Source organism: Ovis aries, chromosome 5 (assembly GCF_016772045.2).
Source record: "Ovis aries strain OAR_USU_Benz2616 breed Rambouillet chromosome 5, ARS-UI_Ramb_v3.0, whole genome shotgun sequence".
NCBI classification, from domain to species: Eukaryota; Metazoa; Chordata; class Mammalia; order Artiodactyla; family Bovidae; genus Ovis; species Ovis aries.
Window position 1 is genome coordinate 69,487,320 of NC_056058.1, and position 142,951 is coordinate 69,630,270.

The 142,951-nt window shown below is 42.8% G+C and overlaps 4 protein-coding genes, 3 long non-coding RNA genes, 1 other non-coding gene and 2 pseudogenes across 12 annotated transcripts; 7 read left to right on the forward strand and 3 right to left on the reverse strand.

The window, feature by feature from the left end:
- Positions 1-6,288: 6,288 nt before the first annotated feature.
- C1QTNF2 (C1q and TNF related 2) lies at positions 6,289-31,365 on the reverse strand. Its single transcript, XM_012178884.4, has 3 exons — positions 31,317-31,365; positions 10,453-10,705; positions 6,289-7,056 (listed from the first exon to the last, which is right to left on the reverse strand). Exons 2-3 carry the CDS (start codon positions 10,694-10,696, stop codon positions 6,443-6,445), a joined length of 858 nt encoding a protein of 285 aa, XP_012034274.3. The 5' UTR covers positions 10,697-10,705; positions 31,317-31,365; the 3' UTR covers positions 6,289-6,442.
- On the forward strand, positions 17,691-17,793 carry LOC114115038 (U6 spliceosomal RNA). The gene has a single exon (XR_003589542.1). It is a non-coding gene; the product is annotated as a U6 spliceosomal RNA (small nuclear RNA).
- On the forward strand, positions 21,106-26,940 carry LOC132659899 (uncharacterized). The gene is made up of 2 exons (XR_009600916.1): positions 21,106-21,773; positions 22,522-26,940. It is a non-coding gene; the product is annotated as an uncharacterized LOC132659899 (long non-coding RNA).
- LOC114114959 (glycine cleavage system H protein, mitochondrial-like) lies at positions 27,200-28,522 on the forward strand (annotated as a pseudogene).
- A 112-nt stretch (positions 31,366-31,477) lies between the features above and the next one.
- Positions 31,478-50,303, forward strand: LOC105611082 (uncharacterized). The gene is made up of 4 exons (XR_001040720.4): positions 31,478-31,734; positions 33,664-33,735; positions 39,473-42,613; positions 49,757-50,303. It is a non-coding gene; the product is annotated as an uncharacterized LOC105611082 (long non-coding RNA).
- A 1,663-nt stretch (positions 50,304-51,966) lies between these two features.
- Positions 51,967-57,695, reverse strand: FAM200C (family with sequence similarity 200 member C). Its single transcript, XM_027970474.2, has 3 exons — positions 57,296-57,695; positions 56,393-56,470; positions 51,967-54,389 (listed from the first exon to the last, which is right to left on the reverse strand). The coding sequence occupies exon 3, from the start codon at positions 54,338-54,340 to the stop codon at positions 52,556-52,558; it is 1,785 nt and encodes a 594-aa protein (XP_027826275.1). The 5' UTR covers positions 54,341-54,389; positions 56,393-56,470; positions 57,296-57,695; the 3' UTR covers positions 51,967-52,555.
- A 1,407-nt stretch (positions 57,696-59,102) lies between these two features.
- SLU7 (SLU7 homolog, splicing factor) lies at positions 59,103-73,798 on the reverse strand. The gene is made up of 16 exons (XM_015096173.4): positions 73,727-73,798; positions 71,383-71,566; positions 70,431-70,584; positions 70,044-70,124; positions 69,581-69,745; positions 67,708-67,776; positions 65,366-65,413; positions 65,060-65,191; positions 64,723-64,820; positions 64,505-64,572; positions 64,230-64,369; positions 63,320-63,481; positions 61,751-61,855; positions 61,527-61,598; positions 61,296-61,412; positions 59,103-60,704 (listed from the first exon to the last, which is right to left on the reverse strand). The coding sequence occupies exons 2-16, from the start codon at positions 71,550-71,552 to the stop codon at positions 60,525-60,527; spliced, it is 1,761 nt and encodes a 586-aa protein (XP_014951659.2). The 5' UTR covers positions 71,553-71,566; positions 73,727-73,798; the 3' UTR covers positions 59,103-60,524.
- A 5,254-nt stretch (positions 73,799-79,052) lies between these two features.
- Positions 79,053-86,732, forward strand: PTTG1 (PTTG1 regulator of sister chromatid separation, securin). 5 transcript variants are annotated; one of them, XM_060416605.1, is made up of 6 exons: positions 79,053-79,164; positions 79,567-79,667; positions 80,576-80,760; positions 82,491-82,584; positions 85,695-85,853; positions 86,581-86,732. In XM_060416605.1, the coding sequence occupies exons 2-6, from the start codon at positions 79,577-79,579 to the stop codon at positions 86,658-86,660; spliced, it is 609 nt and encodes a 202-aa protein (XP_060272588.1). In that variant the 5' UTR covers positions 79,053-79,164; positions 79,567-79,576; the 3' UTR covers positions 86,661-86,732. The 5 variants fall into 5 exon arrangements, with proteins under 5 accessions (XP_060272588.1, XP_042106639.1, XP_012034276.3 ...); XM_042250705.2 differs by having other exon boundaries at positions 80,579-80,760; XM_012178886.5 differs by having other exon boundaries at positions 79,053-79,153.
- Positions 86,733-105,407: 18,675 nt separating this feature from the next.
- On the forward strand, positions 105,408-108,810 carry LOC132659898 (uncharacterized). The gene is made up of 2 exons (XR_009600915.1): positions 105,408-106,454; positions 107,126-108,810. It is a non-coding gene; the product is annotated as an uncharacterized LOC132659898 (long non-coding RNA).
- An 841-nt stretch (positions 108,811-109,651) lies between these two features.
- LOC114114960 (olfactory receptor 5M5-like) lies at positions 109,652-129,694 on the forward strand (annotated as a pseudogene).
- The last annotated feature ends 13,257 nt before the right edge of the window (positions 129,695-142,951 follow it).

The window sequence follows — 142,951 nt, forward strand, 5'->3', positions numbered from 1 at the left end:
TTAAGTCATTGATATAGGTCAGTTCTTCCAGGTCTTTATTTACCTTTAGCCAATTATCTGGTTTCTTTTCCCATACCTGACCTGCCCTAGGAAACTCCCCTGAGTGTGCATGCACCCTTCAGCCAAGATGGATCTTGAAGTGAAGGCTTCTGGGAGGAACAAGACTCATGGACTGGCGTTATCCCCTGACTTTTGACCCACAAGGAGAATTTACATATGTGTAGTGTCTTTGTCCCAAAAAAAGGTGGTGGTGGGGAATCGGAGACCCCATAATCTCTGATAAGGCTGGCTGTTTACTCTGTTTCTGTTGTTACATTCATTTTGGAGGGAAAACAGGAGGCTGATTGTAAAATTGCTCAACTGGAGCCCACCTATCTCTTGTCTCAGGAAGTGCTTAGAGTTGTAAGCATCCAGCCTGAACCCCACTTCTTTGTGGCCCATGAAATGCAAATAGGAGGCCAGTTGTAAATGTCTAACCTGGAGCCCATCTATCTCCTTTGGCATTGACCCAAGCTTTTGAGGACTCAACTGTCCCCATCTTTAAAGTGGGAACGGTGGTCATGATAACTGCTCACAGCAGGGCTGAGAAACTGAGAAAAGACGATACATGTAACATTCAGCATGTGGCTAACGTTCACTAGTAGTGAGTCTTCTTGTCTTCCAGCTCAGGAAACCTAATAATAGCAACCGACGATTGTCTTCTGAAGAAGCAGAGGGCCAGATGTGAAAGTTCAGTGCTTCAGAGCATGCTGGCTTGATTCATCCAGCTGTTTTAATTTATATTTCAGTAATTTCAGGCTCTTTTCTTAGCTCTGCTTTGGAGACCGAAGCACAAATGTTTAGTGCTAAATGGATTCTGAGACCTCATCTGATCCATCCTTTGCTTCACAGATAGTGATACTGAGGCCATCTGACGTGAAATAACTTGGCTGAAGCCACACAAGGAATGGGAAGACAGAGCTAGGACTGGAACCCAGATTTCTTGTTTCCTGGACAACTGCTGTATTCCTGCACTCTGCCAGCTGCCTCTGTAATTGTGAATGTACGCACGGAGAAGCCTGGTGGGCTACAGTCCACAAGGTCACAAAGAGCCAGACGCGACTGAGTGACTCAGCGCAGCATGCACGCACAGTCTCTTTAACTGAAAATGCTAGGAAGGTGTGTGGCTCTGGGTTCTTTTTCTTTTCTACAGCAGAGGGTCATGGTCGAATAATATCATGGATCAGAATCTCTCTTTCTTGTCACCTCCCACCCCCGCCCTTTTTTTCCCTCTTTGGCTCAGAATCTAGAAACAGCGAGAGAAGACGCCAGGGATGCCTTCCAGCCTCTAAGCGGCGGGACTGGTGAGGTTTGTGTGGTAGACGCTCGCCCCCTAGTGGAAAGAGTGAAGATGACACCCATGGGACTGAAGAAGAGTTTCCACCTCTAGGGCCTGGCTGCCCAGGGAGTCTGAGGCATGCTTCTTGCATAACTGGGCCTCCCTTATCTTGCCCGAATGCCGGCACTGTCAGACCCTATCTTTACTTAACATTTTGATATTTTGCTCATTAAAACTTCTTTTGTATTAATTTTGATTTATTAAAATGTTGCATTAAAATATTATTTCTATTGACTACTTTGGGGGGCACCCCTTGAATTCTGTGCCTGAGGTGACTGCTTTGTTGACCTCCCCTTGATCACAGTCTTAATTCAGAAGTTAGCATTGGAAGACCCTGCCGGTACCTGATGTGCTGACACTCTCGTCATCAGAGGCGCCCCGAGGTCGGGCGAGGGCTGGGCTGGGCTGGGCTGGGCTGGCCTGTGAGGGCAGTGTGGGTCTGGGGCTCTCTGCACTGTAACAGTCAGAGCTGCAGATTCCCCAGGCGTTCTCCAGAAGTGAATGGTGACAAAGACGCTCTCCTTGCCCAAACTCTAGCCAGGCTCCTTCTTCTTTCCTGGGCCTGTGGATTGCAGCCATAAAGACTTGAATAAACACTAATAAAGCTTTCAACAGCTCAAGGCCACATCCTTAGGATAAAGCATCCCTCTACTTAAAGTGTCTGCCTGAAAACACTCAAGGCAGCCAAAAGAATGTACTGATCGTTCCACCCAGCATCTGAAGATAGCACCCCGTTTCCCAGTCTTTGTGGGAGGGTAGGAGCCCCATTTTGATAAAGGCCTGTTTGTTTTTTATTGTTCAGTTGCTCAGTTGTGTCTGACTCTTTGCGACCCCATGGACTGCAGACACCAGGTTTCCCTGTCCTTCACCATGGGTTTGCTAACAGGCATAAAGGCACATCCGAGATTCACCTGGATCAGCCCCTCCCCCTTCTGTAATTTTCCATTACCCTGAGTCTACAGAGCTCATCCCTCACAGCCCCACCCCCACTCCCTCATCCTTCATTTAAAACACTGCTGCGTAAACCAAAGTGAGTCCAGTTCACACTAGACCCTTCCCTACTGCAGTGATACATGATTGATTAAAATCAGTCCTTACCACCTTAACTAGCCATCAGCTTTGTTCCTATTTGGTAATGGCTGCCTTTTGAAGTGCGTCTCTTATGAGAAAAGACCCTGGGGCCAAGGGAAATTTTATTCCACAGAGATGCAGAGTTCTTCATGACCCAGATAATCACGATGGTGTGATCACTCACTAGAGCCAGACATCCTGGAATGTGAAGTCAAGGGGGCCTTACCAAGCATCACTACAAACAAAGCTAGTTGGAGGTGGTGGAATTCCAGTTGAGTTCTTTCAAATCCTAAAAGATGATGCTGTCAAAGTGCTGCACTCAATATGCCAGCAAATTTGGAAAACTCAACAGCGGCCACAGGACTGGAAAAGGTCAGTTTTCATTCCAATCCCAAAGAAAGGCAATGCCAAAGAATGTTCAAACTACTGCACAATTGTACTAATCTCACACCCTAGCAAACTAATGCTTAAAATTCTTAAATCCAGGCTTCAACAGTGAACCGTGAACTTCCAGATGTTCGAACTGGATTTAGAAAAGGCAGAAGAACCAAAGATCAAATTGCCAACATCCGCTGGATCATTGAAAAAGCAAGAGAGTTCCAGAAAAACATCTGCTTTGTTGACTATGACAAAGCCTTTGACTGTGTGGATCACAACACACTATGGAAAATTCTTAAAGAGACAGGAATACGAGACCACATTACCTGCCTCCTGAGAAATCTGTATGCAGGTCAAGAAGCAACAGTTAGAACTGGACATGGAACAACAGACTGGTTCCAAATCGGGAAAGGAGTATGTCAAGGCTGCAAATTGTTACTCTGCTTATTTAACTTCTATGCAGAGTACATCATTCTAAATGCTGGGCTGGATGAAGCACAAGCTGGAATCAAGATTGCCAGGAGAAATATCAATAACCTCATATATACAGATGACACCACCCTTATGGCAGAAAGTGAAGAAGAACTAAAGAGCCTCTTGATGGAAGTAAAAGAGGAGAGTGAAAAAGTAGGCTTAAAACTCAACATTCAGAAAACTAAGATCATGGCATCTGGTCCTGTCACTTCATGGCAAATAGATGGGGAAACACTGGAAACAGAGACTTTATTTTGAGGGGCTCCAAAATCACTGCAGATGGTGACTGCAGGCATGAAATTAAAAGACACTTGCTCCTTGGAAGACAAGTTATGAGCAACCTAGACAGCATATTAAAAAGCAGAGACATTACTTTGCCAGCAAAGGTCCACCTAGTCAAAACTATGGCTTTTCCAGTGGTCATGTATGGATGTGAGAGTTGGACTATAAAGAAAGCTGAGCACTGAAGAATTGATGCTTTTGAACTGTGGTGTTTGAGAAGACTCTTGAGAGTCCCCTGGACAGCAAGGAGATCCAACCAGTCAGTCCTAAAGGAAATCAGTCCTGAATATTCATTGGAAGGACTGATGCTGAAGCTGAAACTCCAATACTTTGGCCACCTGATGCTAAGAACTGACTCACTGGAAAAGCCCCTGATGCTGGGAAGGATTGAAGGCAGGAGGAGAAGGGGACGACAGAGGATGAGACGGTTGGACGGCATCACCGACTCGATGGACATGAATTTGAGCAAGTTCCAGGAGTTGGAGATGGACAGGGAGGCCTGGCGTGCTGCAGTCCATGGGGTCGCAAAGAGTCGGACACAACTGAGTAACTGAACTAAACTGCACTGAGTTCTGGGTCTTCCTCGGTGCCTAAAGCATAAACTCCTAAAGACAGTCGCTGTTTGCCGAGTCCCACAGGAAGCAGCCAGCCTCGGAGGAGGGGCTGGTGCCCCAGGATGGCTGGGACAGGCCACCTCCTTGGAACACCTTCCTCAACTGGGCTTGCATCCTGCATCACCTGCTGGAGGACTCCAAGTCCTCATGGCACCTAGGAGGCAGGCGCCCTCAGAAATGTTAGGGGTACATCAGCCCTCATCCTTGCTATCAGAGACCCCTCAGCTGTGTCACCTGCTTCTGTCCACTTGCCACAAACCCAGCAATCCTATCTCACCCTTTCCAGCAGCCCTGGGCCACATCCAAGGAAGACGAGACCCTGGTCCTTTGATCCTACAAGGCTTCTGTGCATCTCCGCCCCACCCCCACAGAGTGCTGAGTGGTCCTCATCATCCCTACCACCCTTTCTGGGGGTTTCCTGGCAGGCTGTTAATGGGACATGGGTTTAGGTCAGGCCCAGAAGTGGCAACTATGGACCTTTGGGGCCCTGCCCACCTTTTATCAGGCTGGATTTATTACCCAGGCTTCACAGGATTGTCACCTGCCTTCAAATATCTGCAACCCTAAAGGAAGGGAGAGGAAGTGGCTAAAGATGCTCTTTTAAAAAGAGTAAAAGAAAGAAAGAGACAAAAGAATTGTTCATAGACAAAGATGCTTCTTGAGCTCAGAAGCTGGCTCTTTTTTACAGGGAGCTGGGGAGGGTCCCGACCACATACTAATCTACTTGGGCCCCAAACCCTCCCCAGCCCATAGGTTTTATACATCAAAGAGAATGGAATTAAAGCAAACTCCATTTTGTTCATGGATGGGTCCACTCCTTCCAGGACTACTCCAGGCCGTGTTTCCTGTCCCCGAGGGTCCCCCTGGTCCCACTTTTCCAGCCTCAGTCAGTCAGCACAATCTGCTAGCACTGCGGCTCCATCAGAAGATCCTCTCCAGTAATCGACCTGGGAGGGAAGGGGGCCTTCTCAGCACCAGCCTCTCAGATCCCTGCACGCTGGAAACCCCTGGGCTGGGGGCAAGATTTGGCTATAGGCTCCTCACGTCTGCCCCGTGGTTCTCAGGCAGGCTGGCATACCCTGTGTACCCCACTGAGGGAGAAGTGGGCCTGGGGGTGAATTGTAACTGATAATGAAGCACTTAAGTATGACGTTGACTTGACTCATGCCTGGAACAGACTCAAGGTCATCCCTATCTGACCGTCGTGCTCACGCTTGCTTTCTCGAGCAGAATGAACTCTTTGCTGTGGCCTGTGAGGTTCCGAATAAACTTCTGGCCTCCCATCTCTTGTCCTTGTCTCCTTTCTCACTCTATCATCCCTCTGGCCTTCAGCTGGTTCCTCGGATAGGCCAAGCTCTTTCCTGTAGCGGGGCAACTCCTTCTGCCAGGACGCCCCTCCCCCCTTTTGTCTTGCTTCGGGGTCCAGCTTAAAAATTAACCTCTTTCTGTACTGATGTGGAGGGGACTTCAGATTGCCTTGAGGAGTTGGGGAGCTGGTGATATTCTGTACTTGATCTACACGAAGGTGACAAGGTATGTGAATACATGAAAATTCACTGAGCTGTCCATTTAAGATTTGTAGACTTTATGTGCGTGCTAAGTCTCTTCAGTCATGTCCGACTCTTTGTGACCCCAGGGACTGTAGCCCACCAGGCTCCTCTGTCCATGGGATTCTCCAGGCAAGAATACTGGAGTGGGTTGGCATACTCTCCTCCAGGGGATCTTCCCGACCTAGGGATCAAACCCGGTCCCCTGCATTGCAGGCAGATTCTTCACCGCCTAAGCCACCAGGGAAGCCCAGATTTTATGCAAATAAACCCCAAAAGACAATATCTTTAAAAAGCCAGTTTCACCCACTTCCCTGTCTCCTGTTCTTCTATGATGCTCCACCGCGGCAGGTGCCTTCCCATCCTGGTACAATAATTAAACTATTTGTTGTTTTGTTTGTAAATTGTTTCTCCTATTAGAATGTAAGCCCCATGAGGAGAGAACCGTTCTCTGTCTTGTTCACTGAGCTACCTTCTGGAGTGTAGCGCAGCGCCTTCCTCATCGTGCCTATTAAGAAAATTAGCAAATGGATAGATGGAAGAATGAATAAAAAAGCTTGGATTTAATGATGGAGGGAAAAGGGGTGGAGGAGGTCGGCCTGAGGTTAGATGCTCCTGACTTCCAGCTCCCAACAGTTTAGGGGTCTTGTGCTGGAAGCCCGTGTCCAGGAGCAGCTGGGAGACGAGCACCGTCCTGTCTACACCTCGCTGGGGCTATCCTGGTCGGCGTAGATGAGGAAGCCCGTGAAGAGGCTGTCGGTCCAGTACGGGTCGTAGAAGAGCCCATTCTGCTCAGAGTAGAAGATCTGCAGCCAGACCTCGTCCCCCTGCCTGAGCGCCAGGATGGTGGAGCCCGAGGCCACGTCGTGGTTGCCCGTGTTGGCGTCGAAGGTCCGGATGCGATACTGGCCGTTGTGCACCAGGCCGATCGCCAGATGCTTGTTGGCCAGCGTGATGTCGTAGGTGAAGTAGTAGATGCCCGGCACGCCGCAGACGAACTTGCCACTGGAAGCGTTGTAGTGTCCGCCCTCGTTCATTAGTATCTTGTCGAATTTGATGGGCAGCCGCTCCCGCGGATAGCTCTTGGTCACTGCCACGGAGAAGGCCGACTTGGCGTGGGTGCTGCCGCAGCTGCAGGGCCCCGGGAGGCCCGGCTCCCCTTTCTTGCCCTTGGGCCCCTTCTTGCCGGGTATGCCGTTCTTGCCCGGGGCACCGCTGACCCCTTTGGGGCCACGTGGGCCGGCCCGCCCAATGGCCCCGGCTTTGCCCTTCGGGCCTGGCTTCCCGCGATTACCCGTCCGGCCAGGTGAACCTGGAAGACAGAACAGCTGGTCTTATGGAGGGGGCCGCAGAGAACCAGGCAGAGGGCTCGCTTTGGCTTTCCATCCTTGGAACACAAGGCTTTGGGTAAAGGAAAGAACACAGTCTGTGCAGTCACACAGAAATGGATGCAAATCATGATATTAGCAGGGGCATTTCTCCCATCTTATCTGGAAAGTGGGAATGGTAATATGCACCTTCCAGAATCATGTGGATTGGGGCAAAGATGACTTGTCACAATTCATGCCCTTCCCTTGTCCTGCCTTTGAAGGAAGAGTCTGGTTTGTCTGCCAGGTCAGCCCTTCCCCAGGCTGTGCTAATAATGGGTTGAGACAAGAATTGTAAGAAGCCTCTTGACTTCAAAGCATTGACCTTAGTGAAATCCTTGACCAGTGCCTGAGATCCCTGCCCATGTGGGCAAGGGTTTTTACAGCAGCATTGCTTACAATAACAAAAACTAGGAACAATTAAATGCCTATCCAAAGGGAGATGATGAGAAAAATTATGGTCCATCCCTTATATGCAATTCTCTGCAGGAGTTTTGAAAAAAAAAAAAGACACAGATTTATATGTACCATATGAAAACTTCTCTAAAATATACTGTTAAGTGGAAAAAGAAGGTGGCAGAAGCTCTTTTTTGTTCAAAAGAAACCAGAATGCCCATTACTTTGCACATTTGAGTGCCTGGCACCTAGTGACCATCGCTAGATGTATGCACTTGGTGTTTCCTGCAGAACATTTCCATGGTAATGTGTGCCTACAGAACACCTCTGGGTTTTTAATTCCCATATTCTAATAATGTACATTTCTCTCAACACAGTATTTTTGACTGATGATTATATAAAAACATTTATATTTCTGTCCCCTAAACTCAATACATTTTACATTTTAAACAAAATGTACGGGTAACTGGAGTCATATCCAAACACAATGGTTAATTGAAACAGTTGGCAGGCTGGCAGAGGTCGGGGGTGGGCAGATGTTTTGGAAAGCATGTTTATGCTAAGTTGTGTCTGACTTTTTGAGATCCTTTGGACTATAGCCTGCCAGGCTCCTCTGTCCATGGGGATTCTCCAGGCAAGAATATTAGAGTGGGTTTCCAGACCCTCCTCCAGGGGATCTTCCCAATCCAGGGACTGAATCTGGGTCTCCTGTGTCTCCTGCATTGCCAGTGTATTCTTACCTGCTGCTGCTGCTGCTAAGTTGCTTCGGTCGTGTCCGACTCTGTGCAACCCCATAGATGGCAGCCCACCAGGCTCCCCCATCCCTGAGATTCTCCAGGCAAGAACACTGGAGTGGGTTGCCATTTCCTTCTCCAATGCATGAAAGTGAAAAGTGAAAGTGAAGTCATTTAGTCGTGTCCGACTCTTAGCAACCCCATGGACTGCGGCCCACAGGCTCCTCTGTCCATGGGATTTTCCAGGCAAGAGTACTGGAGTGGGGTGCCATTGCCTTCTCCCTTACCTGCTGAGCCATCAGGGAAACATGCTGGATGTCAAGCATGTTAAGAAGCCTGTGGCTGGAGGTTGCCAGGTGTAAGCAGTGTCTTAGCATCACTGCACACAAAGCAAGGGTCTGTTAACCACCCTATGAACTAGGTGATCAGCAAGTAATGCTGCAGATATTTTACATCCTAACAAGGTGCTTTGCTTCTCATATGTATATATGCAGGCCTTTTTGTGTGTGGGTGGTTTAGAGTTTTGGGTTAATGTGTAATGCATTTAAATTTTTCCTATTTTAAGTAATTGGGAAATAAATTCCCAAACAGCATTTTCTCACTGAACATCTAGTTTTCAGGAACAGATTGCTTATGCTAAGTACTTGGCAACGTTTGGTATTAGTATGCTGCTGCTAAGTTGCTTCAGTCGTGTCCAACTCTGTGCAATCTCGTAGATGGCAGCCCATCAGGCTCCCCCATCCCTGGGATTCTCCAGGCAAGAACACTGAAGTGGGTTGCCATTTCCTTCTCCAAAGCATGAAAGTGAAAAGTGAAAGTGAAGTCGCTCAGTGGTGTCTGACCCTCAGCGACCCCATGGACTGCAGCCCACCAGGCTCCTCCACCCATGGGATTTTCCAGGCAAGAGTACTGGAGTGGGGTGCCATTGCCTTCTCCATTGGTATTAGTATGCTGCTGCTGCTGCTAAGTCACTTCAGTCGTGTCCGACTCTGTGCGACCCCATAGATGGCAGACCACCAGGCTCCCCCGTCCCTGGGATTCTCCAGGCAGGAACACTGGAGTGGGTTGCCATTTCCTTCTCTAATGCATGAAAGTGAAAAGTGAAAGTGAAGTTGCTCAGTCGTGTCTGACTCTTAGCGACCCCATGGACTGCAGCCTACCAGGCTCCTCCATCCATGGGATTTTCCAGGCAAGAGTACTAGAGTGGGGTGCCACTGCCTTCTCCTGGTGTTAGTATACATATATGTAAATACACAGAAAGGGACCAGGAAAGACATGCATTAACTGGTTGATAGTGCTAACCTTTGTAGGATGACAGGAGGATGCTGAGGTGGAGTGGACAGTCTCCAATGGGTCTGTTGTCTGCCTGGCACCCCTTCCTTTGGAAAACTGCTGTTCACTGCTTAATGTGGTCCTAGTGAGGCTGTCAACCACAGCGGTCAACTGCCCTCGCCACACACACAACGCACACTCACACTCAGGTGTGGGCACTTGACCCAGTCCTGGCGAATGGTGGTACCTCACCTCTATGGTCAAAGTGATCGGTTCAGAATGCATATGTGACCAAGAAGAATCAGTCATCCTGAGAACTGCTCTATGGATCAAATGGGCATTTCATAAATTCCAACCTTTGTGAGAACCAAGCCAATATACATAGAAGCAAAGCCTTGACAATATTTGAGCTCCTGGATGCAGCTATTCCTGAAGCTTGGCTCTTGGACTTTCTGGTTGTATGAGCCAATAAACTCCATTTGGGGCTATAAATTGGGTTTCTTTTTTAATTTTTATTTATTTAAATTAGGTTTCTGTCTCTTGCAACCTAGAGAGTTCTGAATACTATTTCAGGAGACTAGCTTAAAGTCACTGAGCAAATCAACAGTGCAGATGGGCAGGAACAGAAAATCTAAGGCTCACTGTTCCTTTCCAGAGAATACACCATTTTTTTTAAATTAAAAAAAATTTTTTTGGCTGTGCTGTGCAATATAGGGGATCTTAGTTCCCCAACCAGGGATTGAACTCGTGCCCCCTGAAGTGGAAAGTCCTAAACACTGGACTGCCGGGTAATTCCTACTCTGTTGTTTAGAGAGACATTAGTTTGGTTTATAAGGCAATAAGATTAAAATATATTAGTTTTCCTAACTTTGCAAACCCCTTTTGAGTCAGATGTTATCAACAGGTGGGAACAGGAGGGACAGGGACTGGGCTTCTTACCTTCCTCTCCGCTCTCCCCTCGGTCCCCGTCCTGGCCATCCTGGCCATCTTTGCCTGGAAAGCCCATTCTTCCCACCATTCCTGAGGGCCCTGGGGGTCCTGGGGGGCCGGGTGGACCCTGGGGGCCAGGCATGCTGCAGATGAGTTGAGGGGAGCCCTTCTGGAAGTCTCTGCGGGCAAAGGCAGCCAGCAGTGGGTCGGCCGCACAAGGAAGGGCACAGGCCAGGAGCACCCAGGGGATCATGGTGGCCACCTGTGGGAGGCAAGAGAGCTGTGAGTAGGTGAGTCTGGCCATGGAGCTAATTGGAGGTTAGTCGTCCAGAGAAGGAGAGGGCACCTGGGAGAGACACGGTTATACCTCTGCTCCTCCCTCCCTCTCACATCACACGCAAGTAGCCGGACAGTGCTCCCACACCTGGACGTCTCCGGATGAGCCAGGTCATGGACTCAGAATACACTTTGGAGGGGTCCTGGATGGGGGAGGCACTCATCCTCACATCCTCGTGCTCTGGAGTGGCAGGACAGCCCAGTGACCGCTGATGGGGATGAGCTGTGGATGGAGAGACTCGATCCATGGTTTCATTCAAATATGTGGTCTGAATGGAAAGTTACAAGGGCAGAGACACTTCAGACTGCTGGTGGTGATTTGTAACTCTGCTAGAGGATTCGGGGCAGCACATTAGCGGGTAAGAAGTGAGGCATCAGTTCCTAGTGTTGGTGCCACAAGCCTGAGCAGCACTGGCAGACAATGGGCACAGCTCTTCTGCCGAGGGCTCCCTGTGTACCAGGCCTGGGCCAGGAGCTTTCCACACAGTACTTAATCTCATAGCATCCTAACCAAATAGCTATGAGGAGGAAAGGGAGTTCAGAGAAGTTCACAAGGTGACTAAGGCAGGCAATTAGCGTGGCAGGGCTGGGATTTGAATGAGGCCATGAAGATCCAGAGCTCGTGAGCTTTGCTCCAGGCTACACTGTTTTTGTTTTCATTTAAAGAATAATAAAAATGATATACTCACACTGTTATAAAGTCAAATAATAACATAAAGCTTATAATGAAAAACTGCGTGTGATCTTCAGCCCTACCCATCCTCCACATCAACCCTCCCCCCTCCCCCAAACTCTTTTGGCTATTTCTTCTGGAATTTATTGACATTAAAAGATAATATGCTTATGTAGCTTCTTTTTTTATCTGTTTTAAAGTTGTTTGTTGTTTTCTTTTCTTTTTTTTTTTTTGTACTGTGCTTTACAGCATGCAGGATTCTAGTTCCCTCACCAGGGATTGAACCTGTGCCCCTTGCAGTGAAAGCTCAGAGTCCCAATCACTGAACCACCAGGCAGGTCCCATCAATTTCAGACATTGCCTTTTGAATTCCTATTATGACAGATGAAGATTCAGCCCTCTTGCATCACTCAAGGACCCTGTTTTCTCCTTCATGCTGTTTAAACATAATTTTCGACTAAACCAAAATTCACTCTTATATTCACTATTATAACTAAGTTTACTGCTAAGCTAAGCACCATACTATAATTATACTTCCTTTGTTATATACATTTTTCTTACTGGAGATATTAATAATTTTATTTGCTTAGTTTTCTACATCACTAATTTGTACATTATCAAATATATCAGATAATTTACCTCTCCCAATTATTTTCCTGAAGACATAAGTCCCAGAGCCCTCTCTCCTTCCGTTCCAACTGTGTACGCACTTTACAGCCCAGGACTTTCCTTTATAACCATCATGGTGATTCTCTTTGTCTCTCTCCTGTGTTTTATCTCCTGCTTTACAAATCCATGCCTTCCTTTTATTTTACTTTTTTTCACTCTCTCACTTTGGTGGCTCATATCCTACAATAGCTTCCTGGATAAGAAGTGTGGGATGTAATTTTGGGGGACACTTTGCAAGTCTCAGTAAGTCTTAATTTCACGCCATGTTCTTAAGGCTGGGGCAGTGGCGACATGATCACACCAGAGACCAGAGTGTTACATGACCAGAGATTATCTATGCCAGCCCCTCTCCAGGAAGATGCCAAAGCAAAGGCCCAGAGCAGAAATTAGCCACTTGTTCAAGATCTCTCAGCAAACTGCCTCCGTCACTTTGCAACCAATAGCCTCTCTCCTAGGAATGAAACCAGGAGGAAGAATATTCTAAGCAAGACTTCCTGCCTCCAGGATGGGCTCTGAAGTGGTAGCTGGCTTTGTGAATTTAGGTAAGCCCTCTTCCCTCTCTGGGCTGCAGTTTCTATGCCCTGGAACATAAGGGATTGGAGGATTTCCCTGGTGGTCCAGTGGTTAAGAGTCTGCCTGCCAAAGCAGGGGACATGGGTTCAACCCTTGGTCTAGGAAGACTCTACATGCCATAGGGTAACTATGCCCGTGGGCCACAGCTACTGAGACTGGCCGCTAGAGCTTTCGAGCAGCAACTGCTGAGCCCACGTGCCACACCTGCTGAAGCCGGCACGCCCTAGATCCCATGTCCGAAAACATGATAAGCCAGAAAGTGCAAAGCCTGTGTACCAAGGAGGTGACCTTCCCAGACACCCTGGGGGACCAGCCCTTCCTCTTCCTGTGTGTCTCGGCAAACACCATCTGTCTTTAGGCCTTCCTGCTTTAACCACTGAGGAAGACCCAGAACTCAGTGCATCTCTCTGAAATAAAATTGTCCTTGGCCCCAGATCTTTTCTCATAAGGGACACACTTCAAAAGGCACAACTAGAAAAAGTCTACACTCAGCCATGAAGACTCAGCACAGCCAAAACTAAAAATAAAAAATTTTAAAAATCTACCAAAAATAAGGGGTTGTTTTCCACACTCGAGTGTGCATCAGACTCAACTGGAGGGCTTGTCTAAACCCAGATTTCTGGGCCCAACCCCCAGAGTTTGTGGTTCAGTAGGTCTGCGTTGGGGCTGGAGGATTTGAGGTACTTTGAGGAATGCTGAAGCTGGTGGTCCAGGGACCCACTTGACTGCAACTTGGGCTTCCCAGGTGGCGCTAGTGGTAATTAACCCACCAGCCAAGGTAGGAGACACCAGAGACACGGGTTTGATCCCTGGTCAGGACAATTCTCTGGAGGAAGGCACGGCAACCCACTCCAGTATTCTTTCCTGGAGAATCCCTTGGACCAAGGAGTGTGACAGGCTCCAGTCCATGGGGGGTCATAAGAGTTGGACACGACTGAAGCAGCTCCGGGAGTTGGTGATGGACAGGGAGGCCTGGCGTGCTGCAATTCATGGGGTCGCAAAGAGTCAGACATGACTGAGCGACTGAAATGAACTGAACTGAACTGAACTGAAGCAGCTTAGCACACACACAGACTAGATGATTTCTAAGGCCCTTTCACTTCTGATGCTGACTGAGACTCTCAGACTCCACTCTGCCCTCTCTTAACAGATGCAAAGCCTTGCTGGCTTCTCTGTTCCCACATAACCTTCGACCACTTCATCAGAGCCTTCAAGCACGAGAGGGCTTCCTGAAGCCGTACGGCTGGCAGTAAAGCTGAAGCACTGCTCAGGTCTCACCGTCAAGGCTCACACTTCCCTCCTGGGCCCTCAGCCTCCCTTCACATCCAGCTTTGCCCGGGGCCTGGGAGCCTGTCCAGACCTCTACGCTGGCTCTGGACACAGGCTGACTCTGTCCCTCCTCCTGTCCCCTCCAAATCTTTAACCCTGGGAACACATGAAGAGGAGAGAAGACCAGGCCTCCCCTGCCGGGAAGAGGAGCGGAGCTGGTGCTGGGACTCGGGGAGCTGGTCTAGTTTTAGCTCTGTGCTCACCAACCTGGTGACTTTGCACCAGTCACTTTCCTTCTCTGGACCTCAGAGAAGAAATGTCACAGAAGCGTCCCTGGCCAGGGAGAGATGATTTAGTATCAGACACTGCCTTAAATAATATGTAGTAATAAAGTTATTATCTTTTCAATTTCTGTAATCCTAATTAAGTAAAGAAAAAAGGTTTTAGTTTGCTGACAGTATATCTTTCATGTCATGTCTCCATACCCCTTTCTAGTAGCCCTTTTCAGTAAAGAACACTGTCATCTGTGGCAGTGCACACCCATTCTTACGAAATTTTGTGCAATTTGGAAACCTTGGAGACCCTCAGACAGGACTATGGTGCCAGATACCCTGGAACAGAGCATCTGCTAGGGTGTAAGGAAGGCCTGTGGCCTGATGTGAGGAAAGGGACTCAACAAGAGCGCAAGATAGCTCTGGGGATCTAGTCCTTTGGAGAGGATGCAAAGAAAGACTTTGAGGATGATAGAAAGAGTATGTTAAAAATCCATATTTTCATCTGGGCACCAGGACATATGTGAGGACATACTGTATGCTCAATCGAGGGGTCAGGCCAAAGTGAAGAACTGACAAAGGAGGAGCTTTTTTGGTTGTTTTGTATTTAAAGTTCTTTTCCTTTCTTTTTATTTAGTTACTTAGTTTTGGCTGCAATGGGTCTTCATTGCTATGCACAGGCTTACTGTAGTCACAGCGAGCCGGGACTACCCTCTAGTTGCTGTTCACAGGCTTCTCATTGTGATGGCTTCTCTTGTTGTGGAGCAGGTTCACGACTTGTGGCTCTACAGTACATGCTCAGTAGCTGTGGTGCAGGAGCTTAGCTGCCCCATGGCATGAGGGATATTCCTGAACCAGGGATCAATCCTGTGACCCCTGCATTGACAAGCAGACTCTTAACCACTGAACCACCAGGGAAATCCAAAGGAATAGTTTTGAGAGCTCATTCCATGACTCTGGGCACTCTTGGATTTTAAAAGGCAAGCTTTGGAATTCCCTGGTGGTCTAGTGGCTAAGATATTATTCTCCCAATGCAGGGGACGCAGGTTGGATCCCTGGTCAGGGAACTAGATCCCACATGCTGCAGCCAAGAGTTCACATACTGCGACTAAAGATTCTGCATGCCACAACAAAGACCTGGAACAACCAAATAAGTAAATATTTTTGTTTTAAGTGAGGCTGGGAGGGGGAGAGCTGTGGACATGCATCTGAGGACTGCATGCCAAGTTGGCCGCTGGGAGAGCAGCTGCCTGACGAATGGAAGGAGGAAGAGAGCTCTCTGGGGCACAGGGAGGGAGCAGACTGCCTTCTCACCCTCCTTGGTACACGGAAGGTACCAGACATTGTGCAGTAGGAGCCAGCCTGGGCCAGAGGGACCAGGACAGGAAGTGAGGGGCCCAGCAGGGATAATCATGCAGGGTTATCTGAAAATGAGAAGCCTGCAAAATGAAAGTGTGATCGACTGCTTCACAGTTGTTACAGTCAGAGGGCTTAACTTGGGAACGCCCACAGAAGGTACCCCAAGAAAGAGACATCATCTGTGTCTGCCAGGTCCAGGGGAGCTTAGCCTTATCTCAGCCATGAAACAGGAACCATCTGTCCAATTACTGCTTCTTCTGCTCCTTCCTTCAACCTGGAAAGAGGTGAGCTAAGGTGTCCCAGCCAGCATCGCAGCTGCACTGTGGGACAGGAGGAAGCCTCACCTTTGAATGATGATTGAAGAGCAGATTACCTGGGAGTAGACTGCCAGGGGGAGCACCTTTGAAGAGGAAAAGCTAAAATTTTACCTCCTTCTCCTTCTGCCTCTGTAACTCAGCTTGTTCCTTGCAAAGTCTAGATCATGTAGGTCTCAGAAAGTGGGGACTCACAATACTAGGAACTGGAGCTTATCTCACTCACCCTTGTCCTGCTCTTTGCAATCGCCCTAACCCCTGCAAACCCGAAAACCCGCTTAATCACGCCTGTCCATGTATAAAAACCTCTGTAACCCCTTTGTTTGGGGCTCAGAGCTTGGAGTGTTAACTCCTCTGGGCCCTCCAGCATAATAAGCCGGAGTTCTCCAACTCTCCAGTGTGGTGCTTGGTTTCTTGAGTACTGGTTTCTGCAACACCTTCGCTGGCTAAATTATAAAGGGGCATGCATGCTAAGTTGCTTCAGTTGTGTCTGACTCTTCGATCCTATAGACTGGAGCCCTTCAGGCTCTTCTGTCCATGGGAGTCTTCAGGCAAGAATACTCGAGTGGGCTGCTATGCCCTCCTCCAAGAGATCTTCCGACCCCGGGGATCAAACTCTTATGTCTCCTGAATTGCCAGGCGGGTTCTTTACCACAAGCGCCACCTGGGAAGCCCTACAGAGGAGCTTTATAGTACCTAAGAATACTAGAGTGGGTTGCCATTTCCTTTTCCCGGGCATCTCCCTGACCCAGGGATTAAATCTGGGTCTCCTGCATTGCAGGCAGGTTCCATACCATCTGCGCTATAGGGAAATCCCTATAAAAGAGCAGAGGGAGGCAAAAATTAAGCTTAAGTTTAATTAAGCTGCTGTCTTCTGGTGTCTCCTGTGCTCAACATGGGCTGTGTAGTTAGTGGTAGAGATGGGAGGCAGACTTAGGAAACGTGGTGGAAGCTTACATGTTTGATGCACTTTTGGAAAACTGTGTCCTAGATTCCCCAGGCTCCAGGAATCTCCATCTCTTTCCCTTGTCTGCTTGACGAGAGTCTTGCAAAACTAGTCTTAGTGTTACTTGTGAGCTGGGACACATCTGGGACCCCAGAAGAGAAACCCACTTCTCAAAGCAGATTTGAAATAATTTGGAAAGTTACAACCTGCAAATATTTTGGATGAGGGAAGGAGGGAAGGAGGAAAGAAGGAAGGAGGCAGGTGGGAGCCAAGTCTTCCAGGCAGATGACAGTCCACAAGACAGGCAGGAAAGAGAGAAGGCAAGAGGAGAGAGAGAGAGAACAGTGAAAGGGGAACCCTGTGCTTCGGGTTGGCTCCCCTGTTGCTACTCATCTCTACTCTGGACACACAAACCTGGCAAGAGGGAGCAGGGTCCACGCTCTCCAGCCTCTGTGGACAGCAGGGGATCTGGCTCAGTGAAGCTGGCCCAGGGCAGGCCCCAGGGGCTGGGTGGAGGCGTGGGGCTCTGGAACTTGAAGGGAGGAAGGGATTTCTCTGAGCTGGAGCCTGAAGGTTCCTGCAGCTCCAGCCAGCAACTGTTTTGGAAATAGAGGCGGGGAGACTAGGTTCTGACTCCAAACCCAGAGGGAGGGAGAGGAGAGTTTCCTTCCCTCTGGGGCCCCTCCAAAATAACCAGCTCTACACAGCCCTGCTCCCAGCCTACTCTCCACACCACAGTGGTGAAAAAACTAGGGGTAAGTGCATGGAGAATGGACAAGTGCCCAGGCATCCAGACAAGTGAACTCTTGCTGAGTTTTAAAAATAAATTTAGGTGCTCGCTTTGGCAGCAAATATACTAAAACTGGAACTATAGGGAGAAGATTAGCATGGCCCCTGCACAAGGATGACATGCAAATCTGTGAAGCGTTCCCTATTTTGAAAAATAGATAGCCAGTGGGAATTCACTGTATGACACAGGGAGCTCAACCCAGTGCTCTGTGACAAGCTAGAGGGGAGGGATGGTGTGGGAGGTGGGAGGGAGGTTCAAGAGGGAGGGGACATACGTATACCTATGGCTGATTCATGTTGATGCATGGCAGAAACTAACACAACATTGTAAAGCAGATATCCTCCAATTAAAAATAAATGTATTTTAAAAATTTAGAATTACAAACTTGAGGAGAGCCCCAAGGGACCATCCAATCCAACCTGATTGGTTACAGAGAGGGAAACTGAGAGGCAAACTGACTTAACTGGACCCCTAAAAAGTTCCTGGCACTGTTCAAAGCTCTTTACTGGAATTATTTTATTTGAAGTTTACAATAAGCCCTACAAGGCAGTAAACTTACTGTCTCATTTTTCATTGGAAGAAACAGAGGCTCTGAGAAGTGAAATGATTTACCCCAAATCACACACTTTGAGTTCTGGGGAGCATATTTGAACCCAAGTCTGACACGCTCTGGAGACGATGTGTAACGTACTACACCTTGTTCCCTTCTCTGCTATTTTTTTTCCTCTCTCTGATTTATAGAAGAGGAAACTGAACTGAGAGAGGCGAATTTGCTCGTGTTTATACAACTAGTTCGTGGCAGAAGTTATATTTGAATTTGGGTTTGGCTGACCCTAATGCCCAAATGCTTTCCATTATGTCAGCATTTCTTAGATTTTTCTTCCTAAATATCCCAAATCATAGCAGAGACCTTAAAGCATAGGCCAAAGCCACGCACAGCAATAGAGAAACTTCTCTGATATCCTTTTATTATCTCATGACACACGTGCCAAACATACACATATATATATAAAATACATGATTTGGAAAATGTAAAAGTGATGCTTTTTTTCCCTCAGGATATTTGAGATTGACATTTGAGGGAAACTCCTGTCCTCTGAGAGGCCCGTACGTGGCTTAGCCAAGGTGATTAGGAGCAGTCTCCTGAGCCCTGACATCCCACCATTGGGATGCCCCTTTGGAATGTCAATGGGGTGTTCCCAGGGGCTGAACCCAAAGCACATACCCCCAAGCACCATCAGCTCATTCCTGGCTTAGAGCTAGCCAGTGTCTCCGCCCAGGTCTCTTGCGCCCCTGATGGCCATTCACCTGCCCAAGCCAGAGGGGTCATTTACAAATGTAACTTAGCCACATCACTTTCTAGACAGTCTTACTCCAGTGGCTGCTGGCTGCAAAGAGCAAATATTGGAACCCCTGATGCGGAACTAAAGGAAACGGCTCCCTGCTTCCATCCTAACCCAGGCTAGTCCCCTCTCTTCCTACACTCCCCTCCTCTTCAGGCCAAGCTCTAACCCACCCCTTGGTCTGCAAGCTCTGTTCCACCACCTTCTTTTTCACCTCATAGAGCACAGGGCTCCAACCCCTCCTCTGGGGAGAAGGCTTGCAGAATATTTTACACATGGCAGGTACTCCATAAATATCTGTTCAATTGATAAGAAAAAAAAGTATTGGTCCTTCCTTATCTTTGATTTGCTTATATATTTGGCCATACTGGGTCTTAGTTGCAGCATGCAGGATCTAGTTCCCTGACCAAGGATTGAATCCAGGGCCCCTGCATTTGGAGTGTGCAGCCTTAGCCACTGGACCACCAGGGAAGCCCCCTTCCTCATCTTTAAAAAAAAACTCTCTTAGTTCCTAACTTGTCCTTGCTGGTGTGAGTTGAACAGGGAAGGCTGCATGGTAATTTTCCTGCCGAAGGGAAAACAATATTAGCTGGTTCAACCCCTAAAATGGAATCATGAGGTGCTGAACTTGAATGAAGTTCTTCAGTCTGGTTTTAATTTGCTCAGTCCCTGGGTTCCTTATCTCTCAGTTGAGTAGCTAATGAATCATAAAGCCATGTGTTCTAGGAAAACAGTCGGAGCTAAAGGGCCTCAGCCTGAGGTCCACTGTCAGGACCTCCTCCCTGCTCTTGTTCATGGTCCTCAGGACACAAACCCCTGCTTCATTCCCAAGGACCCTCTATTCACAAAGTGACGTGAGAAGGGCCAGCAGCGGGGACATGGGTCTCTAACTGCCTCTACCTGAATGTGGCTGAAAGTGCAAACTCCAGAGACACTTGTCCGGGCCTTGAGGCTGCTGAGTCTGAGTTTTGCACAATCTTCCTTGGAGACTGGAAGATATAAATTGTGCTCAAATAAATTTGACCTGTTAGTTACCAGGTCACACTGACAGGTAGTGGTGGTGTTTCACCACCACTAGTGCTAGTAGCAACTATCCAAAGGGAATAACAGTATACTCAACTCATGGAGTTTGTGCAGGAATAATAGCTAATGTATTCAAAGCTTCTAGCCCCAAGTGTGACACAGTCAAAAGTTCAGCAGCTGAGGAGAACTCTGAACTCTGCCTAACTGCCTTCCCTTGGAAGCCTTCAGATAGCTGCCTGCCTCATGCTTCATGTCTCAGGGCTCATGCCTCCTCAGAAAGGCCCACCCCTGCCTGTTTGCTCAGACCACCCTGGTCTTCCTTCCGAAGCACTCGGCCCAAGTTGTGATTCTATATTTTTTTGTTTCTTGGCTCATTAACTTTCTGCTGTCTGTCTTCCCCCTAGAGTGGAAGGTCCAGGAATATAGAGGCCCTGCCTATCTTGCTCTCTGTTATGTCACCAGTGCCCAGAGCTCAGCTCAGCTGTTCAATAGCCTTGAACGAAATGGTCACTCGTATGTAATACAAGAGCAACAGGAACAAAAGGATGACAAAGCCACACTTGGCTACTGAGGGAAACGCAAGGAGACTGCTGGTCTTGGATTCAGAAGAGGGGGGTCCCCACGCTAGTTTTGTAACTCATTGGCCATGTGGCTTTGGGAAAGTCATTTCCTCTTAGCGGGGCCTCCACTTCCTCACCTGTAAGACGGCGATCACAACTCTCACCCTGGCTGCCTTACAGGGGTCTTCTGAGACTCTAATAAGATAACCAAAGTTGAAAGCAAATCATGATACAAAAGTTAGAGCCTTGTTTAAAACAGTAACTGCCACCAGCTGCAGCGGAACTAACAGCAGCACCTTCCTAACCTCCCAGCAGAAGCCCCTGGAACGCTTCAGGGGGAGGACACCTGACTCTGACCCAGCTGGGCAATTCTCCCTGTGTTTGCAGTTGAAAGAAAAGGGCTGGTGGTGGGAACGGGGTGGGGCTTGCTCGCTGAAAATTCGCTTTGATGGGAGTGAAAATTCCATGATGAAAAACATCCCATGCCCTCCCTGAATTCCAGGAAGCAAATTGGAAACAGCTTCTCTGAGAAGCTGAGAGAGGCCCGATGGGAAGAGAGAGGGGCTGGCTGCCGGTCCTCCCACAGGGCTCACGGAACCAGTCCCCTTTTTCCTGGTATCTGGAGATGGATGCCCATGTGGAAACACTGCAGCACCGAGTCTAAACACAAAGGATTAAAAGTCGTGGGGCCCACGTGCCAGGAGACCTCCGAAAATATCTGATCTGCTGCTTTCTCCTTCTTCCACCCTCTGTCCCTGTTTTTGGCTCAGTCTAGAGAATAAGGCGGGGGAGCCTGGTGGGCTGCCGTCTATGGGATCGCACAGAGTCGGAATTTAGCGACGCAGCAGCAGCAGCAGCAGCAGCAGCAGCAGCAGCAGCAGCAGCAGCAGCAGCAGCAGCAGCAGCAGCAGCAGCAGCAGCAGCAGCAGCAGCAGCAGCAGCAGCAGCAGCAGCAGCAGCAGCAGCAGCAGCAGCAGCGAATAAAAAGGGTCCACCGCCAAAGCGTGACCTAATGAGGCTTAGGAACCAGACATCGCGAGATTTGCCTCAGCTGGACCTCTGACTGCACACCGGAAGTCAGCCTGGCGGGCACTGCAGTATGCCGCTAAATTCTAGTCTCTGACAGAGCCAATCTCTTACACACCAAAGCGCGTGACATATGGTGGGCGTGCAGCCCGCTCTCTGGGCCCGAGGCTTCTTCAGGTGGGACCTCAGCTGCGGTCGGAGTCAGACTCTGAGGCGGCTGAAGCCAAAGCCGTCTTGTTTCAGTGCTACCCACAGCTTTCTGTGTCCTAGAGACCAAAGACCGCAGGGAGAGAAGCAGGCAGCTGATGTATAGGGTGTGAGGACGGGCGAGGAGGCCCGAACGTGTTCAGAGCCCTGTGTTTAGCTTCTGCTAAGATCTGCCCTCCAAGTGGCCTTCCAAAGTGCTGCCCAATAGGAGGAGGATACATGAGTCACATGTGTCTTTTTAATTGGTTTCACCGCCACGTGAGAAAGATAAAAAGAAGCAGATGAAATTAATTTTCATGCTATTTAGCCCCAAATGATGCAAACACCATCATTTCAACATGTAGTCAGTGTAAAAGTTGTTGAGGCATTTTACATTCTTTAATTAGCACTAAGTTTCTGAAGCCCAGTGTGTATTTCACACTTGCAGCACTGGCCACTAGCAGTGGGTCCTTCGACAGGTTGCTTACACTCCCTCCCTCATCCTCATCCCCCCTCCAAAATGGGGATGATAATAATGGTACCTACCTTAGAAGGTTTTTATAAGGATTTAATTTTCCTAGAGTAAGGCCTGGTATAGGGGAAGAGAGAGAAAAGCATTGCCTATTCTGTCCTTCTGAAAAGCAAACAAGGTGATGGATTTTTTTTTTTTTTTTTTTTTGATGATGGAGTTGAAACATGATACAAAAATTCAGACCTTGTTTAAAATTGTCACCAACAGAAACTGAATCAACGAGAAATTACCCTCACCTCCTCCAGGAGTCCTGTGGCATTTCACCTGGAGCCTCTGTATTCTCCTAATACATTCTCCATTTTCAGGTAAAGATAGTTTGTTTTCCTGTCTCTTGCTACCAAAGGAGAGTCCTATGGAGGCTTGGCCTTCACTCCTGCCATTCCATCAAGAGGGAAGAACGGGGGTGTCTGGCTTGGCCCCCTACCCCTGGTCCATTTGGCAGGTTCAGGCTCCACGGAACAGAAATAGGAGAATCAGAGTGTTGATCTCATTAACTGACAGGAGGACCAAATGGGCTATCATGTATGCAGATACTTGGTACCGTGACTTGGAAAGGATGCCTAATGGTGTGGCTTATTCTTATTGCGTTGGAGCCTAGACATTGGGGATCTGAAGATGAAAAGATGTGGGTGCTGCTCTTATAGGGCACATGATCTGGTTATACTGAGGGTCCCATTGACATACCTATGCAACCAGGTGAGAAACAAGCCTTGCTCCTCCTTTCTCTTTGATCTAGGCTCCCTTGAGGAGCATCCAGGACCATACAGAGGGAGGGGAAGGCAATTTGGGAACTAGTTGATCCCTTGGAATGGTGTGGAAGGGACTATTCTTGAGGATTCAGGAACTAAGGGAGAGGAACAAAATCTATACTCTGAGGGGTTCAGGAGAAAAAACTGTTTTCCTTGACTTCCTTGGGCTTGCTGGTTTCCAGGAACTCACTTCCAGTCAGGCCATGATGGGCATTCAGGATAACTTTAAAGGTGAGACACAATGCTAGCCTTTGAGAGCACATGGCTGAACTGGTGGTTAAGAAGTGGTTAACAGTCATTTTCTAGCTGTTTGACCTCTGTTACGTTATTTAAGCTCTCAGTTTTCTTGTCTGTGAAATAGGAAAAGCCATGTGTATGGTCTTATTTGAATTAGTAAATTTGAAAAAGCATGGTATAAAAATATTTATTGTTTCACTTTATATGTGAAAATTTGTCAAGAACTTTGCAAGGATATTCTAATAGGTGAGCAGAAATTCTAATGGGTAAGCAGAAATACCTGTCATCCTTTAATAGATGAGTATTGAGTTACATCAGTTTGAATTATTTGAGGACTTTAGGAATGTTTCCATGAATAATTTGATTGCTCATACCTCGTTATAGAGTAATCGTGAATATTACATAGGATCATTCAGTAAATAGCTCTCAGTAATCCCTCAGTAATATTAATAATGGTATTATTCTGATATAATGATAAAATTTGAAGACAATGAGAGAGATAATTGGAGAAGGATAAATGAGCAGACCTGGGTCTGCTGTTTCCTCATCTGTAAAATGGTAAGAACAGTGACCTTGTGAGGAGTTGAACAGTTGTGAGCTTTGGGATAAACAGCATTGAAGGCAGTTGTAACAGTTGAGGTGATTTTATGGCATGGCATGAATGCAAAGGTTCAGGATTTCTATGGGTGTACCCATACCAGAAATAGTATGGACCTAACAGAAGCAGAAGATATTAAGAAGAGATGGCAAGAATGCACAGAAGAACTGTACAAAAAAAGATCTTCACGACCCGGATAATCACGATGGTGTGATCACTCATCTAGAGCCAGACATCCTGGAATGTGAAGTCAAGTGGGCCTTAGGAAGCATCACTACGGACAAAGCTAGTGGAGGTGATGGAATTCCAGTTGAGCTATTTCAAATCCTGAAAGATGATGCTGTGAAAGTGCTACACTCAACATGCCAGCAAATTTGGAAAATTCAGTGGCCACAGGACTGGAAAAGGTCAGTTTTCATTCCAATTCCAAAGAAAGGCAATGCCAAAGAATGCTCAAACTACCGCACAATTGGACTCATCTCACATGCTAGTAAAGTAATGCTCAAAATTCTCCAAGCCAGGCTTCAGCAATACATGAACCGTGAACTTCCTGATGTTCAAGCTGGTTTTAGAAAAGGCAGAGAAACCAGAGATCAAATTGCCAGCATCCGCTGGATCATGGAAAAAGCAAGAGAGTTCCAGAAGAACATCCATTTCTGCTTGATTGACTATGCCAAAGCCTTTGACTGTGTGGATCACAATAAACTGTGGAAAATTCTGAAAGAGATGGGAATACCAGACCACTTGACCTGCCTGTTGAGAAATCTGTATGCAGGTCAGGAAGCAACAGTTAGAACTGGACATGGAACAACAGACTGGTTCCAAATAGGAAAAGGAGTACGTCAAGGCTGTATATTGTCACCCTGCTCGTTTAACTTCTATGCAGAGTACATCATGAGAAACGCTGGAAGAAACACAAGCTGGAATCAAGATTGCTGGAAGAAATATCAATAACCTCAGATATGCAGATGACACCACCCTTATGGCAGAAAGTGAAGAGGAACTAAAAAGCCTCTTGATGAAAGTGAAAGAGGAGAGTGAAAAAGTTGGCTTAAAGCTCAACATTCAGAAAACAAAGATCATGGCATCTGGTCCCATCACTTCATGGGAAATAGATGGGGAAACAGTGGAAACAGTGTCAGACATTATTTTTGGGGGCTCCAGAATCACTGCAGATGGGGACTGCAGCCATGAAATTAAAAGACGCTTACTCCTTGGAAGAAAAGTTATGACCAACCTAGATAGTATATTCAAAAGCAGAGACATTACTCTGCCAACTAAGGTCTGTCTAGTCAAGGCTATGGTTTTTCCTGTGGTCATGTATGGATGTGAGAGTTGGACTGTGAAGAAGGCTGAGCGCTGAAGAATCGATGCTTTTGAACTGTGGTGTTGGAGAAGACTCTTGAGAGTCCCTTGGACTGCAAGGAGATCCAACCAGTCCATTCTGAAGGAGATCAGCCCTGGGATTTCTTTGGAAGGAATGATGCTGAAGCTGAAACTCCAGTACTTTGGCCACCTCATGCGAAGAGTTGACTCATTGGAAAAGACTCTGATGCTGGTAGAGATTGGGGGCAGGAGGAGAAGGGGACGACCGAGGATGAGATGGCTGGATGGCATCACTGACTCGATGGACATGAGTCTGAGTGAACTCCAGGAGTTGGTGATGGACAGGGAGGCCTGGTGTGCTGCGATTCATGGGGTCACGAAGAGTCGGACACAACTGAGCGACTGAACTGAACTGACCCTACTTTAAACAAGGATCTAAAATTAGAATTTAGTCATTCAGTGATCAGCTTTTTGTTGAGATTGCAGTGTGCAAGGACTTCTGGCTGAGAGCTGTGGAAGATGGTCGTGCCACTGATGAAGTTATAGTCTAGACAAGAGGTGACCAACTGGCTTATCAATGGCCTTATGCAAACCACAGACTGCACTGTGCTTTTATTTATTTATTTATTTATACCTTTGAAATTGTTGCCAATGTAAAATTTGGGAGATTTTTTGTTAAAATCAAGATTTCAAAATAAAATACAGGATATATGTAACCAAGGAGGTAAAAGGCTTTTACTTAGAAAACTTTAAGAGTTTGATGAAAGAAATTAAAGATGACAGAAACAGATGGAAAGATATATAGTGCTCATGGATGAAATAATTAATATTGTTAAGATGACTATACTACCCAAGGTAATCTACAGGTTCAGTGCAATCACTATCAAAATACTAATGGCATTTTTCACAGAATTAGAACAAATGATTCTAATATTTGCATGGAAACACTGCTAAGTCACTTCAGTCATGTCCGACTCTGTGCGGCCCCATAGACGGCCTCCTATCAAGCTTGCCCGTCCCTGGGATTCTCCAGGCAAGAACACTGAAGTGGGTTGCCATTTCCTTCTCCAATGCAGGAAAGTGAAAAGTGAAAGTGAAGTCTCTCAGTTGTGCCCGACCCTCAGTGACCCCATGGACTGCAGCCCACAGGCTCCTCCATCCATGGGATTTTCCAGGCAAGAGTAGTGGAGTGGGGTGCCATTGCCTTCTCCGGCATGGAAACACAAAAGACCCCAAATAGCCAAAACAATCTTGAAAAAGGAGAACAAAGCTGAAGGTATCATGCTCCCTGATTGCAAACAATACTACAAAGCTACAGTGTGGCTCTGGCACGAAAACAGACACTTAGATTAATGGAACAGAATAAACAGCCCAGAAATAAACCCATACTTGTATGGTCAATTAATCTATGACCGAGGAGGCAAGAACATATAATGAGACAAAGACAGCCTTTTCAAACTTGATGTTGAGAAACTGAACCACTTTCACATACTATATACAAAAATAAACTCAAAATCGATTAAAGATTTAAATGTGGGACTTGCTATCATAAGACTCCTAGAAGAAAACATAGGTAGTATGCTTTTTGACATCACTCTGAGCAATAATTTTTTTTATTATGTCTCTTCAGCCACAGGCAACAAAAGTAAAAAATAAACAAATGGTACTACATCAAATTAAAAAGCTTCTGCATAGCAAAAGAAACTATCAACAAAATGAAAAGACAACCAATTGAACAAGAGAAAATATTTGCAAACAATGTATCTGATAAAGGGTTAATATCCACAATATACAAAGAACTCATACGACTCAGCAGCAAAACAAGCATGCAAACCAAACAAACCTGATGAAAAATGAACAGAGGACCTGAATGGACATTTTTCCAAAGATGGCCAATAGACACATGAAAAGATGCTCCATGTCACTAATCATCAAATGCAAATCTAAACCACAGTATCATCTCACAGTTGCCAGAATGGCAGTTATCAAAAAGGCAACGTGTAAATGCTGGACAGAATGGGGAGAAAAGAGAACCCTTGTACACTGTTGACAGGAATGTAAACTAGTGCGGCCACTGTGAATAACAGTAAGGAAGTTCCTAATAAAACTAAAAGCGGAACTTTCATATGATCCAGAAGTTGTACTTCTGGGTATTTATCTGAAGAGAACAAAAGCACCAATTTGAAAAGATATGTGTACCCTTTTGTTGATTGTAGCACTATTTACAACAGCCAAAATATGGAAGCAACCTAAGTGTCCATTGATAGATAAATGGATAAAGAAGATATAGAACATTACCAGCCATGAGAAAGAATGAAATCTTGACATTTGTGACAACATAGACAGACCTAGAATGAACATAGAGGATTTTATTTCACAGGAAATAAGCCAGAGAAGACAAATAACATATGATTTTCACTTACATGTGGAATCTAAAAAACAAAACAAATCAAGAACATAACAAAACAGAAACAGAGCCATAGACACAGAGAACAAACAGATGTTTGCTGGGGGGAGGCAGAGGAGACACAGATGAAATAGGTGAGGGAGAGTAAGAGATAAAAAATTCCAGTTACATAATAAATAAGTCACAGAAGTGTAATGTGCAGCCTAGGGAATTCAGTCAATAATATTGTAATAAACTTTATAGTAACATGATAACTAGACTTATTGTGATTATTTTGTAGTGTGTAAAAATATTGAATCATTGTGTTATACATTTGAAACTAATATCCTAAGTCAGTTGTGTTTCAGTAAAAAAAAAAAAAGATTTCCAGGCAGCCCTGCAAACGTGGTGCTATGAGCAGCTGGTGCGGAGTGTTCAGGCTGTGTTCTGTTGCCTGCACACCATCTATTCACCCAACGTGCCCTGCCCACCGTGGCCCTGGGGACCCCGCTCTGAAGACAGCGTGGAAATTCACAGAAAAACATGAATGGGTAACAACAGAAAATGGTGTTGGATCAGTGGCAATCAGCAGTTTTGCACAGGAAGTTTTGGGAGATGTTGTTTACTGTAGTCTGCCTGAATTGGGGACAAAATTGAACAAACCAGGAATTTGGTGCTTTGGAAATTGTGAAAGCTGTTAGGGAACTCTTTTCTCCTCTATCAGGAGAAGTAACTGAAATTAATGAAGCTCTAGCAGCAAATCCAGGACTTGTTAACAAAACTTGTTATGAAGATGGTTGGCTGGTCAAGATGACACTCCATAATCCTTCAGAAACAGATGAACTAATGAGTGAAGAAGTATATGAGAAATACACAAAATCTATTGAGGACTGAAAATGGAACCCCTAAATAAACTAGTTTGAAACAAAAATAGATTTCCAGCTGTATTTCAGGATCTGGAGGACCTGGCAACATTCTGGCAGGGCACCAATTGACAGCCACTTGGACAAGGTGTTATGGGCTGAACTGTGTTTCTCCAAAATTCATGTCTTGAAGTCCTAGCCCCTGGAACCCCAGAGTGGGACTATACTTAGAGACAGGATCTTTAAAGAGGTAATTGATGTCATAGTCATATTGATGAGTCCTAATCCAATATGACTAATATCTTTATAATAAAAGGAGATTAGGACACAACACCCAGACCAAGGGATGACCGTATGAGGTCACAGTCAAGAGGTAGGGATCTGCAAGCCAAGGAGAGAGGCCTCGGAAGAAATCAAATCTGCGATCACCTTAAGCATAGACTTCTGGTTTCCAGAACTGTGAGAAAATACATGTTTGTTGTTTGAGCCATCCAGTTGTGTTACTTTGCTAAGACAACCCTAGCAAACTAATACCCAGGACCTACGTTCTTCAGTGTAGAGTCCTCACCACTCCTAAATGCTATGCATCCTGTTCACTTACGTATCATGCATGGTTCCTGTTGGCATATGAGTTTGCAACCCCTGATCTAGAGGAAGAGGATATTCTCCATATAAGTTGTGTGTTTCTATTTCAAAGCTTTCATGTTCATTTTCTCCTTTCATTTCCCCCAAACTTCAAAGAGGCTGGTTCTGTCATCCCCATTTGGCAGGAGAGAATACAGAGCTCAGAAAAGTGAACTCATTTTTCCCAAGTCAAAGCTGGGACAGAACCCAAGCCTTAAATAACTGGGCAGCTGTGTGTGTGTGTATGTGTGTGTGTGTGTGGGGGGGGATATAAGCCAGTTACAGCAATGCACAAATCCAAAGGAAGGTTATTTTCTTGAAAAAATATTTGGCATAGAATTCCCTTCACAAGTGAAACCTAGATTAGAACTTGAGTAACAGAAATCTGACTTATGCAGCAGTTTATCTCATGGAGGCAGTGCCAGCTTGGCAGGCCTTTGACCTAGAGGAAAGAGTGGTGGAAGCTATGAGTAACACAGGGACTGTGCTGCCCATAGTGAGCATTTGGGAGTAGAAAGCATCAGAGCCTGAGACTGTGGCAGAGAAGGTCCAGTCATCTATGTCCAGTCTGCAGGTGAAGATGAAGCAGGAACAGCAAGATAGGGAAGAATGGAGGAATGTGCAGAGAAAGAAGTAACTTCCTGGGGGAACTCGCTGAATATCTGATGGAGGCTGAGTGGCTTTCAAGATGCCCCAGACTTGTGAAAGAAAATTTGTTTGTGTAATGATACATTATACACAGGAACAAAGTATATGCAGATACAGAAAGACGAAAAAGCAAGTTGCAGCAGGGGATGTCAAGTATGACTTTTCTTTGAGTTAAACAAGACAGACACAGATACATACATACATTTATCTATATGTATGTATATATAGACAGATTTTATATATATAATGAAATTTCTGCAAGGACACACATCTTGTTAAAGGGCTTACCTCCCAGAATTGGGAAAGAGTGTGTGGGTTTTTACTTTTCACTTTCCACCTTTATATACTGTGTGAATTTCTTAAGATAAACGTTGTTAGTTTTGTGTCATTTAATACAAAAGGTAACCCTAAGGCTTGAGGATTGGAAGATAGGCAAGATTGTGTCCCTGCTAGGGAATGTGGAGAAGTCAGACATCTGGCAAGAAAGGAAGGCTGTGTTGCACTGGATATATTAGCATGAAGGGCAATAGTGAGGGTGTGAGAAGTGTGGAGGGGTTGCAGAGGGGCAGTTGAAAGTGGACATAATGGATATGATTACCAGACAACAGAATGAATCAGAGGAGAGCTGTGTAGCGGGGAGGGCAGAAATGGAGGAACAGAGAGGATTTTGAACAATGCTAACTGAGCATCAGCTTTGGGTTGACAGATATAGGACAGTGTCGTTGCAGTTGCTGCTGGTTCAGTGGGGTCTCTGGGAGATGGCAAGTCTAAGGAGAGGACCCTTGAAGGATTCCACACAGGAGAGTTTTTCAGTCAAAGGGTAGAGGAGGAGTGCACTGAGGTTGTGCAAAGGACTGACCTGAGCTGCGAGGCTGCAGGGGGGCAGTGCAGCTGTTTAGTTGAGAGGAGCAGTCCCAGAAAGGGGCAGTGCCAGTGGGGATGGAGAAATAAGAACCAAGTAAATAAGACAAGGCTGGGAGAGAGGCAGCGGGGAGGGAGTGAAGAGCATTGTGAGGAACTGAGTGCACATCTCAGCTTGCTGGCTGCAGATCTCAGCTTGCCCATCTGTATGATATATTTAATTAAAGTAATGTCAAGAATCAATGAAATAATGCACTTGATAGGTAACTATGATCGTAAGCTCAGGTATTGGGCTCAGACTTACCAGGGTTCAAAAGTCATTATTGTCTCTGAACCCGGTGCCCCTTCTGCAGGTGGGCATTATGTGTTGTCATGGAAATGATGCTGGCAGGGCCTGGCACAAAATAAGCGCCCAACAAACGGTCAAGCTATTACCATTACCATCAAGTAAACCACTGAGCACAGATCCTGCCACAGGCTCTGTAAGCGCTCAGTAAATGTCAATTCATGTTGTAATTCATAAGGCAGAGGACGAGAGCCAGGAATCGTGGGTTGCCGGCCTGCGAAGAGGGGCTGTCGGCGGTTCTCTCCCTCGCACTTCCTCCTACCCCCGCAGTCACTGCGTATTCTCCCCATCCCTGCCCGCACTTAATGTCCCTGCCGGAGGGCTGCGGAGGTGCGGGCCGGGCGGACCGCATGTGGACACTTACCCTCACCACCGCCGGCCACGTCCAGGGGCGTCTGCAGCCACGAAGCTCTGGGCCGTCCCGCCTCCCGCTGCTGCAGCCCAGCCGGCGCCCGCCCCAGGCATACTTTTCCCATCCCGTCATGGGCGGGAGAGCTTTCCACCCGGTCACGTGGGCCGGCCCGCAGAGCGGCCGCGCGCTCTTGGGCTTTGGTTGGAAAAACCTTTCAGCTCCTGTGACAACTTGATTGTGTTGATGGACCGTTCTGTGCGTAGAACTTGTCAGTGCATTTGAAGATTTCTGTGCAGGAGAGTGATCCTTATCCAGGCGTGCAAGGCACATGTCTAACGAGGCCTGTATGTGAGCATGCATCTCGCTGTGAATCTAGGAGTACTGTGGACGTGACCGCTTATAACAGAGTACCTTTCCATGTGTACTGAATGTAAGGGTGCTCGAGAGAGATTATGAATTACGTGTATGTGTTTAGTTTTGTGTGTGTGTGTGTGTGTGCATAAGAGCATGTGTCCAAATATACGTCAGGGCTGTGTCTGCACATACACCTGCATATATCCAAGCTTGCAGCTTGGTGTGCAACAGTATACTTCAGTTGTGGTATGTACACACTAGTGGTTGGATGTCTATGTTGGGTGCACTTTTAAATGTGTGTATGAGTAGGCAATAACTGCTTATCAATGTGTATGTGTATGATACTGTGTGGCACCAGTTTGTGCAGTGTTTATATGTAAATGTACCTTGGTGTGGGTTTTGTCCAGATGTGAGTGTGTGCACACACATAATAATGGATGGGGCCTCTGTGACCCCACCCTCATCTCCCTCCTCCCCAGAGGATGAGGCTTCACTGGCCTCACTAACTCTCTGGCCCAGCCTCAGGTCCTTGAGGACCTGCTGGAGGACCCCAGCCCCCAGATGGGCAGGGTGACCATGTTTATGTAGCAAGCAGGCACCAGAGGAAAGAAAAGTGATTAGAGGCCTGGCTTTTGCTTCTCCCTATTCCTTCCCCTGCTCTCTTTCATTGGCTACCAGTATTTCACTTGGCTGCCAGAGCATCTGATGAACAGATGGTATATGACGCAGGGTTTATTTGAATGCAGATGTGTATTCAGATTCTCATGCTGGTTCCACCACTGTAGACACGTCAGTTACCTCAGGTGATGTTTCACTTTCTGAAAAGTAGGGAGAATAATAATTATATTACTTGCCCTGTCTTTCCACTTGGAGCTGTGACACTCACTTACGGAAAGGTTTGGTAAGCCATCGAGCTATGTAGAAAATTACTATTATGTAAATATTATTTGAGGATGAAAGTTAGTGGGCTCTGCAAACATTTAGTAAACCCCCATCTAGGTGCTGGGGATCTAGATGCACCCGTACTCACTTATATCTGACTCTGTGACCCTACGGACTGTAACCTGCGAGGCTCCTCTGTCCATGGGGTTCTCCAGGCAAGAATACTAGAGTGGGTAGCCATGTCCTCCTCCAGGGGATCTTCCTGACCCAGGGATTAAACCCATGTCTCCTGTGTCTCCTGCATTGCAGGCAGATTCTTTACCACTGAGCCACCTGGGGATCTAGAGGTAAACCAAATAGACTTGGTGCCTGGCCTTCTGGAACTTAGAATCTAGTGGGGATGATTCAGGTGGTTTCATGTGAAATGTTTTGCAGAAGAGGGAGATACTGCATATGAAACTGGGAGGTCAGGGGAAGACCTGGGGAAGCAGCGTTCAGTTGAGCCTGAGGGATGGCGGGGACTTGTCTAGGTGTAGGGGAGTTGAGAGGGTGAGAGCTCTAAACTGACTGAAAGATAGCATGTAACGTGGAGTTTAGTGTTTCAGTTCACAGGTGGTTGGAAACGGGACCTTGGTCTGTTCCCAGATGCATCAGGAATAGACAAGGTGAGGGAACCTGGCTAAGGATGCGTGGAGGCCATTCAGAATCTAAAGTGCTCAGGAAAGCCCCTCTCCTAGGGTAGGGTAAGAATCTCATCCTCCACGGCTCTCCACTGTAACTCAGGTTGAGATCACTGGCATGCCCTTGTTGGCAAGAAAATGGTTAATGAACAGTATAGGGAAAGGCAGTGGTGCCACACTTAGCCCTGGGCAGGCATCTAATAAGTGCTTACTGGCTGCGTTAATGGGAGTGGATGCTTTCCCAACTTTTGCAGGTACCCTGGAACCCAGGTCCCCTGAAGCCGAGGAGATTCCTGGGGACCTTGTCCTGTGGGTCTCTGCAGTGGTGATGGTTTCACAGAGCAGGAAATCTAAAATATTCATGACATGGCTATTCCAGGAGCTACTTCTAGCTACATGGGGGCTCAGGACTTCTCACTAACTTGTTTATGTTTTTTATTCAGTCCACAAACATGTATTACCTGTTATGAATGTGGAGACCGAGAGATGAACTTCTGGTCTACAGGGAAATGAATGTGAGTACAAATTACTCTTAAGATACAAAATACATCAGAGGAAAAGTACAATGTGTTATAGAAAATGAGAAGGCTTTCCCCCTTTGATTCAGTTTAGTTCATTTCACAGTTTCATTCATGCCTGGAGAACATCCTTACCGTTAAATGAGAGAAGATGAGTACATTAGGATACGGATGACCACAGAGGGATTACAGTCTGATAGGGGCAGCCATGTACCTGACAGGGTAAATTTGCTTTTCCACATCTGTCCACGCCTCTCTTGAGTGTGCCATCTCATACTGCAGAGGTTGTTGTTGTTCAGTCACTCAGTTGTGTCTGACTCATAGCTACCCCTAAGGACTGCAGCATGCCAGGCTTCTCTGTCCTTCACTCTCTCTCTGAGTTTGCTCAAACTCATGTCCATTGAGTTGATGATGCCATGGCTGGAAAACTAAACATCCTTTTGCTAAACTCCTTGCTGCTGGGCTCCTGTTTGAAATTTAGGTTTAGCTAGTCGAAAAGTTATACCAACCTAGATAGCATATTGAAAAGCAGAGACATTACTTTGCCAACAAAGGTCCATCTAGTCAAGGCTATGGTTTTCCAGTGGTCATGTATGGATGTGAGAGTTGGACTGTGAAGAAAGCTGAGCGCCGAATAATTGATTTTGAACTGTGGTGTTAGAGAAGACTCTTGCTTGGACTGCAAGGAGATCCAACCAGTGCATTCTGAAGGAGATCAGCCCTGGGATTTCTTTGGAGGGAATGATGCTAAAGCTGAAACTCCAGTACTTTGGCCACCTCATGCAAAGAGTTGACTTATTGGAAAAGACTCTGATGCTGGGAGGGATCAGGGGCAGGAGAAGGGGACAACAGAGGATGAGATGGCTGGATGGCATCACGGACTCGATGGACGTGAGTCTGAGTGAACTCCGGGAGTTGGTGATGGACAGGGAGGCCTGGTGTGCTGCGATTCATGGGGTCGCGAAGAGTCGGACACAACTGAGCGACTGAACTGAACTGAACTGAGTCCTGTGTGCTTGTGCAAGACCTGAATTCAAAACTGAGTTAGGAAGAAAAACTGAATGTGTACCTTGGTGTGGGTTTTGTCCAGATGTGAGTGTGTGCACACACATAATAATGGATGGGGGCCCCTGTGACCCCCATCCTGTTTAGAGAGGAGGCAACAGCCTGGGAGAAGTCCATTTTGCTGGGATCAGCCCAAAAGGCACAGCATGGCGCTGGGGTTCTTGCGGTAGCTCCTGGTGTCCAGATTATACCTAGGATGGTGTGTTCCTGTAGCCAGAGACTGGGCCAGTTCATCCCTGAACTCTAGCTTCCAGGTTGGATGTGTGTGGGGCAGGGGGCTGTGGGGGTCCAGTACTATGGATAGTGTTCTGGGAATCATTCCTGGAAGCCCAGGTAGAACTCACTCTGTGCTGATTCTGAACTCACTTGATTTTATTAGTTCCATGTTTTCTTAAAATAGCTAGAAGGGTTTTATCTCTTCACTTGAACCCTAATTGATATGTTATGCTGTGAAGTACAGGTGCCAGAAAAGTCAGAGAAGGGACATGAGTGTACAATGGAACAAGCAGGGAAGAAATCCAGAGGACTGCAGTTGTTTCCTCTTTCAATTTCACCTCCTACTCTCAGCCCCTCTTCCATCCTATAATCAATCTTCAAATGAATTAATCAATTGAATTGATTGTGTCAAACAACGACAGTGCACAAGGCACTCTGATGTTGAGGGTCACAGTCGTGAATGGATACACAAGGTCTCTGCTTATGCAAAGACGGATGTTCTACCAGCTCTCAAATAAACACAGATTTCAAAATCATGGTAAGAGTTATGAAGGAAAAGAAGAGGGAACTGTGGGAGAAAATGATGGTGTGGAGTCTGCAAGAGAACTTATTTTGATTGGGAGGTCTGGGAAGATTGTTCAAGTAGGTAACCTTTAAGGTGAGCCGCACAGGAATAAAAAAGAGCCAACTGTGCCAAGGGCAGAGGAGGGGCAGGAGAGGCGTCAAGCAGCAGGAACAGAGTGTGTAAGAGCCATGTGAGCCTTTCTCAACACCTTCCTGCTGCTCCCTGTGTAATAGCCATAGGATAAAGCCTCAGTCCTTAGCCTTTTTGTGCTGAAAGCCCTCTGTGATTTGTCATCCTCCCAGACATTTCTCCTGTTTTCCCATGTGACGGTGTTCCTCAGTCTTGGCATTAGTGACATCTGGGGCTGGATGAGTCTTCCGCTGTGGGGGCTGTCCCGTGCCCTGTTGGATGTTACCGCTGGCCTCTACTCTCTAAGTGATAGTACTTAGGCCTCTGCCCCTAGTTGTGACAACCAAAAATAACTCCAGACATTGCCAAACATCCCAAGAGGGGCGATGTCACCTCTTTGAAAACTGCCGCCTCCCCTCCTGCTCCCCGCCCCCTCCGCTTTGGTCAGGTGGTCTTGCTGGCTCCCAAATGCACCTTTAACCTTGTATGTTTCTGCACCTCCACTAATGCAGTTCCCTCTAATTATTACCTGCTCTTCTGCCCCCCGCCTCCCCCCTCGCCCCCGCCCCCCGCCACCCCGCCAAAGCCTTACCCATATTTCTACAAGAAATGCATGGCTCTTATCTACTCAGCATCCCTCCGTCCTTTGGGGCATTTGTATTGGATGACTCTCATGTGTTTGAATGGTAGAGTATCCTGCCTGCCCAGGTGTGTGGAGCCGTGACCTTTCCTTCTGTGTCCAGTTAAGAGCCAGAGGCTGGATGTGAACCAGCCAGCCATCCAAGCCGAGCCAGCCAGGCTTTCCATGGGCTCTCCATGGGAGGGCACTCTTCTGAACTGTTAACTCTAAGTACAGAGCCCTGGACTGCCACCGGCAGGGAGCCTGCCACTTGGAGAGGGCCTGCTCCAAGCCTGTGACCACTTTATTAGAGCCTTTTGTTCAGAGACTTGTGCTAAAGCATTCACATTCTATGTTCTCTCTCACCCCGCTTAAGCTAGTTTGGATTGTTTCTGTCAGTTATCACGAAAAGTGCCCTAATTCAATTTTCCTCAATGCCTGGTTCAAATCTCTCCCCTTTAGGGCATGCTTGCTGAAGGAAATGCTTGCTTTGAATCCATTGCTGGTGGTTTTCTGGAGCCAGCAGCCAATTCTTTGTCTCTTTTCCCAAGTTTGAGTTTAGTGACATCAAGCTGCTATTTGAAATCATCATAGAGAGAATAATTATACCATGGAAATCAGCAAATACTACAAATCAAGGGTCTCTTTTTCCCACCTCAGCCAGTTTACCAGCATACCACTTTCTAAATGTTCTCAGTTGTACCCCCATTTGAATATTAATCATTCACTAATTCGTGACATCTCTTGCTTTTTGAATATGGTGAGGTTGGGAAGATAAGCGCCCTCAACATAGGCTGCATCTAAGTCTTCAGAATCTCAAAGGAGGAAAGGTCTTGAGAAATACTGTGGTCCAAGGTCTTCACTTCACATGCAAGGACAAAGAGATCCAGAGACCTTCAGTGACTTGGTAGTTGTGAAGTCGAGATAAAGCCTGAGATCTTTTGACTTACACACATTATTAAAATACAGGCCTTTCTGGTCTTCCTCTGTGCCCTTTTCAACCTTTCCTTTCTCCGATTTTGGGACAAAAGAGGGTTTTAAAATGCTTGTTGAATCATTCCAAATAGCTAATGGTCACGATCCAAGTTGTCAGTGGTTACATTCAACAAGGGACTTTGAGGGTGTGAAGTCTCCAGAATGAGATCATTCCAGATGGGGTCTTAAAAATGTGGCAACACTGGGGAGACAGCTGTTCACAAAGGGGACTTGCTACCTTCCCATGGAAAGATCACAATGCTGGAGTGAAGGTTGCCTGCCCTGGGTGTTGTAACACTTAGAATGAAACAAGATGATAGTTGAATTGCATGGAAAGCTTTGCAGATTTATAAAAATTCAAAATACACTATTTTTTAAATATAGCTGTTCTGTGTCCAGTAATTTATGCTGGAAGTATTCATAAGGGTATCCACTGCAACCTTGTTTGAACTAATAAAAGACTGGAAACAATCTAAATGTTAAGCAATAGGGGACTAATTAATGAAAGCATTTTAAATATATATATGTGTATATATGTGTATGTATATATATATATATGTATGTATGTATACACACACACACACACACAGGCAGAACTCTATATACTATTATGGAATTTTCTCCAAGACATACTGTTTAGTTATAAAAAGAGGAACAGAATGGTGTGTATAGTTTGCTGCCATTCAAATTTGAAAAAGAAGAGGAGAGGCTTCCCTGGTGGCTCAGTGGTACAGAATCTGCCTGCCAATGCAGGAGACATGAGTTTGATCCCTGGTCTGGGAAGACCCCATATGCCATGGAGCAGCTAAGCCTGTGCTCTGGAGCCCGAGAACTACAACTACTGAAACCTGTGTGCCCTGGAGCCTGTGCTCCACAACAGGAGAAGCGATCACAGAGAGAAGTCTGTGCACCGCAGCTAGAGAGTAGCCCCCACCATGGGAGAAAAAAGAGCCCACACAGCAGTGAAGATGCAGCACAGCCAAAAATAAAAAAATAAAAGTTTCTAAAAAAGAAGAGGTGAGGAAAACACAGATGCACATGGATGTATGAGCATATTCTATCTCTAGGAGGATATACAAAAACTTTTAACAGCAGAAGTTGTCTCTGAGAGACGAACTGGAAAATAGCAATAAGAGAGAGTTGTATTTTTTCGCTTATGTCTTTTGGAATAATTTGATTTTTAAAACAATGGAAATCATTTACTTAACACTCAAAAAAATACAGAAATGCTGTGTTGTGCTTCTTAGAAATTCTTCTTTTGCTCTGATAGATGAGTCAGATCTGGGGATGTGGCAGAGAGTTTAGGGAGCTAATAATACCTCCCCCAACAATTATATACTTACTTAAAAAAAAAATTCTCAAGGAAAAGTCTGTTGTAGTCTTCCACTTCTGGGACAAGTATTTCCCCCCTTGTACAGCTGAAGGAACTAGGGTCCAGAAGCAAGGTCATCTTCCCAAGGTCACACAGAGAGAGAGGGGCAGCACTGGGATGAGAGCTCAGAACTTGCCCAGGCTTAAGTTCCTTCTTCTTGGCCATGTTTAGCTGGGCAGAGGGCTTCAACAAGCATAGTTTTCATGGGAAGAAAAAGAAGAACCAGATAATTCTAAGGGGCTTTTCTAGTCTGAGGTTTCAGGAAAGTTAAAGGCCTGATCCAGCTACAGTCCCAGCACAAATGAAGTCAGACCAAAATAGACACCACTTACATTCAATGGGAAATGACCCAGAAAAGATCCAACCAGTTTCCAGATGTAACTTGAAAGGCTTCAGTTGGAGAGACTTCATTTTGGAATCTGATGCAAAAACCTCTTGATGAGATTTCTCTCAACTCAGTTTGTGGATCGAAAAATGAACAGACGTTTGATTTGAGGGAGATGGTCTGTTAAGAAAGTCTAGAGCCTTCTGGTTTGTAGAATCAAGCCTATGAGTATAGGAGGCAAATCTTTGCCATGCTTTGCCAGCATAATTTTGGGAGGGAATATGTGAAATATAGGGTCTGTCCCTGCCTTTTGGCTGAGAGGAAGCACAGACATCCCAGATTGAGGGAATGAGACTTGTTGAAACTGCATAAATGAGATTTACCTTGTGGCTAGAAAGAAATGTTTTATTCTGTTAGCTGCTGTGATGTGCAAAGAGATTAATTTCTCTAAATCTTGTATTTTAAAAGATTTCTGCAGATTTAAGAAATACTCAGAAGACACTTGACTCTACACATCTCATCCACGTTATTATAGGTATGATAAAAAATTTAAAAAGCACACCAGAGTCTGTCTAATGTGCTGCTGATTATGAAGATGAAAGTTTATGTGCACACACATTTTTAACCACTCTTTAAAGACATGTAACCTGGTAGCCGTGGCTGCCTCTTAGGAAGAGAACTGTGGGAGCTGAGATGGGGTCGGAGGTAACAGCCTTCACTGTACTGGCTCCATTTACCATATACCTGTTTCACATTTTAAAAGTAAAACATGCTCTGAAAAACCTCAAAGGGAAAAACATACCTTTATAATGGAGAGATTTGGTGGCCACTCTGCTAATCAAGAAGGGAAATTTAGCATTACCAAGTGCATGAAACCTGACGTTTACATGATACATCCAGGTTTTAACCTGACTTTAATGAAACCTTCACACCTAACCTCTGATTAGCAGAAAGCGTAGGGAATAGAGAAACTAGGTAAACAACACAGGAGAAAACAATCAGTTCAGAGAGTGAGGCATTCTTCGAAATGTTAATGTCATAGAAATATTAAAAAGAGGTTTAAAGAATTAGGAATAAAAAATATTTGGGGGGCAATTGGAAGTTTGAATATGGTCTGAGTATTAGACAATATTAGGGAATTATTGATAATTTTCTTGCGTGTGAATAGTGGTTTTGTGGTTATATAGGATAACGTCCTTATTCTTAGCGGATGCATGCTGAAGTATGGAGGGAGGAATCATGATGTTGGGAACTTATTTTTAAATGGTTTAGAAAACACACATGAACACACAGAACCTCACATACACACGTGAACAACCCCTCCACTCCACCCCACTCGCGCTACACACGCACACAGAGTTGATTAATATTAAGCTGGGGTCTTAGTTTCAAACTGAGCCATGTGATGTCAGGGCTGGGACTGACAAATGACCTTCTGTTAATCCTCCGCTCTGCTTCTCCTCTGCCATTGGCCCTTCTGTTATTCTGCCTGTAGGGGGCTCTGGAGGAGAATTAGGAGTCTAAAGGAGTCGCAAAGAGCTTGCTTGTTTCTGTTTTGCTTCTGTTACTCTCAGCCTCACCCAAGCAACAGTCCCTCACCCTGGGAATGACATTTATTTCCTGTAGGAGCAGCTTGTTTAAGTTTACATTTTTTCCACAGTCTCAGAACCAGCCTCATTATGCTTCTTCAGACATACCTGTTACTGTTGTTCAGTAACTCAGTTGTGTCTGACTCCTTGCGACCCCACAGACTGCACTTCCCTGTCCTTCACTATCTCCTGGAATTGCTCAAACTCATGCTGGTGATACCTTCCAACCATCTTATCCTGTGTCCCTTCTCCTCCTGCCCTCAATCTTTTCCAGCATCAGGGTCTTTTCCAATGAGTCAGTTCTTCCCATCAGGTGGCCAAAGTAATTGGAGCTTCAGCTTCAGCATCAGTCCTTCCAATGAATATTCAGGACTGATTTCCTTTAGGGTTGACTGGTTTGAACTCACCGCAGTACAAGGGACTCTCGAAAGTCTTCTCTAACACCACAGTTTGAAAGCATCAGTTCTTCGGTGCTCAGCCTTCTTTATGGTCCAACTCTCACTTCCACACATTACTACTGGAAAAAACATAGCTTTGACGATACAGAACTTTGCTGGCAAAGTGATGTCTCTGCTTTTGAATATGCTATCAAGGTTTGTCACCACTTTTCTTCCAAGGAGCAAGCGTCTTTTAATTTCATGGCTGCAGTCACCATCTGCAGTGATTTTGCAGCCCAAGAAAATACATGTATCAGTTGGCTACTGCCTTCTCTGTCCCAGCTCCATGGAACCCCTAATCCAAGCTTCTAAATTCTATTAATCCTGAGCTCTTCTCCTATTTTCCAAGCCCTAGGGATGGTAACTGCTTTCTGTGTTTACTACAGTATTCCTTTTACCTTTCTAGTTCTCTAATACCTGGTTACTGCTGCTGCTGCTGCTAAGTCACTTCAGTCGTGTCCGACTCTGTGCAACCCCATAGACGGCAGCCCACCAGGCTCCCCCGTTCTGGGATTTTCCAGGCAAGAGTACTGGAGTGGGTTGCCATTGCCTTCTCCGAATACCTGGTTGACAGTTCTTTAAATTATTTCTGCAAAAGTAACTGGTGGCGTTTGTGTCTTCTGACTGAACCTTGACTGATACAGAAATTGGAACAAGGGATCTCAGGAAACAGACCCCCTTTTTAGGTGTTTGGGTTTGTCTTTAGACTTGAGTACAGTGTTGAACTCCTTGTCATGGAAATAAGATGCTAGTAACTCATGGTATGGAGTAGCCCTGATTAATCAAATTATTGGCTGTAGATTATTGTGATAAGGAACCTTCTGGAGGACCTCCACTGCAGGGGGTATAGGTTCAATCCCTTGTTGGGGAACTGAGATCCTGCATGCCACAAGGTGTAGCCAAAAAAAAAAAAAAAACCCAAAAAAACAAATCTCCTAAAGCAGGTACTGTAGGAAGCAAGTACAAGAGAGAAAAAGCAGACCCCAAGAAAGGCATGCAAAAGCATTATCAATCTTACAGACAAGATACCTCAAGACATATGACTGTTGGATTAAGTCCAGAGGGAACAGAGAAACATCTTGAAAGCAGGATGTGTGTTTGGAGGTGGGAAGCCATCAAACTGTTCCATGACCTGGCGTCTCTGAGTCAAATGTTTTTTGTATCTGGGGCTTTGTTATTTAGACAGCAACCTAAATCATTAGTTAAAACTAAGTCTTTCTTAGTTAATCTTCATGTCACATTCCTAGCCTATCTTTAACAGCCATATGGCTCCATATGCTTCTGAGAGCACGTTCTCCCTTGCACGTACTCCCCTGCCTGAAAACCTATAATAAAGCTGACTTGATCAGTTTGGGCACCTTCACCTTGGAGCGGTGTTGGTCTCATGACCCTCGCTTCCATTCTTGCCTCTTTCTCATTCTTTCTCTGTATTGTGCTTTTGGGAAATCCTGGCTTGTTGAGCTGGACTCGACAAGTGGCGGCCAAACAGGGACCTGAAAGTGAAACCAGCCTATGATGCTCAGCTCAGAGCAGTGGAGAACACAGGGAAATTCAGCTGGTGCGGTGGATGACTGAAGTACTTGGTAAGTACACCCCCGTGGATTTTTGAATCAGGGTAACAATGGGGCACAATCCTTCTAAGTATGCAGAATATATGCCAGTCTTAAAGACTTTGTTGAAAAGCTCAGGACTGCAAGTCTCTTTGTCTGCTTCTGCTATTGAAAAACATTGCTATTGGCTTGATCCAGCTAAAGGAACTTTAAGGTATAAAGAATGGCAAGAAGTAATGCATTGCTTGTGCCAAGCTTATCAAAGTAGAGAAAAATACCCTTGTCAGTATGGTCATTAGGAAATCTCATTCGCACGGCTTTGGGTCCACTATAATCTGAGGTCTCCAAGTCTGATGATTCCACTTCTCAGAGACACAGTTAGAAGAGTTAAATATATATGACAACAGTGATTCAGAGGAGGAGAAAAACCTTTAAAAGCAAAATTGAAAGAGGGAAATGTTATGGAAGTAATGAACAAATTTTGTTTGCTAGAACAGCTCGCCCATCTGCACCCCTGGGTGAGCCTCCTCCTTTTGATCTGGAGACTCCTTGGGATGATGGCTTTATGTTAAAGCCACAAGTAACCCTTCCCAATCCGAGATCTCCATTTCATAGGGGAGTTCGTATGGCTCAGTTACAAGGTGATGAAGATGCCTTAGCTCTTCCTGTAATAGTGACACAAGTTCCACCCAGACCTCAATTCCCACATAGAGGATTAAATTATGATTATAACCCTTTACCTTTCAAAATTATTAAAGAGATCAAACAGGCTTGTACTCAATATGGAACTAATTCTCCTTATACTATGGGATTGATTCAAGGTGTGTCACGGGCAGAAAGATTGATCCCTCATAATTGGGAGATGGTTGCTAGGACCTGTTTAACTACTCTGAATTTTTACAATTTAGGAGACGGTGACAAGATGAGGCTAGTCAGCAAGCTGATAGGAATGCAGCCACCAATCTTGCCCCCACCACCTCTCCGTTAACATTTCTTTAGAACAATTGATGGGATCTGCTGCATATTTTGAATTCAGGCCCTTAACAAAAGAAAAACTAGAAGGTTTAACCACATCAGTTAATGAACAAAAAGAATTGGGACATGTCATAGAATTTACTAGCCCCTGGAATTCCCCTGTTTTTGTTATAAAGAAAAAATCAGGAAAATGGAGAATGTTAACAGAAGCTATACTTGAATGGGTATTTTTACCTCATAAACAAGTAAAATTGCTAACCACCTATAATAGATATGATCAGCAAACTGATTTTTAAAATAAGTAATCGTACTCAACATCTTTCCGGATATGATCCACACAATGTTATAGTCCCTTTTTCAAAGGAATAAATTGAAATTTATGTATGCAAAATATTGAAAGGCAAATTGTTCTCTCTAATTTTATAAGTAATATTGATTGTCATTTTCCATCATCTAAACTTATTAATTTTCTAAAAAAAAATACCCTGATACTACCCAAGATTACTAAATCAGACCCTATAAAAGATGCTGATGTTTATTTTACAGATGCAAACAAAGATTTTAAATCTGGATATTTCAGCCCTATAGAAAAAACCTGACAATCCCAATATTCTTCTGTACAAAAAGCTAAATTAGATGTTATTCTTACTGTTTTGACAGATATCAATGCCCCCATTAATATTGTTTCTGATTCCCAATATGCTATAAAAGTCACATCTCAGATTGATTACAATCCCTACGTCCAATCTAATAATATATCAAATATTTTAAAAATTACAATCAGTAATAAATAATAGAACTTATCCTTTCTATATTACCCATATTCGTTCCCATTCCCAACTTCCTGGACCACTGGTGGCTGATAATGAGACAATAGATACCAAACTTATCTCTTTTATGACACCCACTTAATTTCATGAATTAACTCATACAAATGTAAAAGGATGACAATATAAATTTCAAATTTCACAGCAACAAACATCGTTGCTGTGACATCATCTCACAATGCCCTACATGTCAACAAACTAACGTCATCCCATCTTTGCCAGAAGGTTATACCCCAATGTTATATGGCAAACATATGTAACTCATATGCCATCTTTTGGAAATTCTGGACTGATTCATGTATCTATCGACACGTTTTCAGGAATGATTTTTGCTTCACATCATGTAGGAGAGACTACTTTCCATTGCATTTCTCATTTTAAACAAGATGCATATATGGGACTCCCCAAAACTATGAAAACAGATAATGGCCCAGTGTATAAAAGCCATACTTAAAAATTATTTTTTAAAGATTGGTCAATTCAACATGTAACTGGAATTCCCCATAATCCTCAAGGTCAAATGACAGTAAAAAGATACCACCACACATTAAAACAAATATTATTAAAACAAAAAGGGAGAGAGAGGTATGGATTAGGGCCTAACTCCCCTAAAAATAAACTTGCTATAGCACTTTTTATATTAAATTTAAGTTAAATTTATTTATTTTATATTAAATTTATTATTTTTTTATATTAGGGGAAGTAATGAAAAGCAGCTGAAGTACATTGGGATGAGGTACAAACATCTCATGAAATAATTGGTAAAAAAGAACAAACACAGACAGTTCACCAAAAAATAATGTGGAAGGATGATAAACAGTGGAAAACAGGGCTTATGCTTAAACAAGGACGAGGTTATGCTCTTATTTTGACAGAGGACAATGAACATCCGTGGATCCCCAAATGAAAAATCTGGTATAGGAAAGAAAAGAACATGGTTTGACATAGATCCCCTGCTTGACCACCAATTGGAGCCATGTCTCAATTAATATTTAGACTAGGTCCATCCAAAACTAAACGGACACAGAGCGCCACTCTACCAACATGGGGACAAATAAAGAAGCTATGCCAAGAAGCTGAAAAGATAGTACATAGGTGAAAACTTCCTAAAACACCTGACAACCTGTTCTTGGCCATGGTAACATTGTTAACAATGGCAGTAAGTGTACAGGCTAATTCCAATTATTAATATTGGGAGTGAGCTTCCCTGTGGCTCAGACGGTAAAGGTGTCTGCTTGCAATGTGGGAGACTTGGGTTCGATCCCTGGGTGGGGAAGATCCCCTGGAGAAGGAAATAGCAACCCACTCCAGTACTCTTGCCTGGAAAATTCCATGGATGGAGGAGCCTCGTAGGCTACAGTCCATGGGGCCACAAAAAGTTGGACGTGACTAAGCGACTTCACTTTCTTTCTTTCTATGTTCCTAACCCACTTCTATTACATGGGAAGATTCAACAGTTCCCATTTTTGTGAATGACTCAGCTTGGCTTCCCAGCCCCTATGATCAAAGTTTCCCAGATAAACCAGAAGAAGCAGGATATATATTAAACAATTACACTATTGGATCTGAAAGTACCCCCATTTGCATTGGACATGGAGAGATCTATTTAAAAACAGATTATCCAAAAATGGTTCAGTTCAGTCACTCAGTCGTGTCCGACTCTTTGCGACCCCATGAATCGCAGCACACCAGGCCTCCCTGTTCATCACCATCTCCCGGAGTTCACTCAGACTCACGTCCATCGAGTCCGTGATGCCATCCAGCCATCTCATCCTCGGTCGTCCCCTTCTCCTCCTGCCCCTAATCCCTCCCAGCATCAGAGCTTTTTTCCATTGAATCAACTCTTCTCATGAGGTGGCCAAAGTACTGGAGTTTCAGCTTTAGCATCATTCCTTCCAAAGAAATCCCAGGGCTGATCTCCTTCAGAATGGACTGGTTGGATCTCCTTGCAGTCCAAGGGACTCTCAAGAGTCTTCTCCAACACCACACTTCAAAAGCATCAATTCTTCAGCGCTCAGCCTTCTTCACAGTCCAACTCTCACATCCATACATGACCACAGGAAAAACCATAGCCTTGACTAGACGGACTTTAGTCGGCAAAGTAATGTCTCTGCTTTTGAATATGCTATCTAGGTTGGTCATAACTTTTCTTCCAAGGAGTAAGCGTCTTTTAATTTCATGGCTGCAGTCACCATCTGCAATGATTCTGGAGACCCCCAAAATAAAGTCTGACACTGTTTCCACTGTTTCCCCATCTATTTCCCATGAAGTGATGGGACCAGATGCCATGATCTTAGTTTTCTGAATGTTGAGCTTTAAGCCAACTTTTTCACTGTCCTCTTTCACTTTCATCAAGAGGCTTTTAGTTCCTCTTCACTTTCTGCCATAAGGGTGGTGTCATCTGCATATCTGAGGTTATTGATATTTCTTCCAGCAATCTTGATTCCAGCTTGTGTTTCTTCCAGTCCAGCATTTCTCATGATGTACTCTGCATAGAAGTTAAATAAGCAGGGTGACAATATACAGCCTTGACGTACTCCTTTTCCTATTTGGAACCAGTCTGTTGTTCCATGTCCAGTTCTAACTGTTGCTTCCTGACGTGCATACAGATTTCTCAAGAGGCAGGTCAGGTGGTCTGGTATTCCCATCTCTTTCAGAATTTTCCACAGTTTATTGTGATCCACACAGTCAAAGGCTTTGGCATAGCCAATCAAGCAGAAATGGATATTTTTCTGGAACTCTCTTGCTTTTTCCATGATCCAGCAGATGTTGGCAATTTGATCTCTGGTTCCTCTGCCTTTTCTAAAACCAGCTTGAACGTCAGGGAGTTCACGGTTCACGTACTGCTGAAGCCTGGCTTGGAGAATTTTGAGCATTATTTTACTAGCATGTGAGATGAGTCCAATTGTGTGGTAGTTTGAACATTCTTTGGCATTGCCTTTCTTTGGAATTGAAATGAAAACTGACCTTTTCTAGTCCTGTGGCCACTGCTGAGTTTCCAAATTTGCTGGCATGTTGAGTGCAGCACTTTCACAGCATCATCTTTCAGGATTTGAAACAGCTCAATTGGAATTCCATCACCTCCACTAGCTTTGTTCATAGTGATGCTTTCTAAGGCCCACTTGACTTCATATTCCAAGATGTCTGGTTCTAGATTAGTGATCACATCATGACTATCTGGGTCGTGAAAATCTTTTTTGTACAATCCTTCTGTGTATTCTTGCCACCTCTTCTTAATATCTTGTGCTTCTGTTAGGTCCATACCATTTCTGTCCTTTATCGAGCCCATCTTTGCATGAAATGTTCCCTTGGTATCTCTAATTTTCTTGACGAGATCTCTAGTCTTTCCCAATCTGTTGTTTTCCTCTATTTCTTTGCACTGATCACCGAAGAAGGCTTTCTTATCTCTTCATGCTATTCTTTGGAACTCTGCATTTAGATGCCTATATCTTTCCTTTTCTCCTTTGCTTTTCACTTCTCTTCTCTTCACAGCTATTTGTAAGGCCTCTCCAGACAGCCATTTTGCTCTTTTGCATTTCTTTTCCATGGGGATGGTCTTGATCCCTGTCTCCTGCACAATGTCACGAACTTCATTCCATAGTTCATCAGGCACTCTATCTATCAGATCTAGGCCCTTAAATCTATTTCTCACTTCCACTGTATAATCATAAGGGATTTGATTTAGGTCATACCTGAATGGTCTAGCGGGTTCCCCTGCTTTCTTCAATTTAAGTCTGAATTTGGCAATAAGGAGTTCATGATCTGAGCCACAGTCTGCTCTTGGTCTTGTTTTTGTTGACTGTATAGAGCTTCTCCATCTTTGGCTGCATAGAATATAATCAATCTGATTTCGGTGTTGACTATCTGGTGATGTCCATGTGTAGAGTCTTCTGTTGTGTTGTTGGAAGAGGGTGTTTGCTATGATCAGTGCATTTCCTTGGCAAAACTCTATTAGTCTTTGCCCTGCTTCATTCTGTATTCCAAGGCCAAATTTGCCTGTTACTCCAGGTGTTTCTTGACTTCCTACTTTTGCATTCAGTCCCCTATAATGAAAAGGACATCTTTTTTGGGTGTTAGTTCTAAAAGGTCTTGTAGGTCTTCATAAAACTGTTCAACTTCAGCTTCTTCAGCATTACTGGTTGGGGCATAGACTTGGATAACTGTGATATTGAATGGTTTGCCTTGGAGACGAACAATACCACAGTTCAAATGCATCAATTCTTCAGTGCTCAACTTTCTTTACAGTCCAACTCTCACATCCATACATGACTACTGGAAAAACCATAGCCTTGACTAGACAGATCTTTGTTGGCAAGTAATGTCTCTGCTTTTTAATGGGACTCTTAGTACATTTGGTAATGAATCTTTGGTTTCTAATGGGATATGATTTGCCCCTCCGTTTCGGCATCTAGTTCACCATCCTATTCATAATGAGATCTGGAAAATACCTATGGCTTTGAAAACTCCTGAGACATGGAATGGTTGATATACCGAATATATTTTAAATGATCCTAAAACAACTTTTACTTCTACAAAAAACTCTACTCATAATATCCAAGCTTCCGTTAAACTTCCTTTTGTATTCATGGTTGGTCCAGCTAATTATGATAAGATTACAGGACTTATAAATTGTTTACAGTGTTCCTTTTACACGTTTAAATAATACTATCCCATCCAGTGACAGCTTACAGAGTATTCTTAAAACTAGAGTGGACATTTGGATACCAGTAGATTTACAAAGAATCTTGGCAAGAAAGTCCTACACTGTATGCCATTGAAGAAGTTATTAAAGGTTTAAAATGTGCCAGAAGATTCATTGGAATGCTTATAGCTGCTATTTTAGGTATTATGGCTATCACTACCACTGCTGTGGTGGCTGGAGTAGCTTTACATCAGTCTGTTCAAATAGTACAGTTTGTACAAGAATAGCATAAGGATGCTGACATTTTACAGTCCACTCAACAAAAAATAGATGGAAAATTAGCTTCTCAGGTGGCTGATCTCCAACAGACAGTAATACTATTGGGAGATCAACTGGTTAGTTTACAAAAGCAGTGCAGATTAAAATGTGATAGGAATTACACCTCTTTTTGTGTTACAGCACATAAATACAATCAGTCAAGGTTTAATTGGGACAAAATCAAGCAACATTTATTAAATCAAGAAAATATTTCTCTAGATATTCAAGATCTACAACATGATATATTAAAAACCTTTAATAAAAAGTTGGATATAATTTCTGGATCTAATTTACTTGGTACTATTGTTAATGGTATATCCTCTCTAAATCCTCTTAAACAGAACAAGGCCTATGGATATTGAATTATGTTAACCTCTGCTGTAATTTTAATTGTTTTCTTTTGCTTCTGTGTAGTCTGGAGAACAGCGAGATGACATCACCAACAACATCACCAACAACAATTAGCCTTTCTTACAATTCTTTGCTTGCTGAAAAACAAAAAGGGGGAGATGTAGGAAGCAAGTACAAGGAAGAAAAAGCAGACCCCAGGAAAGGCGTGCAAAAGCATTGTCAGTCTTGCTGACCAGATACATCAAGACATATGACTCTTGGATTAAGTCCAGAGGGAACAGAAAAACATCTTGAAAGCAGGATGCGTGCCTGGAGGTGGGAAGCCATCAGACTGTTCGATGACCTGGAGTCTCTGAGTCAAATGTTTTTTGTATCTGGAGATTTGTTATTTAGACAGCAACCTAAATTGTTAGTTAAAAGTAAATCTTTCTTAGTTAATCTTTATGTTACATTCCTAGCCTATCTTTAACAGCCATATGGCTCTATATGCTTCTGAGAGCACGTTCCCCTTTGCATGTACTTTCCTGCCTGAAAACCTAATAAAGCTGACTTGATCAGTTTGGGCATCTTCATCTTGGAGCGGTGTTGGTCCCCTGATCCTTGCTTTCAATTCTTGTGTCTTTCTCATTCTTTCGCCATACTGTGCTTTCAGGAAACCCTGGCTTATTGAGCCAGACTCAACAAGCACCTTGGGGGACCCAAGTGGCTGCTGGGAATAACGATGACTACAAGGACTGTGGGGTGAGATGCCTCTTTCTGAGTGCTCTGGAGTGCTTACAGAAAGAAAACACACTCAGCCCTTTAACATCTCAGCTCAAGTCCCAGTCAGAGAACTAGAGAGGGTCTATGACAGCCCCTAAAAGTATCTTAGATCCATCAGAGTTACTAACTCAGACACAGGATTTCGTTGTGAAGGTTGCAGAGTTTAATGTAGATTGAGTTCACAGCTGATGTCCCACAGTGAAAGTCAGGATGAGGATTGGGGAAGTGTCCTCCGGACTTGGAGTGAGGACGTCCAGGTGGACTCAGATGAAACTGAGAATCTTAACCCCTAAGTCACTCTGAGCCTTCCCCTTCTGTGTCTGAGATTAGGCTCCCTTTGCTTGAAGTCCCTGGAATACCGTCACCGAGACAGGTGACTGAAGGAGATACCTATACTCTTCAAGACCTACCTTACTGCTCTTCGCTGCCACTAGACCCATAACTAGGGTCAGATCCAGCACATTCCAAGGCAACAAGTACGAAGTCTGAACCTGGAGGAAAGAGTGTATAATACAAAAGAACTACAAGATTTTTCTAATTTATATAGGCAGAAACCTGGTGAATAGATGTGGGAATGGGATTCTAGGAGCATTAGACCAAAAAAGGCAGGATATAACAGGCCAAATGCACTGATATGGGAATACTTATCAGGGATTCTGGACTTAATATGTTAGTTTGGACTTAAGCTTGGAGAACTTGGACGGAACAGTGACCTACATATAATGAGTTTGAGATCCCAGAAGTTCCCTGGCACAATGAAGAGAAAGGAATTCAGAGACTTGGGGAGACAGAAATGTTGGTGAACTTGTATGTATGACCTTCAAACTTCCCTCACCCACTACCCCCAGTGCTATATAGTTCAAGACGGCCCAGAGGACACCCCTTCCCTGAGATATTGAGCAATACATTAGTGAGGAGATCACCGATATCCTCAGAAATCTCTGTGGTGGTTGTTCTCTGTGGGCTGGTAGAAGGTGCTGCCACTGAGATGAGCTCATGGATTTTGGTGGGGTTGACAGGATCCTGGAGTAGTGAGGGCCATGTGGCAGTGTTCAGTCATGAGGGATAAGGTGGATGCACTTTGAGCACAGAAGAGACAAAATGGAAATCAGAATGTTTTGACCCACAGGGATTGTTGATAGTAGCTGTGGTGGTTAATTTTACATGTTGACTTGGCTGGGTCATCAGGTGCCCAGATATTTGGTCCAACATTTCTCTATTATTTATATTTTGATCCATTCAAAAGTTTTAATCTTAGAAAAATACATATAGCATAAGGTATAAAATAAGTGAAGAAACTGGGGCAAAGGAAAACTAAGTGTAGGAAAAATAAGATGAGGTGAGAGGGCCAAAGAATCCATCAGAACTGTCTGGAAAGCTGGTTGAGAATGAAGCTCCTTGGCCCAGGCCAGTTAAATTAGAAATCTCTTGAACAGAGCTCTAGGATCTCCTCTTTAGCTGCCCCAATGACTTGGAGTCTAGATGTAACTTAAAAGAAGACAAGGAGTGACTACCAAGATATCAGGATGTTTATTAGTGTCATGGAATTTAAAGCATAGAACCAGAGGAATGGACATTGGGACTAACTCCAAATAATACATTTAAAAATAAATCTTAAATTAACTAGGATCATCCTTTCTTTCACTATAACATTTTAAAATCCTCTTGATAACATTACCTCCCTAAAACAACCCTCAAGGACATGGGAGGACTCAGTATGTCATTTCATCCTTTGCCTTTGACTTTTAATGTGTGTTCTGGGAGGTCTTCTCTTTTTCTCTTGGCTCTATTCATAGCCTATTATACCAAGTAGCTTGGATATTCCAGTGCTTGGGTGTCTTTTTTATATGTATCACATCAAAAGGTTAAACAGATACTTAGAAGAATCCTATGTATTAGTAGCACTTAATCTTTTCTGCTGCTTGTGCTCTTATTCTCAAAACGTTTTCACATCTCACATGAAAATCAAAAGTTAAAAATGCTAAACTTTCTAAAACATAGCATTTGGTATATCATAAATATAAAAGAGAGAGAATTATAGCTTAATTTTACAATGGACTTAAGAATATGTTAAAAATTATACACAAAAAGTTTGTCATTTTACAGTGACTTCTGCTGGAGCTGTAGTTTTTGTTCAATGATATCTGAGAAACGAGGAACTTTTTTTGAAATAGCCACACGGATGTCATCACTCATATTCAAGCAGCTTCTGGACTTTGTTTTAAAATGCAAAAGTGATGAAAATCCCAACTCACAAAGGTATGTAGTTGCAAATGGTATAAGGATTTCTAGCGCTGTCTTTGCCAGGCTGGGAAACACTGTGAATTGAGCACACCAGAAGTCCTCAAGCTTCATTGTCTCAAATTCCATTAGGATTTGGCCACTAGCTCGTAATTCAGCAAGATCATTTTTCACTAAATATCCATCATCGACAAAGTCCAGATTAAAGAGAAATGGATCCAGTATCCATTTACTTGCCTCATCAAGATCTCCAACAGAGAAGTAGCCATGGAAGAAGCTGCTCAGCTGTTGCAGGTGCCGTGTTATTTCAGCTGCGATGCATAAAGCTTCATTATCAGAAACAACAATTTCTTCAAGAAAAGGAAAGTTGGTAAAATTTCTTTTCTCAATCCGCTTTAGCCAAAATGGAAACTTCCTAACAAAGGCAGACAACTTCTCTCTAGCGGATACTGTGTTCATTCCAGTCCTTTGCATAGATGCACTAAGTTCATTTAGGTGTTTGAATAAATCTGCAAGGTACGCGAGGTGAATTTTAAACTCTTTGTTTTCAAAGCCATCAACTAAACTGCTGCTTTGGTGGTGAAGAAACTGATTTATTTCTTCATGCATTTCAAAAATATGAGTAAGCATCTGGCCTCGGGAAAGCCACCTCATTTCAGTATGGAAAAGGAGAACACTATACTCTATTCCAATTTCTTCAAAAAAAGCCTGAAACAGGCGATGATTTGGAGCTCGCCCTTTGATAAAATTTATTACCCTCACCACAGTAAAAAGAGCATCCCTCAGTTTTGTAGGCAGTGTCTTTGTGACAAGTGTATGAGGGTTCAGCAAACAATGTGTGATCACGATATGAGGTACCTCTTTTTTCACACAGCAAACAAACTCTGAATTTTCTCCTAGCATAGTAGAGGCACCGTCAGTACAAACAGAGCCGCATACATCGAGTGCTATCTTATGTTTCAAAAAGAAGTCTCTGAACAGGTTAAACACATCTTTTCCCTTCATTGTTAACTGCAGTGGTTCACAGAACAGGAATTCTTCTACAATCTCTCTCTCTCTTATGTATCGCACAAATGCCATCAGCTGACTGCAGTCATCCATGTCTGTTGTCTCCGCAAGCTGAATACCCACTTTAAGAGGACTGGCTTTGATATCTTCTAGAACTTGCTGTAAGATATCCTGGCTCATTTCATCAATTCTAGAATGGATCACATCATCTGATAAGGGTACCTGCTGAAGCTTCTTTTGTGCATCTGGTCCCAAAACTATTTGTGCTATTTCCAGTGCACAAGGTTTCACTAATTTTTCAGCTATTGTATGAGGATTCTTCTCCTTGGCACATAAATATGCAAACTGATATGATGCCTGTAGTAAGGCATCTTCCTGAGATGCAACTCCAAATGTTTTCAGGGTTTCACTCTGATCAGCTGGTGTTGGCACATGTTTCAGGCTACTGAGATCATGCCCACCTATACCACCATGCTGTCTGTTAAAATGGTCAGACAGTTTTGATGGTCGGAGGTCAGCATTTGAAAATACCGAGTTACACAATACACACTGTGGGCGCTGAGTTCCATCAATCTCTGTCATACAGGTGAACCAGTAACGAACATAGTCATCGTCCCATTTGCGTTTCTTCGACATGGCACCCCACACTTCTCACGCAGTATTCCACAGATGTTGAAGATTTTTGCTTGGAAGTAAAATATAATCCAGACATTAAAAACCAGTGGCTAACTGAATGAAAACAAAGCCACTTCTCATGCCATCCTGTCATCTGTGTACATGTCAAGAAATATCCTGTAACATGTCAGTTCAAAGTAAGCCATGACAATATGACAACATAAATTGAGCAAACTCACAGCTAAAGTCCTGGAACAAACACCTTGCCAGCAAGTTATATATGAGAGATTAGGGCTTATACAAATTGTGAATACCCTGTAAGTTCTCTACTGGTGAGCTGCAGGTATGGCTTACTTTGTTTTCAATGACGTATATTCCAAACAAATCTGGTACATTTTGTATTCCCAGAAAAGGCATCTCACTGCCATCCCTTCCTTCCATCCTATGCCAGAGATGCATGCATACCGCCCAGTTATGAACCAGTGAATGGAGAAGAAGTCTTCACTAAATACTCTAAGGGCAGATTCTGACATGCTGGCTAGTTCTTTCTAATATATAAGGATTTAAATCAAATAGTCTATAAAACTATTTGAGCCGTGAGTGGCTTTGACTCCAACCTAAGCAGAGAATTTCAAACAGGTCTGACTAAGCCACCTTTGAAGCAGGATATGCGCCATCCGTCCATGATTCATACTGTCATATAAAAAAAGCAAAACAAGTGGCTCAGGAGAAACACAACTATTCTTGTTATTGAAATTTCAGAAAAAGTTCTCTCATAGAAGAAAAGCCTTAATTATAGTAGGAAAGGATGTAGAAGGCAGGTATTCTCCAGTAAATAAATGGAGGAATCATCTAAGTCTCTTGCTAAAATACATATTCTTGGACCCTACACTCAGACATTCTGATCCCCTCGCTCTGGAGTAGGAGCCCCAAATATGTACTCTAAATAAAGTGTTTTAGATAATTTTTCTGAATAGTACCCAGAACAGGAATCTCTTAACGAGAGTGCCTATCACAATCACTGGGAGCACTTCTGAAAGAAAACATGTCCCTGTACCACCTCGGAACTAATACATCATCATTCTCCAGTAGCAGGACAAGAGAATCTAAAATAGAGTTGTCCAGGTGATTCTGATACATATCCAAGTACACAGACAGATTTAGAGGAATGAACACATCCCCAGGCCAGTTCCTAGCCTTACAGATATTCTAGGTTGCTAAGTAAACACTAAATGCTTTAACACCCATTTACCTTTTCTGAGTTGATGACAACTTCCTATGAAAGCTGAGGGACCTAAAAAGAAAGATATGTTTTCTTTTTTCCTCTTTCTCCCTCCTGAGCAATGAGTAATGGTATAATCCACATGTAGGCTCAAATATACCTTAGAAAACAATTCTATCTCCCATATAAATGATTCCCAAAGTTCTGTGCCACAGAATGTGGCTGAAATAATGTAACAGGGATACACTGAAATCCAAATACCCACTTTAGCCATAAAAAACTCACAGTAAGTAAGCCAAGAATATTTACTTAAAGCCCTAGCTTGCTAGAGGCTCTGCCAAGAATAACTAGTTGTAAAATGTACTTCTATGTAACTAGCAAGTTGATCTACCATATGGTTGCTATTGACCAGTTTAAAATTGACAGATGTCTGCCAGTTGATAAAGACAATTTAGAGTTGATCTTAAGCTTTCTTTTGTCAAGTGAGGAGACCATGGGCAGACTGTGTTTAGAACCTCTCCTAACTGATAACAGAATTATGAGATGAACATAAAAAAATGCTTATCTTTCTGTACATTGTTATGTATATTTCGGGGGTACAGAGAAAGCGAAGGAGAAAGCTTTACTTCAAATGATTTTCTTTACTTCATGTTTATTTCTAATGACTTCCAACTAGAAATTATGGGATGAGTTAAGAGTATATTCCTATCCATTCTATGCTACTCACATATATTTTGATTGAAGATTTACCTGTTTGGAAAAAGAGAATTTTTAGAAAAATTGTTCTCCCTCCCCCTCAAAAAGGGAGACTAGGTAGCAAGAAGTTTTAAGATCCTCAAAGATGAACTTACCGCCCAAGAGGCTTTCTTGTGTTATAGAATCTCAGGATTCTCACTTGTTCCTTTGTGGTATTTAGCAATCACAATACCCTAAAATATGTAAACATTAAAAAAAGCATCATCTTATTAAGGAATTATTATTAACTGAAACAGTGTGATAATGGTATGGTTGAGTTTTTAAAAAGTCTTCATCATTAGAAACACGGACTTAATTATTAACTGGTGGAATGATGTCTGGGCTCTCTGAAATACAGTACTTCAGCACACACACACAACGGGGGTGGAACTAGAACAGGACTGGTCTTGAGTTGGCTGGATGATGGACACACATCATTACACCATACTCACTCTATGTATGCTGGAAATTTCCCATAATAAACAGTAAAATAAACAAAAATGCTTACTTACTAACATAGACATAATTACTTTTCAGAAAGATTTTTGAGAATTTGCTGAAAGCCATCTAAAGATGCAGAATGAAAGAACAGATGCAACAGAGTAAAACATTTTGCAAGTTTATGAAGTGTAGATATGAAACAGTATCACAAGTGAGAGAAAAATCAGTCAGTTACAAGTAAACATTCATATAACAGAAATACCCGGGAAAGGCTAAAACATCTATGTCAGCAGTGACAACACCAAAGTGCGGCAGTAAACCTTAAACACCAAACCAAACACAATCAGACTTCTACTTGGCCTCTGCCTATGCCAGTCCATGGTAGGTGCAGGTATCCAGGGAGGCAGAGGATTGGATTCACTATCTTTACGTTATGAAAAGCAAAAACCAGGAGAGAAGGTAAAGGAATGCAATGCAAATACTCCAGAGGCAAACGCCTGGGATGCTGGCTTTGTCACTTAGAGGCTGGGACCTGTCCAAGCCTCAGTCCCTCAACTGGGGATGACAATAGTACCTACCTTACAGGGTTGTTGGGAGGTTTAATTATGAGCGTGCATGTAAACGACATGGGCTCGTAACTGGTAAGGCTTGGTGTATTATAAAGGACGGAGCATTTAGAAGGCTGCCAGGGCAAGCTAAGGACTCCGGTGGCGCGGAAAGAAGACTGCTCGGTCTCCAGCCGACGGCTCTGAGACGCAGGCGCAGGCCCAAGGGATGCTCGGGCTTCTTTTAGGCGCCCGTTTCGGGCTCCACTTCCCTCTCCGCTCAGGCTAGGGCTCAGCCTCCGGGAGCTGGAACCAGTCTAGGCGGCCGCTTCTCGGGTGCGACCCCGGAGCAGGACCCTGCGGGGCGCGGTGTGATAGCTGCGCCCGCAGCGTCCCCCGTTCCTACCACGCCGGGCTCCATCCGGGTTCTCCTGGAGCCTTCCCGCCCGCAGACAGGGCGAGGCGAATCCTCGCACGCAGGCGCACTGGCAAACGGTTAGCGCCCCCAACTCGCACCCCCCGCCCCTTCCCCGGCCTCCAGGAAAGGAGCACGCGCGCTGCTTCTCTTTTCAAGTTGTGTATGTGGAGCTGGGAATTTTCTGCATATTGTGTCTGCAGAGGAGATGCATCGTAGAATCTCAGGGATGAAAAGCACTGTAAAGCCACATAGTTCTACTTTTTAACATTCAGAGCACTAGAAATAAAAATTTGTATTGTCAGGCTTTGATCTTGGCGATTATGAAGCTCCAATGATTAACCATTTTCTTTGTGGAACGAATGAGGAAGAAAAGAAGTTAATTCTACTTCCAAATTAAACATCCAGGCAAATGAGACAAGCTGTAAATTCTGTTAAGATAAAATGGTAGAGGATGAGCTTGTGTCTTCTTGCCCATGCTGGTTGCCCCCATCTCCCCATTAATTACAGCGTGTAGGTGAATTTGATGAGAATCATCATCCATCTTAGAGAAATGGCTTTTAAGATTCTTTTAAACAAGACTTTTAGAGAAATAAACCCATATCAGATTTTAGAGAAAAAACCTAAAGTAGAAACTAGAAAATGTTGAATGAAACAAACCGAAATACAGTCCTCTTTTCTACTTTAAGGGTTTTTCATGACATCGCATTTCATTCATTTTTGTATAGTCAGTCTTGTGAGATGCATCCCACAAGCCTAGGGGAGGGAGAAATGTCAAACAAAGTGAGGCAGATACCTCATTTTCAGGTCTTGAGGGTGAGCCTGATAAAAACACCAAGAGCCTGCCTAAGGTTTCTGTCAATGAGAGAAACTGCAAAAGACCAGCCTTCCTGGTCCAAAAATCTGGGCCTTAAATGTTAGAGAAAGGAATAGGCTTTAGAGTCAAAGACTTTGGTTTACATCCTGACCCCAACCTTTTACCGTTAGGACCTGAGCAAGCTACCTGGACTCAATGAGTCCCTATGCTTACTGTGAAATACGCATAGCATCCTATTACTCACCCCATGAAAGTCTTCTGAGGGATAACATATGCAATAGCACATAGTTCCAGCACTCAAGTCATCTATAACTGAGATAATAAAATCAAAGCTATCTTGAGTAATGTTCTAGATGTTACCTTTTATCCAAAAGGAAACAGAAATAAGACATGATTTCAGATATTATAGATTTCTTTCTAAAATCAGCTTAAATTAGGTTTCACAAAAGAAAACAGAAGCCCCAAAATGTTAGGTGACACATTTTTTTGAGTTAAAGTGTCCTGAAATCTTCTAATTCAAATGTGCAGAAGCTAACTTAGCCTTCTTGCCAGTCCTATAAACTACTTTTCTGCCAAATATTTGAAATAATGCTACAAACTACTCACAGTTAAATATTTCCAATTATATATCTTTATTAACAAAAGATAAATAAAATACAAAATAGACACTAATATCAGATTTTATGTTGAACCAGCCCCTGTTAAGGTAGGAATATGAAAACAAAAATTTTTGACATTCTTAAAGTAGGTAAGAATTAGGTCTGTTTGCATCACTGTTTCATACTGGTCTGAATTTAGATGCAATGTATATCCACAGTACTTGACAATTTGATTTAGTTACTTTCCCATCAGCAGTATTTCTGAGATGTTAACTTAACGCAATATTCTAGTGGGTTTTGGTAGTTCAGAAAAGCCAGTGAACTGTTAAAAGTCAATGTACTTGTGTCAGGGGTTTTAAACAGGCTGTTTTCACCCATCCCACTCTGTCAGCACTATCTTCCCAATGTTATTAGAAGCAGCTTAAAAATCATGTCATTCTCAAATACTAATAGCCCTACAGGCTATACTTGTAATATTCTGAAGAAACATTCAACTTCAGGTTTAACTTTTTGCAAATTTTACCGAGACACACCTGCTGGCTATAAAGATTAGGTACAACAGATACCCTACAATCTTTTAAAAATCTAATATTCATGACTGTTATATAAAGGCAATCACAATTAAAATAGCTATTAGTATCACAAACCATATTCTCTGTGACAAAGGAGAGGATTTCAGTGTCTGAATACTCCTGTCCAGACTGGTAAAAGACCTAGGACTTATCAGTCAACACTAACTCAGGGTGAAAAACTTTTTTCCCCATTCAAAGGCTAACACATTTAGTTCTGAGTATAAAATACAAGGAAATGTTTTGAAAATCAAAATTTTATAACCAAGGGGGAAATAGAATTGTTACTACACAGACTGACATCAGGGATAGTTATTCACACGTTCTACAGATTTCCTTCCAGTAACCCAAAGCTCAAGATAGGTTATCAGTTTCAGATCAGAAAAATCTGAGAAGGCAAAAAGAAATGATTATTAAATAACTACAGTTATAGTTACAATAAAAACAAAATGAAGCCCTTGTTTCAAGAAAGAGTAATTAATTGCCTTCACAATGAGTCCTAACACTAGATAAAGGGCCATAAAAATTGAGGAAATAAAGTTTGAAACTTAATAAATAAATGTTGAGAAGATATTCATGATAGGTGGAGAACTAAGATCTTTTCCCAATCACTAATATAAAATCGGAAATAAAATCTTAATCTGCACTTAATGAACCACTTTATTTCTTCTTCTTTGTTCTTCACCGAGTAAAGAAATGAATTTATTATGAGACTTCTGGATACTTCATTAAGGTCGGGCAGTCTCCTTGCTTCCTGACTTTAATGAGAATAGATACGGATTTTTCCATCGATAATCAACAGCAAGAATCTAAAAGAATGTATAAGCAGAGTCTATCTTGGGTCAGCGTCAGTGACGAGTTACTACTGTCCGAGGAAGGAGGCCATGGGGTCATCTGGCCTCTGACGTTTCATTCTGTAGGCCTCCATTTCCTCTTCAGTGGGTTCCCGAGTTTCATATATGCTGTTGTAAGGTCGCTTCCTCTCATCAATCTGCATGATCTCCTTGACGTGAAGAAGACGGGCCTCCTCTGCATTCAGTGCCTATAGTGAGAAGAAATACATGAGTACCATGGCTCTGAGTCAGATCCCTTTGGTTCAGAAGTGGCAGAGTACCAAAAGACCCCACTGACTATGAATTGTTACATCAAAATCCTAGATTGCCTCTGCCTGGGAGTCAGCTCTATCGCTGTCAAGCTACAACTAATTATTATTTGGCTCAAAAATTTTCATAGAGCACAAAACATCCTATGACATTTTCAATGTTAAAGAAATTTTATTTAACAACAAAAACTGAATGAGATTCATTTTACTGACAGAAGCCGGCAACTGATGCTTTTGGCGAAGAATACAATTCTGACTTTTCCCAAGACTTGCTGAAGCTTACAATTATAGAGTTAAGATGGCAATTCTCTCTGAGGAACATGTCAATAACTCGCAGGCAATATGGAGACACACAAAATCTCCATTTGTATTCTGGACCTGACAGATGACCCAAGCAAATCACCCAGTCTTCGAGTTTGTTTGCTCATTTTTAAAATGAGCTTGGGAATAAGATAAGATAATTTTCTAAGATTCCTACAAATAAAGACGACTGTGGTCACTTTTACTATTTATTTAGCCTTCACAAAGTACCTTTTTCAATTTTTCATGTTTCTTTTCTTCATCATCACTCTCTGAACTGCTCTTTCGATGCTTCCTCTTCTTTTTCTTCTTTTTCTTTTTCTCCTCTTTTAGTTTTTCCTGATGCATCTGATACAGAGCATTTACATATAGTGTTATTAATGTAAAACCAAAGTTCTAGGGCAAGTTTTAAAGTCTTCCCTTTAAGACTTAAAAATTCAGGACAACTGAATTGGGACATACCTCCATGAGGGTTTGAGGTTTTTTCACAGATTCTTCTCCAGTTGAATCATTTATAATACATTCTTCTGAATTCTGTGGAAAAATATATGTAATCTAACTTGAGTATCATAGCTACCAATCATCTAAGAAAAAGTTAAAATCTGAAACATAAAAATATATGTTTCATACAGATGTTTGACCTAAGAGCTTTGGCTGTTTTTACTAACTAGAGGATAATTACTTACAGCAATCTCCTTCCCAGCTTCTCCAGTACAATAGGAATACTTGAAAAAAGAGTGACAGCATTTGTATCCCCATCGGCCTTCTTTCCAGTAAGATCCCCAGATATGCTGCAGAGAGAGAGAGAGAGGTTTCTTAAAAAGGAGCCTGAAACTAAGGTTTCTCATATACTGTTTTCCTTTGTAAAAAAATCCTATCTTTAATTAATTGTATTATTTTCAAAAAACTGAAGTATAGTTGATTTACCATGTTGTGTTAGTTTCAGGTGTACAGCACAGAATATATACATATATATATATTTTTTCTCTTTCAGATTCTTTTCTCTCATGCTGCTGCTGCTGCTAAGTCACTTCAGTCGTGTCTGACTCTGTGTGACCCCATAGACGGCAGTCCACCAGGCTCCCCCATCCCTGGGATTCTCCAGGCAAGAACACTGGATTGGTTTGCCATTTCCTTCTCCATAGGTTATTAAAAAATATTAAGTATAGTTCCCTGTGCTATACAGTAGGTCCTTGTGGGGTTAGTCTCACATGCTGGTGATAAACAGTGACAATTAAAGGGACTCCAGGGTTAGCTAACAGGGTGAGTGTGTGGTTACAATGATCTTACATTCTATTCTCATTCTCCCCGCCAAATTAAAAAAATTAGGCTACCTGGCTTCTCTTGAAAAATTCAGAAGGATTGGGAAATTCTAGGCACATTCACACTTGTCAGTAACTGCCTGTTGCTGACCAGTGGATGCTCCTTTTAGACAGGGCTCGTGTTCTCTAGTTTGTAAAATCTGCCTGGCTCATTTCACTCATACATGATTACTGGCCTGGCTCTTATTAGGTAGCTAGGTTTTTGACTCTTACTTAAAAAGACAAGTGTAGTTTGGGTACTATAAAAGTACAGCAAATTAAATAAGCTTTATTATGTATGTGATATAATATGCAATATGACATATACTTTGTCATCTGTGAAGTGTCGCTGTCAAAATATTTAACTTATATCAAGCCTTTGTATCTGAATTCCTGTTTATAGAAAATACAGGGAATAAAGCAACAGTATTACACTAAAAATTAATTAAGACACAGATGAATGACAAAGAAGATGTGGTATACAACAGAATACTACTCAGCCATAAAAAAGAATAAAATTTTACCATTTGCAGCAACATGGATGGACTTGAAGGGGCATTATGCTTAGCGAAATAAGTCAAAGACTTATATGATATCACTTACATATGGAATCTAAACAAATACAACAAACTAGTGAATACAGAAAAAAAGCAGCAGACTCACAGATCAACCTAGTGGTTAACAACGGAGAGGAGGGGAGAGGCAGCATAGGGATGGGAGGGTGGAAGGTACACATTACTGGGTTAAGACAGGCTACCAGGATGCACTGTACAATGCAGGGAATACAGCCAGTATTTTGTAAAAACTGTAAATGGAATATAACCTTTAAAAATTGTTACAAATAAGAAAGTTAAAATACAAAAAACCAAAACACAACAATGACTTACTAATGAAAACTATAATCCAGATCAAAATGCTAACAAGGACACAATATAATTCTAGTTCAACACATACTGTGTGATTGTTGATCTTCACATCTTCCTCGTACTTGGAGCAAGCGACAGCCCGCTCCTGTCCTTTGATGACTGTCCCATGTCTTGAGTACTCCACATAGTCTTCAGTCTGAGCTAAAAGCAATTCAGCTGGAGGAGCATCCAAGTGTTCTTGACCGCCGTACTAAAAGGACATTGATCATTATTAAATATGTTTTACAAAGATTTGCATTCAAATCTCTACTGAGGGGTTTATTTCCAATCACAAAGATTAGAGGACTATTCTTCATGGGCTTTGTTATATAAAACACAGTGAAAAAAAAAAGCCACCAAACTTTCATAGGCAAATAAGAGATGTCTCAATTGCTATTCATCTGTTGAGTGTGGTGAATTATAAAAGGCTCATATGAAATTCCCCTTATCCTGTGTGCATGCCCCCATTTGCCACATGATTTTGGTGCTTCATCCCTTGGATCTGGGCCTGGCCATGCTACTTGTTCTGGCCCCTGGAATATTGGCAAACATGATGTAAGCAAAGACCTGAAAAACACTTGTGCACGAGGGCACACTTTGTTGCTAATCTCTGGTATCCTGAGAATGTCATGTAAAAAAGCTGGGCTAGCCTATCAGAGGATGAGAACCCACGTGGGGTAGAGGTGAGGCCTCCTTGGGACAGAGGAGACCTGCTACCTGCTAGAAACCAAAGGGAGGCCATTCTAGATCATCTGGTTTCAGATAGGCAGGCTCAGAACAGGAGACACAGCTGATGTACAAAACAGTGAGAAAGAATAAATGCCTATTCAAACTATTAGGTTTTGAGGTGGCTTATTTTGCTGTAAAAGCTCACTGATATAGTTATACTGATACTGTATACCAATTGCACCTAATCCCGATGGATTAAAACGGATTGTGTGTCGTTTGGTCATAATTACCTTTTCCAGGATGCTTTCTTTCTGCTGTTCTTTGAAGTCTTCTTTCTTGACTTTGAAGGACTTATACAGTAACTCTAGTTTTGTAGGATCTGCTTGTAGATGCACTTCAGACCCTTTGTCATAGGCTTCCCAAGCAAACACTAGGGTAATTAAAACCATCGTAATGAGTTGTCAGCTACACTGTTTTCGGGCTTCTTGAAAACAAGCTTTAAAAAAATGCCCCCAAATTTCTTATGAGCTGACATCAAATACCTTGACATAGAAGAAACACTTACATTGTGTCTGGGCCATTGATATGGTATCACCTGTGTATCTAACGAAGTTATCCCCCGCGTAGCTGACTCTGTTTTAAAAAAAAAAAAACTGTTTCAGAGATTAAGGAAATTTTTTTCTGACCCAACCATAGATGATACTCATTTTAATTCAGATTGCATTTTATTAATAAAAACTCCTTCCCCTACCCTGAAATCTTTACAGTGAACTTGCTACTTACTCATCTGGATTCTTTCCAGCATTCGCATAGGGATTCTCTCTCATTGCTCTAGTTTTAGGATCATAGTAAGCAGAATTTGGATCTAAATTCCGCAAATACTAGAAAGAAAAAAATGTTTTAAGACGGTGTTAATGTTTACTTTCATCAAAGATTTTAGGAGACTAGTAGGAGGTGAGTGAGCGAGTGTGTGTGTGTGCGGGCACATGTCTGGGGTGATATACTTTGGAATGACTGAGTATATTACCCATATACTATCCAGATACCATGTGAGCAGACAAAATTTAGGTTGGGAAGACAAATGTTTTCTGAATATGTATGTTAAGTTGGCAAGGCTTACTTTTGCAATATCTTCTCGAATCCTGAGATTCCGGACAGTAATTCGTCTCTTAGAGTCAAAATTCTGTCCAGGCATGTCAATATCATCTGCATATTTATCTTCATCCTCATCTTCACTGTTATGATCTTTTTCCTGAAAGAGGAAAAGAGAAGGGGAAAAAATTTTAAGAAAAAAAGAGCAGCATCTAGTTCTTATTTTCCCTTTAACCCAACCCTTACTCCTTGTGTCCTGCATGAGTTATTACTAACATTAGACATCAGAAATTTAAACCTTAATGTATACCCTGATAGGACCTGTATGTATTACCGTCTGAGAATTTGGTTCCTCTTCTCCCCACTGATGTTTTGGAGAATTCTATGCCACAAAAGAAGAAAATGAATTTGTGATTTTATTATACTGAATCAAATGATTATTTAACACTTTTAAAAACATAATTAAAATAATAAATTTAAACAACAAATTCTAATATTTCTCACCTGTAGTGAGCACATAAGTTTTAAATATAAGTATGTCACTGAGAATAATTTTATCAGACTGTCTGCAAATCCAAAATTTTCATTGATGATAGGATTATAATCACAAATATGTAATAGAAAGATTAAGTTGATCAATATACCTAATAAATATTCATTTCATACATGTTTATCTTCAGACACAACATTTTCATTAAATTTCACTGTTTTTCTATGAAGGCCAAAAAGGAAAGTTACCAGGATCCATGTAATAAGTATCTTTAGAGCCAAAACAGCCTTTGTAAAATTTCGGCAATGAAGAAATCTACTCAGGTGACAACATACTATGATTTGAAGAGGTGTGAACTCCATGCCTCAAAGACACCCTTTCTTAATTAGCAGTTGGTCAGTATATTCTCTAACTCCACAAAATGCCTGGAACAAAGTGCTCAGTATTTCATTATGGCCCTTTAAAAGGCTTCACATGTAAATGTAATGTAAAGATGAATCCATTTAAAAAACATGTTGTATTACAATCATACACATACATGGATATATGTGAGGGAGTGGACTGAGACACTAAAAGACCTACTTTAAAATGTTAATGGTTAACATAAAGAATATTTTCCTTCTTTATAATTTTCTATGTATTTTTTCTGAGTATGTGTTACTTTCAAAATTGGAAATTTTTTTTAAGAGTTTTTTTGAGTTCTTGCAAGTTGCTAGTTCAACAAAGGATATTTATATTGCTAAATCTATACAGTAGACACAGTCCTACTATATGTAGTTAATCTTCACATCCAAATGGGCAAAACTCAGCAGTCCCTTACAAACATTTAAGTATGCTTACTAGGAAAATAAATTATTATATGTTTACAAGAAACAACAGAGAACATGTTAGAAAAACAATAAAAAAGCCCTCTTCTTTCTTCCAGAGCTGGTAATGCTTAACAATCACACTAGCTACTAATTACCAAGTATTTAGTGTATGATTGTATGCTAAGCCTCTTGTGTGTGTGTGTGTGTGTGTGTGTGTGTGTGTTGGGGTGGGGGGTGGGTAGGCGTTGTTCTCTCTGCTTTAGAGATGATAAACTGAGGCTCAGAGAAGCAAATTAATTTTTCCAGGACCATCTTGCTAGCTAGGGGCACAGCTGGATTTTAACATCATCTCTCTGTTAACTTGTGCTTTGAACCTGCCTCTGTGACTGCTCACTTGGTGATTAACTTACCTAGTTCTCTTTGCTTTGTAATTATACTTGCTAAGGGTCCCTTTCTAGAGAAGAAAATGGCAACCCACTCCAGTACTCTTGCCTGGAAAATGCCATGGACGGAGGAGCCTGGTAGGCTACAGTCCATGGGGTTGCAAAGAGTTGGACATGACTGACTGACTTCACTTATTAAGGGTCCCTTTTAGAAATTTAAACTTGATAACTCGAAAATGTTTTTTACTTACACCATAAATTTGTTAAACTTTCACAACTCTAATAAGCATAACTTAACTATTAAACTGACTGACTCGGGAAAAAAATATAGGAAAAACTCTGTCTGCAATATATCTTTTTTTTTTAGTTTGAGAATTCTTTTTGCCTTACATGTTCAAAGTGTAGGAAATGCTAAAATAAATAAAAAGAAAAATCCACTAATTCTATACTAAATGAGAACTAGTGTTTTAATCTCTATATTAAATGAGAACTAGTGTTCTAGTCGTCTTCCCTATGAGGTAATATGATATTTTCCATGTGTCATTAAAATATGTTATCCAGTGTTGTTACTAAGCTTTGATGAAAGCCATTTTAAGAGCTATGCAACATTCTCTCATGCAGAGGAAGGATAGCTCACTTCACTAATTCCTTATTAAACGTTTCAATTTCTTACTGTTGTAAAAAGTGCTGAAGTGAACATTTTTGTGCAAAATGATTTTTCTGAATACTAGAAAATTTTTAGGATGGATAGATCTACTAATTTAATTCCAGAAAAGGTATATAAATGTTTTATGGCAATATTCTCTCCAAAATGACTGCATCAATTTATAGTCCCTTGAACCTTTAATGTGTCAGTTATACTCTTTCCTCTTGATAGCACTTCCCTCTCTCAAATTTCTTCTAACTGGAGAGAGATAAAATGAATTTTTGTGTCAATCTTCATTTTTTGTTTACTAAGAGTTTGAAATTTTTTAACGATCAATTTATTACTTACAGCCTGTTCCACTAATTTTCCTGAGGCTAATTCTTCTTGGAGTTTTTGGGCTTTCAGTGTTCGTTTTGCCTAAGGAAAAAGAAACATTTGAAATTTACTTTCAATATTCAAATGAACATTTACTTTTTAAAATATATTTATTTTCATTTATTTATTTGGCTGTATTGGGTCTTAATTGCGGCATGCAAACCCTTAATTGTAGCATGTGGGATCTAGTTCCCTGACAAGGTAATGAACCCCAGCACCCACCCAGCATTGGGAGTATGGAGTTCTGGCCATGGACCACCAGGAAGTCCCATTAAATGAAGATTTAATTTTTTTATCAATAAAATGCATAAGTTTACTGTTTTCAGAAAAGGTCACTGTACAAGGTTGTCTTGTAGCTCTAGACCTCTGGCTCCTGAAGAACACGAGTTCAGGGAAATTCCCTGGTAGTCAAATGGTCAGGACTCTGTGCTTTCACTGCCAAGGACACAGGTTTGATCCCTGGTTGGGGAACTAAGATTCTACAAGCTACACGGGGCAGCCAAAAAACAAACAAAAAATGCCCCAAACTACTCAATGCTGTAGTGGCCTAAAAAAGGACGTATGTACGTATATATGCAACTGTTTCACTTTGTTATATAGCAGAAACTAATACAACACTATAAAGCAACAATATCAAAATAAAAATTAATTTAAAAAACCAGATGAATGAATAAAGATGATGTGGTACACAATGGACTACTACTTAGCTATAAAAAGGAATGAGATTTTGTCATTTGCAGCAACATGGACGGACTTGGAGGGCATTATACTAAGTGAAATTGGTCAGAGAAAGACAAGTACTGTGTGGAATCTAAAAAATACAACAAACTACTGAATATAACAAGAAAGAAACAGATTCACAGATAACAGAGAACAAACTAGTGGTCACCAATTGGTAGAAGAAAAGGGGAGGGGCACTAAGCAGGCAGGAGATTAATAAAAGGGGGTTTATTATGGGATTATATGAAATCATGTGTGTGAAACTTTTGAAAATTGTAAAGCACTGTAGAATTTAAAGAATCTTTCATTTAATAAAAAATAAATTAAAAAAAAAACCCCAATGAAAATGAGTCAGATCCAATTGGCCATATTTAAGTAAGAGTTATAAAGTCCTGTTTGAGTCAGGCATTAATATAAACTAAGCTAGACAGCACCAGGGACAAACTGCAGAGAGCAAGCCTTGCTGACAAGGTGCCACTTGACTCCAGATGACTGACTCTTTCCGGGTGGCCCAGGATTACCACATATTTCATTGTTTGAGAAAAGATAAAATTCAGATTTTATTAAAATGTGAAATCCCACGGTCTTACATGTTAACTCTACTTTAAAAAAAAAAAAAAGGAACACAAAACCAAAAAACAGCAGTGACTATGGTTTTTAAAAAAATGGGAGTAGGTGAAATCGTAACAGAAAAAACTGAGGTTAAATTAAAATAAAATTCAGTTTCCTGAAAGGAGTTATCCTATTCTTCTTTCCCCACCCTCAAATGCTATGTGAGACACCTATAAAACAGGCCCATAGGCAAGATACAGTCTGGGAGCCAAGAGTTTATATAACCTCAGGAAGCCAAAAGTTTTGAACACTAATCTATTCTCATGCTTCCAGTATTTCCTACAAACTAAATCAAGGAGTAATGGACAATATGAGAATAAAGTAGAAAGAAAGTGCTGCCAAATAGGGTTAGTATATTCTGTTTATTTCACTATTCAATTAGGCTTACTACTACTACAATAAAAATGCAATCATTTTTATACTGCATAAAGACAAAAAACAGAGTTGCTACACTGGAGATATACCAGAATATACATTCTTTAAGGACAGCAGGAAAGCAGTGAACTGTGCTTACCAGGTCAACTTTGGCATACTCTTCTACAATTTTCATGTGTTCTTCTGGATTGTAGCCATTCCACCGATCCCTCTTCCCATCGTAGTCAAACATCAGCTGAGGCTGGACATGTTCATCTGGAGCTATATTAGTCCCCGTAAATTTTGCTCCAACTCGCCTAGGTCTCTGGAAAACAGAGTAGGATTAAATTTTTCCCCTAAGTATCTGAAGCCATGAGGAAAATTTCATATAACCTTTACAGAGCAGTGTGAACACGCCAAGGGACTTAATGGTTTATTCAATTATCAGTTAGTCCTCCTGCAAAAAATTTTGACAGTGCTGAACTAATTTCACCCAAGTTAATGTTTTCATTTAACTTGTACCTAAATATAGGTAATTTAATAAACAGAATTAAGTTCTCTGACACAAATAAAGAAAGAGACTCTCTGACAGCAGTTTCCAAAATTCCCAAAGGTGCGCTTACCTCAAAACAGTCTTTCTTTTTGTGTGTCATGGCGCCACAGTTTTCACACGCTCCTTTTCGGTATTTAGTGGTTATGGAATTCTATAAGCGGATATAAAGAAAAACAAAGAACACTTTTATTTATTTAAATAAGTTAAAAATAACTTTGGCTCTCATTACTGTACTGTCTAATGAAAAGACTTATTTGTTAAGAGGAAAACCAATTATAAATGAGAAAGCTTAAAGACTTTAGCAATATCAAATTTATAAAATATAGAAACTAAAGTAGTATGTATTGTTAATTTTAATACCAGATAAAAGGTCATGTAGTATCACATTAGAGGTTCTTATATTAAGTTCTTAAAAAATCTCCACTTCTACACACATATAGACAGGTTGCATACCTACCTCTTTTACACCCCTCTTGTACCATTCTCCTGATGAGCTATACTGCTTTTGTTTCTCTGGCTGTGGTCTCTGGTGCTTTAAAGTAGGCCTTTTTGATGGGTCAATATACCATGGCACTGAAGAAATATACTGAGGAATATGAGGATTGATGTCTCTGTAAAAAAAAACATTTTTTTTTTAAGTTGTAGAATGTAAGGATAGAGATATTGCAGTGGGAGGGGGAGACAGAATATACTTGTTATCACTATAATAAAAAAAAGTTAAAAATAAAATATGTTAGAGTGAAAAAATTTTAGAGAAACTGAAAATAGTCATGTAACTAAAGATGTAGAAGAGATGAAGGAAGATAGGGATATACGTTAGTGAGATTAATCTTTCATCAGAACATGAAGTTAATTAATAATGTTGAGTTGATTATAATAATAGTATAGGTATGTTGTTTAGAGATTCAGAGGTATCAACCAGAAAACTCAAAATAGATTGACAAATTCAGTCCTCGCTTGGTATCTGAGAAGGACTGGTTCCAGGACCTGCCTCAGATACCAAAACCTGTGGAGACTCAAGTTGCACAGCTGGGCCTCTGTACCTATGGTTTGGAGTCTGAAGATTCAACCAGTGGCAGATTGTGTGGCACTGCATGTACTTACTGAGAAAAATAAGAGCATAAGTGGACCAACACAGTTCAAATCTGTGTTGTTCAAGGTCAGCTGTAGTCACTTGTGTACAGTAGGACAGGGAGTGGGAAGAACTAAAAAGGACTATCATTACAAGTCCTTTGTTATTATTTATTAAACATTATACATGTGAGTTTGATACAATAAATGAAAACAAAAATGATGGAAACGGTAAAGATGGTTTCCTGTCAAAGTAAAGGATGAGAAATAGGTAAACTAAGTAGACATGAATTTGAATTCTGAATGAACAGATCTTGCAAAAAAAATTAAGTACTTACTTTCCTTCTTCATCAACTTCTGCAGGGGCATTACCCAATTTTCGCTGTTCTTCTAGCTCCTTCTTCTTTCTCCAGTCCTCTCTAGTCATCTTCTTTGGTTCCTCCAAACTCATTTCTTTGGATCCCGACAAGGGGGCTGCATTAGCTGCATCCACAGCTGCAGCTGACATGGTTATCTAACCTCCTGCATGAAAAGGAAGAGATAACTATTAGAATAAACTAGGCCTGAGAAACTATCAAAAGTACACCCTAATAACACATACTGTGGGTTATATAGAATGTTTCATATGTTCTTTTTCTTTCATAGCATCTGTAAGGGAAAGGTCTCTTTCTCCTCCACTAACATCTTTATATGCTGCTGCAGTTGTGTTTTCAACTCTAATTGGTTAAGTGGAGAGAGACATGCACATGCATTTAAAATTTCATGAGACTCATTCTTTCATGTATATATTCCTGATTTCCTCTCTACATATGTGTCTCAAACTTTTCTACCACACTAATCCTTCTTGAGTACACAGGGTATTATCTCTGTTCCTCTTAAAAGCTGGACGCTTTAAGATCACCTATATTCATTATCTCTATTTCCACATTATCTGCTGCCCTTCTCAATCATTTCCCTCCCTGCTCCAAAGATACCTCTAAGTTAGCAATGTGCTAAGTCCTCTGGACATTTTTCAGTTCTGTTCCTCCCCCTTTTGATATATTCTTATCCTTTGGCTGATGTGACACCATATTTCCCTGGGTTTTTTTGTACCCCTTTCACTGCTCCTCCTGTATCCTTCATAAGTTCCTCCATTTCTGCCCGGTTACTGAATTTTGGATTCCACAAGGCTCAATTCTTCATCACTCTAAACTCCACCAGAAGACAAGTTCATCTATTTCCAAGGTTTCAATAGCCACGATATACAACTGTTGGCTCTCCAATTTATTTCTCTACTTCAGACCTTTTTTCTGAGCTTCAGATAAATACAGTCCAATTGCTTACTTCAAAGTACCTCCACTTAGATGTCTCAAAGAAACCTGAACTCAATTAGTCTTAATTCAAATTCATAATCTTCTCTATGAAATCTAATCTTCCACTGTTCCCTCTCCTGATGAAAGATACCACCATCCATTCCTTTTCATAAGTGTTCCATCTAATTCCCATACCTATTTCATCACGAAGTACTGTTATTTTCACTTTTTGAATATCACTCGAATTCATCTCAGTTCAGTTCAGTTGCTCAGTCATGTCCAACTCTTTGCAACCCCATGAATCGCAGCACACCAGGCCTCCCTGTCCATCACCAACTCCCTGAGTTCACTCAGACTCACGTCCATCAAGTCAGTGATGCCATCCAGCCATCTCATCCTCTGTCGTCCCCTTCTCCTCCTGCCCCCAGCATCAGAGTCTTTTCCAATAAGTCAACTCTTCGCATGAGGTGGCCAAAGTACTGGAGTTTCAGCTTCAGCATCATTCCCTTCAAAGAAATCCCAGGGCTGATCTCCTTCAGAATGGACTGGCTGGATCTCCTTGCAGTCCAAGGGACTCTCAAGAGTCTTCTCCAACACCACACTTCAAAAGCATCAATTCTTCGGTGCTCAGCTTTCTTCACAGTCCAACTCTCACATTAATACATGACTACAGGAAAAACCATAGCCTTGACTAGACGGACCTTTGTTGGCAAAGTAATGTCTCTGCTTTTCAATATGCTATCTAGAATTCATCTCCTTCTATCAATAATCTGAGTGTATTACTCTTCCCTACTAGTCTCTTCTGATTCCTGCCAATCAGTTCTCCACACTGCAGTGTTATTTTTTCAAACACAGATTTGGTCATATCTTGTCCCACTACCCAAACTGAAAACCCTCAAATGAAACGCTGTCCAAGAGAAACCACCAGCCCTATATGTCATTTTAAATATTCCACACACATATTAAAAAAGCAAAAAGAAACAGATAAAATTACTTTTTGCAATATTTTGTCTAATTATCAACACATTTTCATTTCAACATAGGAAAAAATAAACCAATTCTTTAAAATCTGATACGGATTTTACATGTATTCAGATTGGCCAACATTTCAAGTGCTTAAGAATTACAAGCACAGTTCAGGTCCAATAGCACCTTATAACTCTTACTTTAAAAACCACTGAAGACACAGTCCTGGTCTGACTGGGCACAAGTACCACTTCTGAGGCCTAGGACAGCTGCTTCCTTGTTTCTCGGTCCCCGTTCCCTTCTCAACCTTGCGTTCATCAATCCCGTGAGGATATTCCTAAAAATTAGGAGCCTCTGGCCCTGTTCCCCGAGTTTTCCACCTTCACCCTCCTCCTCATTCCAAGTTCTCACAAGATTTCCTTACCCGGTCCCACCGCTGCGGACCGTAGCACAGTTCGACAGGAATGAAGACGATCGCCAATGTTTACTTCCGGACTTCCTCCCTCTCCCGGCAGCCACTGTGGCACTTTCCGGGCGACCCACACATGCGCACTTGGGCCTCAGGGGCGGGGGGGGCGGGGCCCAAGCGAAACTGGCCTCGCGAGATCTCGAGCTGTTCCTACAGCTCTACGGTAGGTCAGTAGAATGGGTTAGGTTTGAGCAGCTGTTTTTCTGCTCCGTAGTTTTCATGTCTTTTAGACTCGACGAATATTACGACGTAAAGCAAAACAAAACAAATTTCATACGGAGAACAGACAATAGCGTAAGCATCGCTGGAGCGCTACGAAGTGCGTGAAGTTAAAACAGTTAAAATCACTATTAATTAGTAGCCAGGTTGTGTAACACGCTGGGGACAAAGTAAACACAAAATTGTCTTCCTCTCCTCGAATTTACATCATATAGAGTGAGAAAGACTGAATTATCTAAGTAATTTACAGTTTTAGAAAGCCGCTATGAAGGGTGTACTAGGTGCTTTGAAGACATGGGGCAATTCAGCAATTGTGACACCTCGCCCCTGATGTTGATACTGTATTTCACCATTAGGAAAAAAACGATTTACATTGTGGAAAAACAATGTCATAGATATCTCAACCTTTCTTTAAAGAATAATATGTAATAAAATACTGGAAAGTAATACTTTTGGAGTACAGTTCCCCCGCCCCCCCCCTTTAAATCCTATCTGTTCTGGTAACCTTTTATTTTTCAAAACAATATGTGTTTCTTTCAGATATCAAAATGACATCTTTGCCTCTAAGAGAATCTCATCATACTCTTATTAAGAATTTTTAGTGCATAGAGCATAGCAATGTAAATATTAATTTTGATTTTACAGGGCAAAAGTTGAAGGAATGGAAATTGTCAGAAAATAGTCTGAAAGTGAGTAGTCTATGAATCACTCACACTTAATTTTTATCTCCTTAATACAATTCCTGAAATTTGTTTGAAAGTGTTAAGGTCTGTTTAGTTAAAACTACCAGGCACAAGTCAGGGAATACATCTCCCAGTGGAATTATGGAATGTGCTGGACAAGAGGGAAGAACTGTTTGTAAGGTTCAGATTCCCCCTGGAGGATTCTAAGGAGGATCTGAGAAGCAGGGATCAGTTCTGGATGGGATGGCTGTTTGATAAACTGGGAACAATTAGGATCTTGGTGCGGTTGTAAAGTGAGGGTAGTTTAGCAATTTGGATATCACCAGTAACAGTCTGGAGAAGGCAATGGCACCCCACTCCAGTACTCTTGCCTGGAAAATCCCATGGATGGAGGAGCCTGGTAGGCTGCAGTCCATGGGGTCACTAAGAGTCGGACACGAATGAGTGACTTCACTTTCAGTTTTCACTTTCATGCATTGGAGAAGGAAATGGCAACCCACTCCAGTGTTCTTGCCTAGGACGGTGGAGCCTGGTGGGCTGCCGTCTATGGGATCGCACAGAGTCGTACAGGACTGAAGCGACTTAGCAGTAGCAGCAACAGTAACAGTCCAGGGCATAGCAAAGTGAGTTTGGGGCATCATTAGTAAGAAAACAAAAGAGTTGGTTGTGGCATTTTACAGTTACCTTGGGAAACAGTGCTTTGTATTGTAGGAGGGGAGACTTAGCCTAGGGAGATAGAAACTTTGCATCCAAAAATATCAGGAGATAAAGAATTCCCACTTGGAAGCTGTAGGTGCTGTTAAAGAGAAAAGCCACAGGCCCAAAATGGCTTTACTTGTGCTAAAGCCCTTGATAGAAAACTTATATTTGATAACTAACCTAATCACAACTTCAAAATACTATCACCAGAAATGTAATCCAACCAACCAGTTGGGAATTTCCCGGTCAGTACTGAAGAAGTAATCTGGCACGTGGCCCCTTTCCATTATCCCTTCAACCCCACTCTGCCTCTCAGTGGAAGAAGAGGCAATTAGCTGTGAAAACCTTGCTGTTCCTTCCTTTCTCCTCTCCAAAGAGGTCCTGGCCTATAAATAATCCTTTCTTTTAATAGCTCCCATGCCCCACCCTTTTTCCTCTAAAAATTTCTCAGTTTGTACAACCCCTTGGAGCACCCTTCTGATTTCTAGGTGGGAGGCTGTCTGATTCTTGAGTCATTTAATAAAACCAATTAGATCTTCAAATTTACTTGATTGAATTTTTTCTCAATGTTGTGCAGACTTGGTTTCAATATAAATATTTTTGTGTGCTAATGATGTAATTCAGAGCTGAGGCACTTAGAAGGAGATATAGGGAGGAAATAATGGGAGGGTTACAAAGGTCTAGTCAAAGCTATGGTTTTTCCAGTAGTCATGTATGGATGTGAGAGTTCCACCATAAAGAAAGCTGAGTACTGAAGAACTGATGCTTTTGAACTGTGGTGTTGGAGAAGACTCTTGAGAGTCCCTTGGACAGCAAGGAGATCAAACCAGTCAATCCTAAAGGAAATCAGTCCTGAATATTCATTGGAAAGACTGATGCTGAAGCTGAAGCTCCAATATTTGGCCACCTGATTCAAAGAACTGACTCACTGGAAAAGATCCTGATGCTGGAAAAGATTGAAGGCAGGAGAAGTGTTCAACAGAGATGGTTGGATGGCATCACCGACTCAATGGACATGAGTTTGAGCAAGTTCTGGGAGTTGGTGATGGACAGGGAAACCTGGCGTGCTGCAGTCCATGGGGTTGCAAAGAGTCGGACACTACTGAGTGACTGAACTGAACTAATAAACTAGGGATAAAAGAGGATATGGAAAGGGCAAAAAAGATACGCACTTTTCCTCCTCTTGGTGTCTAGCACAGTGACTAACATTTAATAAATATTTATTGAATGAATGAGCCATTCAATGTTTTGGCCCTGAAATGCCAGGGAAGAAGGGACAATGAACTGGTATATATTTGGAAACATATCTATGCCAGTTGTAGTGCTAAGGCTTTGGTGAAAGAGTAATGTAGGCTTAACTCCTCCCTCCCAACTTTCCTGCTAAGTTAAAAAGTATCTGGTGACCTGTTGGGAGTAGAGTTTGGATGGCACAGATCATCCTTGGTCTTTTGAATTGATTCCTTTATCTTGTTTAATATATTTCCATTTACTATTGAAGGACTTCCCTTGTGGCTTAGCTGGTAAAGAGTCCACCTGCAATGCGGGACACCTGGGTTCGATCCCTGGGTTGGGAAGATCCCCTGGAGAAGGGAAAGGCTACCCACTCCAGTATTCTGGCCTGGAGAATTTCATGGACTATCCACGGAGTTGTAAACAGTCAGACAGGACTGAGTGACTTTCACTTCACTTCACCATAGAAAGGAAAAGGTCACTAACTTTTCAAAGCAAAATTTCTCCATGTCTTGGAAATTGGAATTCATTTTGTATGTCTTTATAATTCCTCTGTTGTTTTTCTCTTGTTCACCCTTCTGTCCTTCCCCACCAGCTTTGATGAATATATTGTTGAGATGTTAAAGGTTTAAAGTAAGTATATTGGTACTTGCCTGGCAGTCCAGTGGATAAGACTCTGCTCTTACACTGCAAAGGGCACAGGTCCCATCCCTGGTTGGGGAACTAAGATACTGAATGCTGCGCAGCGCAGCCAAAAACAAAGTCCTTATTAACTGATAGACTTTCAAGTTCAGAATTGTGTACTCTTAGGTCATTGTTTTGTTCCTAGGGTTGCAAAGAGTCAGACACGACTGAGCAACTGAACAACAGATTCTGTATAATGGAGATAGCATCCTAGCCTGAAATACTGATAGTCTTGCAATTAGGAAAAAATCAGTACACTTAAAAAAAATTGAAGTCTAGTTGACTTACAATATTGTATTAGTTTCAGAATCACTCCATTCTTAATCACAAACACAACAGAATGACACAAACTTGCCACTTTATCTGTACTTTCATTTCTTCTTAATGTTTAATTGTGCTCTGTTAATATTCTCTAGATCTAATATGGGTTTTCCTCCCACTGACTATTTATTGACTATATATGTATTTTTTATACCTCTAATTTGAAATTCATCTTCCATAGTCATTTCCCCAATGACTACAATGCCTTTCCTCCCGTGCTGCCTCTTTTTAATTTGATCCGGTGTATCTACTCTCTGGAAAAACAGTTGATTACTTCAAGACTTTAGGAAAATAGTTCTGTCACCATCTCACTTTGACTTTTTGAAGTTCACTATCTTCTCATTTAAAAATGTCTTGGACACCAAAGACTTGGGCTTCCCTTGTGGCTCAGCTGGTAAAGAATCCGCCTGCAATGAAATTAAAGTATAATGAAATTGTGCTTTAAAAAGTTGGTGACCTTTTCCTTTCTATGGTGAAGTGAGGTGATAGTGGCTCAGTCCTGTCCAACTCTTTGCAACCCTATGGATAGTCCATGGAATTCTCCAGGCCAGAATACTAGAGTGGGTAGCTTTTCGCTTCTCCAGGGGATCTTCCCAACCCAGGGATGGAACCCTGGGGTCCTGCGTTGTAGGTGGACCCTTTACCACTTGAGCCACAAGGGAGGTCCTTTCTATGGTAAAGTGAAGTGAAAGTCGCTCAGTCCTCCTATTCGACTCTTTGCGACCCCATGGACTGCCATGGAATTCTCCAGGCCAGGGTACTGGAGTGGGTAGCCTTTCCGTTCTCCACGGGATCTTCCCAACCCAGGGACAGAACCCAGGTCTCTCGCATTGCAGGCAGATTCTTTACCAGCTGAGCCACAAGGGAAGCCCTTCTATGGTAAATGGAAATATATTAAACAAGATAAAGGAATCAATTCAAAATGAGGGAGACCTTGGTTCGATCCCTGGGTTGGGAATATCTCCTGGAGAAGGGAAAGGCTACCCACTCCAGTATCCTGGCCTGGAGAATTCCATGGACTGTATTGTCCATCGGGTCGCAGAGTCGGACACGACTGAGCGACTTTCATTTTCACGTCGCACACCAAAGAGTCTCAGGGAAAAAAAAATCGCAAAAGCCAACTCTGTATTTTGGTATAACATTAATAATAACTTTCTTGGAATTAAAGACTGTACCTACTCTCCTCTATCTCTCTGGGGGGGAGATTAAAAAACAACCATTAATAGACATCCACGACCAAGCTGTGAGAGGCTTTGATTTTTTTTCCTCCCGGGGAACAAACGAAGAACTTGCCGGGAAAAGCTTTCAGGGCGGAGCCCAGGGAGCTTAGGTTCCTACCATTGGTTCTTCCGGAGCCTCCGCCCCGCCCCTGTCCCGCCTCCTGGATGGATGAACCAATAGGGGTGTAAGTTGTGGTTTAAACGCGGAGTCTGGCGCGTCCGGTGGAGAAGAGTCTTGCGAGAGTTTGGCTGTTACTCCGAATGTGGGTGAACCGAGCGGTACCGAGTGGTTGGGCGGGCACGGTCCGGCGGCTTAGGAAGCGGGAGTAGGCTTTGTGTGTGTGTGGCGTTCGGGGCCTGGGAACCGGGGTCCGGGTGTCTGGGACCCGGGGCCTGGGATTTGGGGGCTGGGACTTCCCTGAAACGTCAGACGCGCTCGCCTGGCTTGAGCCACGGTTTTGAACTGCGTACGCGACCCACGGCAGTTTGGTTCCAATGAGTACCAGGGCCTGTGCCAGTCCCAGACCGCCAACTCTTAAGGAATTTAGGGTCCCTGACGCAGGCGTCAAGAATTAAGAGCTGGGTTAAATGCTTGTTGGCTCAAGATCCGGCTTCTACCTCTGCTTAGCTCCTGTTTTTGCGTAGATGTCCCTAGGGTAGAAAGTTGGGTCAGTGCTACACTTTAGCTTCTTTCATCTTCCCTAACTCCCAAGGTTTAACGAGTGTTTCACACCTCTAGTTGATCCAGAATGGCTACTCTGATCTATGTTGATAAGGAAAATGGAGAACCAGGCAGCCATGTGGCTCCTAAGGACGGGCTGAAGCTGGGGTCTGTGCCTTGTAAGTATACAGGCGGCTATCAGGTACACAGGTATTGTGAATCAGTGGTGGGTGTGGCTTGGAGCTGGGGAAGGCCCAAATATACTTTGTGGGCAGTTGGAGTCGTGCGTGCTAAGTCGCTTCAGTCATGTCCGACTTTTTGCGACCCTATGGACTTTGTAGCCCGCCAGGCTCTGCTGTCCATGGAATTCTCCAGGCAAGAATACTGGAGTGGGTCGCCATACCCTTCGCCAGGGGATCTTCCTGACCCAGGGATTGAACCGGAGTCTCTTAAATCTCCTGTATTGCCAGGCGGGTTCTTTACCACGAGCGCCACCTGGGAAGCCCAGTGGGAGTCGAGTTTACCCAATACTCTTACTGCCGAGTACTTATGGGTCTCTTCATGTTCAGTATCTTTTTTTAAAATTTAAGTTATTTATTTATTTTTGGCTGTGCTGGGTCTTTATTGCTACCTGGCCTTTTCTCTAGGTGCGATGAGTAGGGGATACTTTTTATTTGTGATGCCCAGGCTTCTCATTGCAGTAGCTTGTATTGTTGCAGAGCATGGGTTCTAGGGGATGCTGACTTCAGCAGTTGAGACACGTGGGCTCAATAGTTGTGGCACATGGAGTTAGTTGCTCTGTGGCATGTGGGGGTTCCTGGATCAGGGATCAAACCCCCGTCTCCTGCATCGGCAGGTGGATTCTTTACTACTGAGAAACCAGAGAAGCCCTCATGTTCAGTATCTTAAAGAGATTATTTAAGAGAGTAGTGAACTGAAATGGTGTTAGGCATAGGACCATGCCACTGTCAAAAATGGGGGTTAAGTTTGGCTGTGAGAATTAGGCCAAGTTGATAGGCACAGTCAGCTTTCAAGTTGCACAGGTGTTTACTGCTGGAATGATCTTATGGTAAGACTTTTTCTTTAGCAGTCAAAGCTTTGGATGGGAGATCTCAGGTTTCAACACCACGTGTTGGCAAAATGTTTGATGCTCCACCAGCTTTACCAAAAACTGCGAGAAAGGCTTTGGGAACTGTCAACAGAGCTACAGAAAAATCAGTTAAGACGGATGGACCGCTCAAACAGAAACAGAAAACTTTCTCTACCAAAAAGGTAAAAGTTGGCTATAATTAAAGACTAAAGCACTTTGACTCTTAAAATGACTACTGGCATCTTACCTGACACTCTCCTCTGTGAATGGAAGGAAATAGAGACTAGCAAATTAGATTAACAGAAGAGAATCATCATACAGTCTTTATTGACTTCTCTGTACCTTGAGATCACATGTATCAGGAGCAGCTGGTTAATATTTTTGCCTCACCTGTCTTTAACAAGTGTCTTAAAACAGACCAGTGAGTACTGTGAAAAGTGAAAGTGAAGTTGCTCAGTTGTGTCCTACTGTTTGTGACCCTGTGGACTGTAGCCTACCAGGCTTCTCTGTTCATGGGATTCTCCAGGCAAGAATACTGGAGTGGTTACCATTTCCTTCTCCAGGGGATCTTCCTGATCCAGGGATCGAACCCAGGTCTCGCACATTGGAGGCAGACACTTTAACCTCTGAGCCACCAGGGAAGCTTTTGAGTACTGTGAGAGAGGGTACTTTGCAAGAAGTCATGATGCTAGTATAACAGCTCAGGTGCTGCCATTCTCTTCCCCTCCTTTCAGAGCAAGCACTAGCTTTGTAGGTTATAACTTGGTAGCATGTTGACCTTTGTACATGTGTTTACAAACTGTAGGGCAGTGCATCCTAGACCGAGAGGACTTGGCTGTGAAAGATGACTTCAGCATGTGAATTAGCACTGCATTTCAGTAATTGTTTCAATGTGTATTAGGAAAAAAACAACTAGTATACTTGATGTCAAACTGTTAGGTGTGGTTTTAGGATAAAGATGTCTTTTTAAAAAAAACTGAGTTGAGTAAGAGAAATGCTAAGTGTAAGTATTGCAAGGATATAGCAAAAATGATGAGAATGTGACAGAACTGAAATGTGGGAAGCCTTGTCCTAGTAATTTCCTCTAGGCATGCACATGTGATGTGAGAATAAATCAAGACGCTACAAGCTTCCATTTTGGCCCACCACCATCATGGACTGCCTACCAGTTCCAGACTAGAGAATTATCCACGGTGGGCATCTTAAAGTCCTTGACTGTCTTTGACTGCCTCTTACTCAGTGTTGTGTATTTGAGGAAAACAAATTGGTTTTTAATATTAACCCAGTAATTTAGGTAACACTGATGGAAAATCACATTTCCAAAAGCCAAAAATGGCTTCTAGGATTAGTTTCTATTCTGGGTGATTTATGCCCATTTTCTCTTCTATTAGGTTAGGTTGGGCGATTGAGTCAATTAGCTCTGAATTAACTCTACTCTGGGGCTTCCCTGGTGACTCAGTAGTAAAGAATCCACCTGCAATGCAGGAGACTCAGGTTTGATCTCTGGGTGGAGAAGATCCCTTGGACAAGGAAATGGCAACTCGCTCCAGTATTTTTGCATGGGAAATCTCACGTCCAAAGAAGCTTGGTGGGCTACACAGTCCTTGGGATTGCAAGAGAGTCAGACGCGACTTACCGACTAAAAACAGACTCTGCTCTGTATTTTGATGATTTATGCTAACAGGTGCTAATACTTGTATTTCATCCTTACCTTTTGAGCCATGATAATTGATTGCTGAATTGTATTTGTATGTGATTTTGAGAATGAGGGATTATGGTTTCTTAGAAATTGAAAACAAATTTAAAATATGATGAAGCAATCCCATGTCTTGAAGAATCTCTCTAATCTCATGTACTAATCAGTTGACAAGGCTCCCACTCTTAAATGGATGTTTTCTTGGGTTTTTTTTAGATTACTGAGAAGACTGTTAAAGCAAAAACTTCGGTTCCTGCCTCAGATGACACCTATCCAGAAATAGAAAAATTCTTTCCCTTCAATCCATTAGGTACTCTTTTGATATTGTCCAAATGCTTTAGCTTTCAGTTTCTCTTAGGATCCAATTCAACTGTAAGTTGATATGGCTCTGAATATGATTTGTGATCTAAAACTATAACAAGGCTGTCTGAATCTGGGGTGCTTTGGACAGGTAACTTGTGGATTTATTTTTAAGGCATTATCTTAATTCAGAAGAGGAATCAGAGCAAAGATGGGAAAACATTCTTGTCCTCAAAAGCTAAAACCACCCAAGGGGAGATTACTTGTTCAGTGTTAGCAGACAGCCTTCCTAGCAAGCCCACTTTTAGAAAATGGACTTGATGTCAAGTTGAACAGTGAAAAGCAAGCCTGAAAAATCCACATAGCCAGTGAGAACATGTGCTTTTTGACTTCTTCAACCTCCTACATGTATCTGAAATATTTTCTATAATAGAGTCGGCTTTTTTCAAGCTTTAATGTACTCACATTGAGGAGAGTAGACTGTATGCCAGGCGCTATTGGCTTAGGATGTAGTGGATAACAAGGCAGGCCCCACTCTGAGGAAGCCCAAGATTTGGAGGGTAAGTCAGACACTGAACAAATCCTTTCACTTTGAGTGTGAGCCAAGGAGAAAAACAGGGCTTGTTAGGGGGCACTGAACCTAGCCTGAAAGAGCAGGGAAGTTGTTTTCTCATAAAGTGACTTTCAGTGGAGGCTTGAAGGATGTAAGGAGATAGTTGGGTGGAGAAGGGGTAGGGCTGGGCGCCAGCACCGTAACAGACAAAAGATCTTGAGGCAGAAAGAAGGACTGGAGTGGTTCTGGAAAACTGAAAAGTAGAGTGAAGGATGACACTGGTGAGGGGGTTGGTCAAATCACACAGGGTCTTTGAGATTCCTGAGCTGGTTTTTTTGCCTTTTGATCCAAAGAGCATTTAATTATTCCACTAGTATACATCTAGGCTGTTTCTGGCTTTTATATATGTTACAAAACAATTCTGCAATTATTGTTGAGAGTTTGTGAGTATACCTAGAGAGTAAACTCCAAGAAGAATTTCTGGGTCTCAAAGCTGTGTGATTAAGTTTTGATAAAATGTGGTGCATCTCATCATTACCATTCAGGAAAATGAGGTAGGTTTATGCATATTGAGGGCTTCCCAGGTAACTCAAATGGTAAAGAATCTGCCTGTACTGCGGGCGACCTGGGTTCAATCCCTGGGTTGGGAAGATCCCCTGGAGAAAGGCGTGGAAACCAACTCCAATATTCTTGCCTGAAGAATTCCTCCATGAACGGAAGAGCCTGGTAGGCCACAGTCCATGAGGTTGCAAAGAGTTGGACACGACTGAGCGACTTAACACTTTCACACTTTAAGCATATTGGCCAGGAAAGAGGACTACATACAATAGCTGTGTTGGCGGAAAGAGATATTGCTAAACTGCCTTCCAAAATAGCAGCGTAAGTTACTGAAACCACCTTCAGTGGATGAGGATGCCCGCTTTCCCCTTGTTCTCTAACTGCAAATGTTTTAAAATTGTCAGAAAGATAATTGGTATTTTGTTGTTTAAAATTGTGGTATGTGAGTGTGTCTGAGCATATTTGACTATTGGTCATTTATAGTTTTTAAATTTTCTGTTTGTATCTTTGTTTTCTCTTGATTTTTGTGACTTTCTTACACTCTGTGTCTGTGTGTGTAAAGAACTGTCTGTATAAAGATAATTAGCCCTGTGTGTTGCAGACTTATTTCCTCTGGGGTCTTATGTCTGTCTGTTTTCCTTTACAGTTCAGTGGTTTAAATTAAGTGGTCACATAAACTGTTTCTTAAATTTCTTTTAGGACTTTTACACTCTTAAAAATTAGTGAAGACCCCAAAGAACTTTTGTGTGTTGTTTTATATATCCTATATTTTAAATTAAAATTGAAAAGTTTAAAAGTGTTAATTTGTTAAAATACAGTAAACCCATTACATTAATGTACATAGCTTAAAACAAAATTTAATGAGAAGAGTGGCGTGGTTTTATGTTTTTGAAAATTTGCTTAATCTGGCTTAACATAAAACAGCTAGATTCACATGGGATTGTGCATTCCATTTGTTGAATCTGCTTCTGGTTGATGTATATGAAGAAAATCTGGCCTTTTGCAGCCATGGTTAGGAAAAGAGAAACATTTGAAGTCTTTTCAGAGAAGTATAGATAGTTTTCTTTGCTATTACACTAAAATTCAACTTGTGGCTGCTTCTGTATGCATAGTTGCAATGTAGAATCTGAAACCATTTCAGTAAGCTTTGTAATATTCTCTGACACAAATCCATTGTCTGTTTTGCACTTTGAATGTATCTTTTATCCTGCATTTGTCACCATTGATCATTTAGAAATACTGGTTTGCTGGGAAATGTAGTGCATCCACAAGTTGAAATGTTTCTTTATGCGTGTCAAAAGCACACTCATTAATGCTTACCACTGACCTCATCGGAAAAGTCTTCAGGACTAGGAAGCTGTCAAGCTAATGATTCCAAATAAGTTTTCTGAAATTCTAGGGGTTTTATTCCTCTTGAAACTGTGGATTTTATCACTGGCAACAAATACTTCTCTTGAACTGGTAGACTTTCATTGCTTGAAGAAAATGTGCAACACATATCCACGTCCGAGTTACCAAAGTTTGTTTTTCAGTTCGTTATAGTAAATGGTGTCCAGAAGTAACACCTCTGGTTTAGCTTGCAAATCAAATAATTGCACATATCTTTTTTCTTGGAAAACACCGCGGTACTTCAGTATATGATTTCACAACTTATACAGAATACTAAAAAGACATGTTTTCAAGGGTTGAGAGCTCATAAAATTAATACTTTTTTTACTGCATATGGTAAAGTGACATGTGAAACAGGCACTTTTTAAAAATACCAGTGAATGGTAGTGAGAAATATACTAAATATTTATTGCCACTGCCTTGATTTGTGCTAAGGCACAGAAGTTTTATCCTCTGTTGCTTTTGGATCACTATTGCAGATGTCAACACAGTGGGAAAAGGTATTAGTATTATTATGAAAATAGTTTGAGCTCCTGGGCCCCATGAAAGGGTCTCAGACTGGCAGGGTGCCACTCACCACCCTGAGAACTGCTGCTCTGACAAAGTGCTTTCTGTGGCAGATTTTGAGAGTTTTGACCTGCCTGAGGAGCACCAGATCGCCCACCTCCCCTTGAATGGAGTGCCTCTCATGATCCTTGATGAGGAGAGGGAGCTTGAGCAGCTGTTACACGTGGGCCCCCCTTCGCCTCTGAAGATGCCTCCTCTGCTGTGGGAGTCTAGTAAGTGAACAAGTGCCCTTCTAGAAGGGCTGTAAACAATCTGTGTCACAACACTTCCATTACTGTGAGGATAGGGTTGTGCAGAAGGCTAGTAATTTCTATCCTTCAGACTGAAGAGAGAAGGTTTCAGGATAATGAAAACTATTCTCAACTGGTATTGTTTTTTAGTTACAAATGCCCAGTAGAATTAAGTCATTCTGGAATCTGGGCAGTCTTACATACAAGCAAAGTGAATACAAGGTGAAATTTAGTATATAACTTTTTATATTAAGAGTTGATGTAAAATAAACTTACTTGAAATGAGAGTTCCAAGTTAATCCAAAGCTCTTGTAGGATCAAGACCCACACAATAGCAGGAGGTTTTAGGTCTTGGTTCACACTGGTGGTCAAAAGCCATTATCAGCATGTTTTTTATTATATTTGATGGAATAACTTACATTATTTGCTAGATTACACTAGTGATAATTGTTGGCAGTTACTTGGGTCTCTTAAGAGAATTTGGGGTACTTCTATGATTTATTTCATAATGAAGGTTAATTCTGGGACCATAGCCATCTTCCAAGAAATAAGTGAAAAGGTGTATGTATATGTATGTAGGTGGGGGCAGGGGTATAATTCATGAGACAAAGGGAAAAAGAGTTCGACTTCATGATTAAAGTGAAACTAACGTGTATGTTGACAGACATGCAGATTTGCAGATACTGAATAAGAAATTCCTGTTTTCTAGATCTGTTGCCATCTCCCTCAAGCATTCTGTCGACTCTGGATGTTGAATTGCCACCTGTTTGCTGTGACTTAGATATTTAAATTTCTTAGCACTTTATAGTTTGGGTATGTATTAATGGTTTGTATTAATAAAGCAATTCTTTGTTTAACAGACTCTTCCTAATATTGTGGTTGGTATTGTTTAGAATTTGCTTAAAATGTAGCAGGCTACAGGCTGCACAGCCCTTAGCCTGCTGTTGCTGTTGGTGTCTGCTGCCTTAACCTTGCACCCTGTCCAGGCAGTGATGACCATGAGACTTATTAGTAGTCCTGCTTAGCCACTGGTTTGTACTGTGGTGGGCCCCTCCCCCAAGGGACCAACTGCCAGTGAGTGACCGTTAGTGGTCTGCTCAGCCATTGATTGGTGCTGCAGTGGGCCCATCCCCCAGACAACCAACAGTCAATGAGTGACTGTTAGTGGCAGAAGTGGTGGTTGTCAGGTAGAGAGTGAGGTAAGAGAAAGATCCTGGCCTTTTCTCTATGGGCCTGCAACTCACCCACCCTCAGGCCAGTGAGTGAGCTGAGGGGCCCAGGGAACCGCCTTGGGGCTGGGTGTCCTGCAGGGCTCCAGAGCCCTCACCAAGGCTGGCCCAGGCCTTGAGGAGGCGATGAACCTCTCCGCATCCCTGTCTTTGTGACCGAATGGCAGCGGCCGTCCGCCTGGGTCAAATTTTTGGGACCTGCCCCTGCCATACGGGCAGCCTGAGGAGACTGAGGGCCAGTTGGGTCCTGGGTGCCTGGCTCCCTCAGCGATGACCAGGGTCTCAGGACCTGGTCCTGAGGGAGCCACACACTAAGCTCTGCCTCCTCTCAGCCAGACCCCAGAGCTCGGAGGGTGAAAGTTGTACCTGGGACCTGGTCCCTTCTTGTCAGAACAGAGAGTAACTTTTATTTAATGTAACATTTACTTGATCATGACCTGACTTCAAGAACAAAGGATCTGACCCAAGAAGTTCACAACAATTGACCATTCCCCTCCCTCACCTTTCCTAGAAAAGGGCTTTGCTGCAGGCTTTTGGCAAGTTCGGGGGTTTTAAGGCATGAGCCAACCATCTCCTTGCATGGCCCTCAGTGAACATTTTTCTGTACCATACTCCAACGTTTTGGTATTGCTTGGCCTCACTGGGCGTGGGGTGCACCAACTTGTATTTTGGTAATAAAAACTGTGAAAACTAGTAGGCAAGTTGAGAGTCTATAATGTGATGAGAAGTTTGTCTAAGTTGAAAAACTTACCCTAAAACCTTCTGATTTAACAGCTTACTTTAAAAGCTGCCACTGTTTTCCCTGAAACATATACCTCTCCGTGTATACTTTACTCCGTTTTTGTGGCCGTTAACTGGTGACAGTTATTAGACCTCTTAATTAGAAGAGCCACTTCCAGCTCATTAAGTGTCTATTGCTAGGAATTCTTTATTGCTGTTTTTGTCTAGTTTCTAATGACTTCAATACCCTGTATTCAGTGATCAAAATTTGAAAGACTTAATCTCCTGAGAATTCTGCCTTCTTGAGCTCTTCAACTGGGCTCTTTGAAGACCACAGCAGATAATTTACTGGTAGTGAGATCCACTCTTTACCTATAGGAAACTCTATTTAGTTGCTAACTTGGTGTTGGGAATTATTCTTAAGTCTTTATTAAGCGTTATGTTTCGTGTTCATGATCTTGTTTTTCAGAGGAGGACGTTGAAGTTAAGAAGCTTCATGTGCCAAAGGCATGACGTGCTAGAAAATGATAGGACTGGTATTTTGATTCCATAACTGATACCAGAATCAAAATATCAGATTGCTAATGGTTGCCTCTGGATTTTTTTTCTTATTGGGCAGACAGGGTTGATGATGATTTAAAAAAATTAACTGTTGCCACTATTTTAAATTAGAGTTTCACATATATTTGATTTTAGAGATTCTCTGTGAAAGGCAGGCCTGTAAAATAGTGGGCCCTTGTTTCCAGCACTTGGTCGAGTGGTGATAGAGTGCTGGCTGCCTTTTAGGCGCAGTGTGGGTTTTCTGTCTTCTAGACCCTATGTAAGATGGCCTGAAGGGAGAATTGAAGTATTCCTCTTACTCGTCTCTTCTGTGACCCAGCCTATTTAACTCATGTAACCTGCCTGGCCAGACAGTCAACTGAATTTGATCCTTGCTTAATACTAACCTACACAGGAAATCTTTCTCCTGAAATGTCTGTAGCATCCATAGGCAAGTTAGAATGTGAGCCCTTTCTTTCCCATTATTATTATTAGAGGAATCTACAAGATACTAGGCATGAAATGATAGGAACATACACACTTACTGGTCCTGACTTTAAAACTTTGACCCTCTAAACATTACTGAAACAGTCTGGATTTCTGAAATCAGTAGAAAGATTTTTAAAATAAGACAACTTGTCACTTGATTTTAAGGAAGAGGATTAGACCTCACATCTTCAGGAATAATCAGGCCAGTTTGAAAAGCTAACCCTAATTCTGAGTGGCTTTCATACCCTACAATACATTTAGAAACTCTGGAAAGTAGTTTGTTGTGGTGGAGGAAACAAAGATCTGAGAGCAAGAGGTCAGTTCTTTACCAGGTCCTTGGTCAGACCTGAGCACAAATGATCTCTTCACTGTTTATCAGAGCTCAAAGTGCTTAATATTTGTTGACTTTTAGAATTCTAAACAGATGCTTCTTTAATATAGATAATTCTCTTTTTGTGGGTATTGTTGCTGTTTGTAGCAGTTTACTAAGTATCACGTGTTGTTTGGCTTCATTAAGAGAAAGCTTATGAGAAGGCTTGTTTGGAAATCTGATCTGTCCTAAATGTAGAATTAAAGTTTATTTCTTTCAATCCCACTGTTCCCCTACACTGCATTTAAGCATGATCTTACTTATGTGAAGTTTATTCACACTTAACTTATTTTTGTATTGGCATTTTTTCAGGTTTCAAATTCCAATTAACCTTCAACAGGAACACAATTAGAATTTTTTAAAAATATGTTGTTAGTATTCTCTATTAGACTGCTGCTGCTGCTGCTAAGTTGCTTCAGTTGTGTCCGACTCTGTGCGACCCCATAGATGGCAGCCCACCAGGCTCCCCTGTCCCTGGGATTCTCCAGGCAAGAACACTGGAGTGGGTTGCCATTTCCTTCTCCAATGCATGAAAGTGAAAAGTGAAAGTGAAGTCGCTCAGTCGTATCCGACTCTCAGCGACCCCATGGACTGCAGCCTACTAGGCTCCTCCATCTATGGGGTTTTCCAGGCAAGAGTACTGGAGTGGGGTGCCATTGCCTTCTCCCTCTATTAGACTAATTCTGATCTAACCTGTATAAGGAAAGTTAGTCCCTATACCAAGTCCCAAAAGGGTTAGTACTATGATGGAAATCCTAATTTGACTTTGTTCTTTCCAGTAATTTAATCATTTATCATTTATTAGGCCCAGTGTGCTAGGAACTAAGCCTACCATGGTTAAATAACAACATTGCCCATGCCCTCAGATGCCTGGCATCCAGTGGGGGGGAGAGGTATCAAATGCCGTTGTGATGCAGGAAGGTGCACATGGGGTGGGGAGGACCAGGACTTGGGGAGCACTCCCCAGCCCGGTCTAGGGAGGGCTTCCTGGGGAAGTGCATGTGGATGGAGCCTTGATGGAAGATAAGTGTTCTGAGCAGAGGGGACAGCTTTTGCAAATGGCAGGAGGCAAGTGAACACAGCTTGTTAAATGAAAATTGCCTTTGTTTTTTTTCCAGCTTTAGGTTTGAGCAGTGTGGTTGCCAACAAAGGAGAGTGAAGCAGGGACCATATGGCTATTTGAACTGTGCAAGGGGTTTTGAGTTTGGCATGGGGGTGTTGGGTGCCATGGAATGATTTTCTTTTGTTTTTCATTTATCAATTATTTAATGGTATTTTTCTGCAAAATCATAGCAAACTATTTTCAGCAATGAATATACATATATCTTAAACTGTATACATATACCTCAACTGTATATAAAACAAAAAAATACAGAAAAATTTGAAATTTTGACAAGATACGTAGCAAAATCCACTTATTGAAAAGAGCATATATGGGGTGGTTAGTTGTGCTGCCTCTGTATCAATATACACTTTGAGCATCATCCTTCTGTACTATTGATGCATTTAATTTTTTCTTATATCTGCAAATAGAAATTTCACTAATATTTTCCCTTTGAAATATAGAAACAGTTCTGCAGTGTTCCAGGGATCCCATAATGAAAAATGCTCTTTTGTGTATATCATCTTGAGTTCTTAAAGATTCTTTTGCTCTCATAGAAACCATGTATACTATTTCCAAGGTACACTGGTGAAGTCTCTCAGTCGTGTCTGACTCTTTGCGACCCCATGGACTGTAGTCTACCAGGCTCCTCTGTCCATGGGATTTTCCAGGCAATAGTACTGGAGTGGATTGCCATTTCCTTCTCCAGGGAATCTTCCCGACCCAGGGATCGAACCCAGGTCTCCCACATTGTAGGCAGACGCTTTACCATCTGAGCCACCAGGGAACCTATACATTAAAAAATTTTTTAAATTTTATATTGGAGTACAGATGAGTAACAATGTTGTTACTTTCAGGTGTACAGCAAAGTGATTCAGTTGTACATATATATGTATTCTTTTCCAAATTCTTTTCCCATTTAGGTTGTTACAGAGTATTGAGCAGGGTTCCCTATACTATACAGTAAGTCCTTGTTATCTGTTTTAAGTATATCAGTGTACACATGTCCTAAACTCCCAGTCTGTTCCTTCTCTCTACCTTCCCCTCTGGTAACCATAAGTTCTCTAAGACTGTGAGTCTTTCTGTTTTATAAATAAGTTTATGTGTGTATATATATATATTTTTAGATTCTACTTACGCATGATATTTCTCTTTCTCTGACATGCTTCACCTAGTATGATAATCTCCAAGTCCATCCTTGCTGCTGCAGATGGCATTGTTTCATTCTTTTTAATGGCTGAGTAATATTCCCTTGTGTATATGTATCATATCTTCTTTATCCATTCATTTGTTGATGGACATTTAGGTTGCTTCTGTGTCTTGCCTATTGTAAACAGTGCTGCAGTGAATATTGGGGTGCATGAATCCTTCTGAACCATGTTTTTCTCTGGATATATGCCCAGAGGTGGGATTGATGGATCATATGGTACCTCTATTTTTAGTTTCTTCAGAAAACTTCATACTGTTTTCTATAGTAGCTGTACCAATTTACTCTCCTACTAACAGTGTTGGAGGGTTCCTTTTTCCCCATACCCTTTCCAGCATTTGTTATTTGTAGACTGTTTGATCATGACCTTTCTGACCAGTGTGAGGTGAGGTATGGTAGTTTTGATTTGCATTTGTCTAATAATTAGTGATGTTGAGCATCTTTTCATGTGCTTCTTGTCCATCTGTATTTTTTTTTTTTTTTGGAGATTTATCTGTCTAGGTTTTCTGCCCAGTTTTTTATTGGATTTTTTTTTTTTTTTATTGAGCTGCATGAGCTATTAGTAAATTTTGGAGATTAGTCCTTTGTCCCATTTTTTGCTAGTATTTTCTGTCATTCTGTAGGGTTTTTTTTTTTTTTGTTTGTTTATGGTTTGCTTTGTTGTGCAAAAGCGTTTGAGCTTAATTACATCCTATTTGTTTATTTTTATTTCCATTACTCTAATAGATGGATCAAAAAAGATATTACTGTGATTTATGTCAGGGAGTATTCTGCATATGTTTTTTTCCACAAGAGTTTTATAGTATCTGGTCTTACATTTAGGTCTTTAATCCATTTTGAGTAATTGTGTATGGTATTAAAGGTTATTTTAATTTCTTTTTTTTACTTTAGTTTTCCAATTTTCCCAGCACCATTTTCCATTGTATACTCTTGCCTCCTTTGTCATAGACTAGGCAACCATAGGTGGGTTTATTTCTGGGTTTTCTATCCTGTTCCACTGACCTATAGCTGTGTTTTTGTGCCAGTGCCATACTGTTTTGATGACTGTTGTTTTGTAGAATAGTCTGAAGTCAGGGAGCCTGATTCCTCCAGTTCTGTTTTCCTTTCTAAAAGTTTCTTTGGCTATTAAGAGTCTTTTGTGTCTTCATAAAAATTCTAAGATTTTTTGTTTTAGTTCTGTGAAAAATACTGTCAGTAGTAATTTGATAGGGATTGTATTGAATCCATAGATTGCCTTGAGTAGTATCATCATTTTGACAATAATGATTCTTCCAGCCCAAGAACATTGTCTTTCCATGTCTACATATGTAGATCTACTTTATCCTTTTTTAATGAACATATTTTATTCCATTGTATAACTGTATCATATTTTCTAATTATAAACTATGCAATAGCAGACATCCTTGTAAAAACACCTGAGGATACTTGTATGAGGGGTTTCCTTGTACATTTTTGACTCTTTCTTGTGCTTTCTTCCTACCATTTGTCATCCTTCTAGTTCCAACTCCTTGATTCCTCCTGAATCCTTAGTCTTGTTTCCACTATCATCTCCTCAAGATCATTTCTTCATCATCATCATGATCTGCAAGAGAGTCCAAATTGGTCTCCCTACTTCCAGCTCAAGTATGAAAATATCTGTAAAGCTATGTGTTCATCTCTTACCAGGATTATCTTGTGTGTGTGTGTGCACATGCATTTGAGATTTTCATAGTCTTATGAAAATTTGTATATTAATAGGATTATACCATTGAAAGAAAGAAAATGCCTTTCCCTTTGGAACCTTGAGGGCCTGGAGGTTTGACAGATTGCCTTCCTATTGTTGATTACCCACTGACCTCATTGTGGAGTTGGGAGTGTCAGGTTTTGACCTTGCCTTAATACCTGCTCTGAAGGTTGTAGGATGTCTGAACACCCAGTTTGTGACTTAAGTTGGAGATTGGGCAGCTGATTCTGGGACAGCCTCAAAAGAGGCTAGGGGTTGGATGCAGTACTGTGGTATGTTAGTGTCTTTGAGAACTGAAGAGCATTCCCGGAGAAAACCTTCTGCAGCTAGTTAGCATCCCTAAGGATTCAGGATCAACCAACTTTGGAAGCCGACCCCACGCAACACGGCCTGACAGATTTTACACTCATACTTAGCCCCCTACTTTGAGTCAACTGTTTTCATACCTCCTCTCTTTTTTTTAAAGTGGCAAAAATTTTTATTTAAAAATTTTTTATTTTATATTGGAGTTGTTTTACAATGTTGTGTTAGTTTCAGGTACATAGTAAAGTTGTTTATTTATACATATATCTATTCTTTTCCTATACAGGTTATCACAGTGTATTGAATAGAGTTCCCTGTACTATATATATATAGTAGGTCCTTGTGGATTATTTATACCTTCTCCACTCTCTAAACTTTTACCTTTCTTCTCAGCACCCCTGCCTCTTAGGTAGTGTACCTCTGTGTAGCAAAGGAAGGCTCCCATCAATAGTCATTTATTCTAGAAGCTGCTGAATCTTGCAAAAGAGGTGTCCTTCCTGCTATCATAGGCCAGTGTCTCCATATGTGCTCTGGGTCACTTCCCCTCTTCAGTTACCATCTTCCTCTCCATTTTGTTTTATTTATTTAATTTTTGCAACTTCGTCTCAACTGCACCTTAAAATCCTTCCTTATCTCCATATCTTTCTTAAATGTCACATTGTAAGGTCTCAGTGTTGGCCTCTCTTCTGACTCTACAAACCTCCGTATCTACTGCTGCGGTTTGGAATCCCACCTCTGTGTGTGTGTGTCTCTAGCCCACTTCTCTCCCCTGAACTCCGAGACCCCTGTCTATAGTTGCTTACCTTAGATCTCATCTAAATTAGAACTCTTGGTTCTCCCCTCCCAAATCTGCCCTTTGCTACCCTTCTCTACTTCCATAAAGGGCATTTACTCATCTCAAACCAAATGTGATAGTTCTGCTTCTGGTATACATTTCTAGTTTTAGTTTGCTCACTTCTTTCCCACCCTTCCAATGCAAGCTGTTCTCTCTCATGACAATCAAAGGCCTCAAACTGGTCATTCTGCTTCTGCTCATGCCACTTGCAGTCCATTCAAACCATCGACTAGAGTGACAGTTGAAAAGGCCAATCTAATTGTCAGTCACCTGCTTAGACTGTAATCTAAGTAGATTCCCATCCTACCTCAGGTAACATCTGAATTTGTCTCCCTGGTCCTGTAAGCTCTGCCTGATCTGGGCCCTACCTGGCCTTCCAGTGTCTCCCTTTTCTGTCCTTCCTCTGCCCTGAAGCCAGCTGTACCATCTTTCAGTTTTTGAGTTCACTGTTCCTGTTCCCGGTGTGGCCCCCGCAGGAGGCATCACCTGGTTTCAGGGCAGATACCTCCTGAATTGGGCTTCGCAGGTGGCACTTGTGGTAAAGAACCCACCTACCAATGCAGGAGACATGAGATGCCGGTTCAGTCCCTGGGTTGGGAAGATCCTTCGTTGGAGGGCACAGCAACCCAACTCTAGTACTCTTGCCTGGAGAATCCCATGGACAGAGGAGCCTGGCAGACTGAAGTCCATAGGGTCACATGGGGTCAGACACGACTAAAGTGTGCATGCACACCTCCTGAGGGCTTCCCTTGTGGCTCAGCTGGTAAAGAATCCACCTGCAATGCAGGAGACCTGGGTTCGATCCCTGGGTTAGGAAGATCCCCTGGAGAAGGGAAAGGCTACCCACTCCAGTATCCTGGCCCGGAGAATTCCATAGACTGTATAGTACATGTGGTCGCAAAGAGACACAACTGAGTGACTTTCATAACTCCTGAATTGCATTTCCATACTGCATACCCATTGCTGATTCCATGTAAGGCACAGTTGATGCTCTCTGACTTCACATCAAGTGGAGAAGCTGCTCACTTCCCATCATCTTACATTTCACATAGTCACCTTCAGCTTCCTTACCTCACACACCGGAGCACTCTACCTCATCCTGCCAAATCCTTCTCTTAAATGTTTCACAAAGGCCTGCTTCTTGCAGTGTGTGTCATTCCTATGCAGACCACCATCTTTTCTCACCTGGGATGTTCTCAGTTCAGTTCAGTCGCTCAGTCGTGTCTGACTCTTTGCGACCCCATGAATCACAGCATGCCAGGCCTCCCTGTCCATCACCAACTCCCAGAGTTTACCCAAACTCATGTCCATCGAGTCCGTGATGCCATCCAGCCATCCAGCCATCTCATCTTCTGTCATCCCCTTCTCCTCCCACCTTGAATCTTTCTCGGCGTCAGGGTCTTTTCCAGTGAGTCAGTTATTCGCATGAGGTGGCCAAAGTATTGGAGTTTCAGCTTTAGCATCAGTCCTTCCAATGAACACCCAGGACTGATCTCCTTTAGGATGGACTGGTTGGGTCTCCTTGCAGTCCAAGGGACTCTCAAGAGTCTTTTCAAACACCACAGTTCAAAAGCATCAATTCTTCAGCACTCAGCTTTCTTCACAGTCCAACTCTCACATCCATACATAACCACAGGAAAAACCATAGCCTTGACTAGATGGACCCTTTGTTGGCAAAATAATGTCTCTGCTTTTCAATATGCTAATAAGCGTCTTTTAATTTCATGGCTGCAATCACCATCTGCAGTGATTTTGGAGCCGCCCCCCCCCCCCAAAATAAAGTCTGACATTGTTTCCACTGTTTCCCCATGAAGTGATGGGACCAGATGCCATGATCTTCTTTTTCTGAATGCTGAGCTTGAAGCCAACTTTTTCACTCTCCTCTTTCACTTTCATCAAGAGGCTTTTTAGTTCCTCTTCACTTTTTGCCATAAGGGTGGTGTCATCTGCATATCTGAGGCTATTGATATTTCTCCTGGCAATCTTGATTCCAGCTTGTGCTTCCTCCAGCCCAGCGTTTCTCTTGATGTACTCTGCATATAAGTTAAATAATCAGGGTGACAATATACAGCCTTGATGTACTCCTTTTCCTATTTGGAACCAGTCTGTTGTTCCATGTCCAGTTCTAACTGTTGCTTCCTGACCTGCATATAGGTTTCTCAAGAGGCAGGTCAGATGGTCTGATATTCCATTCTTTTTCAGAATTTTCCACAGTTTATTGTGATCCACAGAGTCAAAGGCTTTGGCACAGTCAATAAAGAAGAAATAGCTGTTTTTCTGGAACTCTCTTGCTTTTTCAATGATCCAGTGGATGTTGGCAATTTGATCCCTGGTTCCTCTGCCTTTTCTAAAACCAGCTTGAACATCTGAAAGTCCATGGTTCACGTATTGCTGAAGCCTGGCTTGGAGAATCTTGAGCATTACTTTGCTAGCGTGTGAGATGAGTGCAATTGTGCGGTAGTCTGAGCATTCTTTGGCATTGCCTTTCTTTAGAATTGGAATGAAAACTGACCTTTTCCAGGCCTGTGGCCACTGCTGAGTTTTCCAAATTAGCTGGCATATTGAGTGCAGCACTTTCACAGCATCATCTTTCAGGATTTGAAATAGCTCAACTGGAATTCCATCACCTCCACTAACTTTGTAGTGATGCTTTCTAAGGCCCACTTGACTTCACATTCCAGGATGTCTGGCTCTAGGTGAGTGATCATACCATCGTAATTATCTTGGTTGTGAAGATCTTTTTTGAAAATCTTTTTTCTTGATATCTCTAGTCCTTCTGTGTATTCTTGCCACCTCTTCTTAATATCTTCTGCTTCTGTTAGGTCCCTACCATTTCTGTCCTTTATCGAGCCCATCTTTGCATGAAATGTTCCCTTGGTATCTCTAGTTTTCTTGAGATCTCTAGTCTTTCCTATTCTGTTGTTTTCCTCTCTCTCTTTGCATTGATCGCTGAGGAAGGCTTTCTTATTTCTCCTTGCTATTCTTTGGCACTCTGCATTCAGATGCTTATATCTTTCCTTTTCTCCTTTACTTTTCCCTTCTCTTTTTTTCTCAGCTATTTGTAAGGCCTCCTCAGACAGCCATTTTCCTTTTTTCCATTTCTTTTCCATGGGGATGGTCTTGATCCCTGTCTCCTGTACAGTGTCACGAACCTCCATCCATAGTTCCTCAGGCACTCTATCTATCAGATCTAATCCCTTAAATCTAATTCTCACTTCCACTGTATAACAGCTTCTTATTCCTACTTTAATATTATTTTCCTAAAACTATTCTCCAAGTGGCACCCAGAACAAGTTTTCCCACTCAGCGAATGTTATGGTATCATTTAACTTCAGACACTGTAGTTTTCACCTCTAGAAGTTTGATTACAGTCTTTTTTTTTAATATCTTTAATCAATGTTTTGAAAATACAGAACACAGTTATAATCTCTATTTTAATGTTCTTGTCTGCTCATTCTGACATCTGTGTCAACTCTGGGTTGGTTTCAATTGACTTTTTTGTTTGTTTTTTCCCCTTCTTACAGTTCATGTTTTCCTACTGCGTTTGACAATTTTCAATGAAGTATCAGATGTGAATTTTACTTTTTTTTTTTAAACAGAGTGTTTTTACATTTCTAGAAACATTCTTGAACTTTGTTCTAGGATATAAATAAGCTATTAATACTTGGAAACAGTTTGATTCATTTGAATCTTGCTTTTAAGATATCTTAGACAGGACTAGGGTTAATTTCCCCTCAGTACTGAGGTACAACTTTTTTATTCTGTGTTTTCCCATGTATCTTTATGAAATGAATCTTTGTATTACAAATGAGGGAGTGAGGCTTCCAAAGTTTGTGAAACAGGTGGTGACAGGTTGTTGGAGCCGAGTCGCATTCACATCTGTCTGGCCCCAGTCTCTGTTTTTTCCTTCAGCTTTATTGAAACATAACTGACATAGAGCAGTGTGTAAGGTGTTCATTGTGTTGATTTGAGGTACATATATTACAAAATGATTACCACTGTAGTGTTAGCTAACACCTCCATCACATCACATGTTCATCTTTTTTTCTGTGGTGAGAACATTTAAGATCTGTTAGCAACAAGTTATATAATACAGTATTCTTAGCCATAACACCATGCTGTACATTAGATCCTAGGAACTTATTTTGTCTTATAACAAAGTTTGTACCCTTTGACCAACATCTCACTCTACTTGTTTCTATAAATTTGACTTTTTAAAAATCCACATATAAGTGACACCATACATATAGTATTAGACTTTCTCTGGCTTATTTCTTATCATAATGTCCTCAAGGTATATTCATGTTGTTGCAAATGACAGGATATCCTTCTTTCTCACTGCTGAATAATATTTCATTGTGTGTGTCTGTATATATGTGTATCACAGCTTTTTAATCCATTCATCTGCTGATGGGCACTTAGGTTGTTTTTGTGTCTGTGAATGTTACTGCAATGAACATGCAGCAGACATCTCTTTGAAATCCTATTTTCATATTCTCTGGATGTGACTAGGTGTGCTGGGTCATATGGTGGTTCTGTTTTTAATTTTTTGAGGAATGTGGTTAAGACTCTTAGTAGTCTGTTCATTGTTCCATAAATTATGAGGTTTTACAGCCTGGCTGTTGGGAGCAGTGCTATTCCTAGCTCTGTCTGAGCTCTGGCATTCTTCCCTTTAATCCAGTTTCTTGCATGCATGTGGTGGACTCTGGAGGGAGACCCTCTGCAGATTTTCATGGTTCTCTCTTCCTCTCTAGTGCCCTAGCTGCCATGGTCTTCCCTGAGTTTCTGCTTTGTTTCTTCAGCTCTGGGAGCTGGCCACTTTGTGGCCTTGAAGCCCATAAAGCAGTATGCTGGGGCAGTCCTAGAACTCACTTCATTTGTTTCCCATTCCTCAGGGATTGCTGTCTTTTCTTGCCCAATGTCTATTCTCCTGGAAACCATGTTTCTTAGATTTGTCTTGGTTTTAGTTGTTTTGCGCAGGTGGGTAAATTGGTCCTTGTTCCATTTTTCTTGGTTGAAATCAAAAGTTCCCTCCAGGTATCATCTTTTCTTTCTTTCTTTTTTTTTTCCAGGTAAAATTACATACATCAAATTTACCATTTAAAAATTTTAACCATTTAATGTGTACAATTCAGTGGCTTTTTAGTACATTTGCATTGCTAGGCAGCCACGACCACTACCTAATTTCACTGCCCATTAAGCAGTCAGTCCTCATTTCATTTACTTTTTAACGAAGCCCATTTGCCCTTGGGGTAAACTCTACATGGCTCCGAAGGTTATGTGGTGGCTCCCAGGGACATGATGATGTGAGGAATCACCTGGAAATCTCTTCCTAGTGACTCAACTCACACCCATCCATCCTTTAGCTCTCCACAGAGACAACTTCTCTTACCAGAAGCTTTTCCTAATACCCTAATATTGAGTTAGGTTCCTTTCTTTTTGCTCAATTAGCCCCAGACCCTTAGACTTCTAGTGCTTATCAGACTAAGGTGTGTCTGGCTGTCTCTTTTATCCCGGCAGCTGCCTGAGGTCTATCTTCTGTCTTGCCTGGAATGTGGTAGGTGTTCCAGTATTTGCTGAAATGAGGGACTGTGTCCAGGGAGATCTGGTGACTGCACTGTGTCCAATGTTAACGTCATGCAGAGTCAGGGCTGAGGAGCCTTCCCTCATCAAAGGCTTCTGCAGAGAGGTGTGGGCAGAGCACAAACATGGGGGCTGACCTCCCGTTCCATCCTCCCCTCCCCCTGCCCTGGTAGATGATTGTTTGTGTTCTGAGACGTTCCCAGCCATCGGGGTAGAAATGTGAACCGGTTTTCTTTCTTCAGGAATTACTACCAGTGGTGTTTTGTTGACCTTGCCTTTATGTTGTTCAGTCACTCAGTTGTGTCTGATTCTTTATGACCCCATGGACTATAGCGTGCCAGGCTTCCCTGCCCTTCACTATTTCTTGGAGTTTGCTCAAACTCATGTCTATTGAGTCGATGATGGCATTGAATGATTTCATCCTCTGTCACCCCCTTCTCCTCCTGCCGTCAGTCTTTCCCAGCATCAGGGTCTTTTCCAGTGAGTCATCTCTTCACCTCTGGTGGCCAAAGTATTGAAGCTTCAGAATCAGTCTTTCCAATGAATATTCAGGGTTGATTTCCTGTAGGGTGGGTGGTAGGTGATGCTTAACAGAATTTCAGCAGATTCCATAGCTCTCTGGTTACTTTTGGTTAAAATGAATTTGGAGCTTAGAATATAAGGCTCAATCCTATTTGTCTAAAAACTCCAGTCTCAAACTCATCGCAAGCCTTCTCCCTGTGGCCCAGCACAAGCTAGAACTGGGACTGAACCGACACTGCATGTTCTTCTCTTGATCCCCCTCCCCTGCCCTGAAGCTGCCAAGCCCCTCGTAGGTCTTCTGCAGCCCAGTGCTGGGGGGCGAGGGAGGTGGGCAACTGGAAAAAGAGAGATTCTCCTTGTGTGACTGACCGCATGTTGGTTATGGGGAGTGTCCTGGCTTTGCTCTGGGTGTTGGCTCTGTGTAGTGCTGGTGGCTACCACTGTGTGGGTATGTGTGTGTGATCACATGCTCCTCCATGCCTGTGGATCCCTGCCCTCCTGAGAATGGCAGCCATGCCTCTTCCCACACGTCTCGCTTGTGGGACTCCTCTTGCTTGGACCCAGGGCCATCCATGGCCTCTGCCCTTCTCATTAATAACCACCAGGGTCCACAGTAACAACCATGGGGCCCTTCGAGGGCCACAGAGATTTGGATGGGGTGAAGGTTTTCCAGGCACATCACATCAGAGGCTCTTTAGACCCTGTAGTCCTGGGCTCCTCTGGCAGGTGAGCCATCTCTGGGCCAGGAGTAGCACCGTTGTTTGAGTTCACGTCCCCTCTCTGTCCCGATGATGCAGTGAGAAGAGTAAAAGGACACCCACCGTTCTCAGACACTCAGGATGCTCCTCACCATGCTCAGATCTGTTGGTGGCACCAGGAGGGCCTATAATTTCTGCAGCTCAGCAGGTGTGCATTTGGGGGACACCTTCTTGCAGGTCCCCCAGTCTTCATATGAGATTTGTTTAGAGCTACTCTTGGCTACAGGAGGGGAGGAACTATGCTCTCCCATCATGGACATAGGATTTTCCTTGTTGCTCAGTCATGTCCGACTCTTGCGACCCAATGGACTGTAGCCCACCAGGCTCCTCTGTCCATAGAATTTCCCAGGTAAGAATACTGGAGTGAGTTGCCATTTCCTTCTCCAGGGAATCTTCTTGGCCCAGGGATCAAACCCAGGTGTCCTACATTGGCAGGTGGATTCTTTACCACTGACCCACCAAGGAAGCCCTGGGTTTTCCCTGCAGACACGCCAAAGCTAACTTTATCAGGCTTTCCTTCCTTGATGGTTAATGGCTGGTTCTGACATCTCTCAGCAAGCCCAGAACAAACTTTAGAACATGCTACACTTGGTGGCTTTTGGGGACCTAAGCCCCATGTGCTCAAGCAATGGGAACAGGGAAATGGCCGATCTTCCATTCCTCCCTAGCTCAAGTGATTGCTTGCAGAGGAGTGGTTTATCTTTGCATTCTCCAAGTCCGCAGCACTTTCGGGGGTAGACAATCAGTTTGTGGGATTGAGTTACAGCAGGAAGTATGACAAGTGGCTGCTGGGTGTTGTCTGTGTCCTAAAAAACACCAGTCATATTGGATTAGAGTCTACCCTAAGGACCTCATTATGATTTAATTAGCTCTTTAAAGGCCCTCTCTCCAAATGTAGTCACATTCTGAAGTACTGGGGTTAAGAATTCACCATATGAATTTTGGGAGTGGTTAGGAGAGACCCAATTCAGCCCATAACAGATGGTGTTTCCATTAAAGAGGTAAGGCTAAGTGGTAGTGACATAAACATAACTTGGACTTCACTTTTAAACCTGTTAAAACTTCAAATAATGATTCTTGATAAATTCTGAAAAATTGGTAGGTGCTTTGCAGTTTAAAATTTTATGTAGATGACTTAATAACTTTTAAAAAATTGTTTGAAATCTGCCTAATCCAATTTGCTTTTTCATGTAGAAAATATCTATTGAGTGGTCACTAGGGCCCACTCCAGTGTTCTTGCCTGGAGAATCCCAGGGACGGAGGAGCCTGATGGGCTGCCGTCTATGGGGTTGCACAGAATCGGACACGACTGAAGTGATTTAGCAGCAGCAGCAGCAAGTGCCAGACACCATTCTAGCTACTAGGAATATATTTGAATAAAATGGATACAAATCTCTATCTTCATCCTATTCTGTTTTCTTCCACTATCTGCAAAATAATAGTAAGTTATACCATATGCTATAGTGATAAGTGGCATGGAAAAAGTAAAGTAGGGAAGAGAGTGTATGTCCTTTGGGTTGGTGGGTTGAAATCTTAAATAGATTGTAGATGGTCACATTGAGAAGGCTCTTATGAACAAAAATTTAAAAGAGGTAAGGGAGGAGTCCTGAGGACATGCGCCTTTAGTAGGACTGTCTAGGCAGAGGAGAGAGCAAGTGCAAAGGCCCTGAGCTAGGGATGGACTTGTCTGAGAAAATGCAGAGGGGTCAGAAGGGCTGGTGGGTTGTGGATAATAGGGTGAGGAGTGGGAAACAATGCCAGAGAGGTAGGCAGCGACTAAATCATATAGAATCTTGAGAGCCATGAGTCTGAGGAAATGGATCTGAAGTGTTGGTCCCTGGGGGACTAAAGGATTGTTGGGGACAGGGTATCACTGGGCCAAGAAGATGGAGAGTGGGGTGCCTGAGGATCAGACTACAGACAGTTTGAAGTTATTGGTAGTGATCTCATCCAGGAGATGACCACAGCAGTCAGTGCCTCAGGTAGTGGAAGCCAAGCTCATTGGAAGAGAACTATGGGAATTTTGAGAGCAGGGTCTTAGAAGGGATAAACAGAATGAAGGCGTGGTTTTAGAGAGAATGGCAGTGAGCCAGTAGTTAAAATTCTTCAAGCAGGGAAGGGACTGACCCAGGCATTTGCAACAAAACAGGCAATGGATGGTGTATTCTGATGATGAGAGATTGATTGCGAGCTGGGGTTTCAGGGCAGAGGGGAGGGTGTGTGGTCTGGAAGCAGCAGGGGATCTAGAGGCCCCCTCTTAACTGATGCTCATGGGCAGCCGGGGAGAGATGGCAGCCAGGGGCCATGATTCCCTCTAGCTGTGAAATGCGACTGACTTTTAGGATATTGCTGTTGATGACTACTTAATAAAACCTAAATGATTATAACTTAATATTAGGCTTCTTAGTCTAGATAAAATTGAGTGAGGATTTTTGAGAAGTTCTTTTCCTGAAAAATGGAATAGCAGGAATTAATCATTTATGCTCCTTGGTCTTCAGATAGAGGCATCTAGGATTAAGGCAGAGCCTCTCTTTACTGCTTGTAGGCTCATCATTGCCTTGACAGGCTACATCCAGAGCACCGTGGGAGAAAATGCTGACTTAGTAGAAGACATGCAGTTGCCAGGAGAAGAGCAAGAATGGAGGGAAAAAGAGAAAGAAAAGGTGTTTGAAAAGTCAGTAGGCATGTTTCAGGTGGAATGAACTGGGAGAAGGGACTCATTCACCCTAGAGATGGGTGGTCACAAAGCAGTGGTTCTCCAAGGGTGTCTGGGTCTCTATTAGGGATGTGTGAGGTTAAGACCATTTCAGTAATCACACTAAGATGTTAGTTGCCCTTTTCATAAGCATATAGTGAAGTTTTGTAGAAGTATGACATCACAGCTGATTGACTGCGGTGGCAGATATGAAAACCCACTTGTCTTCTTGTAAGCCAGATATTAAAGAAATCTGCAAAAACGTGAAACAGTTTCAGTCTCACTAAATATTTTTTCAGTTGAGAACATATTTTTAATAAAAATATGTTAACATTAAAGGGGTTATTACAATATTTAAATCAACTAGTAAATATTTCAGATTCCCATTTTGAGTTGTAATGCTGTATATACTGATAGATATAATCTTTATAAGATTATAAAAGATTATAAAGATTTTAAAATAAAAGCTCTTTATGGTCCTTAATAATTTTTAAGATTGTAAAGGAATCTTGGGATCCAACAATCTGAGAACTAATAGATAAGAGGCCAGGCTCTGGAGTTAGTATGCTTAGGTGGGAATCCAGGCTTTGTGATCTTAGGCAAGTTTCTCGACCTCTCTGAGACTTTAGAGAGTCTGTGTCTATGAACTAGGCCACCTCAGGCAAGTGTTGTGAACAAGTGAAATAATGTATTAAAGTCACTTTGCACAGTGATATTTGGGTACAGAGTGCTCATTTCACAAATGTTGATTACTACTTCACGTAACAACTGACCAAGTGCATAACTCTTTGCTAAGTGCTGGCAGGATGTAAAATGGCATAAGTCACAGCTCCTACTCTGAAGAGGTTTGTTGCCCAACAGGGTAGAGATTTCTGGATTTGTAATTGGCATCTGCGAGTTCAGTTCCCAGCTCTACCCTTGACTAGTGACCTCACCTTGAGCAAGCCACGTCCTGTGGGTAAAGTCAGATGATAAAGGCATTGTGGCAGTCCACTGAGGAGACAATAAATTCCTGCTGTATCTTCCAGGCACTGCTGTCCCCAGAACTTAATTTAACACTTGGATTTGTCCTTCTTGAAAATCACGCTACCCTTTTATGCTTTCCATTTTCAGAACCTGCCTTTCTTCTGGAGATAAGTAACTATGCCAGCAGAGGGCACCTTCTGCCTTCTTATTCATGCATTGGCTCCTTTCTCTAATTTGGAAATGTTCTAGCTGAGATGGGTGGCAATTGCCGGGTTTTGTCTTCAGGACACTCACAGCTTTGTGAATGTGCTAAATTTTGTCTGAAAATCCTGACTCGTTTTTTTTATCAGTCAATACAGATTTATTGAGACCTCTTTAAATAAATAAAGGGGTTTCCCTCATAGCTCAGTTGGTAAAGAATCCACCTGCAGTGCAGGAGACCCTGGTTTGATTCCTGGGTTGGGAAGATAAGGGAAACGCTACCCACTCCAGTATTCTGGCCTGGAGAATTCCATGGACTGTATAGTCCACGGGGTTGCAAAGAGTCGGACATGACTGAGCGACCTTCACTTTTCACTCACTTTAAATAAAACTGAAGGGAAGGTGTCGGTGCAAAGGAGATTGTGGGTGTCGCCACCATCATCTGACACTGAGGATCATGGACTCTATTCCAGGCCCTGTTAAGTGCTTCACTTGCAACATTTCCTGAACTCTCAGAACACCACCACGGGGTGGGGGTAGGTTATGGGCACTCATTTCTAATGGCTGTAAGCCTGGGCTCTGATTGGTTAGGTAACTTGTGTGAAGTCCACTGTGGTGGAGCTGATTCAAATCCAGAGGAAGTGGGCCGATAGCAGAGGAGGGTGAGATGGCTGTGAGCTGGAAGGGGAGGTAAGATCTGGACAGAAGGAAAAGACCAGGGAGAGTCTTGTCAGGCAGGGGAAACGGTCTCCAGTGGAGCTTGCCCTCAGTGGTGAGCCCTGAAAGTGGGGAACAGGTCTTACTGCTCCAAGACGGTGGTTCTCAATCTTGTCAGGCACAAACGCCCCTTTCTGTAGAAAGTATTTTGTAACACCTATTTTACTATCCTGAAGTGAAATTCTAAAGTAGCACATATCTGTGTTTACATATATGTTTACACTTGATACAAAAGCAAAGTATTACTTCCTATCAGTTGAGTAGCAGGCTTGCTGGTGACACAGCAGAGAACGGCAAGTGCCGGGCTAAATTCCCTAACTGTCCAGCAGGGGGCGGTGTATCTCGTCCTCGGCGTGCGTTATCTTTGGGCCGCTCCCCTCTCCGTCGCAGTGGCCTCATGCCACACTCCTCCTGAGGTGGCGTGATTTTCTCCCTGATGGCTCCTAAGTGGTCTGGGGCGGGTGGGGACTGAAGAGAGGAAGTCGCAGAGCATGGAGCTGACCTCACCAAGTTGGTGTGCTAGATTTCTAGTCACATGAACTCGCCAGGATTAGAGTCATGTTCTTTCAAGTTTTACTTCTGTTGTTCAATCTTTTGCTTAAAAAGTGATCATGAAGCTACAGGTTTGTTTTATTTTCTTTGAAATTATTTTTTAGGTTACTTTGTATTATAGCAAGTGGTAGGGACCTGGGGCCTCCCTTGTGGCTCAGCTAGGAAAGAATCCACCTACAATGCTGGAGACCAGGGTTCAATCCCTGAGTCGGGAAGATTGCCTGGAGAAGGGAAAGGCTACCCACTCCAGTATTCTGGTCTGGAGAATTCTATGGACTAGTCCATGGGGTCGCAAAGAGCGGGACACGACTGAGGCACTTTCGCTTTTCAACTATACATTTAATATTTTTCTCTAGTGGATTTTTCTTTAACCTAAATACATATATTTAAATAGAAACCTTAAATAAATGTATAAATTTAAAGCTTATATCACTTGGCTTAACTAGAGGGTAACCAAAACAAAACCCCAATGAAATAAAGCCAAATTACTACATTCTTATTTATATCTTGGTTTCCCACCAAAGTCCATTGTCTTTATAAAAAAGGAGCTTAAGAAGTGTTAAAGACATGGTCATATCAAACCAAGACTATCCTTAAAGAAATCAGAGAGCTAAAAGAGAAGTGAAAGGGAATATTTTTCTCACTAATTAAGAGAATCCACATTATTTAAACTTTTATCTGTGTACCCTGAGAATCATCTACCATACAACAGTGGATAAAAAGTTTCCCATTCTGGAGACAGGTATAGCAGATGGCTTCCTGAACTTGAAGTCAAGGGTCCACTTACTAGCTGTGTGTTCTGAACTCGTCACTTGCCCTCTCTGGGCCTCTCTGGCCTCACCTGTAAAACGAGCTAAGAAGAGAGGATCTCTAAAGTTCTTCTGGATCTAATAGTCGAAGACTCTGAAGCCCTGATTCTCATCCGAAGGAGATCTAGGACTTAAGGTGGGTATCCTTTTATTTTGTGTTTAGAACCTTTGAAGGGAGTTGGGGAAAACCACGGATTCCCAGAAATTCCGACCAGCACTGTCTCTACGTTGGGGCAATTTAACCTAACGTAGCAGAACAGCTGAGTGTTTAGAACCTGGAGTCCAAGATCAATTCAGTTGTGTCCAACTCTTTGCGACCCCATGAATCGCAGCACGCCAGGCCTCCCTGTCCATCACCAACTCCCGGAGTTTACTCAAACTTGCATCCATCGAGTCAGTGATGCCATCCAGCCATCTCATCCTCTGTCGTCCCCTTCCCCTCCTGCCCCCAATCCCTCCCAACATCAGAGTCTTTTCCAATGAGTCAACTCTTCGCATGAGGTGGCCAAAGTGTGGAGTTTCAGCTTTAGCATCACTCCTTCCAAAGAAATCCCAGGGCTGATCTCCTTCAGAATGGATTGGTTGGATCTCCTTGCAGTCCAAGGGACTCTCAAGAGTCTTCTCCAACACCACAGTTCAAAAGCATCAATTCTTCAGCGCTCAGCTGTCCAAGATACCTGCATTTAAATCCTTGCTGTACCTCCGGCATGTATGTATTGAAACTTTGAGCAAGTTACCCTCTTTGGCCCCCGTTTCTCTAATTATACAGTAGGGACAGTGATAGAATTTATCCATATTGTGAAGATGAAACTATAATGTTAGGTGCTTACTCCAGGGCCTGGTCCATGTCTCAGCAGTGATTCCTATTTATTATGGTAATTCCTAAGATTGATTTATTTTAAATGAAACTTGGAAGTAAGCCACTGGGAAACTGTTTGGTGGCCCTGTCCCCAGTGTCTTAAAACTAATGAAATGAATGTTTCCCAATAAGGGGAAGCCTAGTCTGAGAAAGGTGAATGTGAGTGTACAAGGCTGTCTAATTACACACAGCCTTGGTGCTGAATATGAGGGCCAAGTGTATTTGTGTGGGTTTTAGGACTTTTGAAAAAAATAATTTTTTTTTAAAAGCTTTAGCTGAGCAGCTTGTGGCTTTCCAGCCCACAGGTTTCCTGCGTCTCTGCCCGGCCCCTTGGTGCAGGTGTCTGCATGTGTGCGTGTGGGACGGAGGAGAGAGTGTGGCGCGGTGAGGTGGGGAATAGCAGAAGAACAGAGTTCCCCTTGATGGCCCCTGACCTGCTCTGTCACCATGGCAGGTCTGTTCTCGCCCTTGTGGGGCTGGGCAAGGTGGCGGGGGCAGCCGAGCCTGACATTTGAAAGAGCAGTATCGCTGTCTTTGAGATCTTGCTGCCACTGCTGGGACATTCCTGACCAGGTGGAATTCTCCTGATGACATTTTTTGGGGATGATCATGTGACAACTCCCTGGAGCACAGAAAGTTCTGTTATTAGAGCTGTGGACCTGGATTTTCATTCTGTCCTGACCACTAATGAGCTCTCTGACCTTTCTGAACACTTTTGTTTCTTCTTTTCCTTATTTGTAAAATAAAGGTTAGATCATACCCGTGGTTTTTAAGTTACAACTTATTTGCGTACGTGTGGGGTAGATGTCACAGAGCCTTTGGACAAACTGATGAGAGTTATATAGATTCTGTCTCCAAAAAAACATAGGTCCCCACTCATTTTGTATAATATTTGAGGCTGTTTCAAGACAGCCCTGGAAATCCTTCCGTGGAGTCCAGGTGGCAAACCACTGATTCTGTGCTTTATTTAGTTTGCAAGCTTCCATGAAGCCCATGCCTTCCAAGTTGGCATTCCTGCTGAACCTAATGCAAATGGAGAACCTGTCCATTTACAAATGTGTTTAGCATACTCTCCCTCCACAGTCCAGCAAAGAGAGCCTCAGCCCAGCAGGGGCATGAAGGAGCTGAGCTACCAGGGCCTTTGCGTGCGGCTGTGCAGGTTTTTTCCTGCACAAGTCATCCCAGTTGATAGCCACACCTTTTCCTGTTCACACTAAAGTAGGACCTGGGCCAAATGTAGTCTTTGCAACATATACTTGCATACCAAAATATAAAGTCCAGCAGGAAATTCTCTGCCCAAAGACTTGACCCGAGGCTGACTCTCTCTGTGTTGGCTCAGTAGACAGTATTAATCAGTGACTGGAGAGAGGGGTCACTGAGAGACCAAAATATGCACTTACGACTTGGGCAAGACTGAGATCCTTGAATGAGTTAGGATTCTTGCGGAAAGTGACTGCATTTGTTGGAGTTCTTAGTTTGCAGACAACAGAAACCAATTCAGCTGACTTAAGCAGGAAGGTGACATATTAGAAGCATGTCAGGTGGTTCACAGAAATGTCAGGAAAGCTACAGAACAGGCACGAGATGCAGAGCAGTGACAATGGAGGTGAGGCCTCAACCAGAATAGCGGTCTGAGTGATGATGCAGCCCCAGCCTAGCATGGATGCCACTGCCTTCAAGCAATCCCAGCTTACCTTGCTGCCACTGGTGATGCTGGATGGAAGGTGTAGCTGTTGCCACCAACCACTAAGATGAATCCTCGAGGGCTCCATTTCATTGCATGTAACATCTGGTTGGTTGCACATGGATCATGTGCTTGACCATCCCAGCTGCACAGGGTCCTGGGAGAGTGAGTGACTGACATTTTCAACTTCTCTGTTTCCCACCAAAACTCTTAAGTGGGGGACTTCCCCAAACCATTGCAGGCAGCCCTCCCAAATCAACAGACATTCTGCAGACACAGCAACCAGCAGAGTTAGCCTCAGTAAAAAGAACTCTTGAAGGCTGGAGGGCATTTTGTGAAAGTAAGGACAGGAGGGAAGCCAGACTTTCAATGGCCTGGAACCAGGAACTTGAACATCCGTGGAACACTTCCTCTAGCTCTTATCTCTGCTGCTCAGGGCTCCTCCTTCATTTTCTCTCTCTGCTTTCTGACATGTTATGTCCACAGTACTCACTTCACCTTTGCACCTTTGCTCCAGGAGGTAGCATCATGTGCTAAAAATGGGGTGTTTTTAGCCCCAACTGTGGCTCTAAGGGTCCCTGCCTGGAAGGAGAGCTTGGCATTCACTATGATGGGTGGCTTCCACCCACTTCTTACCTTTATTCTGGCTGCCCCAGATGGGTCTCTGCTGTTCTACGTGGCTCCCTCATTGTGGAGGTCCCTTCAGATAACCTTGACACACCTCCTCATCCAGATTCTCAGAAATTAAGTGACTTAAGATTCTGACCATCCCATGAGTGAGCTGGTGCATTCACACAGTGCTTAGAAGAATGCTTAGCATGTGGAGAACTCAGCAGGTGTTAGTGATATCACCAGGGTTTCTTCTGCATTTCTCTCCTCTCTCTTTCTTGGCACCCTCTGCCTTTCTCCATTTGTTCTTTCCAAAAATATGTACCATGTGCTGGGTACCTTCTAGGTACTGAGAACTCATCTGTGAATAAGACACATACAGTTCCTGCCCTTCCAAGGCTTTTTATTCAGTGGGAAGCAGTGTCATGATTTAGAGTAACAGAAAATTATTTTTATCAGAGAGCCACAGTTTGAGGGAGGTTCTTCACCCGAACCAAACTAAACAACAGCAATAACACCCAACTGACCGGTACTCTTCAAAACATGGCAAGGTCAAGCAAGACAAAAAAGGGCTGTATATTGAATTTGTGCATTGAAGCTATATAACAATTAAATGCAATGTGTCATTGGGATCAAAACCCTGATTGGGAAAAAGCTATTCTAAGGAACATGACTAGGGCAATGATGAAATTTTGTAACATACTTTTTTTTTTTAAAGGTAAGAGTATTGCATCATTGTTAAATTTCCTGGGTTCCTTTGGTAACTTGACTGTGGTTATGTAGGAGAATTTCCTTGTTCTTAGGAAATAAATATATGTGAAAGTGTTTATGCATAAAGAGTATGATGTCTATAATATAGTGTCAAAAGGTTCAGAAAAAAATATATGTAGAGAGAGTGATAGAGCAAATATGAGATGACTTTAAAAATTGGTGAATCTGTATGAAGAGTATACTTAAGTTCTCTATTCTTGCGACTTTCCTGTAGAGGTGATTAAGTTTGTCTGTTATCTTGCTATTAATATTTGTTTTCTACTTATTTCATCTGTTCTTTGATCCTCTTTTCTGTCTTCTTTTGAATTGAGGATTTTTTTTTTTAAATGGACTTTTTCGATACCTCTTTTTTAAGTGGTGGCTCTGAGTTTATAGTATACATCTTTAACTTATCACCATTTACTTGCAAGTGATATATCACTTCATATATAGTATGAGCCTTGAACAATATATTGCCATTTCTCCTGACCTTCCCTTTGTGCTATTGGTGTCATAATTTTGTACTTTCTAATATATTATGAACCCTATTGTACATTGTCAATATTTTTGTTAAATAGTCAATTATTTTCTAAAGAGATTTAAATAACAAGAAAACATTATTTTTCTCAGTGCTTTTCCTTTGTGTAGATCCAGATTGCCACCTGGCATCTTTTCCCTTATGCCTGCAGAACTTTCTTTAGCATTTCCTGTAGCCTGGGTCAGCAGATGATGAATCCTTTCAGCTTTTGTACTTCTGGAAAAAATCTTTATCTCCAGATTCTCGGTTGGCAGGTCTATTCCTTTCAGTGCTTAAAAGTGCTGCTCCACTGTCTTCTGTTCTTGCGTTTTTCTTTTCTTCAATAAAGAGAAATGTGCTATTTTTCTTATCCTTGTCACCTTGTGGGTAATGTCTTTTTTTTGGCTAGCTGCTTCCTCCCTCCTCTCTTCTCACTGATTTTGCATAATTAGATTATGACGTACCTTCCTGTGTTTTTCTTCATGTTTGTTGTGTTTGGGGTTTGCTGAGTTTCTTGGATCTCTGTGTTTATAGTTTTTGTCAAATTTATAAAATTTTCATCCATTATTTCTTTAGCTTTTTTCTTCCTGTCCCCATTCCCTCCGCCCACTTTGGGGACTTATTCATTGACGCTCTTTTCATTCTTTCCCAATGCTTACTTGACAGGCCATTCCTAGACCTCAGCACTGGAGATGTAGGTTCCAGTGTCCTGGGTTGGGGCTTGGGAGCCAGTACAGTGTTTTGGTTTTTTTTTTTTCATTTTTATTTTCTTTACTTTCGACCTCGTTAGAAGCTGAGCAAACACAATGTTGAAGAACCCTACACAGAGGTGACTGAGTTTGTGCTCCTGGGACATATTGAGTTGAGCTGCAGCCTATTCTTTTCGTGATCGTCCTAGTCATCTATGTGATCGCAGTCATCAGCAATGTGAGCATGGTTTTGTTAATCAGAAGTGACTCAGAACTTCACACTCCAATGTACTTCAGCTACCTTTCCTTTGTAGATCTCTGTAATGCCACTAACGTCACTCCTTAGATGCCGGATGCTGGAGTGACACCAATGTCGCTCTCTTATCCAAAAGGAAATCCATTTCCTTCCTTGATTGCTTTATACACTTTGACTTTTTCATTTCCTTGGGGCTCACAGATTGCTATATGCTTACAGTGATGGTTTATGACTGCTACATGGCCATCTGCAAACCCTGGTTTTAAGGCAGTAAAATGTCTCAGTGTGTCTGTCTCTCTCTCATTGCTACTCCTTATAATTAGGTAGGTAGGTAGGTTTAGTCGCTAAGTCCTTTCTGACCCATGGGATTTCCCAAGCAAGAATACTGTAGTGGGTTGCCATTTCCTTCTCCAGGGGATCTTCCTGACTCAGGTATTGAACTCAGACCTCCTGCATTGCAGGCAGATGCTTTACCCACTGAACCACCAGGGATGCCCACTCATTCCTTATATTTATGGCTTTGCAAATGGTTTTGCACAGACCATTCTGATGCTCTGTCTCTCCTTCTGTGGACCCAATGAAATCAACCACTTTTACTGTGAGAACCAACCTCTCTTTGTCCTGTCCTGCTCAGATACTTATGTCAATGAGACTGCCATGTTCGTGGTGGCTGGTTCCAACCTCCTATATTCTCTCACGATCATCTTCATCTCCTACATTTTCATCTCCCCAGTCCTTGTGTTCGCATGGCAGAAGGCGCAAGGCCTTCTCCACCTGTGGATCCCATCTGACAGCGGTCACTGTCTGTATGGGACACTGTTCTGCATGTATTTGAGGTCCCCTTCTGAGGCATCTGCCAGTACAGTATTTTTAAACCAGTCTCTGGAAGATTCAGATGCATCTGGTTCAGGACCATATTTTGGGGCTTTTTAAAAATTAATTTTATTTATAACTTAAATATATTTTCAAACTTAAAAGTTGCAAGAATAGTTGTAAAAAATTCCAAATACTCTTTAGCCAGATTTAAACCAGTTGTAAACATTTTGCCATATTTGCCCCAGCCCCCCAACAACAAACACACACGCTTTTTTCCCTTGGACTATTTGAGAGTAATTTACACCAAGCCCCTTTACTCTTAAATCCTTCAGAGTATATTTCCTAAAATGAAGGCTGTTCTCTTACCTGACCACAGTGGAGTGATCAAATTCAGGAAATGTTACATTGATACAACAATACTGTCACCCTATCTTTAGTCCATATTCTGTTCTCTCTGGTTATTCTATTTTTAAAAAATTACTTATTTTTAATTGAAGGATAATCGCTTTACAGTGTTGTGTTGGTTTCTGCCAAACATCAACATGAATCAGCCATAGGTATACATAGGTCCCCTCCTCTCCGGGTTCTTATAGTTATTCTATATCCAGCCTGGGATCTGCCTGAGGTCATGAATTCCACCTACTTGTCCTATCTCTTTAATGACCCAAGGGTCAAAATGTGAAAAAACACTACTGTAAAACTGGTTGGTAGTGGGAGGAGAGGGAATACACTTCCTGAAAACAGCTGAAGCTGAGGAATGGTAGGACCGGCGGGGGGGGGGTTGGGGATGGGGGGTGGGCAAGAATTTCCTGCTAGTCTCCGAGGGGCTTCCATGGACCCAGGGCCAGTGTGTGGAATGCTCCAGCTCTTCTTGCTGCCCAGCTATAGTTCTTAAGTTCCCCAATATGAATGGCCTTATTATTTCCCTTGCACTTTCTGCCCTACCCCCACTGCTTAAGGCAAACGAGTATGTCTCTATTATGTGCTACTGAGAATGGGAAAGGAAAGAAAAAAATGAATCGTGAGAAGAATGGGAAAGATAAGTAGAAAAAGGGAATAAATCAAACTGATCTGCCTTTAGATCCACAAATTGCTGGATGACTTTGAACAAGTTGAAAAATATTTTCCAGTATCAGAACGAACATCAAATTAAATGGCTCTTATATTCTGTATCCTGAGACTGAGATAATGTTGTCAGGGCCTTGGAGGTTGTTATTATTGTCAGATGAAGGATGGGAGAACTCTGCAGACAAGGTTGTATACTTATGAATATCCCACCTCATCACACCAGGATATCCACCTTCATGTGGATTTTGCCTGAGGTGTTTTTCTTTTTAAGGGACTGAAAGGGGGAACTCAGTGCACATGACACTAATGGGGCTGAGAAAAATTCCTATTTAGAAATCTGATGCAAAAGGCAAAGTCGTCGTTCTCAAATCCAGACTTGATTCTAACTCATTGGCCAGACTAGTGCTTCTGCACAGGCTTTGGTAGGTGCTCCCAAGCCCTGTACCTGGAGGCAATTCTCCCAGACTGGAGACTGGAGCTTTAGGAGCAGGGTTTGTGCTCTGTGAAGCTGGTGCTGAGAAATGCCCAGGGAGTGATGCCTTTGCATGCAGGCATAACACCTTCTGTCGTGATCTGGTCCCACTGTGCCTCGTCTCTATCCACACCCCTCTTCCCAGTCTCTGTACAGCCATGCCGCACCTCTTCACCTCCTCCAGGTCTGGTGATCATCGTATTTCCTGTCTACTCTGCTTAGAACATTCTCTCCTGGTTCTTTGTCTTCTTAAATCCTGCCTCTCTTTCTCTCTGTTCTCAGCTTTGAAGTCACTTCCTAAGCCTTCACTGCCGCCCACGCTTGGAGTAGATGTCCCTACCTGAAATGCCAATGTGCCATGAATTCTCCTGGCCTAGCAAGGTTCTGATGGGCTGTTACCCTGCCTGCACTCCATGGCACATGTTAAGGGCTGTGAGATGAAGCGCTGTACTTACTTTACTGTTATATTCCTGGCTTATATCATAGTCCTTAATGTACAATAAGTGCTCAATAAAGATTTATTGGATGAATTAAAGAAAAGCTGGCTCACATTTGATAGTTTGGAAATGAAAACAAAAAGGGTGAATTGTGTTTGGCAACATTATACAAGCTCACATGTACCCACCCGCCTCCCTCTGTTACGGAGCGCTCAGATTTATTGCCTTAACCATAAATCTGGAGTTTATCTTGAGCTTCTTCCTCATCTTCCCCAGCTAAACATCTAAGTGGTCTCCAAGTCTGAGATCTGTCAGGGTCCCTCCTCTCATTTCTATTATCACTGCCGATACCCTCATCACCTCTTTGTTGGGCCAAGAAAATCCATCACTCCTCAAGTTGCAGTACCTACTTTGTACTGGAATCTCCTCATCACAGCATATGAAATCTTGCCCTGATGGGTCCACTGGGCTCCTGTGATGGAGGTACCCGTGCTGGGCTCTTGGCCATTCCTCAGGCATCTTTATTGCTTTATTTTTTCATCGTTTTTGCTTCTTTTGCAAGGAATCTACCCCACACCCATACCTATTGAATCTGCCTATTGATCTTGTGAAGCTTAGCTCAGATTCTTCTTTTAAGTTTCTTAAGGCTAAAGATATCCCTTACTTTCTGAATCTGTTTTGTTCTGTTTCTGAGTTCATATATCATCTTTGGGCAGGGAGGGACAGTCGGTTATCAAGAACTAAGAGGTTCCTTACTTTGAAGGAGTGAGTGGCTGGTGTTCAGATAAAGAAAGACACCTGTCATAACCATAACCATTAACAAGGACCAGGGGTGAGCATCTCACCTGCCTTTATCTACTTTAGTCTTCATCACAGCTCTTTGCGGGTGAGTGGGGGAAGTAAGTTCTTTAAATATCCTAATTTTGCAGATAAAGAAAGAGGTTCAGAGAGGTGACTTGATTGTCCCACAGTTGCCCAGCCAGGAAGTGGTAGATTCTTGGTGTACCTGGAATCGCCCCACCTCCCTTCAGAGCTTGAGCTGGTGCCTAGAAGGACCTGAGTGGGTAGCTGCTCCTAGATATGTCGCTTTGCACATAGTGAATGCTCCAACAATCTTTCAAATGAATGCTTTCCACTTGGTCTTGACACTATAATCTTTCATTTCTTCTACCATTAGTATTGATAACAATATGGTACATAAATGCGAGCCTTTTGTTTACTTAAATAGAAGTGCTGCATGTGACTAATAAAAAATATTTAGTGCAAGAGCATATAGAATGAAAATGAAGGTTCACTCCCTGTCAGGCTGCCTAGTCTAATCCCCAGAGACAACCACTAGTAACAGTTTCTTGCTTATCGTTCCAGAAATATTTCATGTATAAATCAGCATACGTGAATATGGGTTTCTTTAAAAGACGCACAAGCGGGAGCCTACTGTGCATTGCTCTGCATCTTGTTGTTTTCATTTAGAAGTGGGTTCTGGAGGAGTCCATTCCTCACATGCAGGTCTGTGGTGGTCACTCAAAGAGCACTTTAGTGTTCTGTAGAATGCATGTGCCAGGTTTGGTTTGATGAGCACTTACATTGATGGGTATTTAGTTTATTTCCCCTTTTTGGCTCTTACAAACAATGCTGTGAAGAACACCCTTGCACACACTTCTTTACCCTCGTGGTAAGTGATTTGTATCCCCTTACATGCTAATGTGTACTTTATGAGATAACTCTGGGTAATTGCTTCCCTTTTAAAAATAGGAGACTAAGACACAGAGGTTTTTATGAATCTTCTCAAATGAAAGGAGGGAAGGAGGGAGAAAGGGAGGAAGTCAGAAGCCTCTACATTTTTAGAACCTTAATTGGAAGGTTAAAAACATGGGAAGATAATGCTTCTCCCCCGTTAGTAAAAATCGTTACTAAATATAACAAAAACGTTCAGATGCTTTTTCACTGTGGTGTTTTTATTGAATTATCTTTTGCTTTTAAGACATTCCTGGATTTCCCTGGTGGTCCAGTGGTAAAGAATACGCCTGCAAGTGCAAAGGACATGGGTTTGACCCCTGGTCCGGAAGATTCCACATGCCTTGGGGCGACTAAGCCTGTGCGCCACAACTGCAGAGCCCAGCATCACAACTACAAAACCCGTGTGCCCTAGAGCCCGTGCTCCTCAACAAGAGAAGCTACTGCAATGAGAAGCCCTCCCACTGAAACTAGAATAGCTCCTGCTCTAAAGGCAGAGGGGAGAAACTATTTTTTTTTTTAAAGACATTCCTTTCTTGGTTGCCCTGCTTTTTCTGAAACCCAAAACCTGGGCTTAGCCTGCCTTTGATAGTGGCCAGAATGAGGAATGGGGTAGCAGGAAGAACAGGGGTCCCCGGTCTGGGCTTGGCCAAGATCAGAGCTCAGAGTACACAGAGCCTGAATTCACAGCCCTTATTCCAGCCACCCACCCTACAGATGAAGAAATGAGACTCGGAGAGATGTCATGTGACTGTCAGAAACTAATTGATATCATCTTAATGCAGGTCTGCCAACTCTCACTGGAGAAGGCAATGGCACCCCACTCCAGTACTCTTGCCTGGAAAACTCCATGGACGGAGGAGCCTGGTGGGCTGCAGTCCATGGGGTCGCTAAGAGTCAGACACGACTGAGCGACTTCACTTTCACTTTTCACTTTCATGCATTGGAGAAGGAAATGGCAACCCACTCCAGTGTTCTTGCCTGGAGAATCCCAGGGTTGGGGGAGCCTGGTGGGCTGCAGTCTATGGGGTCGCACAGAGACACCAGTGAAGCGACTTAGCAGCAGCAGCAGCAGCCAACTCTCAGGCTAGTGGCATTTTTAAGTGAAACCCTAGGCAGCTGCCTGTAAACAAATATAGCCCCAATGCTTCATTTTTATTTCAAAGTGAAAACAGGCAGCATCAGGAGACTCATGAACCTACTCTAGGTCAAGGTTGAATGTTGGCTATATCCTGCCCTGAAAGGATGCGCCGCCCAGATAGAACTATGATTTATGATATCCTGGTAGATGTGGAAAGCAACAGTCAGTGGGTCTCAGGGGCCTAATGTGTGCTGACACTGCCCATAATTCAGATATTTGGATGGTCTGGTCAGCTGTCTCTTAGATAATATTTCAAGGCTGGCCCTGGTATTATCTGTCTCATGCCCTGTTGACATAGCTTGGAGAACTCCCAGACACCGCACTGATCTAGGTAAGATCTGAGCTGGCAACATTTCCTGTTGAAAGAACCTTGTAAGTCAGAACTTTCCAGCGAGCATGCAGTGCGGCTTTGGTGGTGATGTGAGTCCTTGGGGACAAGGAAACTTCTGGGCGCTCCTTGGTCTTCACATGCATGCAACCTTCCTGTTTATTTTTTCTTCATTCTGGCCCAAGTGTGGGCAGTGTGGTGTGGTGCTTAGAGGGTAAGCTCAGGAACAAGCAATGTCTTCACTCACATCCACTACACAGAGCAGAGGGAGCTTGAGTGAATTACTTAAATCTCTTTGGGCCTTTAGCCTGGACAGGTGTGTGATTCTCCCAGTGCACCTGCGGAAATAAAGTTAAGGAGTTTGGTGATTATTAGTGGCTTTCTGGGCTTCTGCTTGCATTAAAAAGGCCTCTAGCCTGAGAGGAAATCAAAGTTGAAGCTGGGGAGATAAGAGCATGGTTCTGGACCAAGGCTGCTGTGTTTGGATCCCACAGTGGATTCTTCCCCCTTCCCACTGTGTGACTGTGGATACCTCGCTGTGCTGGTTTTTGCTCAAGTTCCTTCAACCCTAAAAGGGGTAACAACAGTACTTAAGTCACAGATTATTGTGAGGATTGTCTGAGATATGTGTGTAGAGTGACACAGATCTCATGAAATATCTGCTAGGTTCTATGCATATTCATATCTTTGACTCCCCTGCTCCCTCCTCCAAATAGTGCGCCTTTCCTTTTTCCTACAGCTTAATATCCTCTAGTTGTTGAAAGTATATGTGTAACAAAAGATGCTCACACACACGTGCAATTCATTTGTATTTATTCAACGAACACTCAGTAAACTCACCCTGTGTGCCAGTGACTATATTCAAGGTACTGGGGACATCAGTGAACAAGACAGACACAAATTCCTCCCCTTGAGGAGCTTACATTTGTTTGGAGAAGACAGATGACAATGAAGATAATAACTTGTGTGTTGGAAGATGATGAATTGTATGGGAAAAAATAGTGGGGAGTGGATAAGACAGGAAATACTGAAGTGTGTGGGCTGTTTAACATGTGGGTACCTCCTTGAGAAGGTGAGAGTTGATCAAAGCCTTGAGGTGGGTGAAGGAGTGAGCTGTGGAGACAGTAGAGAGGAGAGTTCTGAGGGACAGCGAGGAGGCCTTTGTCACCTACTGGAGAGGGCAGGGCTGATGGTAGAATATGAGGTCCCAGAACTGAGAGGTGGTGGGTTGGGTGCACATTGCCCTGGGCTGTGTAGGCCATCAGAGGGATTTTAATTTTGCTCTAAATGAGACCAGGTTCCAGTGGAGATTTTTGAGTAAAGGAGTAGCATGATCTGATGTAGTTTTAAAATAATAATTTAAAGTAGTCTTTTTAGCATTGGTCATTTGAACAAAGACTGTTAACAACCTAGATGCCCATCAGTAAGGAACTGGTTAAACAAACACAGCTGTAGAAAAGAAAGCTTGTTCTGTATGGATATGCAATGTACTGAATGTTCATGTCCTTCCAAAATTTGTATGTTGAAACCTAATCCCCAGTGTAGACCCTTAGGGAGGTAATTGGGTAACAAAGGTAGAGCCCTCATGAGATTAGTGCCCTTGTAAGTAGAGAGAGGGAGAACTTGCTTTTTTCTCTCTACTCTCATCACCTAAGTATACAGCAAAAAGAAGTCCATCTGCAAACTAGGAGGAGGGTCCTTTTCAAGAACCAGACCTTGCTGGTGCCCTGATCTTCGACTTCCAGCCTTGAGCGCTGTGAGAACGAAATGTTTGTTGCTTAAACCACCCAGTCTCTGGTATTCTGTTAGAGCCACCTGAGTTGACTGAGACAATAGCATATACAAGTTATATTGCTGCTGCTGCTGCTAAGTCGCATCAGTCGTGTCTTACTCTGTGTTACCCCATAGACAGTAGCCCACGGGCTCCTCTGTCCCTGGGATTCTCCAGGCAGGAGTGGGTTGCCATTTCCTCCTCCAATGCATGAAAGTGAAAAGCGAAGGTGAAGTTGCTCAGTCATGTCCAACTCTTCACAACCCCAGGGACTATAGCCTACCAGGCTCCCCCCTCCATGGGATTTTCCAGGCAAGAGGACTGGAGTGGGAGAAGTTATAGTATCAAGTAAAAAAATGCCAAGTGCAGTATCTGTAGCATGTAGATCTCTGTTTTTGTGTTAACTATGTCTGAAAATGCATAGGAAACTGATAGCCCATGGGGACTTGGACTCTCTGGAGGGTGGTGAGAGGAGGACATCCTTTATTTATACGCTTTTGTCTCTTTTGAATTTTGAGCCATGTGATTATATTACCTATTCAAAAAAGAATGATCAAAAATAAAAAGCATACATGTCTGTACCAAGTCAGATGATAAAAAAATTTGATTAAAAGAAAAAGTTAATAATGGTCCCTTCTGTCTTCCATCTCTACCCTTTGAGAAAACCAATGATGTATATCTTTTCTACATATTTTGCTATGTTTAAACATGAGTATATAAAACTTATAAGTCCATCTATGTTTTCTCCTTAAAAGCAAGAAGCCAGCAAGAAATGGGATTATGTTCATTAGTCTGCAAGTTACTTTCCCCCATGCTTCATAAAGCACCATGGCTATTCTGTAGACCAAGCCAATAAAATTAACATTTATTATTATTTTTAATAGCAAAAGCATTCATCATATGAATGTGGCACAGTTTATTTAACAACTTACTACTTGGGGGACATTTGTTTTTAGTGTATGTGTGTGTGTGTGCCTGTGTATATGTGTCTTTGTGTATGCTACTTCTAACAGTGCTATAATGAACATCTTTTTATGTCTTTTAACTGCTCTTAGACACTCTTATCTCAGCTGTTTTGGGAATCCTATGGGGTGAGGGAAGACAGTTAATCTTCCTGTTTGTGAAGCACTGCAGTGGGTCCTATGAAGAGCTGGGATTTAGTCCAGCTTGGCCATTGACTGACTGAGTGTAAATTCTGAGCAAGTCTCTCCCGCTCTCTGGGTTTCAATCTTTGCATCCGTCAAAGAGGAAATTGGACTAGGTGATCCTGAAGGTCCTTTCCACTTCTAGGATCTTCATGGAGTTGTAAATTCCACAAGGAGAGGGACCATGTTTGTTTTATTTACTGTTCTTTCCTGAGTATTAAGCACACAGTAGACCCTTAATGAGGGCTTCTCAGGTGGCTCAGTGGTAAAGAATCCACCTGCTATTGTAGGAGTCGGGAGTTCAATCCTTGGGTCAGGAAGATCCCCTGGAGAAGTAAATGGCAACTCCAAGTATTCTTGCCTGGAGAATCCCATGGACAGAGGAGCCTGGTGGGGTACAGTCTATAGGGTCGCAAAGAGTCAGACAGGATTGAGTGGCTGAGCACGGCCATAGACCCTTAAAGAGTATTTATTGATGAAACAAATGAATGGACTATCTTGTTTAAGCTCATGAAGTTCCATCATAGCAGAGCTGTGTGAGCGTGTGCTCCTTTTTTCCTCTACATCATGCTGCCTCTCACCGCTGAAGTGTCTTTGCCCTTAACCTTTAAATCTTGTAACCACATGACCTTTTGTTCTTCTACTGATACTCATGTGATGTGTGTTTCACTGTGATGTGTCTTTTACATATTAGGCTAGGGTTCTAATCTTAGTGCCCTCATTTACTACCTGCGTGGCCCCTGGGGCAAATTTTCTGACCTTGTTTCCTCCTCTATAAATAGGAATGGAAGTTTGCTATTTACCCATGCACATACGCTCTGAAGTAAATTATCTAAGAAATTATGTGTGAATTGCCGAGCAAAGCCCCTGGTGAACAGTAGGTACTCAAAAAAATGGTTGAAGTTGTGGTTTGAACAGGGTGTGGCCTACAGGGTGGGCATTTCAATTTGACACGTGATGGTGGGATCTGTTCTGTGGGAGACAATGGCCTGAGTGCCCTGGCGATTCAAAGCTGAATGATAACGTGCCCTGTCCTTCAAGTAGCTCATCAAAACATCCTGAAAACATCAACTTTGTGGTAGAATTTTGTCAAAGTGGTTAAGAATATTGTCACCATATGCATATTTCTTGTTTTCCTTCTTGGTAATTAACCACGTTAAAAGACACATATATATATACACACAACATAGAATTTTATGCATTTGACTTGAGTTTTTTTTTTTTTTTTATGTGAACCATTTTTAAAGTCTTTTTGGATTTGTTACAGTATTGCTTCTGTTTTATATTTTGGCATTTTGGCCATGAGGCATGTAGGATCTTATCTCCGGGGCCAGGGATCAAACCTGCACCCCATGCATTGGAAGGTAAAGACTTAGCCACTGAAACACCAGGGAAGTCCCTGACTATTCTCTATGTTTTTCTTTTTGCCAATACCTGGACCATTTTTCAAGTCATGTTGTTGGTTTTGGAGGGTACCTTGGAAATTGGGGTGGGTTGAAATAGTTGAGGTAGGAAAGGATTAAGGAAGCTGAAGGCTTGTTTTCTTTCATTTTCTTCATAGAATGATAGCCTGAGACTCAATTAAATTTAATTGATGTAGAGAATGCCTGGAACATGGTTCCAGGGAAAGAAATGCAAAGGACTGTTTACCTCAGAAAAGGAAATCGATTAGTCCTTCTCATATGCAAGCTACAGAAAGCCAAAGCAATCTGGCTTAAGTAACACACAGTTTGTTGCTTCACATAATTGAGTTGTTTAGTAGTAGGGCTAGCCTAAGGTAAGGACCAGTCCAGGGACTCCAGTGGTATCATCAAGAGCTTTTTAAATGATGGCTTAATTTTCAGCTCTTACATGAGGCCCTCTGGCAGCTCCAGACCCTCCTTATAGTCACTAAATGTCTATGGCAGCTGCAGACCCATATGCATATACTACATCTTCCAGGTGGGGAGAGAGGGTCTCTTTTAGAGATTCTGGACTGAGTCTCCCCAATGCTGGGAAAGATTGAAGGCAGATGGTTGGATAGCATCACTGACTCAGTGGACATAAACTTGTTCAAACTCCAGGAGATAGCGAGGGACAGGGAGGCCTGGCATGCTGCAGTCCCTGGGGTCGCAAGGAGTCGGACATGACTTAGTGCCTGAACAACAACATTGAGTCTCAGAATTGCTTCTCCTTCATTGGCCTGAATAGGGTCATGTGCCCTTTCCTGAACCAGTCTTCATTGTTCAGAAGAGTGGTTTAAGTCAGTCAGCAACCACATTCGAAAGGGAGAGTAGGATCAATTCCATTCAAAATAGAAGGGATGAGAACAGGGGAGCAATGATTTCACAAAGGCGTGTTTGGAAGGGAAATGGATGCTAGGCAGCCAGTATATAGTAAGTGCCTAGTAGAATCTTCAATTATGTGTGTTTGGAGTACCTACTGTATGTGGACTATAGTTGTAGACATTCTATATGCATCAAACTCACTTAGTGCTAATGAAAACCCTGTGAAGGACTGCTATTTTTTTCTATCCCAGGATGAGGCAACAGAGACCAAATGAAATGAAGTTGCCTTCTTGAAAAGTGAAAGCACATGAATTCTTTTTTTTTTTTTTTATTTTAAAATCTTTAATTCTTACATGCGTTCCCAAACATGAACCCCCCTCCCAAGCACACGAATTCAATGTAGGCAGTCTGGTTCTGGATCCACTGCTTCAACGCTACACCATGTGTTTTTTTTTTTACCAGACCCAGGTTGTGATCTCAAATAGTTCTGCTCCGCAAAATCACTTCCCTAATACTATTTTCTATAAACTGTATTTTTTCTCAGGATGCTTTTTGAAGAAGATTATATTACAACTTGCTCTGGATCATTCTGCTTAGTTGAAAGCTTTTGGTTATTTTCAGGGTCCCATCATACTTTTAGGAGCACATAGGAAAGACAAAGTACTTTTTTTTTTTGCTTAAAATTACTGTTAAATTCCATTTATCTTTGATCTGTAAATGTTTATTCTCTGTTAATGCATGGGATATATGTTCCTGGGCTTTTATCTAGAATCTTTTACTAGCATCAGTAGCAGCACGGCTGGTGTTTTTCTCAGTAGAGGTTTTGAAGAAAGCAGAGCAGAAAAATTCGTGGAGAAGTAGCTTGGTAGGAAGATGTTTATGAGCCCCTGCTTGCTGACCTCCTTTCCTTTTTTCTTTCTCCTCCTCCTCCCCTTTCTTCCTTTCTCTCTCTCTTTCTCTCAAACACTTTCCTTCTTTTTGTAAAAGCAATACATGTGAATTATTTTTTAAATGTAGAAGCACAGATGAGAAAATTTAAGAAACATCTCACATAGTTACATCTCCGTTTTGTACATTACTTTTCTTAGTGTGTTGCTTTCACTTTTTTAAAAAATAGGAATTACATGAAAACATGTATTTTATAGTGTTATTTCCCTTTTCAAAATATCTAGAAGATCTTGAAAGCTGCCATGAAGCATTCTTTAGCATCGTTTTAAATAGAGTAGATACAACTCTTTGGTAGATATACCATATTTATTTAGCCAACTCCCTGTTTTTAAAAATTTTATTGGAGGATAATTATCTTATAATGTTATGTTGTTTCTGCTGCTCAACATGAATCAGCTGTAGGTATGTATTCGTATATAGCCCCTTCCTCTGGAGCCTCCCTCCTATTCCTCCATCCCACCCCTCTAGGTCCTCACAGAACGCTGGACTGGGCTCCCTGTGTTATATAGCAGCTTTCCACTAGCTATCTATTTTACACTCTTTTTGACAGACTTGCTGCCAGTGTTTTGATGTTAAGACAGCTTTATTCAGTCTTCCACATCCAGAGGTGAGGATGCTCTTTCACTCTTTCAGGCCCACTATGTTGTTCCCACCTTGAAGGGGCATGGCTTTCGGGTTCAGGAGTGGCCTCTCAGAATGCAGGAACACGGCTGGCATCCTTGTTACTTTCCTGCCTGTTTCTGTCACAGTGTAGTGTCATCTCTTCACTGGGCACTGCCTCTCTGGAGGTCCAGCCTGGGGAAAGGCCACTCAAGAAATACAAAGTTATTTAATAGGTGATCTTTTTACTTTGTCATTTTCAGGGCCTGCCAAGGATTATGTATTGTTTTTGGCACTTAACTGCTTTTTTAAAAAAATTTAAGCTTTAACATACTTTGTGAGATAGGAGTTATTCCCAATTATATTAGAAATCAATAAGCTTAGTTTTTTTCAGCTGGAGTTTAACGCCTGGCTCTTTGTACTACTCCTTGTTGTCTTGAAGGGTGTCAAGTTGGAGAGACCAGTTGTGCACAAATGAAAAGTTAAAAACATTGGGCCAAGCATGCGTGCTGGACAGTCCTGTGATACGGCAGAGGGAGGGGAAGCTGGGATGTGGCAGAGTGGAGGCCTGCTGCTGCTCACAGGCTCTGTAGGTGGCACCCGAGCAGAAGGGTGCTTGGTGACATGGGGTTTTCCTTTGGATAGAGGCAGTCCACCAGGCATAGCTAATCCTCCCTTGGGCCTGCAGAGAGGAAGATGAATTGAATCCTCATTCTGGGCTCCAGCTGAACTATAAGCTGTTTGAGGCACCAGCTCTAACCCTCACCCCTACAGAGCCTGTCTTATTTGGGGATTTCCTGGGTTCAAGAACCCCAAACATCTCAGCAACCTAGTGGGCTGGAAACACAAGCATCATCATGACACTTGGGGGTATTTTTCATAGCCACCTATGCCACAGTTTCCTAGTACCAAATCACAGTGTCTGGGGGCCAAAGAACTTACTTAGGTAGAGATGTCCCCAAAGCAGGCAGGGGCACGTTTGAGGTCTTTCCAGTCTGACCTTTTTGTACCCCTGAACCCACACTGTGATATTTAAGGTGGAGAGTGGCAAGGTTCTCAGGCTTCCTGTAAGTGTATCATGAATCATGGAGCAAAGCTATCTTTTAAACATGGACCCAGGTAACATATCAGAGTCTCTGGACACTATCTGTGCTTTTCCAAGGCTCATGGGGGAAGAACTCACTGGCTCCAAAATTCAGAAAAAATCCTACAAAACCAATGTTGCTGCTGCTGCTGCTGAGTCACTTCAGTTGTGTCCGACTCTGTGCTACCCCATAGACGGCAGCCCACCAGACTCCCCTGTCCCTGGGATTCTGCATGCAAGAACATTGGAGTGGTTGCCATTTCCTTCTCCAATGCATGAAAGTGAAAAGTGAAAGTGAAGTCGCTCAGTCATGTCCGACTCTTTGCTACCCCATGGACTGCAGCCCACCAGGCTCCCCCATCCATGGGGTTTTCCAGGCAAGAGTACTGGAGTGGGGTGCCATCGCCTTCTCCGAAATCAATGTTAATAACTATTAAATGCCTCCTCAGCATAATGTTGCCTCCTCAGAACATTGTATGAATTTATGAACTTTAACCCAACATTAGTTTTAGTTAACACAGTACTGTGAAAAATCAAGGGTTGCCTTATATGTAATATTTAGAAAGTGGGGGATGGGTGAGTGAATTATTCAAAAGGAAACATGGCCCTGCTTGGATTTAAAACAATGCAGCGATCAAATTTTTTCATATTGATATTGTACCCTTTGCCTCCCAGGTAGCTGGGTAGAAAATAGCTCCAGCCAGTAATCCTATTAATTTTTGTGTTTGTGAGCACCTGGAAAGAATGGCACAGCTTTTAGTTAGATTGGGGCTCCAAATCAGGAAAGGCAGTGTTCTTGTCACCCAGCAAGATTCATACTCACTCAAAAATTCCTCTCCTCCCAGCATCGCCTTCCTGGGTCTGTAACTCTGGGAAGTGATGAAACCTCTTTAAGTCTCAGTCGTGTGTAAATTCTTATCTGTAGGATGGGGATGGTAACATCTAATTTATGTGCATTAAATGAGAATGTAGCTAAAGTGCCTGGAACTTTGCCTGGTATATAAATTCCATAAATGGTATTTAAGGTCACCCCTCCCACAAGATAAAATAAAAACGATATGAATTTTGATTACAAAAGGCTAAATTCTTATATTATCCATAAAAACCTGGCTCAAATTTAGGGTTTGTATGTGAGGTACACACAGCTGGTGGCATGCTGTTTTAGTAGCTAAGTCATGTCAGACTCTCTGCAACCCTATAGACTATAGCCAGCCAGGCTCCTCTGCCCATGGGATTTCACAGGCAAGAATACTAGAGTGGGTTGTCATTTCCTTCTCTAGGGGATCTTCCTGACCTAGGGATTGAAATTGTGTCTCCCGTATTGGCAAGTGGATTCTTTACCACCCAACCACCAGGGAAGACCCAGCTGGTGGCATATAGTATTTAAATCCTGGCTCTGTCCATGCATGTCTTGGTTTCTAGAAAACCATACCAATGGAGACTTAAAGAATGCAGACCCAGAAGTCAAGTTAACTGACTGGAACAGGGTAATGAACTTGTTAGCGGAAACCAGCCAGGCCTGGGTTTCTTCTGTTTATCCATTTGCATTAAGCTCCAGTTAATGGGCCTAAATGGTTCTTTAAACAAGATTGTCACTGATTGACATGATGCAGCTCTTAACCTTTTATAAAAGCTTCACAAATAGATCACTTAGTCCTTACTTCAATGTGAGATGGGGCTTCACAAATAGATCACTTACTCCTTACTTCAATGTGAGATGGGTTAAGAACATCCTTAAGTCTTCTGATCACTCTATCCTTCCTCTCTCTCATCCATCCAGTGTTTAATAAAAATGCCAAATAATGCCTAAAATTCAGCTCAGAGCTGACTCAGATGACAGGCATCAGGCCCCTACTCCCAAGGAACTCCTTTTTCACCAGAGAGAATCTCACAGAAGCACGGTTTTGATGTTGGCTCCCTTAAGTTATGCAGCACCTGGGTGTCAGAGCTCTGAGGAGAGCGAACCTCAGTTCAAACCCTGGCTCTGCTCATTTCTGGCTGTGTGACCTTGGGCAAGTTTATAACCTCTCTGAGCCTCAGTTTCCTCATTTATAAACTGGGGATTATAATAGGATCTACTTTTTGGCATGGTTGGTAGAATTGAATAAGATTCGTATGTATGTATGTACAGTGCCTGTTGTGTAATGAGCACTCAATAAATACTTGCTTTTTAAAAAGTTACCTATAATAGAAGTTCAAACAAAGCTTTTGGGAGCCCAGCAAGTGAGCAGTGAACACCTCGGGGAGGTCAGGGAAATGACTAACTCTACTTGGAAGTAAATAGCTTTAAATTGGCTCCTTTCTGTCCATGGGTAAATTCCCAGTGTAGGGAAGGGTAGTTATTTTGTCTGGGAATCTTCATTTACAATGGCATATTCCAAAGGTTTAGGAAGGCTTTTCCAGCTTGGGAAAAGGATAGGGTACTCCTGGCAGGAGTTACTAATTGTGTGACTTTGGGCAAGTTGCCCTAGCCTGGGAGATAAAATTCCCTTATCAGTACGATGGGGTTCATTTTATTGGCTCCCTGCCAGGATGCTGTGGGATTAGGAACGATCTTGCCTGTGAAACATTTGAGTAGGATGCCCAGTGCATAGTAAGAATCAATTAAAATGGAGCGATTATTGCTATTAGCTGAGTGAAACTGCTTTGTACGTCCACGTTTCAGAGAACAGTACTAACATTTCTGGGTCTACAGCCTGCTAGCTCAGCGCTCACTTCAAGCAGCCAGTTTACATTTCAAAGCATCCATTTGTTCAAACCGATCCAGGCCTTGTATATCTGCAGCAAGGAGAGGAGCTTTCTGCCCGATCCTGACCCCAAAGGCTGCTTCTCTCTGCTTTCTTCTTTCTTTTTAAAACGAATGCCTTGCACATATGTTATTTATTTACTTATTTATGGTTAACGTTAAATTGAGGTTTGGACCGAAACTCAACCTGCACATACTTGAAAAGCCGACAGGCTCGTTGGGCAGCGGATAAATCTCTCGGGATTTCCCCGCGGGGCTGCGGAGAGTACAGACAGGAAGCCCGGGACCGAGCGCCTGACCAGAACTTCCTCGGGGGAGGCTGGAGCAGAGCAAGAGCATCGCGCTCAGAACTCCCCGGAGCGCGCAGGCCCGGGCCGTCGTCGGCTCGCATCGCGCGCGGGGAGAGGGTTCCAGGCCCCCACCCGAGGGTCCAGACCCAGCGGGCAGCGGGAGGCAGGTTGAGGCTATTCCCCGGGGAGAGGCTGACCCTGCCAGGCTGGAACCTTCCGTTCCGGCCCAGCCTCTTCCCCCCTCTCTGCGCCGAGGAGGGATTCGAGAAGGGACTTTCCAGAGAGCGTTAGCGTGCAGGGTGTGGAAATGGAATAAAAGCATATGCAAATAGGCCCCTGCGTGCCTTCTTCTACCCCTGCGAGCAAGAGCCTTTCTCTAGAAAGATGCTCTTGCTCCAAGACTCTTGACAGCCCTCATCCTTCCCTGGACGGCGGCAGCAGAGCCGAGTGGAGTGGTAACACCTGGGCCAGGAGCTGGGCCAAAGGGCGGGTGGGCTGGACTCACAGGAGCGAGTAGCAGAATGAGGAGGGCGAGGACGGCCGCTGAATTGGAAAGATAAAGTAACATGAAATTTTAGGAGCTCGCTGTGAGTATGAGCTGGAAAAAAGAATGATTGCAAGCTGATTTATTATGTACTTATCTTCTGTCTGAAAGGCAGCTGGCTTTTGTACAGTGGGTTATTGCAGAGTAAATGGCACATTAAAGATATAATCAAGATGTTTAAGGCATATTAAATGACACTATGAGTTAAAGTAGGTGAGACTTCTGTCATGGTCTATAAATACAAAAATGTCAGGGGCTTGGAGAGATTTCCAGCGCTTTAGTTAAGATGTGGCTCCAGTTTCACAAGGAAAATATTTTTAACCTTTTGTTATTTTCAGGGTGAGGTGGGATGGGGCCTGGAAATAGTATAGAATCTATAGGGATGATAAAATAATATACTTTAAACCCTGGAATTGTAGACTGTAGCCTCTATTTAGCAAGTCATAAGCTTTTTTTTTTTTTTCCTAGTGAAAATAGCATGGAAATATTGCACAGTACATATGGTGTAACTTGGGGGCTACGCAGTGAGGAATTATGACCATTTTGTCAGTTTTGTTCCTATTTTTGATCTCATACAATCTTTTTTAAATTTTTTAAATCTTTTAATTTTATACTGAAGTGTATGGTTAAGTAACAGTCAGGTTAGTTTCAGGTATATGGCATAGTGATTCAGTTATACACATACATGTATCCACTCTTTTTCAGATTCTTTTCCCATTTAGGTTGTTACATAATGTTGGGTCTTATTCAGTCTGTAATAGTTTTCTTTTTTTTTTATTTTTTACATGCTGAACCTGACTTTAATGGGGGCAAATAGTGTAGCTTTTCTTTCCTGAAGGCTTAATTACTGTATGATCGCATTTTCTTGTCTTTTGGGACTTTTGCAATCAGTGTCCATTATTTCACTTGCCTGCCCAGAATTCCCCTTGGTTTTGCCCCAAACTCTTCTGATTGCCCTGCACTGCTGACATTTGCCCCTGTGTTGTAAACTATGGGTTTTTGAATAGAAGATTTCTCTTCCTTTGTTTAATAAAAATCACCTTGCTGTCCTTAGGCATTGCACTTCTCAGAACAGATAAGCACACTCTTCATGGTGGAGTTCACAGAGGGAGAAGAAAGGAGAAACCTTGACTTTGGGGTTTGTTTAGATAGTTTGGAGTTGCTTGGATTGGTAGCACGTGGGCTGCGTGGAGTTGGAGTCTTTTCTTCAGGACCTCACCAGGCCCAGGCATAGGATGGAGTGCAGTGCTGACTTGAAGGCCTGTGGTATTTCTTGGTCATCCTCTAATCTCTGAATTCCTATCATCCCATTTTTTTCCAAGGACCCTGTAGAAACTTAGTGGAGTCCTACCTTCTTTGGGATAAATCTGTAGCCAATGCCTTTTTTTTCCCCATGAGCATTTTATAGGCTTGGGTGTGGTTCTTAAGAGCACTTTTAAAAACTCAGATGGTGATTCCTCTCTCTTGTTGTTCTGAATACAGTCTGGCAAAAGTTCCTTATTTTGGTCCTGGCTTCAATCTTAATAATAACAGTAACAACAACAAGACATTCTTTTTATGTTAACGATGACTAAAGGAAGTATTTTTACAATTTGCAGAGCATTTTCATGAGTCCTTTCATGTAATTCTCCTTATCTGTAAGATTAGTAAAGACAGTAGAATTGGCACATAATGGGAGCTTATTAAATATTTGCTGAATGAATGAATTATATCGATTTTTCTCATTGAGACGCAGAGTTCAAACATCCTACCCAGGGCCCCACTGCCCAGGAATGACTCCAGCTCAGATCCTCTGATTTTTTTTCCAGTCCAGATTGGCTGTGATATAGAGTTTTGCATGATTTCTCTTGGAAAATGTCTTTGATTCTTTAAAAAAAAGATATGGAGAAAATGCAAACGGATGATTGATTACACTATCAAAGAGTGGCAGAGAGTTTCCCTATCTCTTTATACAGATTTTTCTTAGGTCCTTTACTCTGCCAGAAATTTGTATCTTTTATGATCATGACTATTTGGATATATTTCTTATTGGCGATATAGGTCATACTGAAAAAATGACCATCCTGAATTTGTAGTATTTCTTGGAACTGTAGCCATAAAGCTGCACAGATCACGGGGGAAACTAAAACCAGAGTTTGGGGTGTGTAGCTGAAAAGTTATCTCAGCTTTGTCTCCTGAGGCACAGGGAGGTGTAGGCAGTGCCACCCTTCTGGCCAGGGGCCTCGTGTGCAGGGACCACAGGTTGCCTGGCCTGTAATAGTTGTGACCGCTGCTCGCACTGCTTGAGGAACTGCCACCCAGATCAACTTGGATATTAAAATAGCAAGGGAAGAGCCCCTTGTGCTCTCAGAGCTGAGACTTAGGCTCTAGGGTTGCATCTATGCTTCACTAACACTCCATCTGCTTGCCAGAGACTTCCTCCAGCCCGGAGACACCAGGAAAGAGAATTTCCCTTCTAAATCTAAAGCTCGTTAGAGAGGAATGCCAGCAGGAGTCCGCCCCAGCCCCTTTTGCTTTGACTTCTGTAATCGGAGATTCAGAGCTTTGGCTGTGAAATTTCTCCCAGAGGAAAGCTGTAAAAGCAATTCTGATTTCCTTCTCAACTGAACTGATACTCCTTCTGTTTTCAGTGTGCAAGTGTTTGGCCACCTAGTGTTTGGCCACCTAGGTGGTCTCAAACCTGCCAGTCTTTCCCTTGCTGGTTTAGTTGCCTTAAAAAAAAAAGTTCATTTCTTTATGGCTGTGCTGGGTCTTCATTGCTGTGTGCGGGCTTTCTCTAGTTGGGGCGAGCCAGGGCTACTCTTCATTGTGGTGCATGTGCTTCTCCCGGTGGTAGCTTCCCTTGTAGAGTGGGGGTTCTAGAGTGCAGGCTCAGTAGTCGTGGTACATGCATGGGTTTAGTTGCCCCACAGCATGTAGTATCTTCCTGGACCAGGGATTGAACCCATGTCCCTGCACTGCAAGGTAGATTCTTAACCACTGGATCATCAAGGAAGTCCATGTGCCTTGTTTAGAAAGGCCTTTCTCAAGTGAAGGCTATAAAGATTTATTCTTATATTTACTTAAACTTTTATAGTTTAAATTGTTATCACATTGTTTATTTGCAGTTAACTTTTTCATCCAGTTGAAGCATATTTTCATAAAGTGTTAGATCTGATGTTAATATTTTCCTCTATAGATAACCAGTTTTCCCCTCTGCTGTTTATTTTTTTTTAAATAAACTTTTAACTTTAGGGTAGTTTTGGCTGTAGAGACAAGTTGCATAGAGAGTATAGAGCATTCTGGTAAACCTCACTCAGCTGCTTTTTGAAAGGATATTTTCATGTGGCTCTAAATTCCCACATATACACAGATGTCTTTTTAGAATTTTACTTTCATTCTACTGATGCTTTGGCTATTTCTGCCCCACATGGCATATGTTTAATTAATATTATTTCTAGAGAGTGCATAGCTCTTGATAGGGAATCTGAAATCTCACAGGCTTTCAAGAGGTCACATCCAGACCTCACTTGGTGATCCAGTGGTTAAGAATCTGCCTTGCAGTGCAGGGACATGGGTTCAATCCCTGGTCCAGGAAGATACTACAGGCTGTGGGGCAACTAAACCCAGACCTCAGGCAAGGATGGTAGCATTAGCCTTGTGTATGGGTGTTGCTGCTGCCGAGGTGACTGGCCGGGAAGGAGCACGTGTACCTCCCTAGTACATAGGGAAGGGGTCACTGTTGCAGACCTGCCTTTTGTATAGGAAGCCCTGTTTCCTGAGCATAGCCCTACGACACATGGATGAGGCTCTGGAGTAGGATTTCTCCTCCCAAGTACCATTGATATTTTGGGACTGATAAAATTCTTTGCTTTGGGAACTGTCCTGTGCATTGTAGGATGCTTAGCAGCATCCCTGGTCTCTGTCTACCAGATGCCTTTAGCAGCCCAGACTACTCATGACAATCCAAATTATGTGCAGACACTGCACGTACTCCTGGAGGCCAACATCCATGCCCACTGTCATCCCCATTGAGAACCACTGGTCTGGTTCTACCTGCCTGAGTGTTAACCCTGGCTCCACCATTCAGTGGCCATGGGCCTCCATTTTGTCCTGTGTAAAATGCAAGCAATAATGGTGTTTGTCTCCTAGGGTGGTCCTGAGGCCCAATCAGGCAGATACACATAAACACTCAGAACAGACATGGGTGGGACAGATCCTAGCTCAGTGTTAGCTATTATTGATGCCATTATTAAAAAACCCTTCATCTTTTCTCACACTTCGAATAAACACAGACTTCCCATTTCCCTACTACCTCCATAGCTTCCCCACTATGGAGCAAATGTGTTTAAATCATAACAGTGTTCATGCCGAAGTTACATATCTGTGTTAATGAAATGAAATTCTATTTTCAGGGCTCTGTAACTGCTAATTAATCAGCTCCCATGATAAACTTATCCGAGCTGCCCGTGGTTTTTATTTGCAGCCACAGAAGAGCAATTCCACTTAGTGAACAGGCTTTTAAGTGACAATCTTGCTCTGTAGAGCAGAAGGGCCCAGAAAGGATTTTCTAAGTAAGATGATAATGCCAGTGGGAAAAGAGAAGTCTGGGATGAGGAGAAGACTGAGGATTTGCTTGATTTGTTCGCTTGGTGTCTTTGGGAACCCTGTGTTATTTACTGTTGAAACACACTATCGTCTTGCAGTTCAGAAAGGGCTGGATGAAAGACTTGTCGTCCACTCATTCATGTGACTTTGTCACCCAGAGGGCTTTTTTTCCCTTTTGTAACAGCAGCTTTTGTAAAACCATGTTTGCTATGAAGCTTGTCCAAGAACCCCTCTCATGGGGATGATTATTTCTAGTATCTTAGGAAAATCTGCCTGACGTGGTGGGTGTGGGCTGTTTCTACCCTTGTCCAAAGGGCTCACTTCCTCCAGTGAAACCAGGAATAGTTTGAAGAGGAGAGGACTGCTCTGGCTCGAGCTGGAGAGGGTGTAGGCCAGGTGGGGCTCTTTAGTTTGCTGGCTTTGGTGAAACTTGGTTAATTCACTTAGCCTGAGCAACTGGGCTGTAGGGGACCTGGGTTCAAGAATCAGAATGATTAGGTTGAAATCCCAATTCCTTAACTTGCTGACCGTGTGGCCTTTGGCAAGTCACTTGAACTGTTTCCCATCTATAAAATGACATGATAGAACCTACCTCACAGCTTTGCTGTGAATTTTAAGTAAAATATTTCATTTAGCCAAGTGGCACACAATAAGCACTTAATATATCTTAGGTATTATGGTAATTGTTATAGTTATCATTTATTTGAGTGCCCTCTGTGAACCAGTCATTGTGCCAGGGGCAGGGAGTACCCCTGGCAGGTCAAATTCTTCGTTTTGTGTATCCACAGAGTTTAAGGCCCTGGAAATTTGTGTTTCTACAGGTGAGCATGCTAGCCTGGGGAAGTGGGAGAGAGTCAGAAAAATCCCCAGAAATTGGTACCTTAGTAACCGCAAAGGCATGGACCCTGGATATGGCAGAGCCTATGCACTGAGGGAGAGACGGTCAAGGCCATTGGAAACAGGACAGGGAACTTAGAACCCCCCTCCCCCATCACGTCGCCCTCCCTAATAGGAAACAATTTCCTTTGAAGTGGATAATCTGGACTACCAGAGAGAGAGGTATTGCTGGCTTCTGCTGAGTGAATCCAGCCATCAGTTTCTGCAGCTTTAGGCTTATTATGCAGCAAGCTCTGTCTAAATCCTGGCCGACTGGGCCCCAGAGCCTTGAGGTGCCTCCCTGACCCCTTTCCCGTACATGGGCCACAATCAGTTGTTTGGTGAGTTGTGTTTTATTAAGTCTCTTTTTTGTTCCCAAGGACTTGCTACCTGTCTATAAGAGGATTTTGTTTTATACAAAGGGCTAACGAAGTTTAACCCTGGAGGCTAACCCTGCAGTTTCTTCCTGGCAAAGATTTGTTGACCCTGTTTCTTTTTGGCCGTGTCTGCTCCAGCTTTCCTTCTAAGGCTGTGTGTGGAGACCTAAACAAGACAATTATGCACACTGTTAAAAAAAAAAAAAGTGCTATGTAAGGGATTATTTTTTTAGTGGGGAGCATATAAAGCAATTTGGATGCCTCTCCTTTACACCTTTTGGAAACGAACTGGAAGACCAGGATTCATTTAGCTTTGAAAGGATTTTAGGTTTGCAAAGTTATACTAGATTAGTTAGTAGCTCTCCTCAAAGTCTCACATGCTAGACACTCATTCCTATATTCTGACTGTATATAGCCAGAGCAGAGTGCCATGGTGGTAATTCTGGGGGGGCAAGATCATATTTATGACAACTTTTGGGTTAGTTTTTATTTTTCCCTCAAAGAATAGGGAAAATGCATGATGGAGAAGGGTATGAATTCTTGGAAAAAGAAATGAAGAGTTCATCTACCATAACACATCAAGATCAGGTCAGGTGTGGGTTTCTTTCCACAGGATAAGTTGCATACATTTACCCAACAGAGTTATACAACAGAATTCTGTCTTGTGTACCTGGAGAATTCAGGTTTTTATTGATTTCATACAACTTCAGTTTTTTCCCCTGGGTTCTGTCTTGGGGAAGTGCTAATAATGGGTAGAACAGGAGTGTTGATAAATGTAAACAGTCAGTGGTTAAAAGGCCTTTGTATTGTTCTTTCATTTCAGTGTGTGCTGACTGCAAATCTCATGAAGTTGATAAACTATCTCACAGTGCAGAGTACGTCCTGGTAAATAGGAGGCAATTACTTTGCTGAGTTGCTCTGTCCTGTTCTCCATTTCGGCTGAGAAATGGTTCTAGCTGTGGAGTTGAAGTTCACTGTGGCCTCCTTCAGCAGCACAGGTGTGAACTCCTGCCTCATTGGTGATAGAGGCTCTGAAGAACCAGAGGTTGGAGGCTCTGGGTGACTCCTATGTCCCCTGTTCGGGCGATGCAGTGAATGTTCAGAGAGCTTGTGAGGAGGTTTTCTGAAAGGTGTGGTGGTCTTCAGAACCAGAATGTAACAGTGGCAGAGGGCGTGGGACAGTTGGGGACAGGAGGGAATGTTTCAGAGGGCAGAGGCAAGGAGTTGTTCATTATAAGAAAGACAGAATTTGTTATCAAAGAATAATTACCCAAGAAATGTTTTGTGATTGTCTTATCATGTGCAATAGACACCTGTTTTTGAGAATTTCGGTCTCACAAACACGCACTGATGGATACAAGAACCCACGGATCATTGCATGACCAGATGCTGGCTAAACAGGACTATTTCATGCCCTTCCCCTACTTGTGTATCGCATCTGGCCAGAATGTTTTAAAAAATGCAGTAGGATCACATCATTTCTGTGCTGCTTCTGTTTTTCCCTAATTCCTAAGAAAGGGTGATATGAACTGGATCTTGGCTGCCTGGGCCTCCCTCACCTCTAGGATGACCTTGTCATCCCTGGTCTCGGCACTCTCCCCAGGAGAGGGGTCCCTCTCACTCCCCACTTGTGTGCCTGCTCCCGTCCTGTCTCACAGTGTCAGAACATTCTGTTCCTTCTGCCTGGACTCCTGGCCACAGCCTATTCATCCTTCGGGACTTCTCCCTAAATGTCACTTTTTCCTAACTGCCACTTGATAGGATCGTCTACTTTTCCATTGGTAGCGTCTCTCACATTTGAGCTCACTTGTTTTGTGAGATTATCAGTAACACCTCAGTCTCTCCTGTGGTTTGGTCATCTCCAGGAAGACCAGAGCAGCAGCTATGCTCATCTTGTTCCCTGCTGTACCCCTAGCATCATGCTCCAGATCATGACATAGCAGGTGCTCTGTGAATGAGGGATGGACGAATGGATAGCTGGATGTAGATGGAGAGATTCCACTGTCCTTTCAAAGCACTTTGTCCCTCCTCGTATGTTTTGTATTATATTAAACATCTTGCCTACCCTCACATGCCTAAAGCTGCCAGAGGGCAGGAGTTGGATCATAATTGTCTTTTCATCTCCAGAATCTGGCTAACATAGAAACCAATGAAAGTTTATGGATGAAGAATGTATTGTGCATGAATTGGGGGTAGGTGGCGCTTATCTGGGTTTTAAAGCATGCCTGGGGTTGAGGTGAAGGAATAGTGAATTTAAGCATCCAAAATAATGGTAAGAGTTGGGATGCAAAATAAGATTAGGGTTTTTTTTTTTTTTTTAAACAGCTGAAAACCTGAATTAGAAAAATACCACATAGTCACCAGACACCGCTTGACAGGATGTACTCACTTTGCAGATTGGAGGGTTGGGTGGCGAGGTCGCTGGGAATTTCCTGACCTGAACTTAATACCTTGAATAATGTGTGTCTTTTAGCCTGCTGTCCACCTCAGGCGATTTATCTGTTTTGCAAATATTTATCAAGCACCTGTTCTCTGCATTCCCAACAGGGGAACTATCACCCCCTCAAAGGCACAAAAATTGGTTTGTAGGAGGTGAACAGTTTCATTCCTTTTGTGTATAAAGCACAGATATACATATGGTACATGAACACTATATGACATATCTATGGTATTAAAATTTCATAGTGGAGATGATTAGGAAAAATTTCTAAAAAGGCTCTTTGAGAGATGATCATGAAAAAAAAGGTAGAGAACTGACCCACTCCTTGTCAGGCATTATTATGGTCAAGGTGCCTATCCTCCTGGAACTTTAATTCTTGTGGGGCAGGCAATAAACAAATAAGTAGCTGTAACTGTCAAATAGGAAGAAATTCTATAAAGAAAAAAAGAGCAGGCAGAGAGCTAGAGTCCTTGGGGGTGAGTGTGGGTGTGTGTATGGTTTTTTTTTTAGGTGAGGGGAGGTGTTCTGGTGACTCAGACAAGGTGACACTTGAGAAGACTCTGGAAGAAGGGGGAAGAATGTCCCAGGAAAAGGCCACAGCATGAAGGAACTGGAAACAGCAAGGAGGCCAGGTGGGAAGGAATGGATGAGTGAGGGAAAGATGGTGAGAGATGAGGCTGGAGATGGGACAGGGACCAGATCACACAGGCCTTATACACTGTGCTTGGGGGGCTGGGTGTTGCTTTGAGAGAATTTGGAAGCTTTATGCAGGGCAGTGGCTGAGCTGGTTTGCCTTTGGAGTGGCTCTTCCCAGCCACTGTTTGGAGGATGGGCAGCAGGGGCAGGAGTGGAATTAGGGGCCCAGCGAGGAGGCTGATGCCAGGTCCTCAGTGGGAGGTGATGGTGTGGGTGAGAGAGAGGCAAGGCTCCTGTGTGCTCTGAAGGTGGAGCTCACAGGCTTTGCAGAGAGATGGAAGGGAGGGTGAGAAAGAAAGAGGAGTCAGGTAAGCCAAGGTCTAGCCCCAGGCACTGGGTTCCACTTATGGAGACAAGGTCGATTGTGAGGGGAGCCTTCCTGGGAACTGTTCCTAGAGTGAGGTCTTCTTTCTATCAGCTCAAGGTCCTTCTTGCTGATGCCAGGATTAGCATATAGATTTCATTTGTTTTTTTTTTTTTTTGGCTGCTCCACACAGCATGCAGGATCTTAGTTCCCTGATTAGGAATTGGACCTGTGCACCTTGCAGTGGAAGCGTGGAGTGCTAACAACAGAACTGTCAGGGAATTCCTATTTTTTTTAAAAAAAATTGAATTAAAAATTTAAAATTTTTATACATTTTTAAAGGCTGCTTTCCATTTGCAGTTATTACAAAATATTAGCTTATTACCCATGTTGTACAATATATCCATGAGCCTATCTTAGCATATATTATATGTACTTGGAGAAGGAAATGGCAACCCACTCCAGTGTTCTTTCCTGGAGAATCCCAGGGACAGGGGAGCCTGGTGGGCTGCCGTCTATGGGGTCGCACAGAGTCGGACATGACTGAAGTGACTTAGCAGCAGCAGCAGCCTTCTACAATTACTTTTTTTTAAAATCTATATACATCACCACCTTACCTAATCTTTACATTGCTTTAAGGAAGGAACCTTTTCTAAGAGGCAACCAGTGGGGCAGAGTGGTTACAATTGTTGTTGTTGTGTGTGTGTACTAGGGTGAGGGTTTTAACAGCTTAGCCTTTATCCTCTTTCCCTTTCTCTTCCTCTTCCTCCTCAAGTTCTTTTTTTTTTTTTTTGTAAAGTGGAGAAGGCAACAGTCTCTACTTCCCACCGATTTGCATGTGAAGTGCCTTGTGTGCGTCTGGCAAGCGGTTGGTGCTTTGGTGGTTTTCACATTGTGTGCCTCCCCGACTCCCATTAGATTCCTGTGTCGCTACCTCTTATATCTCAGAGTCATTTAAGTTGGAGCTTTTGGCAGTAAGGGTATCTCCCTTTCCCTTTCCATGTTCTTGGGTTTCCTTCATAAAAAAGGGAGGAAGTAAGATTTACTGAAGCAGTGAATCAGTGGAGCTTTTCAAATCTGGGTATTTGCATTGTACATGACATTGAATTCTAAGTGTGACAGGTTGAGTTGAGGATGGTAGAGAAGGCTTTCCACACTACCCCGGGGGAAGTGAGTGCCAAGTGGATTGTTTACAGTAAGCAGAACTGATGCTGAAGTGTGAGCAATACATGGTGTTTATATAGTAATCACCAAATTGTGTGGATCCAACCAGAATGAAAAATGCCTGGAGCCTTGGCTTAGGGCCATGGATGAACAGAGCATGAAGCCTGGCATGGAACAGCAGTGGAAGGCATGGGTGTAGCACAGTGATAGATATAAACGGATGTGCATTTAAGTAGAGATCAAAATATGTGGCTGCCTCTTTCCCTCTTTGCACTCGTGGCAGACTTGGTTCATCTGTCACAGCGTTCATTCCTGATTGTGATGTAAAGCTCGTATTACTTGAGTATTTACTGCAAGTCAAGCACTGTGTTCCATGCTCGTCATCTTGCTTACTCCCACAACAACTCAGAGAGGTGGGTCTATTATCCTCCTAGTCAGAGGAGGAAACAGTCTCAGAGTGGTCAGTAACGTGCCCAGGGTCTCCAGGCCGGCCAGTGGCAGAGCTGGGATTAGAACCTGGTCACCAAACACCAGAGCATGCTATCAATTCTTGTGCTTTACAGCCCAGATGCTACCTCAGAATCCTTCTACCCCATAAAAATTCCTCCCCATCTGCTTCATTAAGGTTGTGGGATAGAGGTTCATGCTACATGTGCTCATTCGTTCACTCAGCTGCTCATTCACTAAACAGTGCTTCTGTGCATCTGCCGTGGGCCTGGCACAGTATTTGGTACTGAGGGTTCCTCAGTGAACGAGACACAAGCCTTGCTCGGGGACTGTACTTAGTAGAAGCATCATGTCTTGTCCGGGACGCTCAGTGACTAGGAAGATTCACAATTTGATTCTGGATAGATACTTCCCTATGTTGAACCAGAAGATACCCCAGTTGATGATGGGAATCAGCAACAATCTGAAAAATGCATTATAATACCCCAGCATGCACCCAGACCAGAAATTGGGCCATCTTCCACCTTTTTTTGACTTGACTGATTTAGCGATTTGATCTTGGGCCTCAAGAGTTAGAACTCATGTTCAAGCAGTGCTTTCTTATGCATTCGTTCACTTTGCTCCTTCCAGTGCCTGCTTGGAAGGAGGAGTTCTCTGATCTGCAGAGAGATTATGTGACCTGCTTAGTTCTCACAACCTGGGACTAGAACCCAGGTCTAACTTCTGCTGCTGCTGCTAGGTCGCTTCAGCCGTGTCCGACTCTTCATGACCCCATCGACTGCAGCCTACCAGGCTCCTCCGTCCATGGGATTCTCCAGGCAAGAGTACTGGAGTGGGCTGCCATTGCCTTCTCCAAGGTCTAACTTCTAGCTCCTTGTTTTTGTTGTCTCATTGTGCAGCATCTTAATGTCTCAAGGCTTTCAGTTTCCGCATCTGTAAAACAGGGAAATTAAACCACATGGTCCCTAAAAGTTCCTCCCTTCCTCCCTTTCTTTCCTTTCTCCCAAATCACTGCAGTGCCTACATGAACTATACATTATGCTTGAAGCTGGAAATAATGTTATGGAAAACAGACGCACACGTGTCAAAAAAGTTGAAAGAACCCATAGAGTGGAGAAAATATTTACAAATCATACACATGAGACTTGTATCCAGAACATATAAAGAACTCTTACAACTCAGTAATAAAAAGAAAAACAGCCAAATTAAGAACTTGGTAAAGGATCTGAAAAGACTTTTCTCCAAAGAAGGCATGCAGATGGCCAGCAAATAAGAGGCTCCACATCATTAGTCATAGGCAAATGCAAATCAAAACCACAATGAAGTATCGCTTCACACCCAGTAGCATGGCTATAATCAAAAGAAAGATAATGACAAGTCTTGGTGGAGGATGTGGAGAAATTTAAGCCCTCACATACTGTTGGTAGTGCTGTAAAATGGTGCAACGACCCTGGAGGACAGTTTGGAATAGAGTTACCATATGACCCAGCAATTCTATTCCTAGGGATATACCCAAGACAAATGGAAATATAGGTCTGCACTTATGCTTTTACACAGGTGTTCACAGAAGTATTATTCATAATAGGCAAAAAGTGGAAACGATCCATTTGGATTGTTTGAAGAAAATGTTTTAAAATTGATTATGTTGATAGATACATAATGAATATACTAAAAACCAAGTTGTACACTTTAAATAGGATAGTATGATATGTGAATTGTATCTCAATAAAACTATTATATATACTTTAAAAAAGCCTAGCATGAGCTCTGCCACTGTGGTAAACATAATCTTGTTGGGGAGATACATATTGCTTAAATAACCATACAGAAAGTTTTGTAGTTAGTCAGTTTTGGTAAATACTATGAAGGGAAAGAGCCAAATCTTATGACAGAGACTAGCAGGAGTTATTGGGGGTTAAGGAAGAGGTATTTGGAAAACTGTAACATTCAAGTGTTCCAACAGAGATCCTCAAATGGTAGTGGCTTAAGCCAGGTAGAAGAGGCTTCCTAGGTGGTGCTAGTGGCAGAGAACTTGCCTGCCAGTGCAGGAGATGAAAGAGACACAAGTTCGATCCCTGGGTTGGGAAGATCCCATGGAGGAGGAATGGCAGCC

Excerpts from the sequence above, each read along its gene's own strand:
- C1QTNF2 (XM_012178884.4), bottom strand. The coding sequence starts at position 10,696 with ATGATCCCCTGGGTGCTCCTGGCCTGTGCCCTTCCTTGTGCGGCCGAC. Across the intron at positions 7,057-10,452 it reads AGGGGAGAGCGGAGAGGAAG|GTTCACCTGGCCGGACGGGT; the intron begins GTAAGAAGCCCA and ends TCTGTCTTCCAG.
- FAM200C (XM_027970474.2), bottom strand. The coding sequence starts at position 54,340 with ATGTCGAAGAAACGCAAATGGGACGATGACTATGTTCGTTACTGGTTC.
- SLU7 (XM_015096173.4), bottom strand. The coding sequence starts at position 71,552 with ATGTCAGCTGCAGCTGTGGATGCAGCTAATGCAGCCCCCTTGTCGGGA. Across the intron at positions 61,856-63,319 it reads TGAAGATCAACAATCACACA|CATATCTGGGGATCTTACTG; the intron begins GTATGTGTTGAA and ends CTCTCTCTGCAG. Across the intron at positions 61,599-61,750 it reads AAGCTGGGAAGGAGATTGCT|AATTCAGAAGAATGTATTAT; the intron begins GTAAGTAATTAT and ends ATTTTTCCACAG.
- PTTG1 (XM_060416605.1), top strand. The coding sequence starts at position 79,577 with ATGGCTACTCTGATCTATGTTGATAAGGAAAATGGAGAACCAGGCAGC. Across the intron at positions 82,585-85,694 it reads CTTTCCCTTCAATCCATTAG|ATTTTGAGAGTTTTGACCTG; the intron begins GTACTCTTTTGA and ends TTTCTGTGGCAG. Across the intron at positions 85,854-86,580 it reads TCCTCTGCTGTGGGAGTCTA|ATCTGTTGCCATCTCCCTCA; the intron begins GTAAGTGAACAA and ends CCTGTTTTCTAG.